This window comes from Panthera leo, chromosome A1 (genome assembly GCF_018350215.1).
Source record: "Panthera leo isolate Ple1 chromosome A1, P.leo_Ple1_pat1.1, whole genome shotgun sequence".
In the NCBI taxonomy this organism is placed as follows: Eukaryota; Metazoa; Chordata; class Mammalia; order Carnivora; family Felidae; genus Panthera; species Panthera leo.
In genome coordinates, this window is record NC_056679.1 from 20,035,309 (window position 1) to 20,179,487 (window position 144,179).

Below are 144,179 nucleotides of genomic sequence, written 5' to 3' on the forward strand. Positions count from 1 at the left end.
AAGGCACAAAGGCGAAGCTGGACAGGGAATCACTCCTGGGAAGTACGGGGCAGGGCCGTGAGCTCGGACACTGACCAAAGAAGCAAAGGGGTCCCTGTGGGTCCGCACAGCCAGCTCAGGTCATACACCCAGACTGCCACTGAGCTTTATGGCTAAGGAGAATTCCAGAGCTGCTGGCATGGGGTGATTTACTTGTATAGGACACAGGAGGCTCATTTTGCAGGAAGTGGAACATAACTGTCGGAGTGGAAATAGGACCAGGACTCTCCTTGCTCAACAGATCAGCTTCCTCTGTTGAGCTGGGCTGCATTTCCGGTCTTTAAACCACGTCCAAGGGCAGAGGACCTGGCGGTCAATCCGTTCTACCCATTAGTGTTGTGTCCTCTCTGATGAGAATCAGACACACGGCAGGTGATGAGGAAGGAGGCGGAGGGGATGGTGGGCAGTTCTGGTCGTGGCCGGATAGGGGGCAGGCTCGCTGCTGAGGGCAGTGCAAACCCAGGCAGTTGAGGGGCGGTTGGCAAGTCGGAGCAGGTGTGGACGGTTGGAGCCTGTGAGTTGCGTGGAAGTTGGCCAAGCAGCGATGAAGGTTGGGTGGACGGGTGAGCCCCCCGCCCCGGGGAGGCCGGGCAGTGAGGCCGGGCCAGTGCTTGCAGGGACAGGACAGAGGGGAGCGTTGCAGGTGCCACACGGCCCGCGGCGCCCGAAGGAGAGAAGAGGCGGGAAGGCACAACGGGTTGCACAGGCTTGAGGCGTTGGGGGTTGGCGAAGGGAAGCTCAGCTGGAGATCTGGGAGCAGCAGCGGCGGCAGGTGGGCACAAGCACAAGGTCTGGCTTTGCCGGCAGCCGCTTGAGATGGAGGAGAGACAGAAGCCGGGAAGCTGAGGATGTGATGACGGACAGGCATTTTCCTGTCGGGGGGGGAATCGTCCAGAGAGTGGCGAGGGGACAGCGGAACTTGTGTTTTAAAAAGCGCTGGGAAGCCAGCCCTCACCGTGCTCCCTGCACTTGGGAATGTGAGGAGCCTGGAGCCCCGGGGTCAGAACACGTGCCATCCTGCAGCCCCAGTGTAAGAGGAAAGAACCTCAGCCTTCACTCAGTATGGCTGTGCTGTAGGCATCGCAGGGCTTTCATGCAAATTACGCAATTTAAGTCTCCTAATTATCCCCCAAGGTAGGTATTGTTGTCCGTATCTTACAGATGGTGAAACTGAGGCCCAGGAGAGTGAAATAACTTGCCCTCAGCTCACACAGTGGGTGATGGTCAGAATTGGAAGCCAGGCCTGCTTGATGCCAAAATCTGAACACGTAGGTACTTGCACCAGAGGTTAATTCCATCAGAGCGATCAGCGGGACTATAAAATCTAAACATTAATGATGGTAGTAGGGGCGGCTGGTTCTCTGAGGGAGAGATGACATCTCTTCTGTCAGTCCCGGGTCCTGAGCACCCAGCCTGACACGTAGTGGAGCTCAGTAAATGCTTGTTGGATGAATAAGTGAATCTCTTCAGAGCAATGAAGAAAGAAGTACGGGGACCTGAATTTGTATCAATTCTCAGGAAGCTCGGGGAGGGATGCTGAGGGGATCTGTAACTTATCAGGAAGGGCTTCCAAGTGCCAGGGAGAGGGGTAGAGAGTGGAGTAGACTTTGGAACCACAGAGCATGGGTGAGGATGCAGAGGGGCCTCCAGAAGATGTGGTCTCTCTATGCGTGTAGGCGAAAACCATGGGTAGAAGCCTCTGCTTTCTCAGTGGGATGTTGGCCTCATCACCTGCCCTCCACGTGCCAAACTATAGATTTGGTCTCCAGAGTGGAGGAAGCCACCCTTCAGGCTCTCTGCCCTCTCCCCACAGTGTGGCTGGAGATGTCTAGCAAGGCTCAGTCAACCCATGGTTGTGTCTGCTCCTCCAGATCTTGTAAATTCCATCCTTCAATCAAGAAAGCTATCAACTTGGACCAAACTAGTATCCCTTGAGAGAAAATCACTCCTGGAAATCCCTAAGTGATTTTTAGAAATCTGTGCTAAGGAAAACTTGGTTCCCATTGAGGAATACCATCAAGGCAACTTAAATTATAATGAATTTAAGGCAATGTCACTAGATTTTCAAATCCTATGTGAGAACCAGGCTACTCACGTTTCCCTTTTTGCTTTGGCTTCTGGGAGAGTCATCCACAACAGTTAGGTTTTTCTTTCGTTATGGTTGGCATATTTATGGACCCTTTAGCCCTTAGCCCTGCTTTTCTACTTCTATTTGCATTGTCTTCAGTCGTGATTTCAGTTGCTGTGATACCTTGTAGAAATAAAATAAATGCAGAATAATAAGTGGAAATGAAATGCTTTCTTGTTCATCTGGGTGGAGCCGTCTTCAACGAAAAGGGTGGTTGCTGGCCCTCCTGGGCATGGCGGCCAGCAGGTGGCACCAAAGCTTTCCCACAGCCAGCTAGCTAGGGAGGTGAGTTGGCCTGAAGGATTTCGTTCATCAGGCCCTTTCTTGGACTGTGCCACACACATGTGGAGTTGCTCCTGTTCCAAAATGCTCTGAGCTTTGTTCTAGAGATTGGGCAAGGCTGACCTCGGGGAACCTGGCTGGCTTCTTCCAGATGCTCAACTTATAAGACCAGTGTTTCAAATAACGGGGTGGTTGCAGCAATCTCCAACTGGACTAGGCCAGTTGGGGCCTGTGCCTCATCTATCTAAGCATTTTTTCTATATCATCTTAGGCAGCTGGGAGTGGGACCCTCATCACAGATGGAGAGTTCAGAAAGCATGCCATAGGGACCCAGAGAAGGGGCCTTTTCAGTTTCACCAAATAACTCTGGAGACTTCTGAAATGGATATGTTGATCCTAATTTTGGGCACATAATTGGACAATAGTTATCACATCTCTAGAAAAATTATTAAAGACCAAAGTGTGCCAACAATTACCATTGATATTTCTTCCGTTATTCACTCAAATTATGTGATTTAAAGACATTTTGTATCTAGACTTCTATGCCCAGGATTAGAAAACAGCCTTCAGTAAAAGTGGGAAGAGTTTAATTATATAAAAATCTTTAAATTCAGGTTCTGACCCCTCCTGAATCCATTTTTATAATGTAAAGTCAATTTCTCATGTTATTTTTCTCAAGCCTCTACCGTATCTGATCAATTGTATTTCCAAGGAATTAAAGAGAAACAGAACCCTATAAATCATAAGAGGCATTTGTGTTGAGACCAGAAACACAGAGAGATGTGGTGGGCAGGGAGGGGGAAAGAGGACTATTCAGCTCTCTCCACTGCTCTCCTGAAATTCAGATTTGAGATCATTGACCACAATGGCTCGTTGATAGCATTCTGGGGGTTTGGGAGAGAGGAGCTCTTCACGATTACTTTTATTTGTCCTAAAGAATCTCTTCCAGGAATTCTGAATCTACTTAGGTGTTTCTTACCTGATGAATTGGAGAATTCATTCATCTACACAGACTCCAGCAGGGGGAAAGAAAGACTCCTGTATTTTTCCTGATTTACATGGTTTTCCCAATAAAAGTAAACATTTGGTCTTACTTGGAACGTACTTTACAGCACGGTCCCACTGACTTCCGTGTGACCGTTCCCCTGTTCTTGGGTCACAGGGCTCAAAGAACACCCAGGACTATATTCCATTTTGTACACACGTCAGCCCTCCGATCACAAAATTATCTTTGGTAGCTCACCAACCCACCCCCCATGGGTGACCCAAGATGATTTCTGTAGGGGCTGGCAGGTCAGTTAGGAACTACCTAAGAAGCATTTGATCTTTCTAGCCCATACTGGGTGGTATTTAGAGTAGACCACGGTGGGACCGTAAGCAGTAATTTGGGGAGTCTTTTTGGAAAAGAGACAAGAGATGGGTTGTCCTAGACCAGGACATGTGGCACCATGCCCCACCGCCTGTGCAACGCTGGGGGGAGATATAAGGTCAACAAGAGATTGGGCTCCATTAAATGACAAAAAACTAGGGCTAAAATCTAGATTTCCTACACCACAGAGCCTAATCCAGGAGGGAAATAATTTGAGACTGCCTCGTGTGTTTCAATTGAACAAATTTATTGAGCATTTACAGTATGTCAGCATCTATCACGACAAAAGTAATGAGGATCCCCCAGTGCGTGTCAGGAGACTTCCTGGATGAGGAAAATGCTGGTGCACAGCCAGAAGTTGAAGCTGGGGCTTTGTCAACATCTCTCTGTGACATTCTTCTGCACAGGGTGTACGGGCACTTCTGACCACAGCCTGGGAGGGAAGGCGGGGGGGGGGGGGGATGCATGAATGTGTGTAGTGGGCTTCCCTCAGTGCTCCCCTTGTGTTACAGGGGCATCTTGCGTTTCCTGCTTTTAAATGGCATCGCTGACATCCTTTGGGGTCGCTGAACTGGGTAGACTGGACTGTGCCGAGGGTGGGTCACAAAGAAGGGATCGGATCAGACAGCATCAGGGTTGGGCTCCGAAGCAATCCTGGGGGTGCATGCAAGTATAATAAGGGTACTGGTAGGGGGGGGAAGCCAGGAGGAACCAAACTTGGCAGTTGGTCCACTTCTTTATGTCTCGTGGACCTTTGCTACGCATGAGCTTGCCTCCTGTTCCTCAGAGGCTGCATCGACACCTCGGAGTTTTCTCTTTCCTAACGTTAACATGTTTCTCATCCTCAGCTGCCGTGAGTCACATTTCCGGAGGGGAGGTACACAGCTAGTGGCTTTCTAGGAACCATCTCAGCAGAAAGAAGTCCCTCACTGCTCTGAGCCCTGTGGTTCTGTAGTCACTGGCATGACGTGAGGACCCCACAGCAGCAGAGGGCTGCAGACTGAGAAGCTTTACTGTGGACTGTGCCCGAGATCGTAAATCAACCTCAGTCCAGCACGAGGCTTAGGCCGGTTCTTGTGAAGAAAGCTCTACTGGAACTCAGCCACGCCCATTCACGTACACATCTTCCATGGCTGCTTTCGCACTGTGATGACAGAGTTGAGTAGTTGCAACAGAAACCCAATGGCTGGCAAAACCTAACATGTTCATTACCTAGCCCTTTCTAGAAAAAAGTTTGCTCTCTCCTGGCCCAGAATTATAAGAGATCATGTTTTTACTTAAAATGGAGCATATTATGATTTGGGAGGCCGGGAATATCCAGGATGTTTGGGACAGGATCTGAGCTTCTCGTTACAGGGAAGGCAAAGGCTTAACGGCAGCTTGGAGGACAGTGTCGACGAGGATTCTGAGGCGGTGTCTGGACTGGTCTGGGCACTTCCAGAGAGGTGAGAGCTGGGTTACGAGTCGTGTAGGCGAGGAGCACCCGATGAGGAAATGAGCAAGGCAAATAAATCCATGCCCTTCTTTCCCAAAGGTGAAAGCACTTGGCACTGCTGCGTTTGGAACTGTAAACATACCCTCACTGGAGTGAGAAAGGTGACACTGAACTACCATTCAAGCTTGACAGAGGCAGACAACAGGCAGAAAAGGCTAAGGTTGGGCTAGAGCTCCTGCTTCAGTTAAGGCTTCTATGTACTCATGGGAGGCTAGCAATGAAAGTGTTCGTCCAGGGCGGCATTTCCTGTAAAGCTTCCCATTTGGAGAAGACGGGGGCATTTATTAATCTGTGCAATCGAAATGCCGCTTAAAAAATGTTACAAATTATTTAAGGACGAAAAGATCAGGGTGTGTGACAATGCACGTTTATTGGAGACAGTGGTATAAAATGTGGCTCCTGTCATTTATATAGAGACGTATATACGTAGCCCTTGGACTGTGGGTTTTAAAGTTGAAGAATCTTAACACTACCTACTCCAATGAGCAATTCTGCAGTGATCCAAATAAATCCGGGTAGTGGAGTGGTCCTCCGCAGACTCTCCTTGTTACGGTGAAGGTGTCACTGAAAGGTGGATGCCAGTCTGGTTTGGGGAACTCAAATCACAGAGTCTGTCACTCAGGATAAATCCTTCTAAAATATATTAGCTACCTTCGCATAAATCCCGATTTCCCGATGTCGCACGGCATCCAAGTGAGACGCCACCATAGTCTGATATATGTTTACTGTTTTATCAAGCTGAGGTTTTTCACTATTAAGCACTCCCTGGAAATTCTCAGGGCCACTGGTCCCTGGTAATGCAAATACGTACGCAGAATCCAGTAAGCTGTACGTTACGTTATGGTGCACTAATCTCTCCTACAGGTCACTTAGTATCTTTCCCACATTCAACGTTTTGGCTTTAATTGTTTTTCCCTCACAGCATGAAAAATTGCCAAATCAGCTCCGGCTGACTAGGTTTTCTTTTCATTTCAAATAATTATAGGAAGCATTTAAATTGTATTAAGTGCACTAGACCGTATCTCAAAGGGAACGGAGGATTCAAAAAAGTTTTACAACAGAAGCTTGAGAATTTATTTGCATAAAAACGCTGGTATTTTTCCACCGAGTGTCTAGAAACCTGCCCCTTCTCAGGTAAGCATGGGCCGTGCGGCCAACGTGTGATGAGCCGGATCCCAGACAGACCGGGGAGCGGGGCTGAGAACGCGGGCGGGGTTCGGGCCCCAGCGGGGCCGGTAGGACCCGAGCCAGTGTGTCTGAAAAGCAAGGGCAGAGGGTGTTCAGATGTAGAATTCCTCCATGGCATTGTCCACAGGTCCGGCCAACGCTGGGGGCGGTGGGGCATCCCCGCCGGTCTGCTCGGCGCTGGGAGCAGCACAGGGAGGCTCCGGCGCGGACTCTGTCAGCGAGGAGGGGCCGGAAGCAGTGGGAGAAGCAGCAGCTGTCGCGGAGGAGCTGGCGGGCCCTTTGGTGAAGAAAGGGAGGGAAGCCCAGGAGGTGTCTGCGGTCACCCCGCCCCCAGCGGGCAGTGGTCCGTCTCTGGAACCCCTGGGCTTGGACCAGTGGCCGCCGCATCTTGCAGAGGGGAGGGCTGCTTCCCCGGTGCCGCAGAACCTACTGGGTGCGGAATACGCAGAGACCACAGAGAGGTCCGAGGAGGACAGGCGGAGGCCCGTGTCCACGTCCGTCTCCTGGGCCCCCTCCAAGTCATCGATGGAGAGGAGGCAGCCATGCCTCCACTCCGATGCCCTGTGCCCCGCGTCACCTGTGTTTGAGAACCACTGTGGTAGGGCCGAGGAGCCCGGGGAGGGGTCTCCCGTGGGCAAACAAAACAAGGACTTGCTTCTCTGGAAAGACCAGGGGAGGCTGGGAGGGCCGCTGGCTCGTTGGGGCCCAGGAGGCAGGCCCGTGGGGCCGGGCCCCAGGTGTGACCCTTCCGGCAGGGGCTGCTGGCTGCCGCCAGGTGTGCTGCTCGGGGCCGGGGCCGGGGCCGCGGTGCTGGGCGGAGGCGCGGGATGAGGTCTCTGCTCTGACGGGGGCTGAGTTCTGCCGGGTTTCGGAAACTTCCTGTGCACCCTTTGCGCCTGTAGGGGGAAGAGGGCGCATCAGGTTAGCGGTGGGCGGGACTGTCACGAGACACACTTCCTGGTCACTGGAAAATTCCAGCAGGGTCACGGCCATCAAACAAGACCAGGAATTTCCTTCTCCGAACTCTAACGCGAAGACAGAGGCGGCAGAGCTGGGGAGAGTGTGGCTCATCTCAGCCCGAGGAGCCCTCTCTGAACCTGGGAGGAGATGCAGGCCCTGGCCTTGCAGGGAGTAACTGCTTGCTCAGCGGATTAGCCACAAGAATGAGGGTTGGGCTGCGCACGGAGGAGGGAGATAAGAATTACCAGTAAGTGCAAACAGGATGCTGGGAGGATGTGTTTCTCTCCAACCAGAGCACCACTATTTGCATGTAACTCATGGGAAGATGAGGGCGATCAGGGTGGGGTAGCACAGAGCATCTCAGCTCAGAAAACACGGGACTTGATTCTAGTACATGTGTGATTGCCAGGACATATCCTAGGGGTGGCCCGTGGCTCAGGGCAGTATATCTGTGACGAGTGAGGGGCTATCAGGAAATTAGCATTTATTTACTTGCCGTCTGGGGCCACCGATCCTCCACAGACCTTGCCTTCCAGGACCTGGACAGGAAAGGGGCTGCTGACTACTGCCTGACACCGTGGATGCCCCACAGACCTTGGATAAGCCGTCTCTCTGCCTTTAACACCTCACCCTGTTGTGCTATTCCCCCACCCTCCCTGTGGCGCACCAGGAACCTGCTTCCGTTGCACAGAACTGGGGACTTCTCTTTCCGCTGCACATTCGCACTTGGGTCTGCTTCTCTGAGATTCTCCGCCTGGCCTAGCTCAGTGCCCAAGCTTACGGGCCAACCTTACTATGCCAAGTTTCCATGAAATAATGGTTTTGGGACTAGCAGGTTTGGCTCTATTAAGTACAGGATCATCTGATTTATGAATCCTTGAGATAAGGATTAGGAGGATGGTTTACTATCAGAGATATTTCCTGGCACCCAGCAGGCTATGAGACACCGGCCCTTCCCTACACAACAAGCACTCTTACCTCCCTATTAAATGGGAACTGAGTCTTCCCACAGCCACTTGGGAAATAGTTGAATGTAATATACATTTATCGTGCATCTGTTACAGGCAAAGGAGGAAGGACTGCGATGAGACTCAGTCTTTGACCGCATGAAACTTACATTTCATTGAAAGGATAGGAGACAAAAAAGAAATTGGTCAGACAAGAACGAGACTGTGATGACGGGCACAATAATAGGGCTATGAGGGCAAGACCATGCCTACCCGGTAGGAGCAGAGGAGTCTTCAGGGGAGGTGGCCCTCAAGGTGAGCCTTTGAGATGGGCAGCTGTTCTCCTGGTGGATGGCATGAGTGGAGAGGAGGCTGTTCTGGAGAGAGGCCAACTCAAACAGAGGCTGACTGTTGGCAGGTAAGCAAGGAACTTGCAGGGGGCACTGGTAGTCTGGCTTGATTACAGTGCAGGTGCATGAAAAGCAGTGACAGAAGATAAGTTGCAAATGGAGTCTAGTGCCATAGTGGTCAAGGAGACCTTGACTAACTGGGTAAGAAATCTACATACTTCTCTTTATGTTGAAGTCTTAATTGTTGGAGTTATTTTGACCAACAAATATATGAATATATGACCATTCCTTTCATCGATTTCTAAGATCTTTGCCTAATTGCAGATATTGCAATCTTTTTTTTTAAAGTTTTAAAATTTATTTTGAGAGAGAGCACGCGCATGTGGGGGAGGGGCACAGAGGGAGAGAAAGAATCCCAAACAGGATCTGCGCTGATGTGGGGCTTGATACCACGGCCATGAGATCGTGACCTGAGCCAAAATCAAGAGTCAGATGCTTAATGGCTGAACCACCCAGGGGCCCTGATATCTCTTAATCTTATAAACAGACTCACTGACTCATTCTTTCAATCAACATCAAGGAGGGTCTTTTATGCAGGGCTTCCTCACTGGTGTGTTTATGCTTTGAATGGGTTATCAAAGGCGAGCTGAGATCTGGATCTCTTTCACCAGCAGCCTGTTGCACTATATAAATATTATTATCATTTTCTATGTGCTCTTTGGTGTGAGAAATGTCTGGAGGGCCAGGCCAGATAATTTTGCGTAAGACATGGTCTTAGCCCCCAACAATTAACAATACAATGTTCAAGTATAATAAAGTGAGCTCTGATGATAAAGCGAATGGCAATATACAAGCCATATTAAGGCACAGAGGAGGGAGAGGTTGAATAGGGGTGAGGCAGCATGGGGAAAGGTAGGGTCACACTTGGATGAAATCTTAGAAGTGGAAGAAGTGTTTGCCACCTGGAGGGCAACAGGTGAAGCATGGAAGCACACTCAGGCACAAAAGCAGCCTGATCAGAGGCTGGAGGCAAGAACCAAAGCCAAGAGGTGAGCTCTGAGAGGCGAGAGGAGTCTTGTGGTGGGCCCCAAATCATGTAGTATGTATAAGGCACCTGCATTTCAAAACCCAAAGGCCTGAAAGCAAGATGGTGGCATGGCCAAATCTGTGGCAGCAGGCTAAAGGAGAAAGGACTGGATGGGGAGGGGGGGCAAGACTGGTGGCAGAAAGAGCATTTGGAAGATACTGCTGTAGTCTTTCACTTTTTAAGATTCATGTCAAGTAAGCTGCATTTTCACTTGCTCGCATGAGTTTCTTAAACATCAGTTCAGATATTCAGGATTTTGTATGGCTTTGCTGTCCACCCTTCCTGATCCTCTCCTTAATTCTCAGTCTCTACATCCTGTAGCATGGATGTGTACCCTTGTCCTGCCGATTCTACTCCTGCCCTCCAGGCTCTGGAGAGCATCCTGAAATTCCCAAATCATTCTGCCAAGGGTGGCTTAAGGAGCTAAAGGTGAAAGCGGCAATTGAGATTTCTGACGGTCTGAAATTATTGACGCTTGAAGAATGTGACGCAGAGTGCTTTTAGTGCAGGTTGTAAGTGGGTTCGGTGTCAGTCTTCTAAAGATAGCGCTCCACAAGGCTGTCCTCACCATGACACTTCAGTTTGCAGCAGCCCCAGCTTTTATGTGCACGGGGGACCTTGCTGAACATGGCAAGAAGACTTGGAGCCGAGCTGGTTCCTGCTGGAGGTCTGATCCACTCAGTAGGGCTTGCTTCTCCATGCTCCGGCATCTCCCGGACTCCCACCCAGCCCTTCTGACTCTGGAAGGGTAAGCATGAAGAGTCCTACCTTTGGGATGGGGACAGGAGCAGCCTCTGAAGGCACAGCTGTGCCCAAGAGGTATCACAGCGAGGTGGCTGTCGGGGAGGCAAACTGATTTTCTTACTCGCTGGAGTTTGGCCAAACAAGAGAAGATAAATCATGAAGCTCTTTACAGAAGGAAGTCCTCGGGGATGGAGGATGCTTTGGGAGGGGAGAGGCAATGTTTATTAATTAAAATGTCTATCAGGGCCAATTCCCCGGGGTGCCCCAGTGTATTTTCTTATTTGGAAATTTTCTTACACATTACCCTATCACTTCCATCTTTGGAGCCTTATTCGAGGTGCACGCTCTTGGCGAGCATGTTTGCATTCTCAGTATGCTTGAAAAAGGGAGCCTCTGAATATTACTTCCTGAGAAGCCAAAGGCCAAGGTTCCCAAGAAAGAAAGTGCTAGGAGACATCTCAATCTTTCCGCTGTCAGGGACAGTGTGGTGTTAACTTTGACTTAAAACCAGGAACAACTGGCAGAGGAGGAACACTTGATGGCAGGTATTGTCATCGCTGTGCTTGTTTAACAAACCTACCTGTGCTCTCTTATTTTTACTCCATTATGAAGGCAGGAATTCAGATAAACCCTAAATTATGCTGCTTTGAAGAGAGGAGGAGGCACCTGGTGTTTGTCACCAGAGGGGGGCCCAGGTGCACCGTGGAAGTGCCAGCTGGGCAGGTGGGGCTCCAACTGGACCGGTGTTGGCTGGTGGTAATGACAGGGTCTGGGGGCAGGGAGCTGCAGGAGGGTGGCTGCGAGCCTCCACACCCCAGCTCTCGGGCTGAGCACACGTGGGATGTGTTTGCAGCACATCTGGTATTCCCTGGTGGTATTCCCCAGCTCTGTACAGAAGAAGCAGGGTCTTGTCTGTCTGAAAGACAAGTCGCGTAGACCAAACACGGAGCTGCTTTCTTGTGTCCTCCTGGCTGCGGTAGCTGTTTCCGGACTCTCTCGTCTGCTCGTCTAACTTGACCAGGAACACTAGAGGCTGAGAATGAATGGTTGGAGATGTCTCAGGAAACCCCTCCCCAGATGATCTTTCCAGAGTTGAAACAATACCCTATGTGCCCTCCTTCCTTGGAAGCCTCTCTCTGCCCTGGCTTTTGTCTCTCAGGACTGCCTTCTGTGACAGCAGCAATGTACCTCGGGGTCACCTTCCTTTCTCTTTGAAGCAGTGCAGGCTAGCTGACTCACTGGAAGCCAGTGGTTCCCCCCTTTGCTATTTATGGAACAGAATGGCATTAGATAAATGAATCTGCTTAAGGCAGCTAGCCAGGAGATCTGATTATGTCTCTGAAATCCTCAAAAACTTGAAATTGCAGTAATCAACCCAGAAGCTTCTCATGCAACTTTGAGCATAAACAGTTTGCAGTTAGGGAGGTAAAGGAGTCTGAGCCGAAGCATCTTTTTCAATGATCTGGGTGTCAGTAGGTTCATTCCCTGGCACATGGGTAGATTCCCCAGTGAAGGGGATTCTGCCCCTGACCCAGTGACCCTGGGCAGTGTCACACCAGAGTTCATGTTCATCCTCACACTTCCTGAGAAAGGTCATTTCTTGTTGTGTCCTTGGCACAAACACAACTACTGTGGCATTGTCTGCTATGTAATGAGCCAGCAATAGAGCTTTTAACCCAGGGACTAATAAAAAAAAAAAAATTAGGGGCAATTCAAGGAAATTGGGCAATGGGTTCACATGAGAAATCAGATTTTTGTTCTAAAGAAAAACATATCCTCCTTCTCCTTTCACTGTCCTTTGGGAAGTTTCCATATAACCACTAAGAGGGATACCCACAGGCAAAGCCTATGTTGTTTGTGAAATTCTTTAAAAAATTTTGAATAAAATTATTTTACCAAAACAATTCTTATTAAAATATAGTTGATATATAACATCAGTTCCAGGTGTACAACATAATTTTTCGATGTTTATGTATATTGTGAAATAAGCCTAGTTAATCCATCACCACAGATAGACTTTTTTTTTCCTGTAATGAGAACTTTTAATTTGCTTAGCAACTTTCAGTATACAGCCCAGTATTGTTAACTACAGCCATCAAGCTGTGTTACATCCCCAGGGCTTATTTGATAATTGAACGTTTACATCTTTTGAACAGCTTCACTCCCCATCTCCCAATTCTGACAATCACCAGTCAGTTCCTTGTATCTATGATTTTTTTTTTTTAATCCACATATAAGTAAGATCATATGGTACCTCTCTTTCTCTGACTTATCTTGCTTAGCATACTGCCTTAGCATAGATAGACCCTCTGTTGTCATAACTGGTGGAATTTCCTTCTTTTTCTATGGCTAAAAAAAACCATTTTTCTTTACACGTTCATCTGCTGGTGGGCACATAGGTGGCTTTCGTACCTTGGCTATTTTAAATAATGCTGCAGTGTACGTGGGAGGGTGCGTGCAAATATCTTTTTGCGTTACTGTTTTCATTTTCTTTGGATGAACGCTTACGAGAGGAACTGCTGGATCACATGGTGGTTCTATTTTTAGTTTTTGAGGAATCTCCATGATGTTTTCCACAGCGGCTGCAACAATTTACATTCCACAGCCTTTACTCCTCATCCTTGAGAACACGTTGTTTCTTGTCTGTTTGGTAACAGCCATTCTGATTGGGGGGAGGTGGTAGATAGCGTTTGTGGTTTAGATTTGCATGTCCCTGATGATTAGCGATGTGAGCACCGTATTATGTACCTGCTGGCCCTCTGAAAGCCCCCTATAGAAAAATCTCCATTCAGCATCTCTGCCCATTTTTTAATAAGATTTTTTTGTTTATCTGCTACTGAGTCACGTGAATTCTTTATCTGGATATCAACCCCTTACCAGATACATATTTTCTTCCACTCAGTAGGTTGCCTTTTCATTTTGTTGACGGTTGCTTTTACTCTGCTGTGCAGAGGCCTTCTAGGGTGCAGCCTCACTGTTTATTTTTGCTTCTGCTGCCTTTCCTTTTGGTGTCAAATCCAAAAAATCATCACCAAGACCAATGTCAAGCAGCTTACCACCTGTTTTCTTCTAGGGATCTTATTTCAGTTCTTGAGTTCAAGCATTTAATCCATTTCGAGTTTGTTTGCGTGTGTGGTATAAAACAGTGGTCCAGTTTCATTCTTCTGCATGTGGCTGGCTGTCCAATTTTCCCAGTCCCAGTTGCTGAAGAAACTGTCCTTTCTGCATTGTATATTCTTGGCTCCACTGTTGTAAATTAACCAACCACATAAGTGTGAATTTATTTCTGGGCTCCTTAGTCTGTTCCATGACTCTTTGTGTCTGTTTTCATGCCAATACCATACTGTTTTTATTGTTATAGCTTTGTAATATAGTTTGGAATCAGGAAGTGTGAAGTCCCCAGATTTGTTGTTTTCTTACGATCGCTTTGGCTATTCAGGATCCTCTGTGGTTCCATACACATTTTAGGATTATTTGTTCTAGGTGTATGAAAAATACCATTGAGATTTTGATAAGGATTGCACTGAATACGTAGATTGCTTTAGGCTGTATGGACATTTTTTTTTTTTTTTTGGCAATACTGATCATTTCCTTCCAAACCATGAGCATGAATACCTTTCCATCATCTGTGTCTTCTTCAATTTCATCAATGTCTTTGGTTTTCAATGTATAGGTCTCTCAACTTGGTTAAATTCATTTTATGTACTTTATTCTTTTGATGAAATTATAAATGGTATTGTCTTAATTTCTCTTTCTGATAGTTCATTAGTGTATAGAAATGCCAGAAATTTGTACATATTGATATTGTATCCTGCAGTATTACTGAATTCATTAGTTTTAACAGGGCTTTTTTTGTTTTTTTGTTTTTGTTTTTTTTGGTATAGGCTTAAGGGTTTTCTATTTATAGTATATAATCCATCAATAGTGACAGTTTTACTTTTTTCTTTGCAATTTGGGTGCCTTTTATTTCTCTGTCTTCGTTAACTGATGTAAGACTTGCAATATTATACTGAATAAATGTGGGGAGAGTGGGAATCTTTTGTTTCTGGCCTTAGAAGAAAAGTTTTCAGCGTTTTACCACTATGTATGATGTTAGCAGTGGGCTTAACTGTTATATATATACCTTTATGATGTTAAGGTGTGTTGCTTCTATACCCAACCCCAGTTTTTTTTTTTTTTTTGTAAATGTGGAATTCTGTCAAATGCTTTTTCTGCATCTATTGTAATGACCATACAATTTTTATCCTTCATTTTGTTAATGTGGTATATAACACTGCTATGCAGATTTTGAACTATCCTTGCATCTCTGGAATAAATCCCCCCTTGATCATGGTGTATAATCCTTTTAATGTATTGTTCAATTCAGTCTGCTAATATTATTTTGTTGAGGATTTTTCCATGTATGTTGATAAGGGATAATGATTTGTAATTTTCTTGTGGCATCTTTGTCTGGTTTTGGTATCAAGGCAATGCTGGCCTCGTAAAATGAGTTTGGAGTGTTCCCTTCTCTCCTATTTTTTGGACAAGTTTGAGAAGGATTGGTATTAATACTTCATTAAATGTTTGGTAGAATTCACCAGTGAAGACATCTGGTCCTGGACTTCCATTGGGAAGTTTTTGATTATTCATTCAGTCTCCTTATTAGTAATTGGTTTGTTCAGATTATCTATTTCTTCATGATTTAGTCTTGGTAGATTTTATGTTTCTGACAATTTATCCATTCTTTCTTTTCTTAAAATTAAAAAAAAATATTTTTGATAGAGTGTGCAGGGGAGGGACGGAGAGAGAGGGAGACACAGGATCTGAAGCAGGCTCTGTGCTGACAGCAGAGAGAAAGCCCAATGCTGGGCTCAAAGTTATGAACTGTGAGGTCATGACCTGAGCCAAAGTTCAATGCTTAACTGGCTGAGCCACCCAGGTGCCCTGGCATATAATTTTTCATAGTAGTCTCCTATGATCCTTTTTTTCTGTGGTACTCAGTTTAACATCTCTTTCATTTCTGATTTTTTTTTTTGAAGGATGTCCTTGTTTTTTTTTTGTGATGAGTTGAACTAATGGTTTGTCAATTCTGTTTTAGCTTTTCTTAGGTTCATTGATCATTTTATTATCTCCTTTCTACTAAATCTGGGTTTTTTTTCTTTTTCTAATTTCTTGAGGTGTAAAGTTAGGTTGTTTATTTGAGCTCATTGTGGTCTCTTGATGTAGGCATTTATCTCTATGAACTTCTGTCACAGAAATGCTGTAGCTGTGTTGCACATTTTAGCATGTGGAATTTCCATTTTGTCTCATTGACAAATGAGACACTATAAAATCATTATAAAATGATCTTTGTCTCTTATTACAGTCTTTCTTAAAGTCTATTTTGTCTGATAGAAGTATAGCTTACCCCTGCTTTCTTTCCATTTCTATTTGTATGGAAAATCTTTATTCCTTTACTTTCTGTCCAGAAGCATCTTGTAGGTAGTATATAGATACATCTTGTATAGAGATATGTTTTTTAAAATCCATTCAGCCATTCTGTCTTTGAGGGGAGAATTTAGTCCATTCACACTTGCTTATTTATTTGCTTATTTATTTATTTTGATAGAGACAGAGAGCAAGGAGGGGAGGGGCAGAGATAGAGGGAGACAAAGAATCCCAAGCAGGTTCCATACTGTCAGCATGGAGACCAATGCAGGGCTTGAACTCATGAACCATGAGATCATGACCTGAGCTGAAATCAAGAGTCAGATGCTTAACCAACTGAATCACCCAAGTTCCCCCATTTACATTTAAGGCCATTATGGCCAGGTATGTACTTATTGCCATTTTGTTAAAACTGTTTTCTGTTTTATAATCCCTTTCTTTTCTTGATCTCTTCCTTTATGACTTAATGATTTTCTGCAGTGGTGTGTTTAGATTCCTTTCTCTTTATCTTGTGTGTATATACTACAGGCTTTTGCTTTGGGGTACCATGAGGCTTACAAAAAAACAACTTATATACTGTAGTTTATTTTAATGTAATAAGTTTGAACACATCCTAAAGCTCTAAATATTTATGCTCCACCCCAACATTTTTGTTTTGATGCCATAATTTATATCATTTTATCCTGTATATCCAATAACAAATTACTGTAGTTATAGTTATTCCTACAACTTTGTCTTTTAACCTCCATACTAGCATCATAAATGATGAACCCATCACCTTTACAAAATTAGATTTTTCTGAATTTTACTATATATTTACTTTTAGCAGTGAGATTTATACTTTTTTGTTTTCCTGTTACTCATTAACATCCTTTTGTTTCAACTAAAAGTAGTCCCCTCAACATTTCTTGTAAGACTGCTTTAGTGGTAATGAACTCTAGCTTTTGATTGTGTGAAAAACTTTCTCTTCTTCAACTGAAGGACAGCTTCACCCAGTATTCTTGGTTGGCAGTTTTTTTCTTTTCCTTTCAGCACTTTGAGTGTATCATTCCACACACTTCTGGCTTGCAAAGTTGCTGCTGACAAATCCAGTGATGGTCTTACAGGGGTTCCCTTGTATGTAAGAAGTTGTTTTTCTGCTTTTAAGATTCTCTCCTTGTCTTTAACTTTTAACACTTTAATTACACTGTGTCTTACATGGGTCTCTTTGGGTTCATCTTCTTTGAAACTCTCTGGACTTCTTGGATATGGATGTCTGTTTCCTTCCCCAGATCAGGAATGTTTTCAGCCATTATTTTGTCAGATTTTCTGCTCCTTTTTCACTTCTCCCTCTGGGGACCCTTATAATATGAATGTTAGTTAGCTTCATAGTGTCCCATAAGTTCCTTAAGCTATCTTCACTCTTGTTCTTATTTTTTTCTGTTTGCTGGTCTAATTGGAGGAATTCCAAAGCCCTGTCTTGAAGTTTACTGATCCTTTCTTCTGCTTCATCTAGTCTGTTGTTGAACCCGTCCAGTGCATTTTTCAGTTCAATAATTGTTCTTCAGCTCTATGACTCCTTATGTGGTACTTTCTTATATTTTCTTTTTGTTGAACTTCTCCCTTTGTTCATTCATTTTCTCCTGAGCTCAGTGAGCATCTTTATCAGGTTAATAACTTATCTCTGTTTCATTAAGGTCTTTTTCTGAGATTTCATCTTGTTATTTCGTTTGGGACATGTTCTTTTGTTCATTTTTTTTTGATTTTCTGTGTTGGTTGTGTTAGAGAAAAGAGCCACACTTCCCAGTCTGAAGGACTTATTCATCCTTGCTCTAGCTCTTTATCTCAAAAACTTTGTGTTTGTCCACGCAGCCCATTTTATTCCTAATTGCTCCAAACAATTGAGGGCGCTCTAAGACCTGTGCATATCCCAGAGGGAGGATCTCAGTCAGCACCTAGATTCAGGCTGATGGAAAGCAAGAACCTCAAGCAGCACATTTGAAAGTATGCAAATATACCTCTTTCAGCAGAAGACTGGGTGACAGGCATTATTGTCTGCTCCCTCTGCACTGAGCTCTGGGATGACAGCCAGTTAAGAACCATTTCTTTGTTTGCTACCATCCCACTGAATCTGGGAACACAAGCCCTGCTGGACACCAGAGCCAAGCTATCAAGGAATGTTTTCTCAGGGTGGCAGCCACAAAACCTAGGGCACCAAAAAATATAAAAGCTCCTTTCGTGGAGACACTGGCAAACTTGGGCCAGGAAGAGGAAAAGTGTGAAGATGGAGAGCACAAGGATGGTGCCCACCAGCCCTCCCGGTCTCTGGAGAGGACTGTAGTCAGCTCCTATACAAGTGTTTAAATAAAAGCATGCCCCACAGGCCATAGCTATAAAGATATGCTAATAAGCTTCTTTTAAAGAGTATTTCAGTCTGATGCTTCTTTGCTGTGCCCTGATGTATAGCTGGTTAAGAACTCTTTTTCAGTTTGTTAAAATCCTGTGGAACCCATGAAAGTAAGACCCCCTGGACACTAGAGCAAGCAGCCAAGGAGTGTCTCCTGGATGACAGCTGCAAAAATCAGGGCACTGTCTAGCCCTTTAAGAACTATTTCTCAGGGCGCCTGGGGCTCGATCAGTTAAGCATCTGACTCTCGGTTTTGGCTTAGGTCACGATCTCATGGTTTTGTGAGTTCAAGCCCTGAGTCAGGCTCTGCATTGATAGTGCAGAGCCTGCTTGGGATTCTACCTCTCTCGCCCCTCCCCTACTCACACTGTCTCTGCCTTTCTCAAAATAAGTAAACTTTATTTTTTTAAATAAAAAATTAAATAAAAAAGGACTATTTCCCAGATCACTATAGCCTTGTGGGTCTCATGGACATGAGGCCCATGGTTTTCAAAGCTAGATGTTTTGGGGACTTATCTCCCAGGTTCAGGTCTTAGAAGCTGTAGTACCACAGGAGGAGTTCAAAGCCTTTACTCCACAGGGAGAGATTATGAGTTGTGAGATCCCTCTTGATGGTGGGTTACCTTGCCAGGGCTGAGATTCATTGTGAGACTGTGTCTCAGTCTCTCTGACCAATTTTTTTTTTTTTTTTTAATTTTTTTTTTTTTCAACGTTTATTTTATTTTTGGGACAGAGAGAGACAGAGCATGAACGGGGGAGGGACAGAGAGAGAGGGAGACACAGAATCGGAAACAGGCTCCAGGCTCCGAGCCATCAGCCCAGAGCCCGACGCGGGGCTCGAACTCACGGACCGTGAGATCGTGACCTGGCTGAAGTCGGACGCTTAACCGACTGCGCCACCCAGGCGCCCCACCAATTTTTTTTTTTTAATTGAAGTTGGCACACCACATTACATTACTTACAGGTACACAACACAGTAATTCAACAAGTCTGTATGTTACACTATGCTCACCTCAATTGTAGCTACCAACTGTCACCATAAGACACTATGACAATAACATTGACTGTGTTCCCTATGCTGCACCTTTCATCCACAGGACCTACTCATTCACTAACAGGAAGCCTGTATCTCCCACTCCCCTCCCCTCTGGCAACCATCAGTTCTCTGTATTAATGGGTCTGTTTCTGTTTTTTCTTTCATTTTAGTTCACTTAGCATAATACGTTCTAGGTCCATCCATGTTGTTACAAATGGTAATCTTATCCTTTCTTATAGCTAATATTCCATTGTGTGTATGTATGCATTTGTGTATACGCGCACACACACACGTATCTTCTTTATCCATTCATCTATCAGTGGACATTTGGGTTGCTTCCATATCTTGGCTAATGCTACACTAAACATAGGGGTGCATATATCTTTTTGAATTAGTGTGTTTGTTTCCTTTGGCTAAATACCTAGTAGTGGAATTACTGGATCATAGGGTATTGGCTTTTAATTTTTTGAGGCACTTCCATACTGCTTTCCACAGTGGCTGTACCAATTTATATTCCCAACAGCAGTGCATCAAGGTTCCCTTTTCTCCATATTCCTGCCAACAGTTCTTTCTTACCGTTTTGAAACTAGCTATTCTGATAGGTGTTGATATTTCATTGTGGTTTTGATTTGCATTTCCCTGATGATTAGTGATGCATCCTTTCATCCTTTCATGTGTCCTTTCATGTGTCCGTTGGCCATCTTTATGTTTTCTTTGGAGAGATGTCTATTCAGATCCTCTGCCCATTTTTTAATCAGATTATTTTTCTGATGTTGAGTTGTGTAAGTTCTTTGTATGTTTTGGATATTAACTGCTTATCAGATATATCATTTGAAAATATCTTTTCTCACTCAGTAGGTTGCCTTTTCATTTTGTTGACAGTTTCCTTTGCTGTGCAAAAGCTTTTAATTTTTGGTGTAGTCCCAGTAGTTTATTTTTGTTTTTAGGAGACATATCTAGAAAAATGTTGCCAAGGCTCATGTTCAGGAGATTACTGCCTATGTTTCTTCCAGAAGCTTTATGGTTTCAGGTCTCACATCTAAGTTCTTAATCCATTTGGAGTTTATTTTTGTGAGTGGTGTAAGAAAGCGGTCCAGTTTTATTCTTTTGCATGTAGCTGTCCAGTTTTCCCAGCACCATCTGTTGAAGAGACTGTCTTTGTTGTATATTCTTGCCTCTCTTGTTGAGATTAATTGACCATATAAAGTGGGCTTATTTCTGGGCTCTCTATTCTGTTCCATTGATCTGTCATTTTTGTGCCAGCACCATCCTGTTTTGATCACTATAGCTTTGTAGTATATCTTGATGTCAAGGATTGTGATACCTCCAGCTTTGTTCTTTCCCAAGATTGCTTTGGTCATTCAGGGTCTTTGTGATCCCATACAAATATTGGGATCATTTTTTCTGGTTCTGTGAAAAATACTATTGGTATTTTGATCGGGGTTGCACTGTATTTGCAGATTGCTTTGGGTAATATGGACATTTTAACAATATTTTTCTAATCCATGAGCATGGAATAACTTTCCATTTGTTTGTCTTCAGTTTCTTTCACCAATGTTTTGTAGTTTTCAGAGTGTAGGTCTTTCAGCTCCTTGGATTAGTTTACTGGTACGTATGTATTCTTTTTTTTTTTTTAATTTTTTTTTAATGTTTATTTGAGACAGAGAGAGACAGAGCATGAACGGGGGAGGGGCAGAGAGAGAGGGAGACACAGAATTGGAAGCAGGCTCCAGGCTCTGAGCCACCAGCCCAGAGCCCGATACGGGGCTCGAACTCGCGGACCGCGAGATTGTGACCTGAGCTGAAGTCGGACGCTTAACCGACTGAGCCACCCAGGCGCCCCCGTATGTATTCTTTTTTAATGAAGTTATAAATAGAATTGTTTTCTTAGTTATTCTGCTACTTTGTTATTAGTGTATAGAAACACAACCAGTTTCTGTGTATTCATTTTGTATCCTACAACCTCATTTAATTCATTTATCACTTCTAATAGTTCCTTTGGTGGAATCTTTAGGGTTTTCCACACATATAGTATCATGTCATCGGCAAGCAAGTAGTGACGGTTTAACTTCTTCCTTACCAATCTGGATAACCTTTATTTCTTTTTCTTATTGCTGTGGCTAGGACTTTCAGTTCTATTTTAAATGAAAGTGGCAAGACTGGACATCCTTGTCTTGCTCCTGATCTCAGAGGGAAAGCTCTCAGGTTTTCATGAGTAGCAGGTTAGCTGTGAGCTTCTCATATACGGCTTTTATTATGTTGAGGTATGTTTCCTCTAAACTCCCCACTTTGTTGAGTTTTATTATGAATGAAGGTTGAATTTTGTCAGACGTCTTTTCTGCATCTATTGAGATGACCGTATGATTTTTATTCTTAGTTTTGTTAATGTGGGTATCGTGTTGATTGATATGCTAATATTCAAAGCCTGCATGCATCCTGGAATGAATCCCACTTAAGGTGAATGATTGATCCTTCTAATGTACTACTGAATGCAGTGTGCTAGCATTTTGTTGAGGATTTTTACATCTGTGCATATCAGGGATACTGGCCTATAGCTTTATTTTTTTCATAGTGTCCCTGTCTGGTTTTGGTATCAGGACAATACTGGCCCTGAAGAACATGTTTGGAAGCTTTCCTTCCTCTTCTATTTTTTTTTTTTTTTTTTTTTTTTGGAATAGCTAGTGAATAGGTATTGACTCTTCTTTAAGTGTTTAGTAGATTCACCTGTGAATCCATCTGGTCCTGGACTTTTGTTGGGAGTGTTTTGATTACCAACTCAATTTTGTTACTAGTAATTGGTCTGTTCAGATTTTATATTTTTTCCTATTTCTCCTGGGTTGTCCTATTTGTTGGTATATAATTTTTTTTTGTGGTGGTCTCTTAGAACCACACATTCTGTGGTGTTGGTTTTTACTTCTGTTTCTGATTTTATTTGGGGCCTCTCTTTTTTTGAGTCTGGCCAAAGGCTTATCAATTTTGTTTATATTTTAAGGAACCAGCTCTTGGTTCCATTGATCTTTTCTGTTTTTCTTTTTTTTTCTTTTTCCAGTCCTTATTTCATTTATTTCTGCTCTGGTCTTTATTATTTCCTTCCTTCTACTTAACCTTGGGCTTTGTTCTCTTTCTAGTTCCTTTATTTGTAAGGTTAGTTTATTTGAGATTTTTTTTATTTCTTGAGATGGGCCTGTTTCACTATAAATTCCTCTCTTAGAATTGTCATCGTTGTGTCTCAAAGATTTTGGACCATTGTGTATTCATTTGTTTCCATGTATTTTTCGATTTCCTCTTTGATTTCTTCATTGACCCATCCATTGGTTGTTCAGTAGCATGCTGTTTAGCTTCCATATATTTCTGGGTCTTTTTTCCAGTTTTTTTTCTTGTGATTGATTTCTACTTTTCATACTGTTATGGAGAAAAAAGATGCTGATTTATTAAAACTTGTTTTTGGCCTATATGTGATCTAGTCTGGAAAATATTCCATGTGTACTTGAAAAGAATGTTATTCTGTTGTTTTTAGGTGCAGTGTTCTGTTTACATCTGTTAAGTCCATCTGGTCTAATGAGTCATTCAAAGACACTGTTTCCCTATTTTCTGCCTGCAGGATCTATTCATTGATATATGTAGGGTGGTAAAATTCCCTACTATTCTTGTATTTCTGTCAATTTTTCTCTTTATGCCTGTTAATAGTTGCTTTATGTATTTAGATGCTCCAATGTTAGGTACATAGATATTTACAATTGTTATATCCTCTTGTTGGATTCCTTTTACTTATGTAATGCCCTTCTTTAAAACAAAAGATAAAGACTGTAACAAAAGAGAAAGTCTATTTCATCTGATAAAGCACTGCTACCCTATGTTTTGTTTTGTTTTGTTTTGTTTTTTTTGCATGGAATATGTTTTTGAATCCTTTCACTTTCAGTCTTTAGGCATCTTTAGATCTGAAGTCTCTTGTAGGCAGCATAAAGATGGGTGTTGTTCTTTTTTTTTTTTTAATCTGTTCTGCCACCCTATGCTTTTTGATTGGAGCATTCAGATTATTTACATTTAATGTAATATTGGGACACATGGGTGGTTCAGTTGGTTAAGCATCTGACTTCGGGTCAGGTCATGATCTTGTGGTTCATGAGTTCGAGCCCTGCGGCAGACTCTGTGCTGACAGCTCAGAGCCTGCTTTGGACTGTGACTCCTTTTCTCTCTGCCCCTCCGCCACTCATGCTTTGTCTCTTTCTCTCTCAAAAAATAAATACCACGTTAAAAAAAATTTTTTAAAGGGGGAAGATTTATGCGATCTGAAGAGAAACCAGAGTTATTGACATGTGTGTCCTTATTGCCATTTTGTTAATTGTTTTCTGGTTGTTTTTGTAGTTCTTCTCCACTCATTTTTTTCTCTTGGTCTCTTCCCTTGTGATTGATGACTTTCTGTAGTGTTATGCTTGGCTTTCTCTGTTCTTTTATCTATTACAGGTTTTTGGTTTATCATTACTATGAGCTTTATGTATAGCATCATGTCTATATCAAGTGGATGGTCACTTAAGTTTTAGAATGTGTCTAAAGAACTTTTCTACTCCCCCTCCACATATAAAAATGCTGTCAGTTTTATATCTTTTTATTCATAATTTCCTTCTAATTATGGCCTTTTCCACATCAACCTGTCCCTTTATCATTACTTTTAAGGCTGGTTTAGTGGTGATGTAGTCCTTTAACTTTTGTTTATCTGGGAAACTTGTGATCTCTCCTTCACTTATGAACGATAACCATGCTGGGTAGAATATTTTTGGTTGTAAGATTTTTTTCTCTCCCAGCTTTTTGCATTCCAGAAGGGAGTAGCATGATACATTCCATTTCTGCTGAAAAATCAGTTAATAGCCTTATGGGGTGTCCTTTATATGTAACTTTTTGCTTCTTGCAACTTTTAAAATTCTCTTGACCTTTAAACCGTGGTATTTTAATTATTATGTGTTATGGTGTAGAACTCCATGGGTTTATCTTGTTTGGAACTCTTTCTTCAACTTGGATGTCTATTTATCTCCTTAGGTTAAGGATGTTTTAAATTATTTCTTCAAATAAGTTTTCTATACCTTTCTTTCTTATTCTTTTGGGACCCCCCCTATAATTCAAGTTTTTGTCTGTTTGATGTCCAAGAAATCCCTTAACCTACTTCACTTTTCAAAATTATTTTCTCCTTTAGCTGTTCTATTGTTTTCCAGATCACTGATCCGTTCTTCTGCATCTGGTAATCTACTGCTGACTCCCTCTAATATATTTGTCATTTCAGTAATTGTATTTTCCAGCTCTGATTCTTTTTTACATTTTTTTCTTGGTTGAAGTTCTCATTGGGTCCTTCTACTTTTCTCTCCAGTCCAGTTAGTACCTTCACGTACCATCACTTTACAGCCATTATGAGGCATGTTGCTTATCTCCATTTAATTTGGGTCTTTTTCTGAAATTTTTTGTTTTTATTTGAAACGTATTCTTCTGTCTCCTCATATTGCTTGACTTTCTGTGGATCCATGAGTTAGGTAGAATAGCTACTTCTAAACTCAAAGGAATGGTCTTGGGTATAGTCATCCCCTTTGTAGACTGTGGGTGCAAGCCAGGGTGTCCTGGGCTCTCCAGCAGAGGGCACTCTGGTAGGGCACCTGGAACTAAGGCATGGTGCCGCTGGGGGGTCCTGGGATGTTCTGGACTAAGAACTAAGAGCTGAGGCAGGCATGAGCTGCTCCAGAGCACTCTGTACTGGGGGTACCCAGCTGAAGTTGAAGTGGTATGAGCCTGGAGTACTTCAGGTTGCTTGTGCCTGTGTCACCTTCGTGCAATAGCTGAAAATGTATTAAGTGCTGAGCAGGGCTGTCCTGGTGCGTGCAGCACTGTGTTGAGGCCACCTCAGGGGGACGGCTGGTGTGCTGTGGGCTAGGGGCCTGGAGGTCACTGAGTTAGGCTGGCTCGGGCACATGGACCCTGCTCCCACCCGTACTGCCAAGCTTAGGGGTGGGGAAGCCCGCCCCTTAGACCCAGGGAGAGGTCCAGCAGCTCTCTTGCCTTGCGGCCGGGTTATAGTGCTAGTTCCTTTGTATTGTAGTTGCTGTTTTAAACTGCAGCCTTTTTTTTCTGTGCCCTAGGACAGATGAATCCGCTCACAGCCCCTTTGTACTAGCTCTTCCCACTTCAGTTCATAATGTCAAGGGTTGGGGGGGGGGTTCCCTTCATGCCCCCAACTCTCTTGATATGTGACTTCTCGGTCTTCTGTTATGCAGAAGCTGTTCATTCAGCCCTCAGGGGGGAACTGCTCCATAAACAGGTACAGATTTGGTGTGCCCATGGAGGAGGGTGAGTTCAAGGTCTTCCTACATTGTCATCTTGGATCAGAACTCCCGCTCTTACCCACTTTAATGTGGGTGTGCTTCTTGTTTGCCTGATCTGGGGGATCTGCTTAACTTAGTTTTTGGGTTTCCTTCAGAAGAAAGCAAATCTCACAGCTGTAGTCTTAGTGTGTCCAGGGAAGGAGGTGAATTTGGGACCCTCCTATGTCACCAGCTCAACCTGAAATCCTGTGTTGTTTTTTAGAGTGGTCATTGGAAAGAAATGAGGACGGTTTAGAGGAAAATCACACTGTAAAGGTAAACAAAACCTGTGCGCATTTGGTGAAATCAGTGACATTTCTAGATAGGACATTTGAATAGTGTCAAAGAGATTTTTCTAGGCCATATAAATCTTGGCTAGATGGTCATTTTATCCTGTGTGTCATTCTATAATAGAAGAAAAGTACTTTTTCTCCAGAATTGGCCAAATGGCAGCCAAGTGATAACCATCCGCACTGCCTGGCTTCCTGCTAACAGTCACACAGCCTCCCTAATTTCATGGCACACACCAATCTGCGTGATGTGGAGAAGGACAAATCTGAACGTGTCCCTTGGCGGAACAGACCCAGTAGCAAGCTCTGCAACACTGTACAGTTCCAGAAAGACACAAGACTGAAGGAGTAATCTTTGTGTTTTGCACCTATTTGGAAATGATATTGTTCCCCAACACACCAGGTAGGCTTATATCTCCATGACTTCATGCTTGTCTGCTTAGAGAACACTTGCCCATCTTCAGAAACCAAACTCAAGGTGATGGTGGGAAGCCTCCTATGGCCACCTTCCCTCTTTTGTGAACAATGTGCACTCACTTCTCTTGGGTGTATATCTAAAGGTGAGCTTATTTTTTTAGCATTAGAAGGTACTGGAAAACAAATGTCCAAACTGACTGTATCAATATATACTTCTACTAAGAATTTGTTTCAGTTGCCTCACACACTCACCAACATTTGGTGTTACTGTTCTTTAAAATTTTTGCCATCCTGGTGGGTTTGGCATTTTCCAGATGACTGATGATACGGAGTATCTTTTTATATTTTTATTGGCCTTTTGGATATCCTCTTTAGTGAAGTGTTTGTTCTTTGTGTATATTCTGGATTCAATTCTCTTTTCAGATGTAAATATCATCATTTAAGGCTGGTACTTACTATGCTGTGTTTTAAGAAATTGTTGCTACCCATCTACCAGCTGTGCTAAGTCACAGTGTGGAGAACCTAACACAAAAAAAGCTTGGAACCCTGAGGACTGCCACACATAAGACAGAGAAAGCGGCATGTATCTACTAAAGCCACTATCTGTCCTTTCTATAAGCCTGACCTTGCAAATCGCCAAAACAGAGCCATTCTGCAGAAATGTATATTTATATGTAGTTAGAGGGACTGGTTTAACTATAAAATCCCGGTGCTGCAAGGCTTTTAGCAACTGGGTTGAATGACTTCTAATATTGGTATAAATGTTCATATTTGCACATAACAGTCACTTAATAAATTCCTACTGAATGAATACAAAAATACATGTGAGGTAAAAATACAGATATTCTAAAAGTGATTATCAAGGGAATTTTAAAGTGCTTTTATATATATATATATATATATATATATATATATATATATATATATATGTATACGTATATATACACACACACAAGTATTCATAAATGGTTTTTGTAGGAAAAGAAATCATGAGAACTCTGGGATTATGGTAAAGTGGCAGCAGCATCTATGATAAAAATAAATTTTTCAAGTCAAGGAATGCCTCAGGGACCAGCTTTGTTTAATATCAGTGGCAGCTCTTGGGAATATGTGGCAAGCATCATAGAAGATACTACATAGAAAGGGACTATAAACAGCTGGAACTGCTAGGAACCTACCAGGCTATTGGATATATATTAAAAAGCTATCCATTTGAGGAACAATAGAGAAAATCTGAGAAAAATGGATCTGAGGCTGATAAATTTAATGACAGAATCTGTATCTAAATACGATTCATTAGAGGAGCATATCATGCCCAAAAGTTAAGCTTGGTCTAAGTCCTACAATTTTCCCTGAATGCTTTATGTATTACCTTACTATTGGTTGTAAAGTAAGGAGGCAAACCGAGCTGAGTTTTGTATTAACAAAGGAACGTTAAGAATTTGATTAAGGATTTTCAAAAGAGAAACATCCCTTGTCATAGTTCAAATGAAGAGATCTTAGAAGTAGCTGGCTGAAATGATTACCAACAACTTAAACAAAAATCCCATTTTTTGAAATTCAAAGAAAATGAAGAAATCCTATTTGAACTATGGGGCATGATCAAAGAAACCAACTCCTTCTGGGACTCCTAAAACAAGGATAAGAAGGGAGAAAGGAAAAGAAATCTTAATGGCTGAAAACTCCCCCAAATCTGGGGAGAAATATGGTCATCCAGGCACAGGAAGCTCGAAGATCCCCAAAAAGATTTAAGCCAAAGAGAAATCTTCACCAAGACACATTATAATCAACTTCTGAAAAATCAAAGACGAAACTTGAAACCAGCAAGAGGAAAAAGAACCATCATTACATACAAAGAACTCCCAATAAGGCTTTCAGTAGATGTCTCAACAGAAACCTTGCAGGAGAGTGGGGTGATATATTCAAAGTGCTTAAAGAAAAAAAAAAAAAAACTCATCCAAGAATGCTTTATCCTTCATTTCTTACTGGGTAAAGACTTTCTCATACAAACAAAAGGTGAGGAAATTTATCACCACTAGACCTGCTCTACAAGTAATGCTAATTGAGTCTTCAAACTGGAATAGGAGGATGCTAATTAGCAACATAAAAATATATTAAAGTATAAAATTTACTGTGAATATATATTGAAATTCAAAATAGCACAATGGCGGTACATAAATCACTTTGAAATCTAGCATACAAGAGACAAAGGGTTGAAAATAACCATGGCTACAATATTATGTTAATGGACACAATATAAAAAGATGTAAATTGAGACATGAAGTCAAGGGGTAGAACTTTCTCATGCAATTGAAGTTTTTACCAGCCTAAAATAGAAGGTTATAAGATACCTTATGAAAGCTTATGGTAACTGCAGAGCAAAAGTCTATGACAGATAAACAAATGATAGAGAAAGGAAGGAAACCACTACAAAAAATGACAGCAAGGAAGGAACTGTAAGGCGATCAGGAAGCAATTCACAAAATGGCTACAGTAAGTGCTTACTTATCAATAATTAGGCTAAATTCTCCAATTAGAGGACACAGACTAGCTGAATGGGTTAAAAAAAAATGACCCATCTATATGCTGTCTACACAGGACTCACTTAAGCATTGAAAGACACACAGGCTGAGTGTGAAGGGATGAACAAATATTTCAAGTAAATGAAGACCAAAAGAGCAGAGGTAGTTATATGAGATAAAACAAACAGTAAGTCAAAAATTGTAACTAATGGTAAGGCGGTCAATTCATCGGAAGGATATAATAATTTTAAACATCCATGCACCGGATATGAGAGCACTTAGAAATACTAAACAGTTGTTAACAGAGAGCAACAGACAGCAATACAAATAATAGTAGACTTCAGTATGCCACTTGTAACAATGGGCAGATTATCCAGACAGAAAATCACTAAGGAAATGGATTTGATGACACTTCAGACAAAACGGATATGAGACAGATACAGAACATTCCATCCAACAGCAGAATATACGTTCTGAAGTGCACACAAAACATGTCTTAGCAAATTTAGGAGTAAATAATACCAAGTATATTTTCTGATGTTAATGCCATGAAATCAGAAAACAGTAATAGGAGGCAAGATTCACAATTCACAATTGTGGAGATTAAACAACATACTCATGAAAAAGCAATGGGTGAAAAAAATCAAAAGGGAAGTAAAAAATATCTATCAAGACTTATGGGATGTAGCAAAAGCAGTACTAAAAGTTCAGAGCAATAAATGTCCACATCTAGAAACAAAAAAAGATCTCAAACAACCTCCCTTTAACCTCAAGGAACTTGAGAAACAATAAGCTAACACCAAAGTTAGTGGAAGGAAGGAAATAAAGATCAGGGCAGAAATAAATGAAACAGTAACTGAAAAGTTAATAGAACAGATCAGTGAAAGGGCACCTGGGTGGCTCAGTCGGTTAAGCATCCAACTTCAGCTCAGGTCTTGATCTCAGTTTGTGGGTTCGAGCCCCATGCTGGGCTCTGTGCTGACAGCTCAGAGCGTGGAGCCTGCTTTGGATGTGTGTCCCTCTCTATCTGCCTCTCCCCTGCTTGTGCTCTCTCAAAAATATACATTAAAAAAATCAGTGAAACCAAGTGTCGTTTTTTGTAAGGTAAAATGGACAAACCTTTAGCTACACTCACCACAAAAAGGACTCAAAATCAGAAATGAAAGAGATGTTAAAACGGATACCACAGAAATATAAAGAAACATAAGAGACTACTATGAACAATTATATGCCAACAAACTGGACAACCTAGAAGAAATGGATACATTCCTATAAATATACAATATACCATGACCGAATCATGAAGAAATAAAAATGGGTTAAAGACTTCTAGAGAAAACATAGGAGGTAAGCCCCTTAACATTGGTCTTGGTGATGATCTTTGAATTTGACACCAAAAGCAAAATAGACAAGTGGGAACACATCAAACTAAAAGGCTTCTACACAGCAAAGGAAACCATCAACAAAAGGAAAAGGTTACCTATAAAATGAGAGAAAATACTTGTAAAAATTTGCACATCATATATCTGATAAAGGGTCAATATCCAACAAACTAAAGTCCTAACTCAATAAGAAAAAAAAAACAAAACAATCTGAGTAAAAAAGGGGCAGAGGATCTGAATAGACATGTTTCTAAAGAAGACCCACAGGTGGCTAGCAGGTATATGATAAAATGCTCAACCTCAGGAATCATCAGGGAAATGCAAATCAAAACCACAATGAGGTATCCCCTCACATCCATTAGAATGATTTACAGAAAAAAGACCAGAGATAACAAATTTTGGCGAGGATGTGTAGAAAAGGAAAACTTTATACACTGTTGGTGGAATGTAAACTGGTATAGCCATTATGGAAAACAGGATTGTGGTTCCTCAGAGTACAAAAGATCTAATTACCATATCATCCAGTATTCCCATTCTTGGATATATACCCAAAGGAATTGAGATCAGTATCTTGGAGAGAGAGCTGCATACCCATATTCACTGCAGCAGGTTATTTCCATATCTTAGCTAAGTAACCATCAATGGATGCACGGATAAAGAAAATTGGTACATATACACAAGAATATTACTCAGCCATGAAAAAGAAGGAAATCCTGCTATTTGTGACAACATGGGAGGCCTTTGAGGGCATGATGCTAAGATAAGTTGGACAAAGATAAATATCCCTTAGATCTGGGGTCTAAAAATAATGAACTTGTAAAAACAGAACACAGCGATGGTTACCAGGGGCTGGGGGAACTGGGGAGACATTATTTAGGATTACAAACTTATAATAGGGAAGTTCTGAAGATCTTACATACAACAAAATGATTATGGTCAACAATACTGTATTATAACCCTCCACGTTGCTAAGGAACTAGATCTTAACTATTCTCAGCAAAAATTATGTCATGTGATAAAAGTGTTAGCTAATGCTATTGTAGTAATCCTATTGCAATGTTTTCAAAGCAACACATCGTGCACCTGAAACTTACACAATATGTCAATCATATCTCAAAAATATGGAAAGAACTCAGCTTTTGTTATTTTTGGTTTGAATTATCCAATTGCTGCCGTTCTTCCTTTTAATTTTCTAGTGCACTAATGCTAGACTGGGGGACTCAACCTTGGCCAATTAATATACTGCAGGCTATGGGATTATTCATTAAAGTAAAAAAAAAACAAAAAACAAAAAACATTTGGGGGCCTGACTGGATCACAGGGATTAGTTTAATTCAAGGTTTCTCTCCTTCAGCACAACTAACATCTTGGGCTTGATAGTTCTTTGCTGCGGGTGGGGGGAGGTGTTCTATACACTGTAGGATGCCAGAAGCATCCTACTCACTGCCCCCGCCCCCCCCCCCCCCCCCCAAACATGTTACAACCAAAACTGTCTCAGGACTTTGCCAAATGTTCCCAGACATGGCAGGGGTGGAGAGATTCCCTCAGTTGAGAAGCACAGCTAGTCTTTTGTATTATGGAAACATAATGCCCTTTTATTAGCTCAGGGATCAAAATTCCATGGGAATGTCTCTCCATCATTTTTTTCTAAACTAAATTTTTATTTTTATCAACTGAAATGTGGGCAGACTTTTAAAAACAAAGTAGTGCTGGAGCACCTGGGTTGTTCAGTTGGTTATGAGTCTGACTTTGGCTCAGGTCACGATCTTGAGGTTTTTGAGTTCAAGCCCCATATCGGGCTCTCTGCCATCAGTGTGGAGCTTGCTTGGGAACCTCTGTCTCCCTCTCTATGCCCCTCCCCTGCCGGCGTGCGTGCACTCTCTCAAAAATAAACATTAGGAAAAAAAGTTCTACAAAGCTTATGATGGAAAAAAAAATGTTCTGCTCTGACCGCTGAGTCTCATTTCTTAGAGCACTTAGAACAGCAGCACTGTTCAATAGAACTTTATGCAATGAGAGAAACATTCTAGATCTGTACTCTCTGGTATGTTAGGCACTCACCTGTCCATTTTCCCTAGTCTCTCTCCATCTTTCGCTTTGGCATTTTAGAAATCCGGTAGCTTATATTCTTGAATCCAGTCAGGAAGGACGTTTGGCTGGTGCATGGCTGTCAAGGCCACAGAATTCCACCTGTTTTTTTCTGGGTTCAGTACAGCACTGCTACCCTCCATTAGGTTTGGTGTCCCCCCTTTCCAGAGAATAAACTTCAGTATTCTGATGGAATCAGGAAGAGGCGGCTGATTTGGGGTTCAACTGCTGTGTTTACAGGAAGAGGCAACAGGCCAGACGTGGCCCATGGTTCTGCTTTGTTGAATTCTGTCAGCAAAGCTTTTTATACCAACTTTTGAACCAATTTTACCACCCCCTCACCTAGGCCAGAAATACTGTGCATGTACTCCGGCCCATTTACCTTGGTCATCCTCCTTCCTCAGGGTCCTGGCGACACTGGGCCTGGGCCATCCAATCTTGGGCATTCAGTGGGTTGGAATGATAGTTTGTGGGGGGAGGTAGGGCATGTGGTTTGGGGACCCTTGATCCTGTAGGGAGCAGAGGGGATGTATTCTCCCAAAGATAACCTATTGACCTGACATGCCCCCAGCACTCCTATATGGAGACGGGGGTGGAAGGAGCTCTGGTTCTGCTGAATTGGGCCCCCCAGCATGCTTTGAAAAGGGAAATGGCTGGTTTCACAGTTGGAGCTTCTGTGAACTTCAAGTGTGGGGTACTTAACACCTTCTTTGTTTTTTGGCCTGGACTCCAATTACTAATTTATGGATAAGTGTGTGTTCCTTACCACGTTCTAACATAAACCAATAAAAATGGGTTATCAAAACTCAAAGGCAGTGGTATTTCAAGGCTGAGTTAGCTGTCCATATCCGACAAGGAACTGCACCTAAAATAAGGCAAGACAGAGGCACGTCTACTAACCATCTTCGAAAACTTGAAGTGGGCTTGGCCAATGTACATGACTGCTAGACTACTGCTGGTCATGATGGTCCCCTCCTGGCTGTCTTCAAATTTGGCCCCCGACACCATCATCAGGATCGCTGAATACGTGTTTACCAGAACAAATTTAATACATTAATTTTCCAGAACAGAGTCCTTAAAACCCAAGTTATCTGAAAGCAGAATGTATCGTATTGCCTAGGTCGGTAGTTTACAATCCTGGCTGTACACACCGGGGAAGCTTTTAAACAATATTCCACTCTAACTGAAACAATCTCTGGGGTGGGCATCAGTTGAAAAACTTCCTAGGTGATTGTAATGTGAAGCCAGGACAGGAACGGCTGTTTTATTTTTTTAAAGTTTATTTATTTTGAGGGAGAGAGAGAGACTGTGTATCAGCATGTGTATCTGAATGGGGGAGGCAGAGGGAGAGAGAGAATCCTAGGCAGGCTCTGCACTGTGAGCACAGAGCCCAAAGTGGGGCTCAAACTCACAAACTGTGAGATGATGACCCAAGTGGAAATCAAGAGTCAGACGCTTAATGGACAGCCACCTAGGCGCCCCCAGGGACTGCTATTTTAGTTCAACTTCCTGATTTACCCATAGCCCTGGCTTTATTTCTCTTGGGCCTGGTCCCACACCTATTTTTATGGCTACTGAAAGTGTATATTTTCAGGGCTGTATACTTTTCAAAACTTTAAAAACCCTTCTTCTATCGCTGGGAAGATGGACCCTAAGCTCATCTTGTCCACATACACAATTACGTAGCACTCACATCAGTGTAAGTAACCCAGAAAATGACCCAAAGACTGGCAGAACAAAGTCCACAACTAAACTTAGGGAAGAGGCCACACTGAAGAGGGTAGGAAGGGCAGGAGAGGCGGTGGGGAGCTAAAGGATCTGTACAACAGTCTGTGGGAAGGAGGGGCCTGTGGGTGAAACTGTCACACCAGTGAGCCCATGCTGGGAGGATAAATACCCATAACATTTGGCTTTGAAAACCAGAAGGGCTGAATTTCATGAGTTCTTACAATCAGCAGGACTTAAAAACTGGAATTTAAAAAAATCAGCAAGCTCAGCTCTGGGAGAGCTGGTAGGGCAAGAGGAAACTGAGTCCCTGCCTTTAAAGAGACAGCACAAAAAACAGACTGGGGAGATCACAATAGCAGCAGTTTGAGAAATGCCTGGGGCATATGGGAGGGAGAATTGTTTACTAATTTCAGAGCCTATCCTAGAGGGCCAGAGATCATTGGGAGACTCTTCCAGGAACAAAGGAGCTGGCTGGTGCCATTTCCCTCCTCAGCTGCCCCCCCCCCCCCCAAGCCTGGCAGAAACACAGAGCCACCTGCATGAACCAGCAGGCACTGACTCTTGTTACCTAACTTGCTAACACCGCAAATCCTGCTTTACCCACCCCCCCCACACTTCAGTGGATCCATCTCCTCTAGCCAGGCCTGCCTCAATCCTGGCCCTGCAGGTCTCCATCCCCCAGAAGACCAGCTCAAACCTTGCTAACACTGTGTCCTGCCCTTGCACAAGTTGGGGATCTGCCTCCTTCCATATATTCCTGGCTAAAGCCCATCCAAAGCGATGCTGTTGGCAAGCAGCCCCGACAGGGGCCAGCACCACCTCAAAGTGACTATTACCCCAGGGAGAGGAAAAGATGACCACAGACACCAGTCAGACTATGGCCCCAGCAGTGGGCTGAGGGCAGACAGCTGGTCTGACTGCAGGCCCTGCCCACCAACAAAAGCTTCTCAAGGTACAACAGAGGAAAGTGCCCTGCCGTTTGGTCCTACTGCAGATGGCTGGTCGGCCTCAACTCAAGGCCAAGGTGGCCCCAGACTGGCCCATTAACAACACAGAGACCAAACCCTGCCCCAAACAGGCAAAAACCATTGCAAATGACTGAAGGCAAAAGTGGCTCAGCCACAACAGCAGGGCACAAGCAACAACACATAGGAGACACCCCTGAAGCACCAGGTTCTGGTGAACAGGGGACACTGCACTGTAGGGCACTATAGAACCTCTTTTTCACAGGGCCACTACTTTCAAGAGCAGGAGATGTAGCTGACTTTACTAACCCAGAGAAAGAGACACAGAGAGGTAAACAAATGAGGAGACACAGGAATATGTCCCACATGAAAGAAAAGAACAAAATCACAGCAAGATACCTAAGCAAAATGAAGATAAGTAATATGCCTGACAGAAAATTTAAAGTAATGATCATTACTTGAGGAAATAGTGGAGGGCACAAGTAAGACCCTTAACAAAGACATAAAAAAAGAACCAACCAGAGATGAAGAACACAATAAATGAAATGAAAAACACACTAGATGGAATAAATAGACTGGAGGAAGCAGAAGAACGAATCAATGACCTGAAGGACAGAGTACTGGAAGGTCATCAAGCTAAGCAGATGACAGAAAAAAAATTACGCAAAATGAGAGTAGACTTAGGGAACTCAGCTACTGCATCATGTGTAATTAACGTTCACATTATAGGGATCTCAGAAGGAGAAGAGAGAGAAATCATAGCTGACAACCCCCCAAATCTGAGAAGGAAATAGAAATCCAGATTCAGGAGGTACAGAGCTCCTCCAACAAAATCAACCTCAGGATGTCCACACCAAGACACATAGTAATTAAAATGGCAAAAAGTCATGATAAAGAATTTTAGAAGCAGCAAGAGAAAAGACAATTACACACAAGGGAAACCCCGTAAGGCTATCAGTGGAGTTTTCAGCAGAAACTTTGTAGGCCAGAAGGGAGGGGGCATGATATAATCAAAGTATAGGGAGGAAAAAAATGTGCAGTGAAGAATACTGTATTCAGCAAGGGTATAATTCAGAACAGAAGGCGAGAGAGAGAGTTTCCCAAACAAAAGTTAAAGAAATTCATGATCACTAAACCAGCCCCACATAAAATGTTAAAGGGGACTCTCTGAGTGGAAAGGAAAGACCATAAATAAAAGTAAGAAAAGGAGGAAGCAAAGTATACAAGTCATACAAGTATATCTGTAAAAATGAGTCGAGGGACTTACAAAATAAAAAGATGTAAAGTATGATACCATATGCCTAAAACACTGGGCTGGGGGAGAAGAGTAAAGAATGGGTTGAAATTTAAGCAACCATTAACTTAAGATAGACTGCTGTATGCAGAAGATGTTATATACAAACCTAATGGTAACCACAAATCAAAAGTAATAGGTATGCAAAAAATAAAGAGACAGGAATCCAGAGAAATATATCACAAAAAAGCCAACTAATTGTGGGAGAAAAGAAAAAAGGAAAAAAGAACTACAAAATCAACTGTAAAACAAGTAACAAAATAGCAATAAATACATACCTATTGATAACTAGTTTGAATGCAAATGGACTAAACACTCCAATCAAAAGACATAGGGTGACAGAATGGATAAACAACAACAACAACTCATCTATATGCTGCCTGCAAGAGACTCATTTCAGGCCTAAAGACACATGCAGATTGAAAGTGAGTGGATGGAGAAGCATTTATGCAAATGTATGTGAAAAGAAAGCCAGGGTATCAATACTTATATTGGACAAAACAGACTATAAAACAAAGACTGTAACAAGAGACAAAGAAGGTATTGTATAATCATAAAGGGAACAATCCACAAGAAGATATAACAATTGTAAATATTTATGTTCCCAACATGCAAGCACCCAAATACATAAAGCAGTCAATAACAAACATAAAGTAATCAATAATAATACAATAATAGTAGGGGACTTTAACCCCCCACTTACATCAATGGACAGATCATCCAAACAGAACATCAACAAGGAAATAGTGGCTTTCAATAACACATTGGACCACATGGATTTAATATATTCAATTAATTCAATAATTAATTCAATAATTAATATTGAATTAATTCAATAATTCAATTAATATATTCAAAACATTCCATCCTGAAACAGAAGACACGTTCTTTTCAAGTGCACATGGAACACTGTCCAGAATAGATTACATATTAGGCCACAAAACAAGTCTCAACAAATTAAAAAAGATTGAAGTCATACCATGCATCTCTTCTGACCACAATGCTATGAAACTAAGAATCAGCCACAAGAAAAAATCTGCAAAGAGCACAAATGCATGGAGGTTAAATAACATGCTACTGGGGCACCTGGGTGGCTCAGTCAGTTGCGCGTCTCTTGATTTCAGCTCAGCTCATGATCTCACGGTTCATGAGATGGAGCCCCACATCAGGCTGACATACAGAGCCTACTTGGGATTCTCTCTCTCCCTCCCTCTCTCTCTGCCCCTTCCCTGCTCACTCGTGTATACTCTCTCTCTCTCAAAATAAATAAACTTAAAAAAAATAACATGCTATAAAGAATGGGTCAACTAAGTACTCAAAGAAGAAATAAAAAGAATACATAGAAACAAATGAGAATGTAAACACAATGGTCCAAAATGTATGGGATGCACAAAAGCTTTACTAAAAGGGACGTTTATACAATACAGGCCTACCTCAAGGAGCAAGAAAAATCTCAAATTAACAACCTAAACTTACACCTAAAGAAGCTAGAAAGAGAACAAAACCCCAAACCAGTAGGAAAAAGGAAATAATAAAAACTAGAGAAGAAATAAATGAAACAGAACTAAAAAAACAATAGAACAGACCAATGAAACCAGGATAAAAACAATTGATAAACCTTTTATCAATTGAAAAGATAAACCTCTTATCTTTGAAAAGATAAAAAACAATTGATAAACCTTTAGCCAGACTCGTCAGAAAGAGAGAGTGTGAGAACGTGCATATGAGAGTGCTCAAACAAAATCAGATATGAGAAAGGACACATGGCAACCAACAGCACAGAAATACAAAGGATTGTAAGAGAATATTATGAGAAGCTATATGCCAGCATACTGGACAACCTAGAAAAAAAATGGATGAATTCCTAGAAACATATAACCTTCCAAAAAATCAGGAAGAAAGAGAAAATCTGAACTGATTAACAGCAATGAAATTGAATCATTAATCAAAAAACTCCCAACTAACAAAAGTCCAGGACCAGATGGATTCACAGGTGAATTCCACCACATATTTAAAGAAGAGTCCAAACTATTCCAAAAAACAGAAGAGGAAAGAAAACTACCAAATTCATTCTAAAAGGTCAGAATTACCCTTATAACAAAACCAGATAAAGACACTACAAAAAAGGAGAACTACAGGCCAATACTTCTGATGAACATAGATGCAAAAATACTGAATAAAATATCAGCAAACTAAATCCAACAATACATTAAAACAATCATTCACAACCTTCCTAGGTTGCAAGGGTGGATCAGTATTTGCAAATCAATCTATGTGTGATACATCACATCAATAAAAGTAAAAACCATATGATCATTTCAACAGACACACAAAAAAGCATTTGACAAAGCACAACATCCATTCATGATAAAAACCGTCAACAAAGTAGGTTTAGAGGGAACAAACCTCAACATAATAAAGGCCATATATGAAAGACCCACAGCTAAAATTATATTCAATGGTGGAAAACTGAGAACTTTCCCAAGTCAGGAACAAGATAAAGATGTTTACTCTCACCACCTTTATTAAGCATGGTACTAGAAGTCCTAGGCACAACAATAAGACAAGAAAAAGGAATAAAAGACATCCAAATGGTAAGAAAGAAGTAAAAATTTCACTATTTTCAGATGACATGATACCATATATACAGAGCCCTAAGGTTAGTAAGGTCACAGGATACAAAATCAATGTACAGAAATCTGTTGCATTTGTATACAATAATAATGAAAGAGCAGAAAGAGAAATTAAGAAAACAATCCCATGTACAATTGGACCAAAAATAACAAAATACCTAGGAAGAAACTTAACCAGGAGGTGAAAGACCTGTTGTACTCTGAAAACTATAAAACACTGATGAAAGAAATTGAAGATGACACAAACAAATGGAAAGATATTCCATGCTTATGGATTAGAAGAACAAATATTGTTAAAATGTCCATACTACCCAAAGAAATCTACATATTTTAATGCAATCCCTATCAAAATATCAGCAGCATTTTATATGGAACTAGAATAAACAATCCTAAAATCCATGTGGAACCACAAAGACCCTGAATAGCCAAAGCAATCTTGAAAAAGAAACACAAAGCTTCACAATTCCCGATTTGCAGATCTATCGTAGTAATCAAAACAGTATGATACAGGCACAAAAACAGATACATAGGTCAATGGAACAAAACAGAAAGTCCAGACATAATCCCATGATTATATGGCCAATTACTCTTTGACAAAGGAGGCAAGAATATGCAATGGGAAAACGACAATCTCTTCAAAAATGGTACTGGGAAAACTGGATTGCTACATGCAAAAGAGTGAAACTGGACCACTTTCTTACACCATATACAAAAAAGAAATTGAAAATGAATTAAGGACCTAAATGTCATACCTGAAACCATAAAATCCTAGAAGAGAAAACAGGCAATGATTTCTTTGACATCAGCCAAAGCAACTTATTTCTAGATATGTCTTCTGAGGCAAGGGAGACAAAGCAAAAATAAGAGAGTGTGTGAGAAAAATAAAAAGTAAAAAACATCAAATAAAAAGCTTCTGCACAGCAAAGGAAACTATCAATAAAACTATCAGGCATCCTAGTGAATGGGAGAAGATATTTGCAAATGACATATCTGATGAAGGGTTAGTATTCAAAATATATATAAGAACTTAACACCTAAAAACCAAATAATCCAATTAAAAATTAGGCAAAAGACATGAACAGACATTTCTCCAAAGAAGATATCCAGATGGCCAACACACACATGAAAAGATGCTCAGCATTACTCATCATCAGGGAAATGCAAATCAGACTCACAATGAGCTATCACCTCACACCTGTCAGAATGGCTAAAATCGACAACACAAGAAACAAGTGTTGGTGAGGATGTAGAGAAAAAGGAGCCCTCATGCACCCGTTGATGGGAATGCAGACTGGTGCACCATTGAGCAAAACAGTATGGAGGTTCCTCAAAAAGTTAAAAATAGTACAACCATATGATTCAGGATTCATACTTCTGGGTATTCACTCAATATGAAAACACTAGCTCAAAAGGGTATATGCACCCTATGGTTATTGCAACATGATTTACCATAGCCAAATTATGGAAGTAGCCCAAGTATCCGCTGATACATAAATGAATAAAGGAGAGGTGGCATATATATACAATGGAAGATTATTCAGCCATAACAAAGAACGGAGTCTTGCCATTTGTAACAACAGTAATGGATCTAGAGGTTATAATGCTAAGCAAAATAAGTCAGATACCATACAATTTCATTCCTATGTGGCATTTAAGAAACATAACAGAGGAAAACAAACCAAAAAAATAGACTAACTATAGAGAACTAATGGTTGACAGAGGGGAGGTGGGTGGGAGGATGGGTGAAACAGGTGAAGGGGATTAAGAGTACACTAAGCCTGGGGCGCCTGGGGGGCTCAGTCAGTTAAGTGTCTGCCTCTTAGTATCAGCTCAGGTCAGGATCTCACAGTTCGTGCCCTGCATCGGGTTCTGCACTAGCAGCATGGAGCCTGCTTGGGATTCTCTCTCTCCCTCTCTCTGCCCCTCCCTCCCTCCTTCTCTCTCTCAAAATAAATAAACTTAATTAAAAAGTTTATTTAAGAGTACACTTATCATGATGAGCATTGAGTAATGCAGAGAACTGTTGATTCTCTATAGTGTACCTCTGAAAACAATATAACACTGTATGTTAACTATACTGGAATTAAAAAAAAAAAACACAACAAACCCTCTTTCTTACTTTTTGTGAAATGAACTCTTACAATCTTCCAGCCCCCAAAATTTGTGATTCTAAAACACCACGAAAACCAAGACCCAGAAAATTGAGCCTGGTATAATTTGCACTGAGAAAGCTAGTGGGAGAGGTGCAGCCAGCACACAGGAATATTCTCTTCTCTTTTTTACCCCTCTCGTATCAATCAGAACAGCATTCACTTTTTCCTCACGTTATACAATTATTTTGGCTTAAGTACACTGAACTTGTTCTCTCAATTAACCTCTGTCTGGAAAATGATACAGATAATGGAAATTCTGAAGAAAAAGTTTCCACTGCCACCTTCCCCTCTCAGTAATTTTTTTACTCTGTTCTTATCTGAAAATCTGTTTTAATAACAAAATGTGCCTTTTAGCCTTGAATCCTCATCAGTCCCAACCACTGCTGTGGCTTACATAAGTTTCTTCTTGCAGTATTATCTGTTAACTCACTTAGAACAGACACAACTATTGAATGCATTTATAATGCTTACGCCAGAAACACAAGGCTGCCTCCATCAGAAGAGATCAACTAACTGCCCTACAGAACAAAGACCCAGGCTGAACAAAGCCCCATCCAGCCTTCCCCAGAACACACAGACGTCATTGGCACTGTACATTCTAAAGAGCAAAGATGGATCTAATCTTTTCCGTGAATCTGCCTCGCTGGGGAAAAACACTGATTGCTGAGATTAGTCTTGTAATAACAATGCCTCCACTCAGCGAACAAAATTTAGGACAGCACCTGAAAGTTTCATGGGTTAGTAACATGTCAAGAACTCTCTATTGCTATTATTTGCAATGCAGCAGTACTATGTCCTTAGGTGCTCTCCTGGCTAGAACTGTGTGTGGGCTTTCCTGGGTGATGAAAAGTAAGTAAAAAAAAAAAAAAAAAAAAAAATCCTGTCTTTGAAGAGCTTACTATTCAAGACACAGATGCAGAAACAGAAGGACCTAAAGATGGAACAACTTGATAGATGTGCAACAAATACGTCAATGAAATAACCACTTTTACTGAAAATAAGATGGGATGCAAGTATCTTCATATGTTGCAAAGGATGAGTCATTTCAGGCTTGTATTTTCAGATACGGCGACAACCTGACATATGTTCAGTTGGCTGTTTGCCTGAAGAAATATTAGCCACTTAACCAGATATCAGGCCCGAAGGACAAATACGGGTCCAGGGTCACTGCTTGGGGTTGGGCCCACCCTGGGGTTGCAGAGGATCATCAAAGGGATGGGCTGGATCCCAATTTCCATGGGATCTTGGAGAGCCCTAAGTAAACAGAACCTCTCCCAGAATGCCATGAGTGGGAGTGGGTCCCCAGAACTGTCTCACTGGTCCTAAACTCACCCAGTTCAGTAGCTGGGTCCTTAGACTTTCTCCAGTCTTGGGGATGACTCCAGCTGTACATGGACTCGTTCTGGCTGGGATTAAACTCATCTTCCATTAGTTACTCACTTAAAATTCTAGAAGTTTTCTGATCTGCTTTTGTGTACAGAAAAATATCCAAAACTACTTTCGAAAAATTAATATCCCATTAATTAAAGTTACCAATTTCAAGTCCAATTTCTTTTTAAACTTACTGATTTGAGCTCAACTCCCAAATCTTATTATTCTCCTAATCTATCAAATGTTAACAATTAACACTTATTTTTAAAAGGGCTTTTGCAGCCTAATTAACTAATTTCCTTTAACATCTTAAAATACACTTATATATTTAATGTACTGATTTTCTAAGTAGTTAGTTCAGTGACTGCTGATTTAACAAGAAAAACCTTTAAAATACTTTAAATATTCGTGTAAAGCTGATTAAACATATAAACATGGTGAATATTAAATCCTCTTAAACGTTTCAATTTTACAAATTTACTAAAACTTTACCCTATACCCCTCAACTTAATACTGCAAATATAAATCAATTATAAACTACATTTTAAATTGGAATCACAAAGTTGATCTCTTGCTCTAATAGACCAAATTCTCTAAAACACAACAAATTCTTTTTTTTTTTTTTTTTTTAATTTATCTTTGAGAGAGACAGAGTGCCAGCAGGGGAGGGGAAGAGAGAGACAAAGACACAGAATCCGAAGCAGACTCCAGGTTCTGAGCTGTCAGCACAGAGCCCAACACGGGGTTTGAGCCCACAAACTGTGAGATCGTGACTTCAGTTGAAGTCGGACACTTAACCGACTGAGCCACCCAGGTGCCCCAACAAATTCTTAAAATATCAAACATGAACAAATTATTTCTGAACCTAAAGCAGAAATTTTAATATTATAGATTTTATTTACTTTATTATTTCTGTACTTAATTTTTTTCTTGGATTAAAACATAAATATCCACTAAGGGGATAACTATGTTATTCCAAATAATTTGGGGTTGCTTTTCTAGTGGACTGAGGTTACACATGGATAGCTGTTTGGCCAGGAGATGTCCCAACAGGGAAAGAGAAGTAGGACCCTCTTCTATGGTTGCTATATCAGGGATTCCAGGACTTAAAGGGCCCATCTCCCTGGATAAGTTCACTCATTATGTAATTTCTCTCTACTAACAGCCTCTGCAACCTGCTCTCAGTCTGTGGCTAACTTCCATCACTGCTTCGTTAGGTCTCCATGTCTGTTTCTCTGAAGATATTTACATGTTACCCCATTGGATTCCTACCTTTTAAGGCTTTGCTGACTCTACAGTCCCCTGATAACCAGATATTCTTGGGTTCATGAAACAGAGGAGCCTGTAAGGCCCAGCTATTTGAAATACCCCATGTGAATCTGGTGTTAATGGAACGAACCCAAAGCAGGTGGGAAATGAGGAGAGAGGAAGGGTCAGGAAAGAAAGGTGCTAAGCTGCTCGGGACTCAACTAGCAACCCCATAAAACTTAATGGGATCATGGAAAAGCAATTTGATGCCCTGGCTTCCAGGGCCCTAAAAACTTGGCATCTTCTTGGGGCCATTTGTGGGCCCACAGGCTTCTAGAGTCTCTGCCTCCTCCTGAGGTCCCGCTTGGGCATGTTCATGCCACATGGTCCTGCTCCCATTACCTCGGTTACAGAGCCAAGAAAGAACCCCCTCCCTAAGGGAAAGGAAGCAAAACAATGGGGTGGGTAACTGGATTCGCTCCTGAACAAATACACACAGCCTAGGGTGGTCACACAAACAGCATAGCAGGAGGCTGAAGTTATGTCTAACAGAAAAAGTATTAGTTCTGACCTTACCCCATTTATTCTGATGAAAAGGAGATGAAAGGCCTTTTCATAGTATTGGAATAGGTTATAAAGTTGTTTCTTTATTCAACAATGCCCAAGCTCTGGAAGCTTCCTCCATGATCGTGTTTATTATTTAACTGTTTTCATTGATCCTTTCTACAGCCTTCTCAAAAGACGGTGATCCAAACCGAATTCTGTCCTATAAGACTGAACGTACTACCCTTTCAGTTGTCGAGGACAGAAACTCGCCTCATGCTTTTTAATAAAGGAAAATGTAATACTGAAGAAACACTCATAGCTGCAGAAGTGCAGTGAGCCACAGGAATAAGTGGAGCTAAGGATTCACATGCAGTGCGGTCCATTCCTTTCTCTTCTCTGGCTTTTTCTTGTTGGTCAGCACCATTCTTCTCTCTCACGGTGGTGTGGCTTTCTCTATGTGGTGGAAAACACAGCTGCTAACCGCTCCATAGCTTCACATGTTAGAGCTTCAGCCACCTGGAGGGAGACTAACTTTTCTTTCCCAGCCAATACCAGTTCCCCAATGCCAAAATGACATCAGTGCACGGTCTAAATAGTTCAACTAGAGGTGGGAGGCAGGACTGGGTTATCCTACCCTGGTGCTCCGCATGTACCTGTGTGAATGGGGGAGAGGGCTCTTGACAACCAAGTACTAGGAAGGGAATACCTTACTTGGCCACGATACAGAGATGACCAGTGCTAAACATGAACAGAAGAACGTCTTAACCCTTATACTTCATATCATAACTTAGATGGTTCAACATCAGGCTTTGTCTTAAATAAATTACATTTCTCATTTACATTGCATGTCTTTAGAATCTGAAAAGGTAGAACATAAAAAAGAATCTTACTTACATGAAAGTTAGGTGACAAATAAATTGCAAAACCTAATTTCCTGGAAATGTGTAGGGAGTGTAGTCAATAACTTAATGACTTAGGTGTGATTTCAGCCTGGCTGTATTAGGCATCTTCTTTACTTCTCTTTTTAAGGAAGATACCCTTCTCTTTTGAGGTCCAAGGGAGAAAAATCCATTTGTAGTTTCTGACAGCAAATATTACAGATAAGCGATATATTGGGATCAGACTAAGATGACATGTATTTTGTAATTTTCAAAGTTACATACATATATTGTCAAGCGCACATGGAAGATTCTCTAGGATAGATCACATGTTAAACCACAGGCAAGTCTTGATAAATTTAAGAGTTTTAAATCCTATCCTATCAACCTTTTTTTTTTTTTTTACCACAATGATATAAAACTAAAAATCAATTACAAGAAGAAGACTGGAAAATTCACAAATACATGGAGATTGAACAACACAGTACTGAGCAGCCAAAGGGTCAAAGAAGAAGTCAAACGAGAATTCAAAAATTACCTTGAGAAAAACACAAATGTAAATACAACATACCAAACCTGTGAGATGTAGCAAAAGCAGTTCTGACAGAGAATTTTGCAACAATCAATTCCTATATCAAGAAACAAGAAAGATCTCAAATAGCCTCATCCAACACCTCAACGAAGTAGAAAAACAGCAAACAAAACCGAAAGGTAGTAGAGGAAGGAAATAACAAAGATCAGAGCAGAAATACGTTAAAGAGAGATCAAAAAGACAATAAAGAAGATCAATGAAACTAAGAGGTTTTTGTTTTTTTTTAAATTTTAACTCCGGTGGAGTTAACATGGTGTTATATTCATTCCAGGTGTACAGTATAGCATTTCAACAATGAAGAGGTGATTTTTTAGAGATAAACAAAATTGACAACCTTAGACAGACCCACCAATAAAAAAGAGAGGACTCAAATAAAATTAGACATGAAAGTGGTGTTACAACTGATACCACAGAAATACAAAGGATCAAAGATACTACTGTGGACAATTATATGGCAATAAATTAAACAGCCCACAAGAAATGGATAAATTCCTGGAAACATACAGCTTACCAAGACTAAATCATGAAGAAACAGAAAATCTAAACAGATCAATTATTAGTAAGGAAAGTGAATCAGTAATCAAAACCTCCCAAACAACAAAAAAGTCCAGGACCAGAGGGCTTCAGTGGTGAAATCTACCAAACATTTAAAGAATGTATGCTAATTCCTTCTCAAACGCTTCCAAAAAAATAGAATTGGAGGGAACACTTTCATTTTATGAGGTCAGCACTGCCCTGATACCAGAACCAGACAAGGGTACGACAAGAAAAAGAAATTACAGGCTAATATTCCTGATGAACGTAGATATACAATTCCTTAACAAAATATTAGCAAACTGAATTCACAAGATATTAAAAAGATCATACACCATGTTCAAGTGGGATTTATTCCAGGATTACAATGGTTAAGCATTAATCAATGCAATATACCACATCAACAAAATGAGGATAAAACATACATGATCATCTCAATAGATGCAGAAAAAGCATTTGACAAAATTCAACTCCCAGTTACGATAAACACTCTCAACATACTAGGTAGGGAGGGAACATACTTCAACATAATAAAGGCCATATGGGACAAGTGAACAGCTAACATCTTACCCAATGGTGAAAACTGAAAGCTTTTCCTCTAAGATCAAGAACAAGGCAAGATGGCCACTCTCACCACTTTAATTCAATATAGTATTGGAAGTCCTAGCCAGAGTCATTAAACAAGAAAAAGAGATAAAAAGCATCCAAATAAAAAGGAAGAATGAAAACTGTCTCTTATTTGCAGATGACACTATATTGTATATAGAAAGCCTTAAAGACTTCACCAAAAACCAGTTAGAACTAATAAATTCAGTATAGCTGCAAGATACAAAATCAATACACAAGAATCTGTTGCATTTATATACACAAATAATGAACTACCAGAAAGAGAAATTTTAAAAATCCCATTTACAGTTGCATCAAAAATAAAATGAAATGAAATGAAATGAAATAAAATAGCTAGGATTCAATTTAAGCAAGAAGATAACAAATTTGTATACTGAAAACTGTAAGGCGTTGGATGAAAGAAACTGAAGATGACACAAGTCAATGGAAAAGTATTCCATGCTAATGGGTTGGAAGAATTAATACTGTTAAAATGTCCAGACTATCCATGGCAACCTACAGATTTAATACAATCCCTATCAACATTCCAATGGTATTTTTCATAGGAATAGAAGAAACGGTCCTAAAATTTGGATGGAATCACAAAAGACCCCAAATAGCCAAAGCAATCTTGAGAAAGAATAAAGCTGGAGGCATCACGCTTCCTGATTTTAAACTATATTACAAGGCTAGAGTAATCAAAACAGTGGTATTGCCATAGAAACAGACAAATGGATCAACTGAAACAGAACAGAGAGCCCAGAAATAAACACATGTCACATGTATGTATGGTCAATTAATTTATGACAAAGGAGCAAAAAAATACAATGAGGAAGACAATGTCTTTAATAAATAGAGTTGGGAAAACTGCACAGCTACATGCAAAAGAAGGAAACTGGACGACCATCCTACACCACTCACAAAAATTAACCTGAAATGGACCAAAGATTAAAATGTAAGATTTGAAACCATAGAACTCCTAGATCTTTGACACTGTTTTGGCAATAATTTCTTGGGTAGTCACCCAAAGTACAGGCAACAAAAGCTAAAACAAACAAATGGGCATACATAAAAACTCAAAATGGATTAAAAACTTGAACGTAAGACCTGAAACCTAAAGCTCTGAGAAGAAAACATAGACGGTAAGCTCTTGACATTGGTCTCGGTGATGACTTTTTGGATTTGACACCAAATGCCAAGGTGACAAAAGCAAAAATAAGTAGGACTAAATCGAACTAAAAAGCTTCTGCACAGCAAAGGAAACCATCAACAAAATGCAAAGGCAACCTACTGAATGGGAGAAAATATTTGCAAATCATTTATCTGATAAAGGGTTAGTATCCAAAATCTATGAAGAACTCTACAACTCAATATCAAAGAAACAAACAAAAAACCCAACCTGATTGAAAAATGAGCAGAGATCTGAAAAGACATTTTTCCCAAAGACATATAGATGTGCCAAGAGACACACGAAAAGATGCTCAACATCACTAGTCATCAGGGAAATGCAAATCAAAACAATAATGAAATATTACCTTACACCTGTCAGAATGGTTATTTTCAAAAAGAAAAGGAATAACAAGTGTTGGCGAGGGAGGGCGTGGAGACAAGGAAACCCTTGTGCACTGTTGGTGGGAATGTAAATTGGTGCAGCCACTGTGAAAAACAGTATGAAGATTCCTCAAGAAGTTAAAAATAGAGCTACCCTACTATCTGGCAATTCCTTCTGGATATTTATCTGAAGGAAACAAAAACACTAACTTGAAAAAATACCTGCACCATGTTCTTTGTAGCACTGTTTATAATAGCCAAGACACGGACACCTTAAGTGTCCACTGGTGGATGAACAGATAAAGAAAAGTAATACACACACACACACACACACACGAATATTACTCGGCCATAAAAAAGAGAACATGCAACAACATGGATGGACCCTGAGGACATTATGCTAAGTGAAACCAAGTCAGGGAAAGACAAGGGCTGTGTTATTTCTCTTCTCTGTGGTGTCTAATAGATACAGAGAACACACTGGTGATTGCCAGTGGGAGGGGGTGAGGGTGGGCGAAATGGATGAAACTGGTCAAAAGGTACAAACTTCCAGTCAGGAAATAAGTAAGTCACGGGGATATAACATACAGCATGGTGACTACAGCTACATAATACTCACTTACCTACTGGAAGTTTCTAAGGGTAGATCTTAAAAGTTCAGGTAATGGAGGGGTGCCTGGGTGGTTCAGTGAAGCATTCAACTTTTGATTTCAGCTCAGGCCTTGATTTCATGGCTTGTGAGTTTGAGCCCTGCATTGGGATCTACACTGACAGAACTGAGCCGGCTTGGGATTCTCTCTCCCTCCCTCTCTGTCCCTCCCATGTCTGTGATCTCTTTCTCTCTCTCAAAATAAATAAATAAACTTAAAAAAAGGTTCTGGTGATGGATGTTAACTAGACTTACTGTGATCATTTTGCGACACATACAAATCATGATGTTGTACATCTGAAACTACTATTATTTTTGTTAATTGTACCTCAATTAGCAAACGCCAGAGAAACAAATCATCACCAAGGTTCCTGAAGCATAGAATAGAACAAAACATGTTGGTCCAGATTCATTAGCTTCAGTCAAAAGAACATGAATCGGTAGGTATGATGGTATATGCATTTTTATCAAATACTCTAGGAGATTTTGATGCAAGTGTTCAGAAAAATAAATTCTATATATATATTTTGTATAATATATTCTGCAAAAGCGGAAGAGGGCATTTGAAAGCTAATATGGTCACTTTTCCCAAAGGAAGTTTATCCAGATGTTTCTAGAAGTTTTTGCTCTGTGTGACAGTGAATCTTAGCATCTATGAGGACAAATACTGCTTGACTAAAGTAAATCAAAATTCTTAGGCTTTGAAGGTTTAATTAGCAGTGTTTTGATAAACAGAATCAGCCTTGCACTGCAAGTTTTACAAAGTGTGAATCCATTTGTCCCCCCAAAGTATCTCCTCTAACATACTATAGAATTTATTATCTGTCTCCTCCTGCTCCTATAGAAATTTCATGAGGGTGGGGATTTCTGCCTTGTTTACTGCTGTGTTCTGAGCTCACAGTGCCTGGCACAGAGTAGGTAGTCTGTAAATTGGGTGAATGAACAACTGGTTAAATTTAGGCATGATGTAAATTCCCTGTGACCTACAGATTACAGGTCTGTGTTGACGCCACAAACTGCCGTAAGGATTAATTATGGGAGCGGATGGCGTTGCAGGACTGATTTATTCCCAAGGGCCAGCATGAGAACAGCAGTGCCCAGTGGAAGCCACAGGACCTTTTGTGGGCAGAGACCAAGGAACATGGCCACACAGGAGGCAGGCCATACTCTCCCTAGGTGGGTGGCCTTTTCTTTTACTGGGAGAATACTCAAGTTTCTGCTCTTGCAACCTCCATTCCTTATAGACATTTTTACAATGGCTATAAACTTATGGTATTGTAAATCATTAACCTATATCGCCCATAATGGGCCTCATCCCCTTCTTTAGAGTCAAGCTGCCAAGTGCTGCGATAGGCAAACTGCACGTGCTTACTAAGCATTACTGAGCCCCACTCGCTCAACTGGCTTTGGGGTCAGATAAGAGGATTCCTGGTTACTAATGCACGTTAAAATGCTGCTTTAGACATCCAATTCAAGAGTAAAGGAGCACTGTATTTGTTTTATATTTTACCTAGTATATTATAGTTTTTATATATTCTAAATACATATCCTACAATGTCTATGCAGTAGACTTTAATGAAAGGCCCTCCAAACTATCCCCTAAAAATGACTGAAAATATGTGTATTTTTTGCCAATGTTTATTATTTAACTTTTCAAGTATAGAAAAAATGTTGAAAGAATAGTACTAGGAATGCCCCACATACCACAGTTATTTTGTCTCATTTTCTTTATTTATATATGTACAGATATATTTTATACGTGTGTATATTTTACCCTTCAATTTGCCTATATGTATACACCTATTTATGAGAATATGTATATGTAGTAGGATCAATATATAGCTTTTTGCTGAACCCCCTGAAAGCAATTTGTGGCTCTCATAACATTTTATTCTTACATATTGCAGCCTGCATCTCCCAAGAATAATGTAGGCATATCCCATTTATGTGGCAGAGGTGAGCACATGTTCATATGTACCAGTCAAGTATCTTGAATTCTTGTTTCAGGCAGAAAGGTGCCAGAATTGTTATATTCTGGAGAGAGGCCCCAGAGGTTGGGAGGTCCTGGCAGCCACCAGTTCAGCTAATGGCAGAGCCACCTGTGTGCATGTGAAACCTTAGTGAGCCACTTATTAGCTCTGTGGCCTGGGGCAAGTGGCTCACTAGCTCTGAAGATGATGATAGCGATAACAGCAGCAAACACCTACTAGCTTACTATGTGCCAGGATTTACTATTCTAGATCTTCTCCCTAGGAGGGACATCTCCAAGATGGTAACATAGGTAATTGCTACCTTTACTCCCCTTCACAAGAATAGGCACAACTAACAACTATTTGTGAATGAGACACCACTGAGAAAATCGTAGACCTGGGGGGCAAGGCTGATGCACCCCCTGCACCACAGAAAACAAGACAGATTCATTAGAAGGGTAAGAGAAGCAACTACACCTTGACCGCATTGCCCCATCCCCAGGACAGCACAGCACCATGCAGAGAGGTCTCCCTTGAGCCTCCAGTGGGAAGAGAGAGCCCAGGGTGGACATCCCGCTCTGCCAGCATTGTGCGTTGCTCCTTGGGAGCCCCCACTCCTGTCTCACCTCATGAGGATCATGAGGGCATCTGCAGAGCTTGACGACTAGAAATCTGATCATGATGGAGAAGGTGGGAGGGGATTGCAACCACCAGTAGTCGGATCTTGGCTGAGTTTCTACCTGCAGCACCCAAGTAGTAGTCCCAACCGACCTTGCTCATCTGCAGAGCCACGATGGTGGCACAGTCTGACCAGGGAACTAAAACACAGGTCTGCCTGATTCAGGACTCAAGCCTTCACAGTTCTGGGGCCCGGTCTGTCCTCTCACCCAGGCAGGGGAGCTGAGTCACAGTCCCGTCCACTGCTGAGTATAGCTCCTGGTCCCGCCTAACCAGGAAGCCACACTGGAACACCTGAAAGCTGCACAGTCCAGCCACACTTGAGTGGAGTCCCACAGGCAGAAGAGACACAGAAGAAAGCCAGTGGCACCATTCAGCCAGGGTACCTGAGGTATGTGTTGACTTGAGTCAAGACCACACAGAGCCTTGTCAGGCTTGGGGCCAGTTCTCTGTTCCACCCAGGTAAGGGGGTTAATTCAGAGTTCCATCAGAACACCTGGGAAATTACATGAAGTCAGCTCTCCTACTCTGTCTGGAAAAGGGAGCTAATTCATAGCTTCACTCTACTGAGGGTAGCTTTGAGCCCTGCCCAACAGGAAAGCCTGGCCTGAGCACCTGGGTAACAGCTTGGCCCAGCAGCGCTAGAGAAGAAAGCCCAATGAGCAGCCCAGCCTGTCTTCAGAGGCAAGCTGGTGATGCAGTCTAGGCACAGAGTTTGGTATACAAGTCTGCCTGCTTAGCTCCCCAGACAAGAGTCTTGTCAGCTTTCGGGTATACTCTGTGTGCCATGTCCCCTGACCCCTTACCCCTCTGGGACAGGGAAGCTAACCTGTAGCCCTGTCCAGTGCTGAATACAGCCTCCATCCCTGCTAACCAGGAAACCTAACAAGAGCTCCTGAGAATCTCAGTACCCCACCCTGCAGCCCTGATTACTGTGGCATTTGAGCAGAAAATCCAACTAGTAGCTCTGTATCCACAGAGCCAATATTGTAACCTCATCTGTACAGGGAGCTTAACGTGTAGGTCTGTGTGATTTGATTCCCAAGGAGCCTTGCCAGACCTGGGGACTGCTCTGCAACCGTGCAGGGAAGAGAATTTATTGCCACACCCAAAGCAGAAGAGTCTCCAGCTCTGGAAGCTTAATCAGAGCTCCCAAGAATCTGTATAGCCCAATTTGTAACTCTTATAGAAGCACTGAGTGGAGAGCCCAGCCAGTGGGCCCACTCACCTCAAGAGCTGGGACAGTGCTCTGTCAGGCCACAGAACTTGGTGCATAGTTCTGACTAATGTGATCCCCAAACAAGAGCCTTGCCAGTCTTGGAGCCTGTATGGGGCCCTGCCTGGGCAGAGAAACTAATTTGTAGCCCCATCCACTACTGAATACAGCTGTCAGCCCACCCAACCAGGAGACCTAAACAGAGCACATGAGAAGCTGTATAGTCCACCCTACAGCCCTGCTTACAGTGACACATGAATGGAGAGCACAACACAGGGCTTTGCCCATCTGCACGGCAAAATTGGTAGCCTTGTCTGACCAGGATATCCAGTCCTCAGATAATGAGCAGCATGGGCCTCGAAGCCTATTCTGGTACCCCACCAGGACAGGGAAGCTGTGCCTACTACAGAGTATAGTACCCAGTCCCAATCACCTGGGAAGCCTGACCAGAAAACTCCAGGAATCATGGAGCCTATCCTACAGCCTTGCTTGAACAGGGAGCAGTCCTATCCAGTGTTATCAGCCAGTTAGCACTCCCACCCACCCATGACCTCAGAGCCTTGTCAGTGGTCTCATCCAAAGATAGACTCTGGGGGCACCTGGGTGGCTCAGTCAGTTAAGCGGCCGACTTCGGCTCAGGTCATGATCTCGCGGTCCGTGAGTTCGAGCCCCGTGTCGGGCTCTGTGCTGACAGCTCAGAGCCTGGAGCCTGTTTCAGATTCTGTGTCTCCCTCTCTCTGACCCTCCCCCGTTCATGCTCTGTCTCTGTCTCAAAAATAAAAATAAACGTTAAAAAAAAATTAAAAAAAAAAAAAACCAAAAAACCAAAGATAGACTCTGATAGCAACCTCCACCTGCTTGAGTATGTTATCAGCTGACATGGCCAGATCACCAAGCAGAATGGTGAAGGACTATCTGACAGAGTGAATGTGCAAAGTCTGGAAAAGGAAATAGCTTATTCAAATGCACAGACACTAATGTAAGGAATCAAGGATTGTGAAAAATTGGGTAAACATGAAACCATCATGGGAAATTTATAAAGCTCCAATAACTGACTTAAAGAAATGGAGATCCATGAAATCGATGAACTGTCAGACAATGAATTCAGAATAATCCTCTTAAAGATATTTAATCAACTAAAGCAATGCACACACAACTAAATGAAATTAGGAAAACAATGCATGAACAAAAATAAGTTCAATAAAGAGATGGAAACCATTTAAAAAAACACCCCAGAAATCCTAAAGCTAAAAAAATACAATGACCGATCTAGAGAATTCAATAGAGAGTTTCAAAAGCAGACTTGACCATGGAGAAAAAAGAATCAATAACCTGCCACAGGACATTGGAAATTATCCAGTCAGATGAACAAAAAGAAAAAAGAGTGAAAAATAGTGAAAAAAGCCTACAGGATGTGTGCAACACAATCAAAAGAAAAAACATCCACATTATGGGAATTCCTGAAGGAGAAAAGAAAAAGGACAGAAAGTAGATTTAAAAACAATAATGGCTGAAAACTTCCCAAACCTGTAGAGAGAAATGGACACCCAGAACCATGAAGCCCAAAGGACCCCAGACAGGTTGAACCTAAATAGGACTACCACCACCCCACATTATAATTAAAATTTCAAAAGTCAGAGACAAAGAATTCTGAAAGTAGCAAGAGAGAAGAGACAAGTTTCGTGCAAAGTAACTCCCATCACATTATCATCAGGTTTCTCAACCGAAACTTTTCAGACCAGAAGTGAATGGGATGATATATACAAAATAATGAAAGAAAAAACTCTCAACCAAGAACTGTTTACCCAGCAAAGCTGTCCTTCAGAAATGGAGAGATAGACTTTCCCAAACAAGCAAAAGCCAAGGAAGTTCATCATGACTAGACCTGTTTTACAGGAAGCCAAAGGGAGTTATTGGAGTGAAAGTAAAAGGACACTATTTAACAGCATAAAAACATAAGAAGATAGAGTGAAATTCACTAGTAATGGTAAATATATAGTCAAAGTTAGATTCTGTAATAGGGTAATTAAAGGTGGTGTGTAATAAACTTACAACTTTAGTTTCAAAGTTAAAAATACAAACAAAATAAAAATAGTCACAACTGCAATAATCTGTTATGGAACGCAAAGTACAAAAATACTAAAATGTGAGTGGGAGGAGAAGTAAAAGTATACAGTTGTTATCAGTTTAAAATAGGGTGCTATAATTTTAACATATTTTATGTATGCCTCATGGTAACCATAAGGGAAAAATCTGTAGTAATTACACAAAGGAGCATGATACAGAAGTCAAGGCACACTGATCCTGAAAGACATCGATATATGTATGTATATATACATATAAAAATGTATAAAATATGTACATATAAATATATGTAAAATATATATACTATATATGAATATACATAAAAGCAAAAGAAACAAGGAAAAATGGATATACAAAACAGTCAGAAAACGATGAACAAAATAGCAATATTAAGGATCTATCAATAATTATTATAAATGTAAATGGATTAATTTCTCCAATCCAAAGGTAGAGAATGGCTGAATGTATATATACATGTATATATAACCCCACAAGATCTAATGATATGTTACCTACAAGAGACTGACTTAAATTAAAGATACATGTAGACTGAGAGTAAAAGAATGGAAAAAGATATTCAAGCAAGTGTTAATTAAAAAAAGCAACAAATAATGGAAAGACGATACAAAAATGGCCATTATAAAATGATAAAGAGGTCAATCCTTCAAGAAAATATAACAATTTTGAGTATTTGTACTGCCAACATTGGTCCACCTCAATATATAAAGCAAAAACTAACATAAATAAACACCAATAAATAATAGTTTGGGTCTTTGTAAAACCCTCTCAACAATGGTTTGGTCATTCATACATTAAATTAATAAGGAAACAGAAGATTTGAGCAAGACTATAGACCAAATGGACCTAACAGTCATGTACAGAACAGCTTATCTAACAAAGCACGATACACATTCTTCTCAAGCACACATGAAACATTTCCTAGGACAGACCATACGTCACGTCACTAAACAAGTCTTAGCAAATTCAAGATGACTGAAATTATACCAAGTATCTTCTCTGAACACAATGGTATAAAACTAAAAAATCAGTAACACGAGAAAGCTGCAAAACTCACAAATACGTGGAAATTAATGCTCTCTTGAGCAACCAATGGATCAAAGAATAAATTAAAAGAGAAATTTCTAAGTATCTTTAGACAAATGAAAATGAAAACATAATGTATCAAAACTTACAGGATGCAGCAGAAGCATCTGTAAGAGGAAAGTTCTTAACAATAAATACCTTCATAAGCAACAAGATAACAAACTTAAGTCTATGCCTCAAAGAAGAGAAAACTAAGTCCTTCAGCTGGAGGAAGGCACTAGTAAAGAGCACCAATATATGAAATAGAGAGAAGGAAAACAACTGAAAAGATTAATGAAATTAATGTTGGCTCTTTAAAAAGGTAAACAAACTTGACAAAACTTTAGCTAGACACCAAGGAAAAAAGAGGGAGGACCCAAATAAACAAAAGTATAAAGGAAAAGAGGAGACATTACAACAGATATTACAGAAATTTAAAAGATCATGAGAAGCTACTATGAACATGACAAACTGAACAATCTAGAAGAAATGGAAAAATTCTTACAAACATACAACCTACCAAGGCTGAATCGTTAAGAAATAGAAAATCTAAAAACACCAATTGAATATGTACATTGAATATGTAATAAAAAAAATCCCCCCCCCCAAAAAAAAAACCCAGGACCATATGGCTTCACAGGTGAATTTTACCAAACATTTACAAAAGAATTAACACCAATCCTTCTCAAATGCTTCCAAAACATTGAAGAGCAGGGGACACTCCCAAACTCATTTTACAAGGCCAGTATTACCCTGACACCAAAGCCAGAAAAGGACACCACAAGAAAACTATAGACCTATTCCTGATGAATATATATCCAAAAAATGCTCAATACAATAGTAGCAAACGAAATTCAGTGGCATGTTATAAGGATCAGCCACCATGATCAAATGAGATTTATCCTTGGAGTGCAAGATGTTTCAACATATGCAAATCAACAAATATGATACATTAATAGAATGAAAGAAAAGAAATCATATGATCATCTCAATAGAGGCAGAAGAAGCATTTGACAAAACTTAACATCCATTTATGATAAAAATTCTTTTTTCTTCAATACAAATTCTTAACAAATTAGGTATAGAAGGAACTACCTGAACATTATAAAGGTCACATATGACAAACCCACAGCTAACATCACACTCAATGGTGAAAGGTTGAAAGCGTTTCCTCTATAATCAGGAATTAGACCATGGTGCCCACTCTCATTACTCCTATTCAACACTTTACTGGAACTCCTAGTCAGAACAATCAGGCAAATAAATTAATTAATTAAATGAAGATAAATAAGACATTAAAAAAATAAAAAAAAAGATAAAAGGAATCAGCACTGGAAAGAAAGAAGTAAAATGGTCTCTAGTTTCAGGTGACATGATTTTACATGTAGAAAATCCTAATTATGTCACCAAAAAAACTGTTGGATCTAACAATGAATTCGGTAAAGTTGCAGGATACAAAATCATATGCAAAAATCAGTAGCATTTATATAACAGCAAATTATCTGAAAAAGAAATAGAGAAAACGAGGACATTTTATAATAGCATCAAAACCAGCAAAATACTTAGGAATAAATTTAACCAAGGAAATGAAAGTTCTCTACACTTAAAACTACAAGATAATGATGAAAGAAACTGAAGATTACACAAACATAAAGGGGTTCAATGTACATGGATCAGAAGAACTAATATTAAAAGTGTCCACATCACCCAAAGACTTGTATAGATTCAATGCAATCCCTATCAAGATTCTAATGCCATTTGTTATAGAAGTAGAAAAAACAATCCTAAGGTTTACATGGAACCACAGAAGACCCTGAATATCCAAAGCATTGTTGAAAAAGAGGAACAAAGCTAGAGGTATCACACTTCTAGATTTGAAGCTATTTTATAAAGCTATGATAATCAAAACAGTATGGCACTGGCATAAAACCAGACACAGAGAACAACAGAACACATCTGAGAGACCAGGAATAAACCCATAAGTAGTCAACTAATGTATGACAAGGGGGCCAAGAATACTCAATGGAGAAAAGATAGTTTCTTCAATTAATGCTGTTGAGAAACTGGATATTTACATGTAGAAGAAAGAAATTAGACCCCTATCTTACCACTCACGAAGTAACTCAAAATGGATCAAAGACTTAAATGTAAAATTAGAAACCATAAAACTCCTAGAAGAAAACATAGGAAAAAAAGCTCCATGATATGGGTTTTGGCAATGAATTTTTGGATATGATCCCTAAGGCACAGCAGCAAAATAAAAAATAAGTGAGATTACATCAAACTAAAAAGGTTCTTCACAGAAAAAAAATTAAAAAGTGAAAGGAACACCTATGGAATAGGAAAAAAATTGAAAACTACATATCTGGTTATTTTTGTATACTATTTGTATATAAAATATAAATATATGTGTGCGTGTATGTATATGTGTATACACACACTTATATATATATAAATATAACATATTTATATAAAGATATATATAGTAATTATATGTAAATAATATATATTTATATATTTATATAAATTTATATAAATTTATATTTATATGTCATATTTATATAATATTAAAAATTTACATTTTACATATATACATATATACATTTTTACATTGATTTACATACAAATATAAAAATATTACAAATATTTACATATAAATTTACATTTATATAAATATAAATTTATATAAATACGATATTAAAGATATATTTATATAAATATAATGTATATAAAAATATACTTATGTATATATTTATACAACTATATATATTTATATAAATATATATTTATACATATATTTATATATATAAAATCACTCAATAACAAAACACCAAATAATCCAATTTAAAAATGGGCAAAGAATCTGAATGGTAATTTTTCCAAAATGGCACACATATGGCTAACAGGTACATGGAAAGGTGCTCAACATCACTAGTTATCAGGGAGATGCAAATCAAAACCACAATGAGACAATGCCTCATGCCTGTTAGGATGGCCATGCCCAAAAAGACAAGAGATAACAAATGCTGGCAAGTGTGTGGAAAATTCCTTTGTGTACTGTTGGTGGGATTGTGAAGTGGTGGGCCACCATTCCCATATTGGTGGGAAACAATATGGTGGTTCCTCAAAAAATTACAAATGTAATTACCCTATGACCCAGCAACTCTACTTCTGGGTACATAGCCAAAGGAAACAAAAAATCATGATGTCAAAAGATATCGGAAACACCATGTTCACAGCTGTATTATACACAACAGCTGAAACATGGAAACAACCTAAGTGTCCATAGTGACAGACACTTCTTTGAGTAAAGAAGTTGTGGTATATATTCACACTGGAATGTTACTGAGCTATTAAAAAGGAGGAAATCCTGCTCTTTGCGACAACATGGAAAGGTTTTGAGGGCATTATGCTATGTGAAATAAACCAGACAGAGAAAGATAAATATGTGATCTCACCTATAAGTAGAATCTAAGAAAAAGCAAGCTCATAGAAAAAGAGATCAGATTTGTGGTTCCAGGGGTTGGGTAGGGGGATGTGTGTGGGAACTGGATGAAACTGGTCAAAAAGTACCAACTCGGAGTTATAAGAAAAATAAGTACCAAGGATGTCACGTACAAAATGATGGCTGTTCACAAGGCCATATGGCATGTTTGAAAGTCATTAAGAGCAAATCCGAAGAATTCTCATCACAAGGAATAAACTTTTTCTTTTGGTAACTATATGAAATGCCTGGTGTTCACTAAACGTCTCAGGGTGATCATCTCACAATACATGTAGGTCAAATCACGCTGTATACTTATATACAGTGCTATATGTCAAATATATCTCAATAAAACTAGAAAAGAATAAAAATAAGATCCTTCCCTGTATTTCAGTGACTTCATCCCATAATCATCACGGCTTTGCATTGGGTCAACTTAGCTATGTGGAAACTATGTTTCCTGGAATTCCCTTCTCTGTATGATTCTGTGTAAGGTTGGTCACAAGAGAAATGTGCTTGGGACGTGAGGTGGAAACGAAGGAGCAGCCATTTTTCACGCTCTACAGGTTGGAGCAGGGTGCTAGGCACCGTGGCGGCTTGTACATGCAGTGCTGGTCTGCTTGCTTGCCTGGTGGGCATGTGGCTGCCCCTGGGGCCTGTGGACTCCGGCTCCCACTGGACCTCCATCGTCAGCTGCTCCTGGCCCTGGTCAGGTGTCAGGTGCATTTCAGGTCCATTCCAGCACACCTTTGACCTTGACTTCCCCTCAGCTTTTTCTCCTAACTGTTGATCAGATCTGGGGAAATCTCAGGTCCAACACCAGGGGCACAGCCTTCTCTGCCAGTTCCCATGATTACGTACAGTCCTTATGGTAGGTCACTCATAAGCCTGAGTGAGCCCTGGTTGATACAGCTGTCCTACGAGGTGCTTATTTTTATTACCCTCCTTGACAGATCTAGAAACTGAGGCAGAGAGAATGTAACTTGCCCGGGGTCATAGAGTTAAGTTTCTGGAAGACATGGGATACAAATGCAAACTGTGGCTCAGAGGCCAAACCTAGGATAATCATTTTTCTAATATGCAAAATGGTAAAAAAAAAAAAAAAAAAAAAAAAAAAAAAAAAAAAAAAAAAAAAAAAAGGATTCTCAGCTTTTGGAGATTAAAGGTGATATATATCCACAAGAGAGGCAGATATATGCTTATTAAGTAGAAGCCATTGGTTTCAGCAGAGACACATCTTAAAGCATGAGCCACCAAACCCAGTGACAGAAGGGGACTGATATGTGGGGGCAGGGGGTGTTGGGTAGGAGTGAGGATTGAGTCCCGAAGGATGTACCAGCAGAAGGTGACTTGGGTTTTGAGGGACCCTATGAGAACAGGAACAAGGACAAGCGGCAGGGAAAGAAGGTGCCTCATGGGTCCACCTGAATGGTTGCTCTCATCCTGCCACAATAAGGTTTTATGTACGCCATCTATAATTTATTTCCTCTTCCCAAGTCTTTGACAAATAACAAGCATTAAAACACTTCCAGAGCAAACAGGACAGCATCTCTCACCTAAACACAGCAATGGTTACAGCGACTAAAGTCATCAGTCATCCTCGACTTTATCCCTGGCCACACAAAAAACATTTCTGCATCTTCTAAAAGTCATAGCTGAAGACCATCCACTGTTATCTTGACTGATTGTTATAAAGGGAACCTGCTGAAATTCAGCACCCAGAAACATTTGTGTTTTCAGATCTGGATTTTTTTTTTTAAATCAAACAATGAAAATTGTACTTCTCTTTCTGCTTTGGCTTTCAGGAAGCTCAACAATGAATCCCCAATTCCTTTTTCTCTGCCCTTCTCTATATGTTTTCTGATCTCTCAAGACAACTATTCTGCGATATACACACTTAAAACACTTGCAGAAGTAAGGCAGTACATAATTTATATATACCAAATACAGACATTAAGAAGTATTAATGAAATAAAAAGTAAAACCAAGCAGGATTATGTAATATTATCAGTAAGTAGAAGTAAAATGAGGGATACTGCTTGCTTGCCTCCTTCCCAAAGTGATTGGAGATATTTGTGTGCCCAAGTGGAATATTACACTAGTTTTAACCACATCCCCCCTACTTACAAGTCACTGAGTCTAAAGCCCATTTAGAAAAGGCTCACTTGGCTGGAGAGAGAGCCCTGTGGGCCAGGCCTGGGGGTTGTCCAGGCTCTTCCTCCTGCTGCCACTGCCCCTCCCCGTGACTGAAACCCTCCACTCCTTCCTGCCTCCCTTCAGGACCTACTGATTACCCTGCCCCACCCTTGGTCCACACAGCAGAAGGAAAGGTCACAGCCCAAGGTCACTCAGTGGGAAAGGTTAGGGCTCCCCCCCGAGGGTCTGCAGACCTTCTGGCTCCCACGGACATCAGCAGGGGCTATACTGGGTCCAGGAGCCCTCTCTACTTCACCATGGCCCTGGGGGGGGGGGGGGGGCGGTGATTCTAAACTTCTGAGGCCAGTTGGTACTGGCAGTGTGGGGCTATTATTTAAAAGGAGGTGTTTACTGGAGCCTGCTGTGAGCGGGCTCTGTGACAGCCACTCTGGTACATATTAACTGGATCCTCCCAGATGTCCCCTTCCAGACCACCTTGGGAAGAAAGTGATTCCTCTTAGGTGACAAAAATCCAAACTAGTGGAACCTAGGCTTCTCAGGTGGCAAAGCTGTATGTGAATACAAAGAGGGAGACAGAAATTCCCTCAGCATAAAGTTTCAGAGGGTCCAGGGGCTCATTCTCCCGGCATGAAGCCAAGAATCAGGCAGAAAGTTCCTTAAACTCAAAGTAACATCTGAATTTCCATTTCGTTGGGTAGAAGGTTGGAGGCGAGAGAGAGAAAATCAACCAAAAGATCTGAAGCCCTTTAGCAAAATGTCTTTGCTGACATTTTTTTTTTTGAGGACAGGTGAGAAAGAGAAAGGGAACAAAATAGGTTTTTAAAGAAAATGGATGTATACGGTTTACGTGACCAAAACCCCAAACAAAATAAAACAAAAACCGAAAGCTGAAAGAAAATGCACAAAAACATTCCGTTATGGTGGTAGCAACAGCGTCGTTGAGAAAAACTCTCACTTCCAAAAGTAAATTTGGGGAATTTGGTTTCATTACTTTCTAAGGAAACTTAGAAAGTAATGAACACATCAAAGAATGCCTAATTGGAAGGTGACAAAAAAGTCTATTAACACAGGAGGAAAAGTCACTGGAGACTCAAGTAGGTGTTTGGTGTGGCGTTTCACGGTTTGGCCAAGCTGACAGGGCTGGCAGGGTATCAGACAAATAGGATTCAGTCTGGATCTGTGAGATCTGCAGCCCAAACTCCTAACGGCTGGCTCCCAGAAGGCATCGGCCGAGGTCCTGTTGTCCCTGGCCCCAGAGGGAGGCGCCCCAACTCCGGAGCATACACACCACACCCCACTTGGCCGCACCACACTTGTACACATCCTGCTCCATGGAATGGTCTGGACTGGCTGTGCACTTGGAGCCCAGGGACTCTCCTGGTCTTGAGAGGAGACATTCGAGGTGTTTGCTGACTCAGACGGCTCCCCAGAGTGCCAGACTATCCGTTTCTGTTGCAGTTTACTTACAGACACAGTGAGGTTGGCCTGGAGGGGACTGGCCCAGCTGGCCGGGAGCCGTTTGCCAGGTGCAGAAACAGCAGCACTTTCTTCCAGATCTACCACCAAACCTGACCCCTTTGGGAGCACAGCCCTGGACAGACCAAACTAAATAAACTAAGTGAGACACGCAGGCCAAAAGGAAAGGTGCTCTAAGACTAAGAGCAGAAAACATGCTTAAAATTCCTCATTCTCCTCCCTCTGCCTCAGAGAGCTGATTCTGAGTCTTGCCAAGGCTTAAAATCACAGTTTGCTTCTCCCCCCCCCCCCACCCCCCCCCCCCCCCCCAAAGAGAAAATTACTCTTCCTTCCAAGCCTGAAAGAGCTATGATGTCACTTACACATTCTGCAGAAATACCAAAGCCAGACGATGCTCTGGGAAATGATTTTCAGGGGGCGACTTTCAACCACCCTGGGTAGTCTGCACAGATAAAATAGCCCAGTATCGGCACTGTAGTTGGTTGAAAACAGTAATTTTCTTCAGAGTCTGGACTGGGAGCCACAAACCTTGTGAGTAGAGCCAAGTGGCATGCCCGATGGCCTCTGGTTCACGTGGTGTGAGTAGATACCTTGCCCTTTGGGTCACTGCACCCCTACCCTGAGAATACTAGAGACCAAGGGGGAGGAGCTAATGTTTACTGAGTAGCTGCCGTGCACTGGACATCAGGCTTAGTGCTGGGAACAGGATAAAAACAGTTTTAGGTTTTGCACAGCAAAGGAAACCATCCACAAAACAAAAAGGCAACCTACTAAGTGGGAGATCTCTCAAATCATATGTCTGACAAGGGATTAATACCCAAAATATATAAATAACTCCTACAACTCAATATCAAAACAATAAACAATCCAATTAAAAAATGGGCAAAGGACCTGAATAGACATTTCTCCTAAAAAGGCGTCCAGATGGCCAACAGACACATGACAAGATGCTCAACATTGCTGATCATCAGGGACATGCAAATCAAAACCACAATGAGCTATCACTTCACACCCATCAGAGGGCTATTTTCAAAAAGACAAGAAATAACAAGTGTTAATGAGGATGTAGAGAAAAGGGAACCCTCATGCGTTGTTGGTAAGAATGTAAATTGGTGCAGCCACTGGGGAAAACAGTATAGAGGTTCCTCAAAAAATTAGAACTACCCTATGACCCAGCAATTCTGCTTCATGGGTGTGCGTATGAAGAAAACAAAGACATTAATTCTAAAAAATATATGTATCCCTATGTTTATTGCAGCAGTTTTTCCAATAGATGTGGAAGCAACCTAAGTGTGCATTAGTAGACGAATGGGTAAAGATGTGGTCAACGTAAGTATGCGCATGTGCGTGCACTGTGCACGCACACACACAGAGAAATATTACTCAGTTACAAAAAAGAACGCAACCTTGCCATGTGCAACAACATGGATGGACCTAGAGGATAATATGATGAATAAGTCAGACAGAGGCAAATACTATATGATTTCTCTTCTACGAGACATGTGAAAAAAGAAAACAAACTAAACAAAACAGAGGGGCGCCTGGGTGGCTCAGCTGGTTAAGTGTCCGACTTCAGCTCAGGTCATGATCTCTCATGGCTCGTGGGTTGGAGACCCGCAGGGGGCTCTCGGCTGTCAGCACAGAGCCCGCCCGCTTCAGATCCTCTGTCTCCCCCTCTCTCTGCCCCTCCCCTGCTCATCTCTCTCAAAATTAAACATTAAAAAAAAATGTTAGGAAAAAAACCCAAAACCAAGCAAACAAAGCAAAAGCAAAACAGAAATGAACTCATAGACATTTGTATGGTGATAGATGGCAGCCAGATTTCTCGTGGGGATCACTTCATAAGGCACATAAACAATGAATCGCTGTTGTATACCTGAAGCTAATATGTCAATCACACTTCAATAAAATAAAATAAAAAATACCCTCAACAAACAAATTGGCTCCAGTGGGCTTCTTGTCACTGAGGGGAGGTAGAGAATATATTTTTTTTAAGAGGAAAAAAGCACAGTAGCAATTTCATTCTGATGAAAACAAAACAAAACAAAAACAGCGTGAGGAAGTTCTGCCCACTCTCCAGATACTTCCCGCAATTTGACTCTTTTGTCCTTTAAAAAAAGAATGATACGTAACTGATACGTAACATTATGTTCATTCCAGTCGTACAACACAATGATTCAATGCGTGTATGTATTGGGAAATGATCACCACAAAACTGTGACTTGTGTTCTTGGTGTTCTGTCCCAAGCCTGCTATTAAGTACAAGTATAATATACTTTACAAAGTGGACACGCCCCAGGCAGCAATAATCGAACACAAAGCAGCCACTGGGTAGTCCTGCCTTATAATATCCCGCGTATGGTGAACAGAGAGGGTGTTACCAGCCGCAGCACCTGGGAGCTGGTCAGAAATGCAGGATCTCAGGCCTCACCCCGGACCTCCTGGACCACAGTCTCTGCAGGCACGCCCCGACAATCTGTGATTTTCATGCCTGCTGAACTTAGAGAAGCACTGCTAGAAGGAATGCCCAGGCCCCCACCGGGTCCCTCGGACAAGGACACGGAATAGCACGACCAATGTGTGCTCACGAGTCAAAGGTGCCGAGGACCACTGCTAGTCCCCCCAGTTGCTGTTGGTGATAACACCCCAGGGGGACGGGCAGGGAGAGGCCAGGGGAGGCCGCCCACCCCTCCTCTTTGCCCTCTGCCCAGTGTTCAGTGGCCTGAGTTCCACCACAGTCAGCTAGGACACTCCTGTCTCAGTCTCCTCCTCCGGGTCCTTGTCTCTCTACATCCCCCTCGCCCCCAACCTCCTCCTAACAGCCACGTGCGGGCTTTCCACCACTCAGTCTGCCTGCACTGGGCAGGTCCGAAACAGCCCAAAGTCTCCCACCTCTCTCCCCTTCTGTCTTTCCTTCTTTTATTCATTCAAACACTGAGCGTCGAGTACAGGCCAGACACTATTCTGGACGCTAGAGATTCACCAGTGGGCAAATCAGATAAAGTCGCTGCCCTCAAGGTGCTTATGCTCAGTCACTAGAGAGCAGGTTAAAAGGTGACAGTGCTTGGGGCGCCTGGGTGGCTTGGTCGGTTAAGCGTCTGACTTCAGCTCAGGTCATGATCTCACACTCCGTGGGTTCGAGCCCCGCATCGGGCTCTGTGCTGACAGCTCAGAGCCTGGAGCCTGTTTCAGATTCTGTGTCTCCCTCTCTCTCTGCCCCTCCCCTGTTCATGCTCTGTCTCTCTCCATCTCAAAAATAAATAAACTTTAAAAAAAAAAAAAAAAAAAAGGTGACAGTGCAGTGGAGACAAAGAAGGCAGGGCAGGGAGCCGGAGCGTCTGTGTGCCAGAGAACAGGAAACGGGTGTTTTTCATTGGGTGGCTGGGGAGGCGTTGCTCATGAGGGCACGCTGAGCGGAGACCCGAGGGGGCTGAGGGAGCAGCCACAGGGCCCTTGTGTGGCTCCAGGCAGAGGGGACAGAGCGGAACAGTGTGTTCCACCGGACAGACAGCATGGCAGGTGGCCGGGTGGAGTGTGGCAGGCGAGGCAAGAACAGTGGACCTTGGAGAAGCAGGCTTGTGTTCCACGTGGGGCGGGATGGGCAGCCCCCAGGGGCTCTGAGCAGAGGACTCCCACGGTGTCACTTATGTCTGAGAGGGCCCTCTAGCTGTGCAGTGGAGAGTCAGCTGCAGAAATCAGGACACTATTCAGGGGCTCCCCGGGAAACACCAGCGGCTGAGCCGGCCTGAGGTGGCAGTGGTGAGAGGCAGGTAGAGTCTGCGTGTATTCTGGAAGTGGAATAAACAGGGACCTCCTGAAAGAGAAGGCCCAGAATGACTCTGGCGTCTCTGTCCTGAGCATCTGAAGAGTGGTTTGCGTTCCCAGTAGCTGGTTTCTCACCAGCTGCCTCCCTGCCCTCAGGACAGCAGCTCGGAACCCTGACCACTGCCCTGGGCCCAGCAGCCCTGCCCGGGTCTCTGTGTCTGCTGCTGCCCTGGGGCTCCCCTGAAACCCCCAGACCCACGGCCACCCTCAGTCAGCTCAGCTCAGGCATCAGTTCTTCTAAGAAGACTCTCATGACCATCTGACCCCTGGCCAGCATCAACCAATCCACCCTTTGTGTAACAATAGCCCCTGTTCACTGATTCATGGGTGCTGACTGAGAGGTAGCTCAAAGGCATTCTTTCCAAATGTCCAACCTTGCATGGTTAAGAGTTATAATTCTGTATTTTCAGATTGGAAAACAGAGTTTTAGCAACGTAATGTCACGTGCCTGGAGTTACTCAACTCGCAAGTAAAAGAGTTAGGGTCTGATCCCAATTCATCTGACTACAAAGCCTGTGTCGTATACTGCCCTGTGTGAGTATTTCAAATCACAGCATCCGGAACATTTTGCTGGATATTTTGGTTTGCATGACTGCTGCCTCCACTGGCCTGTGAGCTACTGAAGGGGGGTGTGGGGTGCGGTGGTGGTGACGGGGATACTGTTGGCACAGAGGGGTTATCTAATAAATGTTTGCCAAAGTTTGTTTTCAACAGGGGATCACAACCCAGACGTAAGAAGCTATAGGGCGGTCATGGACCCATTTGAGATTCCAGTTATGGCTCTAGGCCCTCTTGCCCAACATCACATTCATTCATATACTTATTCATTTGACAATCTAGTAGTAGAGATAGATAATATAGAGGTAAACAGATAAATATACAAAATAATTTTAGATGGTAGTAAGCATGTGAAAAAAAAAGATAATATCATAGAGAGTGCTGGGGTCAGGCAAACGGAGCTACTTTAAGTGAGGCAGCAGGGAAGGCATCTCTGAAACCCAAATGATGAGAAGATCTTGGAGGAGATGATTCCAGGTGGAGAGAACACTGGGTGCAAAGGCCCTGAGGCAGGAGTGAGCTTGCCACATCGGAGGAACAGAAAGCAGCCCATTATGGAAGGCATGAGGGACCAAGAGGAGAGAGAAGTGGGAGATAAAGCTGGAGAGGCAGGTAGCGACCAGCTGATGTAAAGCCTTAGGCCTTGGTGAAGGTCTGGAAGGGCCTGCAAGGGCCATGAGACGCCTCTGCAGAGTGTTAATCTTGAAAGAGGCAGATCTGATGCACCTTTTCCAATGATGCACGTAAACACATGCATACAACCTGTGCGTGGGGTCCAAGGATGGCAAGTCAAGAATTTCTGCTGTAGAGTCTAGTTCTAGAGTACATGGGGCGCATCATAATAAGACAAGTCTCACCTCAATGTTTGCTCTATTCTTTCCAACCTCCTAGAGCAGAAAATGACATGCTGTGGCCTCACAAACAAAGAGCAAGGCTTTCTCTTCTTTGGTAAAAAATAAGTCTTACCCTGTGCATTGTTGGTAGAAATAGAAAATAGTACAGTTGCTACAGGAAACAGTATGGTGGTTCTTCCCTATAAAAAAATGAACACAAATTACCATACGATCCAGCAACTGCACTTCTGGGTATACGCCTGGAAGAAGCAAAAGTAGGAACTCGAAGAGATATTTGTACACTCACGTTCACAGCAGCATCATTCGCAAAAGCCCAAAGGTGGAAGCGACCCCAGTACCCATCAGATGAGTGGATAAACAAAATGCATGGGCATGTCCACGAGGGAATATCGGTCAGACTTAGAAAAGAAGGAAATCCTGACATGTGCTACCACGTGGATGACCCTTGAGGACATTATGCTGGGTGAAACGAGCCGGTCATGGAAAGGCAGATACTGTATGATTCCCTTTATGTGAAGTCCCTAAAGTAGCCGAATTCACAGGGACAGAAAGTAGAGTGGAGGTTGCCGAGGGCTGGGGGAGGCGGCGCGGGGGTTGCTGTGTGATGGGTAAAGTTTCAGTTTTGTAAGATGAAGAGAGACCTAGAGAAGGATGGTGGTGGTGTGGGCACGATGTGGATGCACTTCACACTACTGAACTGCACATTTTAAAACGGTTAGGATGGGGGCGCCTGGGTGGCTCAGTCGGTTAAGCCTCCAACTTTGGCTCGGGTTCACGACCTCACAGACTGTGAGTTCGAGCCCCGCACTGGGCTCCGTGCTGACAGCGTGGAGCCTGCTTGGGATTCTCTCTCCCTCTCTTTCTCTCTCTGCCCCTCCCCCAATTGCCCTCTCTCTGTCAAAATAAATTTAAAAAATAAAGGCAGAAAAAATGTTTAGGATGGTAAATTTTATTGTTATCTGTCTTTTACCACAATTAAGCACTTTTAAGAAGTCTCTGGAGCCCCCTCAGTCCCTCAACTGCATCCTCATCAGCCTCTGTCCCCATGACCTCACAGCACCGGTGTCTCCCGTGTCCCGAGACTGGTGGTCCACTCAATCCCCTCACTATGTAAGAAGACAAGTAAAGTAGCTGGCATGGATGAGGCCTTAAAAGCTCTCCAGTGAAGAGAGTCTCAGAGGTTGAGCCTGGCATCTCAACAATTGTGTGTCTGATTTCTTGCCCATTTTTAAAAGTTTATTTTCTTTTGAGAGAGAGAGAAAGAGAGCGTGCGCACTCATGAGCAGAGAAGGGGCAGAAAGAGAGGGAGAGAGAATCCCAAGCAGGCTCCACACTGTCGGCACGGCGCTTGATGTGGGGCTCGAACTCAGAAACCGTGAGATCCTGACCTGAGCCGAAATCAAGAGGTGGACGCCCAACCGACCGATTGAAATCAGCGGGTGCCCCTGATTTCTTGCCCTTCAAATCTTACCTGACCTATTTTGTCCAAACGGATTTCCTCTTTTGCCTTTTGCGGACACAAAGAACAGCTGGTGACCATCCCCTATGGAATAAGACTCCCAAAGCCTTCGACAGCATTGTTCAATTACCTTGCTTCTTTGAAGATGCTGTCAACGTTCCCCAGTCTGAAGCTGCAGTCACTTGCTCTTGAGCAACCGAGCCTTGCGCCCTCAACTGTGCTTTGCGTGTGAGTTTGGGTGCATCCCAAATCATTCCTTAAGGACAGCTCTGGCCCTGCCCATGGCAGGGCCTCCAAAGGAGGCAGGTGGCCCTCCATTCAGGCCTCGGAGAAACAAACTTGAGGAGACTGCTTGAAGATGTATCCCTCCTTTTAGGATTAAGCCAAGTGCCCAGGGGCTGCTGGCAGAGACTGCCTTGTTTTGCCCACCCTCTGTGCGGTGGCTTTTCCACACTATGCTTGGCAAGGTACCCCGGCCCACTCTGAGGACACCGTATAAGAAAGAGGTCTGTAAAGTCTCGGTGCAGTTATACTAGGGGTACAGGTGAGGGCAGGCTGTTGATCCTACCGTGGACATGAGAAGGTGTGGGTGGCACTGCTCCCATGACTCAGAACGAGGCAAACCTGCACATCTTAGGCATGGCTTATTTTTCCCCATGGACTCTAAGTCCTGTCACTGATGAGTGTACCCTGTGTTTCTGCTGCTAGATAACTCTAAATCAAATATGAGGACTACTCCTGGAAGGATGCTGTCCAACAGAACTTTCTGTGATGATGGCAATTTTATGTATCTGTGCTAGTCAATAGTGTAGCCACTAGCCACGTGTGGCTACCGAGTCCTTGAAGTGTGTTGAGGTTGAGAAACTGGAGTTTGCATTTTAATTAATTCTGAGTTTAAATTTAAACGGCCACATGTGGCTAGTGGCTACCAATGAGCTCTAGACACTCTATGGGAAATGCATGCATCCTGATATCACCTTTGGCTTATGTGATTTTCCTAGCAATATATTCTATCTACTTCAAATCCCTTTGCTGTCTAATTATTTATAATAATCTTCTTGTGTGGTATATATCATTGTCAGCTACCTTAAATCTTTTTAAAATTTCAGATATTCTTATAAGTACAAAAAAAAAGATAACATATGCACATTCCCAATTTCTTGGACTAGATACTTCTTCCCCACTTGCTGCAAAACGGAGTAATTAATATGTTCATTTGCGGGAAGGGCATTGCAGGAGTGGGGAAGAAGCCTTCTCTACCGTTTCTTCATCTGGATGCTGCTTACACAAATGTTCACTTTGTGAAAACTCACTGAGCTGTGCACTTAGGATATATGCACTTTTACTATATCATTTCTTCTTCAATAAAAAGTAAAGGGAAACCTATAAAGAGAACCTGCTGTGTCCAACACACAATGTTAGTTTAGCTCTAGGGGATGCGGAAAGATTCAGACAACTCGGATCGTGACTCCAGAAAGCTGCATTTTAGTGTCACTGAGCACGAATGGAAATTTCTAGGATGCATTTTCCAGAGGGATCTCGGGCAACTTGTGCAAGCAACTCCCCACCCTCCTCTTCCCTGCCTTCCCCCGCCGAATCAAGCAGTGCCAAGAAAGGAGAGAGGAGTTTCAGGAGGAGGAGGTCTTTCTTTCCATCTTATTGTATTTTAGTAAAAAACATTTCCAGGAGTGCCTGGCTGACTCTGTGGGTAGAGCAGGTGGTTCTTGGTATCAGGGTCATGAGTTCAAGCCCCATGTTGGGCGTGGTGCCTACTTAATTAAAAAACAAACAAATAAAAACCAAAACATTTCCAAATTCTTATAAAAGGCTGGGTAACTCCCAGAAAAAACCTTCCGTCTCTTCCAGGGGAATTAAATCAAAGGAAGAGTTCTCTGGAATACGGAATGTTAATAGGGCAGGATGAGGAAATAAAATGCAATCTGTATTTTAAGAAAGCAACTAAAAACTACCCAAGATTTGCTTCAGTGTATGGTAACTCCACCCAACTGAACAAAAGCATTTATATTAGAAATTATAATTGAAAATATAACTTGGGAGACATACACTGCTAAGGATGATGTGGCTAAAAGGTACTCTTCCAGGCAGGTCCCTCTCTCCATGACTTAACTATCTTAATGTTGCTAAAGACTGACACGTACATTTTTATTTTAAAAGTAACTTAAAGAGATGGGCGGGTGCATATTTCATGCTAGAGCAGAAGGTTGCTTTCTGCACTGATTCTGTCACAGTAACCTGTACAAATGGCCATAATCAAGAATTATGGGGGGGCGAATATTAGTCATTTCTGTCCACATTAATTTGCCTCCTCGACATATTACTATATGGAACAAAGGCCTGCATTCCTGAGACCCAAGATACAAATCTTTTTTCTTACCTTTTTCACACTTTGATGCTCTAACTTCAAAAGCCTGCACCTGTACAGATTTTATAACCATTTAAATGTGTGAATCTTTGAAATATTCTTTCAATGGTTCCTCTGAGCACAGTCCAGGCCAAGTTTTTATACTTTGTTCTTTCACTTCCGTTATTACAGGCCTCAAGAGAAAAAGTATTCTAATTACTGAAAAAAAAGAAGGAGTCCCTTCAAAACAATCATATTCATTTTGGTCTTTTAGCATAAACAAAACCCTTCCATTTACTTTTACTTATTCAACTGCATTATATTTTGCATACAAGCATCGGCAATCTTCAAACACAAGTTTTTTCTCACATTTCAAAAGAGACAATTAGCTAGCATTCAGTTCACTGAATAATAAAGCAATATTATTTAGTTTCTTATCTGTATAGTTCAAAGAAAAAACTGAAAAGTATCTGTGTCCCATAAACAGTAAATATCTCAAGGTGATCTTTCTGACTTGAGCAGTGTGGCCCGCCTAAAGTTTTAACCAGCTATCTGACATGTGCCAAATTCTCACTTCATTTTGGGATGTGTGGATTACAGTTCTGATGCTTAATGTCAAAATCAAGAACTATGAAGCTGTACCTGTGATTCAAGTAACTACAATCAGCATCTTCAGGAGGTGATTTCAAGATAATGGCCCCTAATTCGCTATCAACTTTCTCCTTCTAGGTAGCCAAATGTGAAAACTGAGATGCCCAGGCCAGGGGTTTTTCAGAAAAACAAAGTCCTGGGGCACCTGGGTGGCTCAGTCAGTTAAGTGTCCAACTTAGGCTCAGGTCATGATCTCACAGTTGGAGTTGGAACCCTGCATCCGGCTCTGCAGACAGTTCAGGGCCTGGAGCCTGCTTCCCATTCTGTGTCTCCCTCTGTCTCTGCCCCTCCCCAACTTGCGCGCGTGCGCGCTCTCTCTCTCTCAAAAATAAATAAAAATTAAAAAAAAAAAAAAGAAAGAAACAAAGTCCTATGTGCTTGGAACTGATTTACATGTTAATTCCAGAAAGTCTGGGTTTGGAAAGCATGTACAGGTAGGGCCAAGTGCAGGACATTCTTAAATCTACCTGCTGCATTTTGAATTCTAGAGTATGATTAATGATCCTGAAAGGGTGTCAGACAGCCACTGGAAGGATGGGAGGAGAAAGGGATCCAGCAATTGAGTGAAGGATTAACCACAGAACAGGACTTTCTACTGCATCCATTTCCTTAAAATGTATTCACTCGCCTCCTCCCAGACTTAATGAAACCAAAAACTCCAAAGGCATCACTTACTCCTTACAATATTTATGAGAAAGTAATTTTTCAAGCGATCACTTGATTCTAACAACCTACTTACTGCCTAGTGGTAGAAGGGATGGAAGGTGGGGAGACACTAAAGGGAAGAAGAAAACAAGCACATCCTCTCTACGGAATGTCAATACAGTTTACAATTTTCAAAGAGCTGGGTTTTCCTGAAGTCCTTTGTGGAAGGGAAGAATGCACTGGTAAAAACTCCCTAAGTGTGAGGGAGTAGATTCAGGAACCTTCCATAACAAGCAAGGTCCCTGGGATATAAGCTCATCTGAAATCCCCAGGAGTCACTGGCATTTAGCCGATGCTCAAACAGTGGGTGAAGAGGGGCGCAGAGGACCTGGAAGTTGCTTGCTGAGGCACAGAGCCAAGGCGGTGAAGTGAAAACAACCCATGCAAAGAACCCTTGATGCCTCCTCTTGTGTTCGGGCACAGTATGGATGCCTCGATTTCGTCTAAGAGCCAGACAGGGGGCCACTGATCCCTCCTTTTTGTTTCTTAGCTCATTGCTCTCTACCAGGTACTAACCAGAGTTTCTGGCAGAGCCAACCCCCTGGTTTCTCTGTTCCCCCAAAACAGACAGGGAGGTAGACACAGACAGACAGAGACCTTCCCCCCCCTCCACACCCCCCTCCGCCCCAGGTACCTGCAGGAGGATCTTGTTCCCGTCGAGGTCCTCCGTCTGCCAGCGCCCCTCACTGATGGGGCTGCAGGGGTTGGGCAAGAGAGGCACGAGCTCGCCGATGTCCTTGACCCGGAACTCCAGCACCGAGGAGTCGGTGGGGACGGGGGTCTGGTCACAGGGCAGTCTCTTCAGGGAGAACTGGATGTCCACATCCAGATTGGAGAAAATGGGGAAGATGCAGAAGTCCGTCTTCTTCTGGCTGGGGCTGCGCCGGAGGATCAGCTCGTAGAACTTGAGGATGTCGGCGTAGTTGTCGTGGCGACAGTAGATGGTGAAGCGCACGATTTCCTTGCCGTAGTGCACGGGCCGGATGGCCCACAGCGGCGTCCCGGGGGCCAGCGTGAAGAAGTCCTGGCTGCAGGGCAGGTAGGGCAGGAGCCTGCGCGGCACGCGCTCCGTGTGGTGGTGGCGCCAGGGCGGCCGCTGCAGCGTGCGGTGCAGCTGCAGGATGGGCTCCTCGCCGTACTCCTCCTGAAGGAACAGCACCACGGCCAGCGCCGGCTGCGCCACCTTCGAGGGCTTCCTCCGCCGCCGGGGCGCCCGCCTCTCCGAGACCCGGAAGAGCTGCAGGTCCGGGTGGATCCAGGCCAAGACCTTGTCGATGGCCTCCTGCAGGGGCTGGGATTCCCCTGGGTCTGCGATTATGTGGATGCTAACCAGGAAAGGGTCCTGCGCCTCCTCCACGGAGAGCTCACCTGGGGGGCGCAGAGAGAGAAACGAAAAGGCCGTGTCATTAAAGGCGTCCCGTGATGACATGCAAGGCTTTCACGGGAGGAGAGGCTAAATCGTCACTGCGCCGACTCCGTGATCGTTCGGAGCCGAGAAGCTGAGACCTGACTACTGCTGGGAAGTTCCCACGCTGGCCGGTGCTAGGAGGTCCCCAGTGCCGGACTTCATCTGGTCCAGTGTTACTTTGTATTAGGCGGCAGAAAGTCCAATCTCCACGGATGTGGAAGGGACAGCACGCCCATTAGAAGAGACGCGGCCGCATTAAGTGCACGTAGGCCATTTAGTATTTCCCAAAGGAGCTGCAGGGCCTCGCCCCACGAAAGGTCCCTGTAACACTACACTCCTCTGATTGGCTTGTTTTGCTGGTTTACATTGTTCACTCATTTAACAAACATTTATGGAATCCTTTCTTTACACTTCCTGCTAGGTGCTGAGCCAGGTACTCACTCTGACAGATAAAGCCCTGGCAGGGGAGGCTCGCTGTGTCCTTTGAGTAGGCTGATCAGGTGGGGTAGCCTGGTCCTGACCACCTTGCTGCTGGAGCAACCATGGGGGTGGGGGAGGGGACTGTGCACGGGGAGCATAGTGTTCTCACAGTGTTCTTGCTGAGGCTGCTTACTGGGGCTGTCGTTAGGGATGGGGTGGGGCGCATGATGGGGCCATTGCTGCCTGCTTAATGCTATCTTATGGGCTTCTCCTTCGGCAACGTCCACTCAGGGGCCCACACATCCTGAACGGGGTGTGTACCTTCCCGATGTCTCTGGCAGAAAGAACATCTGGGAGCATTGAATTCAAGTGGGAGGTTGGCCATTTAACTTGGCAACGCTACCCCACAGGGTGAAAAGTTTGCTGGCCACACTGGTGTATTTCTAATTCGGAAATATTGAGCACATTTTCTCAGCCTGATATAAGACTTGTTCTTGGGGCGCCTGGGTGGCTCAGTTGGTTGGGCGTCCGACTTTGGCTCAGGTCATGATCTTACGGTTTGTGAGCCCCGTGTTGGGCTCTGTGCTGACAGCTCAGAGCCTGGAGCCTGCTTCGGATTCTGTGTTGCCCTCTCTCTCTCTGCCCCTCCCTGCTCACACTCTCTCTCTTTCTCTTATAAATAAACATTAAAAAAATTAAAAAAAAAAGAGACTTGTTCTTTTAAAAGGTAACTCTATTTGCATTTTTACAGGCTTTATGATTCATCCAAGGGAAATCAAGAAATCTTTAAGTCCACTGCAGCTTGGGGGGGTGGGGGGTGGGGAGCGGCAAGATTCATTTAGAATGTAGATCTGTCATCACACACATGCCTCACAATGTCCACTAGGGTATTAGACCGAAGTCAATCATGCAGTCAATAACGTTTGAGAAGCGTGATGTGCTTTTAGGAACAATAAACTCGATCAATTCACAGGATGAAAAGTCAATTTTTTTTTCTAGGCTCTCAAGACATGCCAAATGGGCTTGCAGGTATATTTCATTATATTCACCTGTAATAACACGGTTTTAACTCTGTTGGATCAAAACCTGTCTGAATTTCTATCCCAACTCCGGCTGTTAGATTATTTCACTTGGGAACAGTGAATTCAGTCTGTTGTGGCCTTTCTTGTTTACTCATTTATTTACGCAGTTGTTGAGGAATCAGTATGTTGCAGACCCTTGAGAGACGAGGAAGCTGGTGTCATCGAGTACCATGGGAGTCTGTCTACGTAGGCCCCCGTGTGAATGGTGCTGCTCCCCTAGAAGTGTGCAGGATATAACCCGGACAACCACAACAGCAGCCTTCTAAAGAACCATTAAGTCACAAATGCAAACGTCGTAAATACAGTCATAAAAAATTAAAAGTCAATCTGATATATGCCTATAGGAAACACAACAGAGTAGCATCTTAGGCAGGGGTTAGAGTCTAAGGTTACCCTGCGCTAAAAATTACCTATAGACAATACTACTATTGAAAAGTCCCTTAAATTTCCAATATGGCACTGAAGGTCCTGCTTGTAACAAGACAGCATAGTCAGACAGGTGTTCCTCTGGCTGAACCCCAGATGAAATAACAGGCTTGCCGCATGGCTTATGTTATAAAAGAATCGTCTTGTATCAGTAAGCACCAGATCCCTACTCAGCAGGCTGTGCCTTTCCCCCTGCGAGAGGCTTCTGGAACATAAGGATGGCCAAGGTAACAGCAAAGTCAAGTCTCAGCACTTCCATGATCATGGACTAGAATGGTGGGTGAAATTATATAACTCCAGCCCCTTATGGCTGAGCATGTATTCTTGAACTTGTACCAGTTAAATATGAGCGTGATGTCCTTCCAATTTACTACTGTGTGACAAAGGACGGAGCAACTTTTCTTCCAGACTGCTTCTGGGAAGGTTTTCTGGAGTTTTCTGAACTGGGCCTTGAAGGGTAAACAACATCTCACTCATAATAACCTCTAATGTGGGGGAGATCACTGCAGGAAGAGGGAAGACTGTTTATGAAGGCACAGAATGGTGCAAAAAAACAAGCACATTTGGAAGGGGGTGGTGAGTAATTCTGAAACGTGGTAACAGACGCAGCGGGGAAAAATGGACTGGAGCCAAGTTGTACAGGGCTTTAGCTCAATTTGGTAGTGATAAGGGGCAGTGGAAAGTTTTAATAAAGGGATGCTGGAATCCAGTCAGGGGGAAGCCAAGTGAGAAGTCATAAAATGAGTAAACAGCCTAGACAACAGATAACAAGACTTGGCCTTGGAGGAGATGGCGTTACTGGCCCTCGTTCTTTTCCTGCCCTGTATCCTTGCTCTCCGCCATGGGACTTTATAGTTCCTCCCACTAATGGGTGAAGTGCTTTCCCTTCCCTTTGACTTCGGGTTCGACCATATGTCTAACTCTGCTCAACAGAAAGACACAATGGTGACGTGTGTTGGGGCCTGCCTTCTTGTGCTTCTGACATTTCCCTGAGAAGAATGTGCTCAGGCTAGCACATTAGTGCCAGAAAGCAGGATAGGAGACACATGGATCACAGCCGCCCTAGCTGAGTCCAGCCTGTATCAGCCAATCTCATACACCCACAGAAGAAACATGGTAAGAGCCACCTAGCTGGGCCTGGTCTGGAGCACCTAAGACATGTGAGAAATAAGAATTGACTGTTGTTTCAAGCCAGTGTTTGGGGGCGGGGGGTGGTTGTTACACAGCAATATTTCCAGGTTCAGTGGATATACAGAAAAGGCCCAGATTCACAGGCTCTTGAGGAGGCACAGGGGACTAGCTTTGGGGCCCACAGGCCTGGGATGGGAGGCAGGGAAAGCAGGAGAGGAGTGTACCATGATGTTTCTGGCTTGAGTAACTGGTCAGTTATCGAAGCTTAACTAAGACACACAAAATAGAGGAAGAAGGGCAGATTTGTGGGTAAAGATAAGGAGTTCCACTTTGGCCATGTTGGTGAGACGGACAGCCGGAACGACTGTCAGGAGGGATGTCCTGTTAGCAATGGGACCTATGCGCTGTTGAGGTCATGGGCTGAACTGAAGGATGGATCAAGTTACCTTTCGACTGTATTCTCGCTTTCATGCAGTGATCTGATACGTGTGTGCCCCCATATAGATCTGAATCAGTGGAAATCATCATGGTGGCTTAAGAAACAAATCAGAATTCATGGGCTCTTGTGGTTTTTCTCTTTGTTTGCTCTTCTGCTCACCTGGCTACTTTCTGTTTCGCTGAACAACCACTATCAGCAGAAGTGCAGCACAAGGCAAACCAATGAAATTTCCCACTGGTCGGCAACTCCAGCAAAGGTAGGGGAAGGTACCACAGCCAAGTAAAAGGCGTATTTCACTTTTCCGTGGTCACTTGATCTCCCAACAGTGGGGACACGCGACTTTGCTGAACATTTATGAATGTTCAGTATGAACAGAAAGAGGTAGAAAGGCTTGGAAAGATTTAGGGGATGAAGAAATGTACTTGAGAAAACTACAGATGATTTCTGCGAGAGGAGAAAAGGACATATGGAGTAGAAAAAATATTTGAGAAAAGGAGCTGTCAGAACAGTGAGGCAGTCCCGTTGAGATACTGAGCCCACTCTCAGGGTGTGTGCGTAGCCACGTATGTGGAGAGATGTTAGCTAAGACACATATGATGTTCTCTGTGGGCCGGCACTTTCTCAGTGTTCTATGTATATAAACTCATTTAATCCTTAAAACGACCCGGGGGGGGTGGGCACTATCATTGTCTCCATTTTAGAGAGCAGAAAATCGAGGCACAGAGAGGCGAAGTAATCTGCCAAGGTCGCACAGCATCCGAGGCGCGTCTGCACAGTCACGGACAGTTCTGCAGGGAAGTGTGCTTACCCTCCAGCGCTGTATTCGTTTCATAGCAGGAGGAGAGCGGCCCCGCCCCATCATTTCTGGTCACACTACTAGTCACCACTCTCCACTGCTTTCCTGCCTCCTTCTGGCCGGCTGGCTTCTCAACCACCGGCCACCAGCTCCATGTCCTGGTCACTCATTTACATCTCTTTCTTCTGGCCCTGGGTGTGTGAAGAAGAAGAATCCAGAAACCACCTCCCCGATGGCACACACCCAGGTCTTTACATCCGAGTGCTGCCCTCTCATGCTTGCAGGCAAGCGTGAGGCCTGGGTGTGGAGAGGTCGCGGGGAAGGTGGCTTCTGAGTCCCCGAGACAGAGTTGTCAGGGTGCCTGGCGTCAGGACACCTCCATCCGCCACACAAAGGTTTCCCAGAGAGAGCAGTAACAAAGGCCATGCTGAAGCCCCCGCGGATGAGTGCGTGTTGACAGCTTTGCAGAAAGGCAAGATGCCCAGCCTTCGAGCAGGGTGGGGGCACGGCGAGAGGCATCTGACCGAGCACCAGCTCGCCTGGGCAGCCTGGGATGCAGCCAAGAGCAAGCAGGGAAGGAAGATGAAGACCCGACCCCTGAGCTCCCTTTGCACTGCGTGCATCAGGGCGATGTAAGTCGATAAAATCCTACCCTGAAAAGAATGAGGAGAGTGAGCGGTGGCATTAATAGGCTCCAGCCATCACCAGCACGTGCCCACTGCACGAGGCCCTAAAATAAACGGGCCCCAGGAGCCACAGTGTGAAGCTCCAAACCGTCACTGGGTGCTGGGTGCTAGGGTTATCCACACCCCAGAGAAAATGTGCCTCCTGGAGCTGGATAGGAAACCAAGTATTTGAGGGGAAGGAGAGGAAATGTGAATAATTAATTGTCACGGAAAGCCTCTCTGCCTCCCTGGAGAAGCAGGGATGTTGCGACTGTGGGAGACGCTCTGCGTTTATCGTATCTATTACACGTCTTCTCGGAGGGCCTCAGACCGCACCTGTTCACTTAGGGTGAGACACAGACCAGACATGAACTGGGCAACAGACGGACTTCCCCAGGGCCGGTTAGAGGATGGGAGCTATTCACAAATTTACAGGTATTACCAAAGCTGTCAGATTCCTTCCCGTGTGATCATACAAAGTTTTTTTTTGTTTTGTTTTGTTTTGTTTTTTTGATAATGTAAAACAAAAAGCAGCTCTAAGTAAAGCACTGTAAGTGTCAGGCCTTCTATGAGGCAGAAGGTGTACTATGAATCTGTGTATTTGTTACATTTCCCCCCAATATTTCACCTCTCTTGTATATCCCTTGTCTCTTATTTAGGTATTAAGAAAAAATGTTGTTTTTTTTAATAGAAATTTCTCTTGAGAGAGAGAGAGAGAGAGAGCGAGCGCGCAAGCAAGCATGACTAGGGTAGGGGCAGAGAGAGGGAGAGAGAATTCTGAGCAGGCTCCGTGCTGTCAGCACAGAGCCTGATGCCAGGCTCTAACTCGTGAACCGTGAGATCACGACTTGAGCCGATATCAAGAGTCAGACGCTTAACTGATTGAGCCGCCCAGGTGCCCTGGGTCTCTGAAGTTCAAAAGATAACAATTTAGACAGTAATAACCATATATGAAGCTCTTATTTGCCAGACACTGTCCTAAAAGCTTTACATATATTATCTCATTTAGTTTAAAACAATACCATGATAAAGGTGTATTCTCCCCACGCTGCAGGTGAAATATTCATGGATCTGACAAGGGCCCACCCAGAACAGGGTCTCCGTGCTCTGTACCTGTGCGCTTTCTCGCTCTCTAGCTCACCGTCCTTGCTTTGCTTGGCTGGGCCCTGAAAGTGTGGCTCAGCTCCTTCAGGCAATGCGGCAGGAGATTCTGCCGTGAATGAAGGAGGACAATTATGCCTGGGCAGTTTCTGGCAATCCCGGGCCTGCATGGACACGTTAAGCTGGAGTCTGGTAAAGTCTGGGCAGGGACTGAGGTCCTTCTGCCTGTTGACGGACATCCTGATGCCGGACCTCCCACTCAGCTGTCTCAGTGCTGCCTGCACCGGGACTCCTGCCATCCTTCGCACCCGGGGGGCTTCACCCCATTCTTGCCTGTGCTGTCTCCCACTGCCTGGAGCCTGCCAGGCTGGCCCTCCTCCCAGAACTGGCAAACTACTGTGTGTCCCCAAAGTATTTCCTTCCCAGCAGCAGGTATGTCTAGTTCAAAGTCCGGATCTCTCATTTCAAAGGCAAGGCCCAGCCAACTCTCAGGATACAAGTTCAGATGCCTCCTTCTAGAAGTTTTGGACGATGGCTGACGTCTCTGTCATTTTATCCACCATTTATCACCGACAACTTACAATACAAATCATTTACTGAACCAGGCAATGTTGACTGAACACCTACTCTGTGCTGGGCACCGCAGGATAGTGGGGAACGAAAGACTTTCTGCCTTCCTGGAACTTATAATCTAGTGGGGGAGTCAGAGCAAGCAAATATAGAAGATGAAGTCAGGCAGCTAAGTGCAAGGGACAGACACTTCACGGAGCAACCTATCCTGAACGTGGTACCGTAACAGGTTTCCAAGGCAACAGCCACAACCAGTTAGCATCACCTGAATAAACTACCATGTGCCATTCTAGTGCCACAAGAGGCTAAAAGAATCAGACCAAGGGCACCTCCAGCTGCTGCCGGTTTAGGGAATTTGGCCCTGGAGCTTGCCTGGACATTTCTGGAACCGCATATGCAGGAGGCTGAATAAACTCCTTATTTGCATTTCTAAAGCCCCTCTGTGTGGCACTGAGCGGTTCAGGGACTTGGATCCTTGGTCTGGTCAACCAGACCCTCATGACCGAGTGGCAGAAAACCCAGGTGAGACGGCGGATCGGGTGTGCAACAAAGGCAGGCCGGGCGCAGGCGGACGCTGGGAAGAAAAATTAGGTCAGGAAGCGGGAGGAAAAGAGGCTCCAGGGTGACGAACACAAAACCGACTCCATTGTCAAGTGCCACAAAAGAGCCAGCCTCCCCCCACTAAGCTGCCTGGTCTTCCCGGGAATGCCTGCCTGAAGTGAAGGCTCTCAGAAAGGGGCTTCCAAATTCCTTCTCCAGAGAGTCTATTCATCCCGAATGTAATGAATAACCTGCCTTCATCGTTTTTTTTTTTTTTTTCTTTTTTAACAGTTTTCCTTTAAAGCTAGTTCCTCAAACCTCTGAACTAATGAACAAACTGAAGCAATTCCCTTTGCCCCCGCCAATAGCTAAGATAAAATCTCAGGCTTTCTCAATCCTTAGTAGTTTTAGGATTTTGACAAGGCTTTTGGTTGACCTCCAATGCTGGGCTGTGAAAGTGGCAAGGCTGACCCCAGTGCCAGCCCCAGCCGAAGCCAAAATTAGAGGCAGGGTGGGAATAGCGAGAATCTGGTGGCAACAAGGTGACACGCAAGGTTTTTTAACATTGGGGATCCGAATAATGCAGATAAAATCGTGCTCCTCTCGGGGCACCTGGGTGGCTCAGTCGGTTGAGCGTCCGACTTTGGCTCAGGTCATGATCCCACGGTTCACGAGTTCAAACCCCACGTCAAGCTTTCTGTGGTCAGCGCAGAAACCACTTGGGGTCCTCTGTCTCTCCCTCTCTCTGCCCCTTGCCCACATTTTCTCGCTCTCTGGCTCAAAGATAAACAAACATTAAAAAAAAAAAAAAAGTTCTCCTCGGGGCACCTGGATGGCTCAGTCGGTTGAGCCTCCGACTTCGGCTCAGGACATGATATCACGGTTCGTGAGTTCAAGTCCCGCATGGGGTTCTGTGCTGACAGCTCAGAGCCTGGAGCGTGCTTCAGATTCTGGGTCTCCCTTTCTCTCTGTTCCTCCCCTGCTTGTGCTCTCTCTCTCTCTCTCAAAAATAAAGAAAGATTAAAAAAATAAAAAAAAAAAAGTTCTCCTCTCTCAGCCTGAGTTCACAGTACTTTCTTGTAATTGAAAAATGCAATATAGGCTGAGGTGGTTAAGCCAAAACCTGTATTTTCATTTGGCAGAGGAAAACAATGTGGAATCTTTCTGATCCTTAGGCCTTTTACAGCCGTAACGATAGCTGCCTGCCTTCTCTATTCTCACCATCTGCTGCAGGAACGATGTCAGGGATCTGGAAGTGTGGCACTGGCGTGCCAGTGTCCTGCTACACTATTGAGACCCTATTAAGGACACTGTTAAGGACGACATAATAGAGAAAGTAAGACAGGGTCTTTAGACACCCTGCATATTTTTTCCCCTTGAAAAGGAAATATGCATTTTATTTTGTACGTACTTCTAAGTTTCATTCTGAAATAAACCTCCAGATAGGAAGAAGAGGGGGAAGCAAAGGCCAGCCACTCACCAGAGAGCAACAACAAAGACCCTTTAAATTCCAACACAGCCTGGCATAAATTCTGAAAGGGGACTAGGAGGTTGCTAGGTCATTAGTGTGAGAAGGTAGAAAAGCGGTAGGAACGAGGGCCATCTCTTGATGGCAGAGTTGTTATCTAAGTCCTTACGACTGTAGTGATTTTGAAAGTTTATGAGAAGGTAACACAGGTCTGTTGCCCACCAAAGTCTGATGCTTAATACTGGACAAAGACCCTCGGAGTATAAAAGGTAAAGGGCTCGACATGACAGAAGCGATGCTAGTATTTGACACAGAATCCTTTCTTCTACTCAGGAATGTGCACTCGTTTTCAACGGCTTCATATATACCTTGTCATTTTCAGCAGTAGCAAAGTCATCCTGAGAGCCAGGACCTCAAGAAAATTCTACAGACTGGGAGATGAGGCAGCAGGGCTCACAAACAACGGGGTTAGGATATTCATTGTGTTTTGAGAGGTAAGTTACATCTATCACAACGGAACAGACAGAAGAGGAGGACGGTGACCAAAACCTACCCCAATGATTTGTTCATCAACCAACCCCAGACCTCTAATAACTGGAGCTGGTGGGAGAAGTCCTCACAATTACAGCAATTAAGACTTATTTTACAAAGGGATTTATTCTGGCAGGATGTTGAAAAATCAAACGTTTAGCTATTACAACCGTTTTAGGAAAAAGCACTACGTAGGTGCTCATAAAATATATCCTGACCGCCACAGGAGGAAGACCAGTGATGAGATCTGGTGCTGGCTTTGCTCAGGATCAAACTAGCAATGCAGGGAAGGGAGCCTGCGGACTTTTTTTTTTCTTTCTGGTTTAAAATTCGATCAAATGTTCCACTGCTTGACCAATCTCAACATGATACTGACACGTTCCTGGTCCTTGTTTCCATTTCCTTAGAAAATATTTACCTTCCAACTCCCTGAAGAACAAGCCTACTGGACAGGACTAGAAAATTAAAGATGGAGGAGGCCTTTAGTCTAGCCTCCTCATGTCACAGATGAGGTCCAGCGACTTGCCCAAGTTGACCGGCCACTTAATGGCAGGTCTAGAAAGGAGCAGACATCTCTCAGACTCCCAGTTAGGGGCTCTGCTTCAGCTCTCCTGTAAACAGCCCCAACGACTGCACAGCAGGAGGACACATGTCCCTTCTGGAGCTCACAACCTCAGGAAGCAAGGTATTCACACATGACAAAGAGAAGAAAAACAAAGTGGGAGATGTGTTCTAAACGACACAGCAGATGAATTTTAGAGAGAATACCCAAAGTTCCCATTTACCACAATTTTCTTCTTGCCTTGTGGCCCTCCACCTGCACATTCAGGGCTGTTCATGGCTTCCAGGAGGGTGGGGGCAGATAGGCCCATGAGTCAAGCTCCTGAACTCATATATAGTTTCCAGATCACAGCAGAGAAAACAGTCTTGAAGGGCAAAGGCTCTCTATTGCAAGGGCTGGGGCTCTGGAGACAGAAGAGGCTTTCTGAGCTAAGAAAAGCTAAAAACCTAGAGCAGAGAGGGTTTTCCCCCTGCATCACCCGTGCCATGTTGCCAGAGTGGCCTTTTCAGCTCAGAGATTGTCAGGTTTGGGCTTCCGGTGGAAGGAAGAAGACTGGAAGGGACCTGACCGACGTCTGGATGGCAGAGGGTTTCCGAGAAAGGATCATGTACCGAAACTTCTGGGCCGAGGCCTGCAGGGGTGGAGGTCCCACAGCAGAGAGCATCGTGCCTTCAGCTGCTAGGCGTGAGGGCAGCTCAGAGTGAAGTTCAGCTTCAGTGTAAGTACAGTGGTTCTAGTCTTATGCCTGAGCATGTGACTGTAAAAATTCATAGTCACTATAACAGGAGGTTCAAATAGAGTTCTCAACAGAGAGTAGAAAATGCGAGAATGTGACTCCTGAAGCATGCCACCTCATAGAAAGATGCGTCCAAGCTTGAGTCCAGGTTATCCGTGACCTACACACATTTTAGCCTCGCTGTGCTCAAGCCTGAGGCTGTGAAATAAAGACGAATCACAGAGGAAGCCCAGCTCTCTCTGCAACAGACAAATGAAGGACTTCTCACAACTGCTCTTGTTACAAAGGACAGAGAGGCCTTCCAGTCACAGGCTGCACTGCCTTTCTGTGCTAACAATAGTGGCAGGAGATGCCAGGTGAGATAAAAACAAGAGGGGGAGGGAGAGCAGATGGAATATTCCTTCCCTTCCGTAACTAGCGGGTCGTACAAAATAGACGTTTGATTGACGTGGAGGAAGGAGAGAAAGTTTACAAAGAAGAAACGAAGGAAGATGGGCAGGATCCTCTTTGCCTTCCTAATCAATTCTGAATATCGTAAGCTTTAGTGGGTACGACCTGGCTTTTTGCACAATAGTCCCCAAACACTTCCAACTTGTCATAACGCCTGTGCAGAGTACTGATGGATTTGCTGGCTGTTCCTGCTGCTATGTCACAGTGGGAGTGTAATCAATACTGTACTTTTCAGGAGAAACACAGAAAAGACTTCAGGTTGCAGGTCTCCAAAACCCAAGAGTCTCCCCATTTATCACCGTCTCTTCAGAGCACTTTTGACCATTGTTATTGTGTGTGTATCCGTCAATATTGTTTTTCATTCACAAAAATCACAGTTTTTATGAGGCCCTGGCACCCTCATCCATGCCAGGGGGGGCGAGTGAAATGGTACCCCTGGAGAATGAGCTGACAGTAAGCATCAAAAGCTTTACATGCTTATAGCAATTTCACTTGTAGGAATTTATCCTAAGGAAATAATGAAGGATACACACAAGGATTTAGTATAAAAATACTCCTGGCAATGCTGTTTATAATAATAAAAAAGCCAACAACTGGGCACTGGTGAATGTAAAGAAATACAATGGAATACTGCACAAACTATTGTAGAAGTTTACTGACAACAAAGAAGTTCACATATACTTATTGAGAAAATTAGACTATAAAACTATACTATTTTTGCTAATAATATATAACTCTAGCAATATAGATGCTCAGAAAAAAATCTATAAAGGCAAATTACGACTGTTGGTTATTTCTAGATGGTAGCAATCTGAGTTTTCTTCTTTTTGCTAATATGTATTTTCTGAATTGTCTACAATGACGATGTATTATATGAGTAATGATAATTACTTAAAATTGAGAAAGCGCCAAGCATGTCAGGAAGGTGGGATGGAAACTACTCACTGCTGACTGTGTTCCCTCCCTCCTTGGGGTGGGTAGTCCGGACGACCCCGGTAGACCAGCTGTCCCTGAAGGGTTACTTCAGCTTCTAAAGGGGAATGTGGTTGTGAGAAGTCGGCCCCCATTTTTCCTTCCTATCCTGGACAGAAACTGACACCACCTCTAGGAGCTGAAGTCACACAGTTAGAACTTATCTTTGGACCCATTGGACTGCACCCTATTTGGGGGGAAGCGGATGCCAGCGTAACAGAGCATCAAAGGAGTTGTTTAGGTGGTAGATGGTCTTCGCCGCTTGATTTCCTAATGAGTACCTTTGCTTGTCACTTTTTTCTTACCAACTGCCAAATACCAGTGTTTCCCAGCCTTCCGGATTCCCATGCAGAGGACTTTGGCCGTACAGAACCCACACTGTCCAATAACGTCTAAGTGCACTGGTTTTCAGCTCCAGTACCCTCGTTCATCTCAGGCTTCATTTGCTAGTCTGTGATCTTACAGATAAGGCTGGCGCCTGCTTCTCAAAAAAACGAACAAACAAAACAAAACAAAAACAAAACAAACAAAAAAACCCCAAACACACATCTCTAGCTTGCTTGATAAGGACAAACTCTATGTTGTAAAACAAACTACTCAGGAGATAAGGACAAAATTCTATGTTTTAAAATGAACTACTCAGGAGAGGAACACAGTTTTCTTCTTTTAAATGATCAATAATCTATAATTTAAACATTTGTCAAGTGAATTTTTTTTCTCATGTAGATATTATACAAGTCCAAGAGTATACAGATTATGCCATTAAAAATCAGAATCTGAAAGAAATCTGGATAGACCATACCTACCTTGCTCACTGGGGAGATGAGCTAGATTAGTGCCCCTTAAGACTTCAGTACAAACAACTCACATGGCTCAGGGGGTCTGGAGCGGGGCCTGGAATTCTGCATTTCTAATAGTCTCCGGGGCGATGTTGAAGCAGTGGTCTGTGGACCATACTCTGAGTAGCAAGTTTTCCAGTTTGGAGATTTATGTGCTCTGCCAGACCAAGAATACCTTCTCTGGGCAGCTGACAAAATGCTGAGCGAGTGGACCCCAACCTGCACCAGCTGACATTCTGTGGCTCTCAGGCTGCGGCTAAGCCTCCACCTGAGTGGCTTCAAGACCCAGACTTGCCAAAAATGACGCAAGTGGCCTTTTCATTAGAGTTTCCTGCAAGCTACATGCTAAGTGGCTCCAGATCTAAGAGGAAGGTCCAGGAACATAATGAGCGTCTCAAACCAGGAGCCATGCTTGTCACAGAAAGCCTCGACGCTTGGAAGCATGAGAAGAGCCACCAACAGCAGGGCCCTCTCTCTAAAAGTCAGGGCAAGCTGGAAGGAGGCCAGAGCATTCCCAGGAGGAGGGAAGAAGCCTTAAGGGCTCTTTCTCACGTAGTGACAGGAGCAATGGCTGTAAGTGTACCAGGTGCCCATTGCCAGGGGATACAAGAGAGACTTCTGAGTCCAAGCTTTAATCCTACAGTCACCGTGGAAGGCAGAGCCACAGAGGAGGACAGAATGGACAAAGCAAGCAGACTATCTGTCCACATGCAAAACATCTTCATGATTTCCGATTGGTCTCTGCAGCCATGGCCACATGTCTAGGAGGGCTGTGTTATCAGGGCCACCAGCGTCCAACACAAGGCCACTCACGGAGACCTTGCCTAGGGTTGCAGATTCATTCCAGCTATGTGGCAGGTCACCCTGAATCTCCTTCAAGAGCAGTCCTGGACGCGAGCGTGCTTTTAATGCACACTGAAGATGGAAATCGTTCTTATTTAGGGTTCACTTCTGGATGCTGCAAAATTAAGAGCTCCCAGCTCAATGGAATGACCAAGTAGGAGTTCAAAACCCTGACTTTCCTCTACTTGGAAATAAGTAGAGTGTTTCTCCCATGCTTTGTTTTATGTCACCTGTTGGCTTTATGACAGTATATCAAACATCATTAGTATCACTAATGAGCCCCTAGGACACTGAAGATGTGGGAAATGGATGACAGTCGTGATAGTCTTGAATGAAGCTACTTAAGACACTTGTCAGATTAGCCCCACAGACCATATTACTATCCATAACCAACTTTGCCTACAAGGCCACATTCTGATCTAGAGAAAATTCGTGACTTTTCTTCTGATGGTTTCACTGCAATAGGAGTGTTTAGCTGGGGATGGACAGGTGGATGTTTTAGTCTCTTTGAAAAACTGTGTACATTGCCAACTTCATGCTGGTCACAAAATTATGCACAGACAATGGCTAAAATTGTTCTTCATAAGGATTAATGAATAGATCTGGGTTTTTTCCGGATCTTAGGAAATAAGAGCCTACAGGAGCAAGCATTTATTCTGAAAATCATAATGGAGAAAGTATTGTACACAGAAGAAAAAAATGAAAACTATGAAATTTACCCATGGATCAAAGTTAAATTGGCTACCATCACCTTCTCTAAGATACTGACCGTCCTTATTTGCACAACTGGCTTCTTTAAAACATCCATCTGTCAATAACTTGTCTAACAAACCCAGAAAGAAAACAATGAATTTCATTATCCCAAGTCTGAAGTTAGCTCTTGGATACAGAGCCACAGATCATTTTTATTTCAACCTTCCCCACCAGCAACAAGTTCCACAGAGCACCCCATGTCCTTTCAGTGTATTGCCTTCAAGGCTCCTTACTTTTACTAATTAAATCGCAATGAGGCTGACCTTTCCCTCTGTGCTGAGGGGAGGCACAGATGTGGCCAAAGACAAAATTAAAACGTGGGGTATTTTAATACCTTAAAACTTCAAGGAAATGATGAGACTATGAAGACATGAAAGGGAGAAGATGGTATTTATGTGGAAAGATGTGCCTGTGAGACGAGGCAGCCTTAGGAAGGGATAAGATGTCCTCGCAGACAGCAGGAAGGCAAGACCCACAAGCCCCTGTAGCAGCTCTAAACCAGCCACAAGGCCTTGTGATGAACTGAAGACGCCTGACTTTCCTATCTGAAAAATGCCTGGGATCACTTGACCCTTTTCCTCAAGAAGAGATTGTGTCCAGAGGCCCGCGGCATCAGGTCACAGATATGGCGGACCCAGGAAAGCTAAGAGGACAGAACTCCACCGGACTTACAGCCTGTGGGAGCTCTGGACCAGCAGGGAGAATGCAGGCAGGAAACAGGGAAGCTGCCTGAGTCACTGGAAGGACAGAGCAGGGAGCTAGGAAAAGAAAGCTGGGGAAACAACAGGAGAGCAGGAATCTGAGGGCTGCGTGGGTTGAAGAACAGATTCCGTGACTCCTGCCCACCCCATGATGTGTCCCTTCCCTGCATACCTTGGTATGCGTTCTGAGGCTCAAATCAGCAGAACACGCTGTACATGACCCTTTCTCCATAATTTCAGATACGGGGAATTCCTCAGGGCATTGCCAAGGGCCTCGGTATCACTTCAAAGGATCTTCTACCATTTGCATTTTGAAAAGTATGAAGTGGCACAAAATTGTGAGGCATTTCTGCTGCCACTGGCAGTTTATACGGTAAAGAGTTAATGACTATACCTGAATTGTGAGAAGGAGCAGTTTTAAGGCACAGATTAGGAGGGCAAACAGAGGAGGCTGTTGGAGAACAGTCTCCAATAAAGAGAACTAGTTAATTCTTTGACCCCCTTCTCCTGGCATTATCCTGGGGCTAGAGATCCTCAAGAAATGTCACATTGTCCTAAAGATACCATTTTTAAGCTCCCAACGTATTCTAAGAATAATTCTCCAAGTCTGATTATAATCTTTATTTGAATGAAAATATTCAATCATACATGATGGGAATTTCATTAGCATTACCTGGCACAGTTGATTTTCTTCTCCCAGCATAATTATTGTTTTTATTTTATCCTGTTTATAAATTTTATTTAAATCACTTAAGAATGCAAATTGTACATACTGGCTTGATGATCTTCTAACCAGTTTTCAGGAAAAACCACCTAAAATTCTGGGAGTATAAATCAAATTCATCCTTCCTAGGAAGTATTGTGATTTATTGAGATCTGAGTGTTAACAGTGTATTTCGTTTTGTAGAAAGCACGAAGGAAAAGCTTGTCAGCTCTGTCAATCTAAAAAAGGCAAAGGGACCCATTGCAAGTAGAAAAAAAAACTTACCCAAATTGACATTCACCCCATTTACAAAACTATCCATTAAAGAAGCCTCCTCAGCTACTTCCCCAAGAACTGAAAGTGACACCAAACACATTCAATGGAAATGTGATTCTGAGATCCTTGAGGTCAAGGGAAAACAGAATGCCCAGTGAGCCGCATGCCCTCCCTGACTCCATTCCAGAAGTAGGATGTAGGAGACCTAAGTCCCATGCCACTGCTTGACTACTTTGTCTTGGTGATGACCTTTCTTCTTCTGCCATCAGGGGCAGGCAGCATGAGGAAACAGCCCCTGCATTCTGAGGGAAAAGAGGATACCTAAATAGCAACCAGTGCCCTCGGAGGAAGCTTTCCTGCCAATTCTAGCAATGATGAAACCCGACCGTGGACAAACGGACTCTAACCCTAGCTCAACCCACGCAAGTTCTTATGCCCCTGTGAACTCAGGAATGAATGGATAAAAGAGCATCATGTGAATGTTGAACAGGAACCACTAGAAGACAGAAAAATCCATTTCCTAACAGTGAATGGTTAGAACCAAGGCTCAGATCCCAACCAGAAATCAGAACTGAGTCATTCAGAGAGACTGCCCAAGGGCAAGGGAATGACGATGAGATGCAGGGTCACGACGACAAGTGGGAACTGGGACCAGTCAGCTCTGTGGGTCCTGCCAGTCACATAGAGGGTGTTGGCACAGGTGGGGCTGTGACAAGAAGTGACCCTAGAACTGAATCCTTCAGGATGGACAGTAAAATCTTTCTACTCAGTCCTCTGAATGTGATTATCTCGTTCATGGGGAAATGAGGTTTTTAACATCTACCTGGAAAATACTTTTTATTATTAGAGCACTGTCAAACTTATGTTTTTAAAGGACAGATTTAAGGCTTCAGACCTTAATTTTTTTTTCTTTTCAGAAAGGGCCCACTCTGTTACCTTTCACTGACTGCTAAAGGGGCCTTCTCCTACATCTGGGTGTGGCCAGGGTTTGTGCTCCTGGCTGGGAGGAAAGACAGGCCAGGCAAACACTAGGCAAAGACAGCCAGGGACCCAGCAGTATCCACTCACCCCTTCTTCCTGCCCAGAACAAGGATGTGATGCCTGTGGTAGAGGCAGCCATCTTGTAACTCGGAGGCAACCCTAAGGACAGAAGCCAAAAGCCAAGCAAAACGATAAAAGAAGCTTCCCTATCAGACCTGCATTGTCTCCTCTGAGGTTTTTTTTTTTTTTTTTTTTTTTTAATGTTAGAGGAAAACAAACCCCTACCTAAGTCCTTATTTTTTTCTCTATTATTTATAGCCAAATACATTTCCTAACTAAAATATGAAATGCATACACATCCTCACTTACCTAGAGGTCCCAACACTGAAGACTGAGGCAGGAATCACCAAACGTTTAAAGAGAAAAGGAAGAGCAATAAACGGCTATTGATCCCAGTTGCACTGACAGAAATTCCAACTCAGAGATCGCAATTAAAATAATGGAGAGGAAAGCGTCCCAAACCAAATTACCGGTTTCGCTGACAAGAGAGGTGCTTTGTTGTGACCCAGAGGACTGATTTGAGAGCTACGAATTGAGCAAAGGCTTTAGGCAAGTATTTCATAAAAATCATTCTTAAAGAAATGTAGCTTCTGGGCAAAACTGAGTGGAATGAGAATGGCAGCGTAGAGAGAGAGAGTTCAAGACAGGCTTCCCTGGTTTGTAGGAATCCAGAAGCTTCTGGGAGGGAATGCAAATCACTGGAGCATTATTCTCATTATTACTAATGGTTCTTAATAACTAAGGGGCAATGTTGGGTCTCCAGTTGGCTGAAATGATCACAGATTATTCGCCGCAGTTATACTAATAACTAAATATAATTTGACACTAAATTACAATTCCAGAAATACAGCTTTCTGCACAGTCTCTTATTGCAAAGGAAAACTAAGCAAGAACATCAATAAATAGAATAATCCAATTAAGTGGCCTTCCATTTGAGTACTATTTAGAATTGAGGCTTAACAGGGAAGTAAGATAGGAAAAACGATTCAGTATTTACTGATTCAAATAATCAGGGCTTTTATTGTAAGACAATTTTTTGTTATTTTAAAATAGGTGTTTAATTAATCTGAATGGCTTTGGTCATTTATGTAGTGATCCTAATCACTGCAAATTGTTCCTAGATATAAGGCCTAATTTCCCATGAGTAGATTTACTTGTAAATTAGCGTTTAATACAGGCATATTTTTCTATGCTTACAGTGTGTTTATAAACATATTCCCAATCACTTCTTTTTTTAACCACATAGGACAATCACCTATGACATCTGTCTGCAGATACAAAACTACAAGGGAGGACATTGACCCAGCAGATGAACCGAGGCCACCCCATGCATGCTCTGAGCTGTTAGCCTTTGGGCTGTAGGTTTTTGATAAATGTTTGTTGAATGAATGAGTAACCTCAGATTATTCAGAGAGGCTGTTTTAGAAGCATCCGTCCTAACGGAGCCTAGGCTACTTCCTCTAGACTCAGTTTCCAAAGGGAAAGTAGTGGCCTTAACAGAAGAATCACCCAAGGTATCCTTGCCAAAGAGCATGATACGGGATCCTCTGACTCTGAAAGTTGGGGCTTTTCCTGGAGAATTTAAGAACTAGTTAGTTCTTAGAGCTAGTTAGTTCTGAAATCAAGGTACAATTAAATTCTCCAGGAAAAGCCCCAACTTTCAGAGACAGAGGATCCTGCATCATGCTCTTCGGCAAGGATACCTTGGGTGATTCTTCTGTTAAAGCATGGGTTACACAGGTAGGTGGGGCTGAGAGGCCAGTGCTGAAGGACATTTAAACCATACTTACTGCTGGTGGAGGACATGTGGCTGTAGTCAGACCTGAAACACAAAACCTTGGTGTTAGTAGGATTAGACATTATTTTTCTTTATCCAAATGATTTCTTCATGCCAGAATTTTAAAAAACAGTCTTACAGTGTGGTAAGTAGCCATTTAAATGTGAGGAAATACCACAAATCAAAAATTGTAGTGCAGAGGGATTTTGTGTAAAATAAAATTACGTCTGAATGTGAAGGCAAAAATTTAAAGGCATTTTATTTTTTAAAAATTTTTTTAAATGTTTATTTTTCAGAAAGAGAGAGTGAGTGAGAGCGAGAGCACGCGTGCGAGTGGGGTAGGGGCAAAGATGGGGTGGGAACAGAGGATCCAAAGCGGGCTCCATGATGAGAGCAGACAGCACAAAATGGGGCTAGAACCCATGAACTGAGAGATCATGACCGGAGCCGCAGTTGGACACTCAACCGACTGAGCCACTCAGGCACCCCCAAAGGCACTTCAGAAAGCGGGGTTCCTTCATGTGGTCTCTCTGGATCTCCAAGATGGCAGACCAGCTGGGTCCTGAACCATCTAAATTCACTGGCAAATTTTTGAATGGAAGCTTATTTTTCTGGGGAGAAGGCTCAAAGTTTTCAACACATTCTCAAGGGGGTTCATGATTCTCCAGAAGGTTAAACCTCCGCAAATGAGCACCCTTCAAGTTAGCTCCACACCACGGGGAAATGTTTCTTGGCTGCCATCAGCAGAGCGATGATGGAACCCGGCGGCAGCAGTGTGAAGGGACCCTGGCTCGTGAGGGCTTCCACAATCAGGGTGTGGCTGGCCCTCAGGAAACACAAAGGCACAATGATGCTTGACTGATTTCAGTTCCAGCTGAGACGAAATCCTGCTGCATATTAGAGTAACAGGATGTGGGCTGTGATAGGGAAAGGGAAAAAGGCAGGGTAAGGGCCAGGGTGAAATTACCCATCAGTTTCTAGGCTGAAAGACCAGCTCCTGGCACTCAGCCTCTGTGAGAATGGGAATCTGGCCAAGGATCTGCCTGCTTAATCTCTATGAAGTTTCTGCTCTACTTGTGTGGCTGGGAAGCCTTCCCTCTCTGGCAACGTATATGGTATAGAAGCTCTTGGTTTTCTCCCCCCAGTGTCCCAAAGTCATTCTCAGTAGAAAATTAATCTCTCAAGCACGTAGGGATTTATTATGCAAGTGGTAGTTAGGGGATATGGTTATGCAAATAAAGTAGTTAATTATGTTTAATTTTCTACATACACCCTCCTTTTATTTACTTAGCCTCATGTTGCCTTTCTTAAATTATCCAATTTTCACTCTACTGACTTTGTTACCACATCAACAAAGCATATACAAAGCTTCAAAAAACATCACAAAAAAGCACACCTCTTACCCGTTGAAATAACCTACATCTCTCATGCCAAATGATGCACTGATTTATTGGTAGAGGAACAAAATGGAAGGAAAACAGCATGTAGTTTCCCCTTTTCAAATGAAATGCTTTAGCAGTTACAGAATCACTGAATTTTAAAGCTGGAGAGAATAGCAACTACTAACATTTGCAAATCCCTTTATGTATTACAAACTGCATCCGCCTACATCTAATCCAAGTTTTTACATTCTTGGTTAGGAAACTAAACTGATACTATTGGTGAGGAGACCAGAAGGTGAGCAACGATAGGGACTTGAAGTACGAGGGCAGGGTGATGGCAAGACAGGAGCTGAAAGGTGGAAGGATTGGCTGGGGCATGGTGACACGCTGGCTAAGGAAAATGCAAGGGAGGACGGTCAGGATCATTAACCCCAGTGTTGGGGCATTAAATTCTTTCTGGAACCAGGGGGACTAAATTAACTTTAGGACAAAACTTAGAAATCTAACTGTAGGGCCGCCTGGATGGCTCAGTCAGTTAAGCACCTGACTCTTGATTTCAGCTCAGGTCCTGATCTCCCAGTTTGTGAGATTGAGCCCCATGTCGGGCTTGGCACTGACAGAGCAGAGCCTGCTTGGGATTCTCTCTCTTCCTCCCTCCCTGTCTCTTGCTATCAAAATAAATAAACTTAAAAAAAAAACAAAACAAGAAATGTAATTGTATATGAATGCAACAAATGGTCAACAGGCATTTTGCAACGACCAAACAATCCCAATCCAATATGATCATCTTAGGATGGTCAGGCTTTAAAGAAATTTCATGACAATTCAAATGAAACATTCAATGGCAATGTGTGATTGGACTATGTATTAAAAATGTGTATTTTCAGCTAGGATTTTCCAAATACTCCTGAGGCAGATGCGTTTCACAAATGCATACGGGCATGCATGCAGATGGATGTGAATGAAGAATGGAATTTACATGCGACATCTATTTCGAGAATCTTAAGGTATAACGGCAGTATTTTTAGGCTAGGTGCTTGTGTAACAAAGGTCCCGGCCGTGCATCTCTCTGTATGTAGTTCTTGTGACTAAAGGCACCGCCTGGGTCAGGCCTGACAGCTGGTCAGTCTCCTGACTGTCACTCTCGTCTCGCTCCAGTTCCTTCCCCAAACAGCAGCCAGTCTTTGGCGAAGCACAAATCTGATCCTGTCACTCTCTGGATGAAGCCCCAGCTCAACAGTGTACCACATAAACCCCTCTTTCCATGAATGATGGCCTCTGTCCAGCTCTGCAGTCTCATCCATCACCCCAACCTCCATCCCTGTCCACCATCAAAACGGAAATCAAACAGGAAGAAAAGTCACCTAAAGACTCACAGTGCTCTCCAACCGCTGATCCTGTTTATGTAATTTGTACACAGTTGCCATAATGATGGAGATACAATTCTAAACTGCTCTTTTCACCAAATACCGTCACGACATGTTGCTATAGTTCCTGTAATTATAATTGTAAAGTGATGTACTATAATTTATTCAACCATTTGCCTGTTGTTTGCTATATGATTGTTTCTGATTGTTCACTTCTGAAAGCACACAGAGATGAGATACTCATAAATATAGCTTGAGATTTACTTTCTTTTCCTTACAAAAATTATCATGAGGGGAAACAGGAACTGAGTCAAGCTATGGGCACTTTTATAGCTCATAAAATACATTCCAAATAACTCCAAAAGATTATTTACTGCAATTATTATATTGCTGGTGAAAGACAAACTGTAAAGCTTAAAACAATTTTGTGCTTAAAGAGGTTCAAAAAGTTTCAGCTAATGACTACAGTTCTCTGGAGGGGCAGATAATCTCCAGTTTTTAAAAAAATTTTTCTTAATGTTTACTTATTTTTGACAGAGAGAGACAGAGCATGAGCAGGGGAGGGGCAGAGAGAGAGGGAGACACAGAATCCGAAACAGGCTCCAGGCTCTGAGCTGTCAGCACAGAGCCCGACGTGGGGCTGGAACTCACGGACCGCGAGATCATGACCTGAGCTGAAGTCAGATGCTCTTTTTTTAAGGTAGGAGGGAACAGCAGTGAATCCTGTTTATTGGTCTCACATCCTAAGAATTGATCCACCTGGTTTTGCACAAGACATTCAACTCTACGAGAATAAAGCATGAAAGGGGACTCCATGAATTTTAGGAAGAAAATGTATGGGCACATGACACAGACAAGTAGAATAATGCAAGGATTGTAGATCTTCACACATCTGACACATATAGGAGACACATTTGCAAACATTACATTTATTTGGTACCTGTGCCAATAATGACCAGAAAGTCAGATGCAGTGCCTTCACTGTAGTTTACTTACAATTATACATACAGGGATTATATATAAAAGGGTCTGCACTTAAGACAGGTTATCACTGTCAGCAGCCATATACCTTCTTAAATTCTCTTTTCCAGGAAAATCTTGGCAGAAGAATTGATCTTGGCATTTTAGTAATATTGATCTTGAGGTTTCTCTAAAACATCAGCTCAGTGCATTATGGATCTCATCTGTTAGCTCTCAGTCCATTGAATTAGATGCCATGGTAATTTAGAGCTAACTAGCCCCACCTTGAACACAAAGATAATAGAGTGCCTAATAGATCATCCTGTCTTCCCTGCAAGATTTCACCTTTTACTGTTCTCTAAACCTGTCCCATCTTCAAATTTATTCCCCCTAACCTTTCCCATTCACCTGCTTTATAAACAGTAGACCTGTGAATTGTTTGCTATCTCTTAAATCCACTGAAATGTCAGGTGGAGGTCACCCAAAGGGCATGGTATGACCCTATGTTTTCAGAAGCTCAGTGACAGGTGACATGGAAGTGGAGGTTCATTAGTGCCAGATCAACCTTCTGAATGAAAATAATCCAGGGCGCCTGGGTGGCTCAGTTGGTTAAGCATCCAACTTCACCCTAGGTCATGATCTCATGGCTCATGAGTGTGAGCCCCGTGTCGGGCTCTGTGCTGACAGCGCAGAGCCTGCTTCGAATCCTCTCTCTCTCTCTCTGCCCCTCCCCCGCTCACCTCTCTCTCAAAATAAGTACACAAACGTTTATACAGTATTAAAAGTATAATTTATCAGATAACGGTCATATTTGAAAGAGTGTCTCAGAAGCCAAATCTGGGAGACACCACTAATGAAACACCCGTTGTAAAGCATTTGTCTCACTCTGTGTCTTTTATTTTGGTTTACAACAACACTGCCTGTCCCTCTGTTAAGGGATTCTGTTTCTTAAGATAGTTTCTTAAGATAGTAACTGGCTTGCCAGTTTTTTTCTAACGAAAAGTACACAGAAGCACAAAGCTTGCTTTCACGTGCATTTGGAAAAGGAGAGCTTCAAAATGACATCAATTGCCACAGAAGAATACTAGTTTGCCTTTAATCTTGGCCTGTACCAGGTGGGTCAGACAGCAGAGATAGCATTTCGAGCAAAAGACAATGCCTGAGCAGGAAACGAGAATTAATTGCAGATCGATGGCTCTTTGAGAGGCACGAGGTGGGAAGCATGCTGGAGACACAGGCTTCCATTTTAGGCCACTAACTAGTCGTGCACCCTCTGAACCTCCATTTCCTCCTCTGTAAAATCATAACATTTATCCTATCCTCTCGCAGATGTTCTGAACGATGATCAAATTTCTTAGGGCATTGAAAAACATCAGAGCATCCACTGCGATGAGTATAAAGAACATATGATCTTGAGGGCACCTGGAAATACACATTTTTATTAAATACAACTGTAAGTCTGTCATTTGGAGTGTTGTTCGTAACAGTAGTAATAGCATGATGAGAAATAACGTACTGAGGGTTCACTTACACCAGGCACTGTTCTAGGGGCTTTAAATGTAGAGGCTAATTCTCACAAGCACCCTGTCAGGTGGGTACTTTTATCGTCATCCCCGTTTTACAGCAGAGAAAACTAAAGGCACAGAGTTGAACCCCAGTAACCCGACTCTTTTGACTGCCACTTTTTAAAAATGTTTTTATTTGTTTTTGAGTGAGTGAGAGAGAGCCTGTGAGTCGGGGAGGGGCAGAGAGAGAGAGAAGGGGACAGAGGATCAGAGAGCCCGATGCAGAGCCTGAACTCATGAGCTGTGGGATCATGACCTGAACCGATGCTGGAAGCTTAACTGACTGAGCCACGCAGGCACCCCTGACTGTCAATGTCAGAGTGAGCAGCACAGTTGCCCACCGGCACTTGGGATGCACAAAAATTCTTAGAGCCTTCTCTTTGATCATGCTGCCAAGAGGATTGATAGCTCCATCGATACCTCCAAATCCCTTGCTCCTATGTTTTGTTCACACTGGCCTGGCAATAGGCCTTCTCCCCCCAAACCTTGATGATCTCAACCACTCACCGTCTCCCTTACTGCCTGTCCCTAAGGAGCTGACCACCGCTTCAGGAAAGTAAATAGCAAGGTGGAGCGGTACCTTCATCCAGTCACAATCACTGATCCCAGTGATCCCAGGCGGGTTCTCACTCAGCGGTGCCCAAACTATTTCAGACCTCCATTTTCCTGGGGCCCCTGGGTGGCTCAGTCGGTTAAGCATCCGACTTCGGCTCAGGTCATGATCTCGCGGTCCGTGAGTTCGAGCCCCACATCAGGCTCTGTGCTGACAGCTCAGAGCCTGTTGCAGATTCTGTGTCTCCCTCTCTCTCTGACCCTCCCCCGTTCATGCTGTCTCTCCCTGTCTCAAAAATAAATAAACGTTAAAAAAAAAATTATTAAAAAAAACCCTCCATTTTCCTGAGGGAGGGGGTCGCACCTGCCTGGAACGGAAAGCCATCTTCCCCGCCAGGTTGTAAGAAGAGACGGGCCTCCCCTTCTATGCAAAGCCCATCTAACCGAGGGGTCTGAAGTCCAACGTATCTCCACCTTTTCAGAAAGTGGACGTCACAAACCATCGGTTTTTCTGTATCTCTATTCTTTCCCTTTCACAGAGTCTTTTCTATAAACACGTATTTATAGGAGACCGATTATTGCCTATGTTTCGGGAATCCTTCCTGCACCCCCTCTACCCTCCTCCTGCTACGGCCTCTCCTCACCCCTCCCTGTCTCGGACACAGCACTCTAGCGACCTCCTCTGCAGCACGTTCTGCTCCCTCCTGGAGTCAGGAGGAGAGGACGTGGCTTCCGCCTCCACCACTCCTCTACTCCATCCTTCCTTACCTCCGTTTGAGAAAAAGAGCACCTCGCGTTCCTGCATCTTAATGCACTTCTCAGTGGCACAGCTGATGCCTTTCCCTTCTTCCCCTTGGCCTCTAGGAAACCACATTCCTCCTTTTGGTCCCCATGCCTACTTTCCCTTAGGCCCCTTTATTAGCTCCTCCTCCTTCACCCACTTCTCAAGGCTGGTCTTAAATAGTACCTGCTTCACAGCGTTGTTGAAGGATTACATAAAAGGCTCAGCGCAGTACCCAGCATGGAGTAAATGCTAGTAAGGGTTTGCTATTTACTGCCTTTAGTTGATTTAAATCTGCTCCCAGGACTGCAACTGCCATTTTTAGGCCGACGGTTCCCCGATGCAGTGTCATCAGGCTGAGCTCCTAAGACAGATACACTCAACGGCTGGCTCATCACCTTTCAGACGTCTCCCAATACCTCAGACACAACATGTTGAAAATGAAACTTCTCCTACGCTACCCAACTTCCTTTGGAGGGGATCACAGGCTACTTCGAGCATCTGATGAAAAACCAGTCTCTTCTCACAAAAAGCCACAAAGAGCATCATTTTGCATAAAATTTCAAACAATTCATGGACCTCAAATTAACGATCCCTGCCCGAGCATATGTGTCACTTGAGCTGAGTCTGGAATGAAGGTAGAGTTTCACCCGGTGGACAGGCATGCCAGGTGGAGAAGGGCATAGCTGGCGAAAAGGGCGGCCCGACAAAGGCAAGGAATCAGAAACACCTTGCTCATGTGGCTTGATGCTGAGTACGAGGGCGGTCCTGCCGAAAAATAAGGCCAGAGAGACAGAGGAGGACCCCGTAACACCAGGGGGACTCATAGGCCAGTCTAAGCTCTTTGTTATAGATGCCAGAGCCGCTAAAAGTTTGGAAGGGAGAGGGAGAGAATCAGGTTTGTATTTTAAAAACAGTCATGACAGCAAACACGTATTAAGTGCTTTCTACATGCTTGGTAGATAGTCTCGACAGGTAGTTTTAGGAAAGCGAGAGAGGGCTAGAGGGGGCAAACTCTGCAAAAGCTAGGAAACTGCGAGCGGCTTTTTCGTCACCAAACCAAATTTCAGGAAATATATGACTATGTGGCCAATGCAAGATTACTAACTCTACATCAAAACTCTTTTATTTCAGTGCATGCCATTTTACTTTGATCTTTAGCTTAAGGATGCTACTAAGGCCATAAGTAAACAATTCTATTCTGTTACAACTACACACTTCAGTGACAGAAGCAGTGAACAGAAGTTCTGGTGTCCGTATGTTCAGCAAGCCCCTCCCAGGAACCCTGGCAGCTGTCATGTTGTTCGAGGGGATCCCAGGGAGTTGTCACTCCTGGGTCAGGGCCTCCCCTCCACTTCTCCGGGACAGAATCTTTGGGGAAAACACCTGTCTTAGGTGAGCTTTGTAAACTGAAAATGGATGAACCTGTTAGTGCCTTATTTAACCCAGCTGAAAACGAGCTAGTTTGTTTTGCTTTGTTTTCTTCTTCTATTCATGGCCTAGCTAACTAGGAGCAGAAGGGAAAAAAAAAAAAAAAGCCAAGGATCTTCAATTAAAGTTGATAAATGCCTTATACACTATGTGTGGGGGGAAAAAACAAGGGAGTGCAGTGTTTGGAATCAGGTTACTTCACCAGAATGTAACTGGGTTCCACAGTGAGCCATAAATGATTGCAAGTTGGGATGACAGGGAAAGCCCATTGCTGTAGGGTGTAAGGTCCCAGATCTGGGCTAGGAATGGGTGGAGCCTGCAGGGGCTGGGTCCGCAGGAGTGAGTGCCTAGGAAGCCTAACCCCTTGTGCCCATTCTGGGACTGGACTCTCTTCCTGTCCTCACAGGGCTGCCAAGCCCCGAGATTATAGTCTAAATGTCCTCAACTTTCCAGGAATGAGGCTTTCTGTAATCTGGGCAGCTCCAGCCCACCCCCAGGGTTACTCCAGAGAGGAAAGGACATCCTTTCCTCCTGGGTCAGAATTCGCATCCTGGACGTTTGCTGACTCTGCACAGGGAAATCCTCTGGCGATAGGAGCTGGGTGGAAGCATTTACAATGACATTCATCTCCTTAAAGATACTCGGTCTTTTGTCCCACTCAGGAAAACCGTGTCGTTGGGAGAAGGCTAATTAGTCCCCAGAGATAAAGGTCTGGGCTACATGTTTGAGTCCGATGAAGCTGTTTCTTTAAGCAGGGCTGGATCATAGCACCATTTTCACCCCACCTGTACCCAAGGCTGGGACAGGTGCGCAGAGAGAAGTTCGGCGGAGAAATAGGAGTCGAGCAGCGGGTCTCAGCAAGCACAATAAAGCCGGGAATGAAAAATGTCACCCTCTTATAGGATTCTGAAAGAATTTAGGTGCCGGGTGTCCTATCCTCTTCCCGTCCCCAGCCCCCAGCCCGGACTCCAGAGAGCTGCGGGGCTAGAAGAATAAAGTCCTCGTAGAAGGTGGAAACAAGTGCAAGCGCATCTCCTAACGATGATCTCGGGGGGGGGGGGGGCACCGCATTTGCCGGGTACTCGACATCATCTCCGCGATAACGGGGGGCAAGGAGGGGCGGGATGCGGTGGTGTGCGGGGGGGTTACTCTGAACCTTGAGTCCTTGCACTTTCCTCCCCCGGGGGGTGGGGCCCGCCCTGCCCGGGGCAGCTACGGACCACGCTGCGCTGCCCTCGGGGACCGCCCAGGAGGAAGCCGGCCCGCCACAGCCCCTCTGCCTTCCACCGGGGGTCCGGCAGGAGGGGCAGCCCGCGCGGCCCCGTCCGGCCCCAGCGGCTCCGGTTCTGCCGCGGGGTCCGGGAAGGTCCCGGGCAGGGAGCAGCCGCAGCGCAACTCGGAGAGCGTCCCCCGCCCACGGCCCGGCCCGGCGCGGCTCACCCTCCGGTCTCGGCGCCCGAGTCCACGCAGTCATCCTCCTCGCCACCGCCCGTTTTGGGGTCCATGGCGCGCTCCCCGCCGCGCTCGGCTGGCGGGCGCCGGCGTGACCCGGGGCGAGCTCCCTGTGGGCCGCCCCGCCCGGCCCCGCCTAGCCCAGCCCGGCCCGAGCTGGCTGGGCTCACTGCGAGCGTCTCGCGGCTCCGGGCTCCGGGAAGCAACTCGGGCGCCAGCCGCGCTCCGCAGCCCCGCGCCGCGCCCTCTCCTGGCGGCGCCCGGCAGCGCACTTGCTGCCGCTCCCCGCCCGGCCCCGCCCCTCGCCGCTCGGCCGTGTGAGCGTGTGCGTGTGCGCGCGGGGGTGCGCCCGCGTGTGTGCGGGTGAGCGGGGGCACGTGCGCGCGCAAGAGGGTGGGTGCACGGGGCGTGTGCGCGTGTGCGCGCGCGCGTGCCGGCGAGCGAGGGGGTGGGCGCGCGCGCGAGAGGGTGTGTGCCCGGGGTGTGAGCGTGTGCGCGAGCCTGTGCCAGCTCGTGTTTTGAGCTTCCGTGTGTGGTTTGAGTGCAGGAGCGGGCGAGGCGTGTGAAGTCGCGTGCCCCTTGTTGTGTGATGTGGGTGGTTGGGTGAGGTAGATGTTTGTCGGTGCGCGCTTGCGACCGCGGGTGGTGTGTGAGTGTGTGTGTGTGTGTGTGTGCGCGCGCGCGTAGGAGCCGCCCCTCCCGCTGGGGCCCACAGCCCCAGAATTCTGCGTCCCCGGGATTGCCCAAAGGTGCCTGAGCCCCGTAGCTGGGAGCAGCACCGAGGAATAACCCGACCCCGACCGCACCGCGAAAGCAAGGAGGGATCTGGTTCACTACTGGGACCAATTGGAACACCTAGGTGTTTTCGTATAGTTTCCTGAGAATTGCCAACACTGAATTCATTATCGCCTTTCGTAGCGCAGGTCTGAGTGGCTTCCCGCCACCCCACGACACTTACAATCTGTGTCATGCATTCTTTTGCTATTTTTAAAAAATGCCTTTAAAAATAAAGACCATTGGATGTACCTGCAGGGGTTGTTGCAGTAAGGATATGATAATGGATGTTTGTAAAGGACCCCCATCAGCGCCTTGGGGGAGGTAATGATCACTCTTGGAGGGGCACACCTCTCCCTAGTAGGTAGTGTGAGGCTGAAAGGAAACTCGAGGGGAGGCGGGATGAAAACAATTCGGATTTCATTCTGACAGCCCTCTCCAAGGCACTCATTTCTACTTTCTTCTGTGTTAAGGCCAAGTTATTTAACTTCTTTGAGCCTTAATTTACTTATCTAAAAGATGGGGCTATTGATATCTATTTTAGAGCCTGTTGTGAGTTTAATGAGAACACGCATGTAAAAATACTTAGCATCTATGCTGATAATGTCAAGTACTACTCACCGGCAGCTATTGTTACATTGAAAGCATGAGCTAGCTACATTTCCAATCCTAACTTGCAAAGCAGTGATAAGCTATATCTTGAAGAGGAATGTAATTTCTTTCCTCCCTCCTTCTCCCCTCTCTTCTGTTCTTCCTTCCTTACCTACCTAAATATCACTCTTTTTAATTTGTATCTTAATTAAATTACACAAAAGAGAAATCCAATTAATAAAAGAATACAAGTGCAACCTCATATCAAGAAAACGAGCACAGGTAAACATGCCAACGCCAAATCTTAACTGAATTATCTTTACTGAACATAAAATTCCTTGCATGGAAAACAGAAATGGGTGTATTATACTCAATTTGTGCTCATTAGCTGGAAGAAAGAAGAGTGCCAGTACTTTAGGGGAAACTCCCCTCACCCCACCCTATGTACTGACTTTTAAAAGAAAATTCTCACATGAGGCAAAATTACACTGTGTGAGGAGTACCTGAGTGGCTCAGTTGGCGTTTGACTTCTAATTTTCAGCCCAGGTCAGGATCTCTTGGTTCGTGAGACTGAGCGCTGCATTGGACTCTGTGCCGCCAGCACGGAGCCTGCTTGGGATCCTCTCTCTCCCTCTCTCTGCCCCTCCTCCACTTGTTCTCTCTCTCTCTCTCTCTCTCTCTCAAAATAAATAAACTTAAAAAAATTACACTGTGTAAGTGATCTGCCCAATGCCATTAATAACCATTTTCAATGTATCAATTCATTCAATAACTATTTAAATATCAGACAAGAGGGTGAATTCTGGATACACAAATAAAAGAAAATGGGAACAGATAGGACACCTGCCATCATGGGGTTTATAATCCAGAGGGGGAGACTAATTAAATTCCATATGTTAATATAAAACACACAAATGGAGAAAAACACTCCAAGGAGAATGGTGTGTCCTGAGAGAAAGAGAACACAATTTAAGTTGGGGTGTCAAGGAAAGCTCTCTCAGGAAGGGATATTTTAGCCCTCCTCTGCCTCAGGCCCTTTGCACTTGCTGTTCCTTCTCCCTGGAATGCTTTTTCCCAGATTTTCTGCAAGATTCCTGCCACGTGCCCTTCAGGACTATGTTCAGATGGCCCTTTCCTTGGAGAACACTTCCTAGCTAAACCTGAATCACAGTATCCCCTTATCCAGCTAGTCTTTCTTAAAGCTCTACCAGCCATGGGCGTATGAGAGATTTATTTACTAATTAGCTGCTCTTCCCTCCCCTACCCTCTGAATGCCAGCTCCATGAGAGCAGGGACTCTGTTTAGTTCACTGCCACATCCCCAATATCTGGAGCAATGAATATGTGTCAGTGAATGAAAGGGAAACAGTCCCAGGGTGGAGGCAGGAGTGAGGAGAGCTTTCCAGGTAGAGACCCGGGGGTGTGAGGCAGGCGGGGGCGCTAAGCATTCAGTTAGAGTGGAGGAAAGCTGGGTGATGAGAGGAACACCAAATGGCAAAGGCAGGGAGGCATTTCAACGTAAACACGACATCCCCGGGAGGTCAACAGACCATCATAGCCTACGTGCAAAGTAGAAGGACAAATTGTGTCAACGCAACCAGATCTAAAAAATGGATAAAACGGACAGAATGTGTAAGTAACAGACATTCTACCATGTTATTATCCTTAGAGCTGTGAGGAAACCTACTTGGTCAGTTCTGTGTGGGGACGATTCATTTTTGTCCCCAATGCCACCTCATTTAGTCGTCAGTAAAGGTCGGTGAGGTACGTTCAGTTTTTCATCCTACAGTCGAGGAAACTAAACCTCAGCAAGTCTAGGCGCCTTGCCCCAGGCCACCCGTGGGGAGCAGAGGAGCAGGGTGCCCATTTAGTGTGGACGGAACCTACGTCACCTAACTGGAAGGCCGACCGGTAGGCCAGGCACAGCCTCGAAGGATGGCAGGAGAAAAGGGTGGAGGAGAAAGGGTGAACTAAGTACAGCCCCAAGAAGGAAGGCCATGGAAAATGGGTGCTCCTTGAATTACTTCCGTTTTCCTCCGATATCTCGAAAAAGGTCAGACCAGGCCAAAACCCCGGGCTGCCCCTCAACATGATGCACTGATTCAGGCCCCCTCAACCACAGGGGCCGCAAGTGCTGCTTATCATTGGCACAAGGGCTCATGGTAACTCAGTGATGCATTTGTTATCGGGAAGAGAGGTTTGAACGGTAATTGTGGTCCCTCTGAGCAGCCGTGTCTCAGTTACAGGAGGGCTCCCACGTCAGTCCTCGGGTCTTAGGAGCCTCATTTGGTTTATTTGGTACAAGAGTCGCCAGCAGGTAATCAGCATGAGGACCTTATGGCAACCACACAGGGGGTGTCTTGCCCGTCACCTGTACATGGTTCCCGGGCTCTACTTCCAGTCACTGAGCATCGATGGCTTTAGTCCTGAGGCGCAACGCCCTCCTCCCTCCCCCCTGTAAGATGGGGGCAGGGGAGTATCCGTGGTCTTCTGAAGGTGGTGTGCCTGCTGCCTGAAAGACATCAAGTCTGTCTGAGGATGGTGTCATAGGCCAGGAAATGTAAACCCTGGGTTCTGGACCTGAACGTCATGTCACTAGAAGAGAGGGTGCCTCGCAACTGTTTTAAAAGCTCTTCCTGCATCCCAGGCATTGTGCCAGGGGGCTTTACATACACGATCTCTTTAATCCTCACAAAATTCTCGTGAGGCTTCCTTCGTCCTTAAACTAGGGCTGTTGGTGTCAATCTCGCAGGAGACTTGAAGCCCTCTAGAAATTGCGAAGCATACCAACACAAGATATCCCTGATTTTTTAATGACTCTCTCTCAGACAAATTGAACAGCATTCTCATGTTGTATTTTACCTATAATGCCCATTTCAGTCTCTGTTGATGCTGTTGCCTGTGTCGGTGTGTTAGAAAATAAGGCCACTGATCCATTTATTTATTGGGCACTCACGGTGTGCCAGGCAATGGCTGGATGCCAGGGACAGGATGGAGAACGAGCCAGAGGCGGGGCCTGGCCTAATGGAGCTTTCGAGGTCAGGAGAGGGCAGTTTATCAGCTTCCGGGCCCCCAGGGCAGAGCTGGTTTCCTACCAAGCCTAGCCTCCCTTAGAGGGCCCCTCAGAGCCCCACAGTGCTCCCGACAGGTGCACGGTGCTGTTGTCACTAGAGTGGGACCGGAATATCAAAGCCCTTAACCAGAGGCGGGGGGGGGGGGGGGGGGGGGTGGGGTGGGAAACCTCAAACTAATCTGATGGTAAGTAAGAGCATCAATTTTACTGATGGAAGACACAGATTAGTAATTAACAAGGTCACAAGTAATTGGGAGGGGCTGAGGGTTTGGAACAACCAGAAGATAAGTAGCTTTAAGAATAAGAACTTGAAGCAATACAGATTGAGAAAGATAAACATTTAAATCTCCTGGGCATGGGATTTGCCTGGGTTTAAGTTTCAGTTTGGAGGGAAGCTGGGCCACACCTTCTGTGAGTGTAAACCTTCTGGACCATTTGCTGTGAGGCCAGCCCAGATCTAAGATAAGCTCTTGAAATGAAATACTAGTTTAGGTTATCCAGAAGCAAATAGAACGGGAAGATATGTTGGTTTGGGAAGTTTTGCTCATTCTTATTTATTTATTTAGTTATTTAGTTAAAGAGAAAGAGAGTGAGCAGGGGAGAGGGGCAGAGGGAAAGAGAGAGAGAATCTCAAGCAGGATCCATGATCAGCGTGGAGCCTGAAGTGGAGCTCAGTCCCACGACCCTGGGATCATGACCTGAGTCAAGGTCAAGAGTCAGACGCTCAGCTGACTGAACCACGCAGGCACCCTATTCATTTTTATTTAATACCTTATTTATAAACCACATGTTCCAGAAGCAAACATTTCAGGTTAAAGAGAGATATGGGGTGGGGGGGGGGTGGAAATCTCTTTCTTCCAAGTCTCCAGAAGAGTTTGTCTGATGTGAAAAATAAATATTATGATCATGACAAGAAAAATTATCAACTATTGACAAATCTACTTAGACAAAGAAAGCCACTAGCCTTACATGCAAGCATAAGGGGACCAGATGGCCAAGGGATAAAGGAAACTAAAGATAAACCGGTTGAGTTGGAAAATAATCTCATTCAAGTATAAATGACTCGGCTTGGATAAGGGACAGCAGAGACAGTGGTCTGGCCTGGGAGGCTTCTTAAGACTCTGAGCCTACAGTTCCCGGTGTGAGCTCTGGAGTTTAAGGTCAGACACCCCACGGTATACCCACGGTTACCCCTCCAACCGCCAGGGGTGGCCGAAAAGTGAGACAGGGTGGGGAAAGACCTCTGGAAAAGTGCTGTGGAAATTCAAAAGTACAATGAAACCCGGGACTCAGGACACTGAGGATAGCCACACCTCCTGGGAATTATGGCCAGGTCACCCATTCGTCATCATACTAATGATCTAGACTTGGAAAGGTTGGCTGTCTGTCCTCTTGACATTTTGACACTTTCCTTCAGTGACCCAATCTTCCACAGCTCTGACCGCCTGCATTAATATGCTAGACCTGTCAGGGTCACCTGAGTGGCTCATTCTGTTGAGCGTCTGACTTTGGCTCAGGTCATGATCCCACGGTTCATGAGTTAAAGCCCCACATCAGCCTCTCTGCAGTCAGCACAGAGCCCGATTCGGATCCTCTGTCCCCCTCTCTCTCTGCCCCTCCCCTGCTCACACACTCTCTCTCAAAAAGAAATAAAAACATTAAAAAAAATCTGCTAGAACTGTTATAATAAAGTACCACAGACCAAGTGGCTTAAAGAACAGGAATTTCTTACAGTTCTGGAGGCTACAAGACCCAGACCACAGTGGTGATGAGTTCGGTTTTTCCAGAGGTCTCTCTCGTTGGCTTGCACATGGCCACCTTCTCTCTGTGCCCTCACATGGTCATTCTTCTGTGCACGCACATTCCTGTGTCTCTTTCTGTGTCCAAATTTCCTCTTTTTATAAGGACACCTGTCTGATTGGATTAAGGTCTACCCTAATGGCCTCATTTTAACTGAATTATTTCTCTAAAGACCTTATCTCTAAATATAGTCACATTCTGGGGTGCTGGGGGTTAGGCTTCGGTCTATGGATTAGAAGGCACACAATTGAGCCCATCACACTACCTTTGAAGGAGTCTCATGTAGGACGCAGGATAGTCTGTATAATGGGTAAGACTGAGTTTTGATGCTGGCCAGACTGCCCAAGTTTAAACTGTCCCTCCATCACTTGCTACGTTTGTGATCTGGGGCAAGTAAGCTCTCTAAGGGACAGATCCCTTGCTTGTATCTCGGGCATACTTAGGGCTTTGGGAGGACGGAGAAGCTACCTCGCAGAGCTTGTGCCTGGTGTATGAGAAGCATTGGGCGTTATCATCTTGCTCTACAGTCAGGTTCCAAATCCGTATCTCTCTCTGTGAGCTCTCTTGGGTTCCATGTATGACCATCCAAATGCTCTTGACTCTCTCCACGCAAATGCCATGCACTCACTCACTCCTCAAAATGATACTGACTTGGGGATCCCGTAGGATCTGGTCCACATAAGAGAGAGAGAGATCCTGCCTTTGAATCTTGACAGTCATTAGTGGGAGATCCAGGCAAGTAAAGCCTAATCCTCAACACGATGTAATGAACGTTATGACAGACGTGTGTGCGGTTCAGTCTAGAAACACGTACAAAATGCCGTTAGAGCCAGTGGACGTGAGCGAACAATACATCCTGAGCAGCGTGGGAGGGGCGGGGGAAGGAGGGTGAAGTGACAGGGAAAGGTTTCACAGACTAGAAGATGTAGGTTGATTAAGCAGGTGGTGTGGATTCAGGAGTGCCCTTGTGATGAGCACCGGGTGATGTATGGAAGTGTGAATCACTATATTCTACACCTGAAACTAATATAACACTGTTTATTAGTTTATATATATTAATGTTGATGATTGATTTATTAACTACCTGGAATTAAAATAAAAACTTTAAAATAGAATAAACTTTCTTCCGTAAAAAAACAAAAAGAAAAAGATGTTTGTTGAGATTGAAGGAAGGAATAGAGTTCACAGACAGACAGGGGAAGGGCAGAAACCTTGCTTCTCTGAGGCTCCCTTCCCACTCCCTGGACCCCACTTCTGAGGAGTGGACATTACAGACATCTTGGTTCCTCCCCTGGTCCAACAAGGACCCTAGTATTTGCCCACATTCATCCTTTCCACCCCAACCCTGCCTTCATTTTCCACCTGGTCCAAATGCAATTGGCAATTCCCAGATGCAAATCTATGACCGCCAGTTCCAACCTTCCCACTTTCATTTCTGTCTCCTGGTCTGTTCCTTAGCCTCACAAAGACTTCTATTTGCACATCTTTAAGTGAAACCACCCTGAAATGGGTCCGGATAGATCTGCTTCTATCGCCCGACAGCACAGCACTTAACTTTCATCACTACCGCCTGACTCATGGAATACAGGCAAACACGTCGACGTGACACTTGTCTTTCCAGCGTCATTTCTGTCTCTACCTTCTTTCTACTCCCTGTGATGAATCTTTCCTGGTCCATCAACTGCTCTGTATCAGGTACAGCACTGGGCATTGTGAACACACACATGGGGCACAACCCATGCCTTTAAGCCGCTACCAGCTGTATCCAAGAATTAAAAAGGAACTAGACAGTTGGGAAACCATGTGATAACCTTTCTCAAATCCAAAGCCAGGCTGAGGGAGCTCTCCTTACCTCTTTGACCTCCCAGACCTTTTATGTAACACCTATTGGTGTACTCACCTTGTTCCCTTATTTTATTTTATTTTATTTATTTATTTTTTTCCAGAACTATGTCTGGACCCCTGGAGACTTCTGTGAGATATGTTTACAAGTATCATGAACCACAGAATGAGAAGATTGCTCTATTTTTTGGGGTGCCTGGGGTTGTTGAGCAAAGCTCAGGCTCAGGCAACCACCGTCCTGGGTAGACCAGTAGACAATGCCCTGACCAGACCGGCTGCCTTGTCCATGGCAAGGACAAGATCAACTGACAGTATCTTTGGGATTCCCTGACACTGGCAATGATGCTACTTGCTCTGGTAATGTGGTCATTGTTTTTTTTATAGTCTAAGAAACTGACCTTGTCAACACCAACAATGACTACCTTCAAAATATAGTCTTTCCACTTAAGGCTTCTATCCCCTCTAGCCTTCTCAGAAATTGTTCTCTATTGCTTGCTCCTTCTATCTGCGGTCTCTTCAACCTCTCATGGGTCTCTCCACTGACATTGAAATACACTCATCTGTCTCATGTTGAAAAAGAGAAAGACCAGGGCACCTGGGTGGCTCAGGCAGCTACGTGGCTGACTCAGTCTCAGCTCAGGTCTTGATCTTAGGGTTATGAGTTAAAGCCTATGTTGGGTCCCATCCTGGGTGTGAAGCCTACTTAAAAAAAAGGAAGAAAGAAAGAAAGAAAGAAAGAAAGAAAGAAAGAAAGAAAGAAAGAAGAAAGAAAGAGAGAGAGAGAGAGAAGAAAGAAAGAAAGAAAGAAAGAAGAAAGAGAGAGAGAAAGAAAGAAAGAAAGAAAGAAAAGGAAAGAGAAAATCCCCAGCCTGTTTAGCCTGTTTACCGCCATGTTTTCTCTCATCAACTGCCACTCCTCACACAGCACATTTTCGGAAAGCATTATCTCTGTTTACAACCCCTGTTTCCTTTCTACTCTAGGTAGGTGTTCGTTTCCCTAGACACTGTTAACTTGTCGTTTCTTCTTGGACAGACTCTTCCCTTGGTATCACACTCCCTAATTTTCTTCCCACCCCTCTGATCACATCTGCTTTGTCTCCCACGCGGGCTTCCCCCTGGGTCTTCACCGAAGGTCTCATCTCTGTCCCTAGGCCCCCTTCTCCTCTTCTGTTGCATTCTCTCCCTTGGCCTATGGTTTCAGCTGGGACTTCTAACATGAATCTCCAGCTCTGACACCTCCTCCGTGCCTCAGGCCTGACCGCCTTACTATCTCTTTGGCATCTTTCTTTGAATGTTTCAAAAGCACTTCCAATTAAAGGTATACAAAACTTAGCTCATGATCACCTCCCCCACCCTCACCCCTGCCATGATGCTCCCATCCCTCATCCCGGTGAAGAGTACCAGCATGTATCCTACTCGCCAGCCAGAGATCTAGGGGTCCTCCTTGAAAACTCTCTCTCCCTTAACTGCTTATCAATGTCTCACCAAGTCCTGTCGTTTCTGCTTGTTAGAGGTGCCCTGAAATCTTCGACTTGTCCCCAACTCCACTGCCATCATGTCAGTCCTTTCTTCCTCCTCTCTAGGCTAGCCTCCAAATGGCTCCGCACATCCATATCCCTCTGTCCCCATCGAGTCACCATACTCTTCCTGAAGGCCAAGTCTGGTGGTGTCACCGCCTCCACAGCCTAAAGGATTGTAATAGCTTCCTGTTGCTCTTAGGACAGAGACCAGAATGGTACCAAACCTCCAGTCACATGTCATCACAGCCACCCCTACCCCATTCTCTCTCCACTCTGTGCTCCAACCACACCGGCCTTCGTTACCTCCTCAGACGACCAACTGTGCTTCCTCTCCCAGCCTAGAGAATTTGCATACGCTGGTTTCTCTATCTGGAATACTCTTCCTGGCCCGTCTTTACCTACTTGGTCATCATCAGATCACCTGTCAGTAATTATTTCCTTCCTGACTAGATGGATCTCCCTATTTATGCCTTCAGAGGGTCTTAACGAAGAGGTGATTTTGCATTTGGTTTGGTGGTTCCTTGATCATTCCCTTTTTCCACCTGTAAATTATGAGCTCCACGAAGACTAGGCTATTCTGCTCACCCCTGAACCTTCACGGTCTAAAACGGGGCTTCACACGTGGTGAGTGTTACTACCACAGATACTTCTGTGCCTAGCATTGGATACTGAGTCTGGCACACAGCAGGCATTCAGCAAATGTTGCTGAAAGGGTGACCGAACACAGGGGCTGTGAGTGTTCTAAGCCCTTGGAGGAAACCAGAAAATTCTCAAAGATGCTCACCTTGTTTTAGAAAAAGAGACTTACAGTTTTATTAAAGCATTCATCATGGGCAAGGCAGAATACGTAACAGAGCAGACATGGTCCAAATAATTAAGTTTCATCCCACTGGGAGATTTACTTACTGGAAGAAGTCTGGAAAAAGGGTACCATGAGTGACAGTGGTTAATTCCCACAGCCTCTCAAGAGTTGACCCAAGTGACCTCTGGACTCTTCCAGGAGTGAGTAATATAATGTGGAAAACATTACATTGTGAACTGGCTGTGCTTTGATGCCTTCACTGTTCCATGATGTTTTCCAGAATTCAAAGTATTATACGGAGTCATCTCGAGGTAAATTAGGTCATTTTCTTCCCATTCTATCTTTGGTTAGCGGTCTTCGACTGCAATGGTCGCTTTGACATGGCACCTAGGATTCTCACAGGGTAGAGGTTGCTAAGCACAGAGAACTGTTTGCCAGAGGTTGTAGAATCTTCTCTTCTGAAAGGGAAAGCAGCTCTTTTAAATACAAGGATTCCTTAGTTCCTCGGGGTCAGGTGAGATGTTCTCCCGCTGAAGGGGAGTGTATTGACCCCGTGAGTTCCCCAGGCCTCCCTCTGCATTATGATTCCATGATCCTATTAATGTTTGACAGAAGGGCAAGTCTAAATGTGCAATTCCATATAACCCTTGAGTTTTCTCCTGGGGATGAAATTGAATAGAAAATGGAATATATCATAGTGATGGGAATCTAGCCGTGTGCTTTGGAATAGTAACTAACTGCACAGCTTCATCACCTTGGAAACAAGCGAGGCCTGATATGGCAACCTCAGAGGGCGTGTGCGGCTGACTCAAAATTGATCTGGATTTGGCTTCACGGTGGGAGGAAACACATGTGATGGTTCATCTGTGAGTCTGGGAACATTGACAAATGGTGTTCTAAGTGATTTAAGAAACCAACAGTGCATTAACCCAAAAGATCAAGGCGCAACCCCCTGGTTTTATGCTAAAAGGAAGGGAATCTGGGTCAGTGTGCTGTGGAAAGTTTTGGGTTGTTTTGCACATGATGCTAAATATTGGGATGATTCATGGAAAAAAAAAAAAGACTGTCACACATCTGCCCATTTCGTTTATATGATGCCAAACACTGAGATATTTGGAAACATTGAAATGTGTGACATCGCAGTGACCAACTTTCTGGATGAACAATTATGTGAGGGTTGTTTTTTTTGTTTTTTGTTTTTTTCAATTCCTTATTTTGGTGCTGCATAAATCATTTTTGAAAAGTTGCTTTATTATATGTAACTAGGATTTACATTGCATTTCAAAACATAACCTAGGGCTGTCCAGAGAGGTTTTTGTTATTGTTATTGTTTCTTTTAATAAGTGTTTTCCAATCCTATCATAGAATTTTTCCCAACAGAAAGACTATAGAAACTTTTTGACCTCTCAGCAGCAGCCCACACAGGCAGCCACACCCTCCTCCCTGGAGCACTCCCTTTCCTTGATATCGTCCCCTGTTGGTTCTCTTCCCACATCTCTGAAAATTGCTTCTCAGATTCCTCTGCCAAATCCTACAGATCAATCTGACTTCCTGTATTAGAATCCGTCTTAATTTCTCTCTCTCTCTCTTCTCATTCTCCACTCATTACCTTGGTGACCCTATGCAAGCTCACAAATACGAGCACTATCAATATGCTGATGACTTCTAAATATGCATCTTTAAAAAGAAAGTTTGTTGACTTATTTTGAGAGAGAGAGCAGGGGAGCAGCAGAGGGAGAGGGAGAGAGAAACTCTTAAGCAGGCTCCGCCCTGTCGGCTTGGAGCCCGATGTGGGGCTCAAACTCAGGAACTGTGAGATCATGACCTGAGCCGAAATCAAGAGTCTGACACTCAACAGATTGAGCCACCCAGGTGCCCCCTAAATTTGCATCTTTGACCCATTTCTCCTAGCTGATTTCCAACCTGAAGTTCAATTCCCTACCTGGTATTTTTCCTTCAGATACCTCAGAGATATGTCAGACGCAACATGTCTAAAACAGAAATTATGATCCTTCTCCACAAACCTGCTGCTTTTCTTAGTATACAATCCCACCATCCACCAGAAACCAGGGAATCATCTTTGGTACTTCCATCTGTCCCACCTTTCACATCCAATCATCATAAGTACACCTTGTCAATGTTTCTTGAATTGTCCCCTTTTCTTTATCTCCGATGGAAAGAACTCAGTCAACATTGTTGCTAATTAGATGATAGAAATCGCTCTCAACTGGCATCCCTGTACCCACTCCTGCCCTCTAACAATATATTCTCTACACCAGATAAAGAAGTTTTATAGAAATGCAAACCCAATCATGCTACTTCTCTGCTTAAACCCCTTCCATAATCTCCCAGCACCCTTAGGGGCAGAAGGAAGAGTGGGATTGCAGGACAAGACTACATACTATATTTTAAAAATGTTGAGCCTTGACATGTCTGTGGGGGATTCAGTTAGGGTTCCCTGGCAGATAGAGGCCATAGCAGGAGATGTAGCTATGGTAGTCGCTACAGGAACTGAGAACCAAATGGAGACGTTATAAAGGTAAACCAGGTGGATCCCCATCAGGGCTTACAAAATGGCAATCAAAATTGAACGTGGCCATGGCATTCTAGAAGCTTCAGAGGATGAAGAGCTCTACTTTGCCGGGCCCCGCAGAACTAACCGGTGTTTTAGGGGCTGTTTTGTATACATCTAACTCACAAGTGATTGATGTATGGCCAACACGTCAGTTCATTAATTTAGAGTGAGAAATAGGACCACTAAGTTCTCCCAAAGACTTAAGTTCACTGCTCAGTACGTTCTCTGTCTGAGGACAAATCAGTGTAAGACACATTATAGTCAGAAGGCTGTTTGGTGAGTATAAAACCCATGATAGAGAAGTGAGGCTAATGATTCTTTTTGAACTGTTGGTCCAGAACAATCACATACAAGTTTCTACGCACTGTTTGAGGCTGTGTCTTAAAGTGTTGTTTGTGCTTTTAGCTAAACTTGAGGTTGGGGTGAAAATAATGAAGCAGTTTCTGTCTATACATGAGAATTATTTTCTACAGATGGTTTTTGCTCCCTTATAAAAACAAAATAGCAAACAACCAACCTAGAAGACACCAGGCTGCAGAAATGTTCAGCATTAGATAGAAATATTTAGCTCAAAATATATAATAATTCAAAAGGTAACTTTGTACTCTCCACAGGAACCAGCTGGAAGAATGTTCTAATTTATTAAACTTTTTACCCTGAGGAAGATAAAGCAGTTGAGCGAGTAGTTCTTTGATTCCTTTCTTCTGCTTGGGTCTTAGAAAAAAATAACCAGAGAGAGAAGCGCCATGCTTCTGATGTAATTGCCATGGGGGGGGAAAAGAATCAGTGAGGAGGCAAGCTCTGCTCTAATGAGCAGAAATTAGGAGAGGCACAATGAATGTTCTGAGCACAGGACTGCTGAGATTTGTGGTATTTCTCCTGCTCCTCCCTGCCCATTAGGAGGATAGTGAGACTTTAACTCCGAGCCAGGCACTGTTTGACACGCTTCAAATATATTAACTCATTGGATGCTTAAAACCCTGTGAGTTAGATGCTCTACTTATCCCCAGTTGACAGACAAGAAAAATGAGGTACCGTGAGGCAGGTAATTTGCTGAAGGCATATAACCAGTCAGTGGATGAGCTGGGATTTGAGCGTAGGAGGTTTGATTCTTGAGTTAACAGTCTCAAGATCCCAGCCTCTTCCTTTTGCTCTCCTTGGAAGTGACAGAATCTCAAGTTGATGATTTATGGTCCTGGAAGAGCCCGTTACATCTGCTTGCAGGAAGCCACAATCAGTTTGAGGGGACATATGCCTGCACCCATGGAGGGGTTCCACCGGAGGACCAAGATAAGGAAGGGGCTGAGGTAGGGGCTGGGACATTGGTGCCTTTTCGATTTTTTTCTTTCTTGCCCACATAGCAAAAGATGAGATTCTTTTCTTAAGTACCCTGGCTCTGGGCTGCTTACTTCAGGCAGATTATGGGATAGGGGGGTGGGAAAACAGGGTATGAACCACGGCAATGAGCTCTCAGATCTGGCCACAAGGGTTCCCTCTCCTCTGGTCTGTGTGTTGGACACGTGGACAGATTGGCATTGTCTTGTTACTCTTTCTTTAGGCCACCTGCTAGCCACACCCTTCTATTCAAGTCTTTCTTCAGCAAGAACAAAGTGCGATAGTTCAGATTTCGGCTTTCTTAGTTAAAAATCTCCAGTTGTGCCTTTGGGAGGGGAAGGTACTCCCAAGCCAGTTTATCGGGCTTGGACAGACACAAACAGCTTTAGTTTTGTATTTATGCGCCATCTCTCTATTTTCTTCTATATATGGTTAATATTATTCTCTGCGTTACTGACTTTTCTGTTTAATGCTGAGCAGGTGACATTACTCATGCGTTATGTTGACAGTGGTGGTGGGGATGGGGTGGAAATTGTCTCACTTCTCCCAGTGGATTAATATAGGAAGAATGCTATGAGCATTTAATCGAGAGCCGTTGCCAGGAAGAGAAGGAAAAGAGTCCAAGAGACCCTGGGAACATCACTGTTTAAGAGACGAGCACAAGAAGGAGGAAACTTGGAAAGATCTAGATTAGTGGGAAACTATCTTACAGAAGCCAAAGTAGAGTTTGGGCAAGGACCTTTGTCATCAAGAATGTCAGATAATCTGTAAGAACCAAGAAGGTATGCAAGTAGGCCAAGTGTCCATCGATAGATGACTGAATAGAGATGTGGTACATATGTGTGTGTGTATTCATATGTATATAAAATATGTATAAATTATAAAATATATAAAATATGTACACAATGGAATATTATTCGGCCATACGAAGAAGGAGATCTTGCCATTTGTGACAGCATGGGTGGATCTGGAACATGATATTTTAAGTGAAATAAGCCAGACAAAGAAAGACAAATACCCTATGAGTTCACTTATATGTGGAATCTAAAAAACAAACAAACAAATAAAAACCTAGAACCCTACTCGTAAATACAGAGAGCAAACCGGTGGTTGGTTGTCAGAGAGGAAGGGGGTCAGGGATGGGCCAAAGAGGTAAAGGGGATTGAGAGGTACGAATTTCCATGTATACAATAAGTAAGCCATGGAGATAAAAAGCACAGCGTAGGGAATATAGGTAATAATATCGTAATAATTTTGTGTGGTAGAGACGGTGACTACAGATATCTTGGTGAGCACTGAGTCACGTAAAGAATTGTCAAATCACTATGTTGTACACCCGAAACTAATACAACATTGTATGTTAACTATACTTCAAAAAAAAAAAAAAAAAAGAGTGTCAAATATCACGAGGAGGTCAAGTAGAATGAGATGAAGAGGTTGCTGAGAGAATCAGAAAGCCCTGGCAGAAAAGCAAAACAAGGTGTTACCACAGTGATGGAGAAGCTATAGCTCATAGTCAGACATGCTGGGAATCAGGTGATGGAGAGGTGGATTAACACAGGGAGAATGTTATGAACATTTAATTGAGAGCCGTTGCCAGGACGGCAAAGAAACAGAGAGAAAGAACAGAGTCCAACAGACCCTGGAACATCACTGTTGAAGCGAGGAGCACAAGGAGGAGACTCAGAAAGATCTAGATGAGTGGGAAACCATCTTATGGAAGGTGAAATAGAGTTTATTGATCTCAGTCCATGGGGTTGCAGACTCAAATCAGACTTGAGAATTAGGCAATGTGAACCTGAATCCAGGTATGAGCTAAGAGATTACTCCATTACACCAGTGTGGACCGGGTGTCCTTACTGGGATAATGTCCATAAAAGGGTGCTCAAATCTTGTGGCTCAGGGTCATTTGCAAAACTGCCCTGCATAGCTGCAACTTGTTAAGAGGCAGCTTTGGTTCTCAGGAATCACCCAGGATTTCTCGAGTCACCCCAATTCTCTTGAGATAGTAACCTCAGCTCTAATCCCCTGAGAATAGTAATCTCCATGTGCTTGAAATAACAAAACTATTTACTTGGTTAGTGTGTTTAACTCTGCGAATTAAAGAAATGATGAAATACACAAAATCTATTGCATTCATATTCGTTCGTTAAGTTTTAAAGTGATCTCATACACATGAATGTAAAATTTGAAAGAAATTCAGCATATTATTTGATCAACCTCTCCTACCTCAGGACCTTTGCACTTGCTACTCTTCTGCTTAGAAATCTCTTACTTCCAATAGTCTCATGCCTTGCTTTACTCAATCCGCTGTCTTTACTCAAATATCAACTTATCAATAAAACTTCCTCCAGTCACCTTTTAAAAACTTATACTTTATCCCTCCCAACCTCCACTCAATTTTCTTCATAGCGCTAGCCACCATCTGCCATACTATATATTTTCATTATTTATTTGCCTTCGCTGTGCACGAGGTACTGTTCTAAGTGCTGTGAGATACAATGATAAGCAAGCAAAACAGACTTGCCCTTTTTGGAAGAATGGTTCTGGTTTACTGCTTGGGGTTGGAGTGAATCTAAACAGGCACAGTTGAGTAACGGATACTAACTGAAGGCACAATAAAAATGAACAGGACAAAATTGTCTAGAAGGACTTCAAGCATCTTACATGATTTTATTAAGTTATATTAAGCTATTACTGAGTCATTGATGTGATTTCTTAAGCTTTAGGATAGATGCATATGGTAAAAAAAAAAATTCAAATAGAACAAAACCATATAAATGCAAAGTCAGGTTTTTTCCACCCCAAACATCTTGTCCTTTCGACCTAACTCCCTCCAACAGTTTTTCTGCTTCCTTTCAGACATTTTTCATGCACATGCTCACATACAAGAATATATTTTTTAGGTAATTTGCAACATTATTACAGACTGTGCTGCCTTGATTTTTGTCACTGAAGGTATTTTTGTCACTGCTGTGGTTAGCAGGAGAGCTTTCTATGAACACATTGAGTGGGGGGAGGAAAACCCCTGCGTCCTAGGGCATCACGGGGCATCCAGCCCCTCCCAGAACATCTGGGCTCGCTCCGCCTCTGTCTGTAACCACGTGTCAGGTACACTGTAGGGATGGAACAGCCCATGTGGAAGTCCTTGCAGAGAATATTAGAGTCGGGGAGCCGACCTACAAGTTTCAGTCTCACGAGCAGCTCTTAGAACATCACAGGCTTAAGAGCAGCCTTGGGAGAAAAAGTGCCGATGAAGTCAAACTTATTATTTTTTTTTTTTTTTGCCATCAGGTGGAAATATTATTATCAAAAAAAATGCAGCAGCACATTTCTAATGGTGTGCTGCTAAGCCATTGCTCCGGAGGGGGAGCAAAAAGCCCTAATTTGTAGTGCTTGCCAATTCCTATGGCGTAAGTATTTCCACTGTGGCCAGTCTGGAAGGTATGCACAGGCTCATAAGCCAGTTTGAACTGCCCCTGGCACACCACAGCACATTGCCTTTACACGGAAGTGAAAGAACGGTTCCCGTCGCCAGACAGAAAGAACCCTTGTGTGCAGATTTTCACAACTGTATCAACATTGCCACTTGTCCAATTGATAGAGGTTAGGGATCATTTTATAACTAACAACAAAGAATATCAGTGTTCCAGTGGCCATCGCTGTTAACAAAACCCTAAAACATAATGGCCTCGAAAACCTGTTTCATTCAGGGGTGCCTGGGTGGCTCAGTCGGTTAAGCGGCCGACTTTGGCTCAGGTCATGATCTCGCGGTTGGTGAGTTGGAACCCTGCGTCGGGCTCGGTGCTGACAGTTCAGAGCCTGGAGCCGCTTCAGATTCTGTGCCTCTCTCCGCCCCTCCCCCACTTGTACTCTGTCTCTCTCTCTCTCTCTCTCTCTCAAAAGTAAATAAACATTGAAAAAGAAATAAAGTCCAAAAACTGTTTTATTCAGTCAACAAGATTAAAAGGCAACTCAAGGAATGGGAGAAGATGTTTGCAAATACATGCCAGATAAAGACAGATACCACATGGTTTCACTCTTACGTGGATCCTAAGAAACTTACCAGAAGACCATGGGGGAGGGGAAGGAAAAAAATGGTCAGAGAGGGAGGGAGCCAAACCATAATAGACTCTTAAAAACTGAGAATAAACTGAGGGTTGATGGGGGGTGGGAGGGAGGGGAGGGTGGGTGATGGGCATTGAGGAGGGCACCTGTTGGGATGAGCACTGGGTGTTGTATGGAAACCAATTGGACAGTAAATTTCATATGAATAAAAATAAAGGGTTAGTATCCAAAAGCTATAAAGAACTTATCAAACTTAACCTCCAAAAAACAAATGATCGGAAGAAATAGGCAAAAGACATGAACAAACAATTTTTCAAAGAATACATCCAGACACACGAAAGGATGCTCGACATCACTCATCATCAGGGAAATACAAATGAAAGCCACAATGAGACACCACCTCCCACCTGTCAGAATGGCTAAAAGTAACAACTCAGGAACCAACAGATACTGGCCAGGATGTGGAGAAAGAGGAACCCTTTTGCATTGTTGCTGGGAATGCAAACTGGTGCAGAAACTCTGGAAAACAGATTGGAGGTTCCTCAAAAAATTAAAAATAGAACTACCCTACGACCAGCAATTGCACTACTAGGTATTTATCCAGAGGATACAGGAATGCTGATTTGAAGGGGCACACTGCCCCCCCCCCCCATATATATAGCAGCACTATCAACAGTAGCCAAAGTATGGAAAGAGCCCAAATGTCCATTGACTGACAAACGGATAAAGCAAATGTGGTATATTTATACAATGGAATGGTACTCGGCAATCAAAATGAAGGAAATTTTGCCCATTTGCAACAACGTGGATGGAACTAGAGTGTATTATGCTAAGCGAAATAAGTCAGTCAGAGAAAGACAAACGTCATATGATTTCGCTCGTATGTGGAATTTAAGAAACAAAACAGATGAACACAGGTGAAGGGAAGGAAAAATAAGATAAAAACAGAGACAAAGGCAAACCATAAGAGACATACAGAGAACAAACTGAGGGTTGCTGGTGGGGCGTTGAGTGGGGGGATGGGCTAGATGGGAAGGGCATTAAGGAGGGCACTTTTTGTGATGAGCACTGGGTGTTGTATGTAAGTGATGAATCACTGGGTTCTGCTCCTGAAACCATCATTGCAATATATGTTAACTAATGTGGACTTAAATAATAAACAAACAAAAATACCTGTTTTATAATGCTCACAGATTTTTGTAGATCAGGAATTTGGACAGGGGAGATTTGGGGATGGCTTACCTCTGTTATATTATTGGGACCTCAATTAGGAAGACTCCAAGGCTGGGTATGATAACTGGGGGAATGGGATCATCTGTCAGGTTTCCTCACACATCTGGTGGCCGACATTGGCTTTCCTCTGTTACTGCATCTGAGGCTGTTGGCCAGAGCATCTATTAACGGCCTCTCCATGAGGCTGCTTGAGCATTCTCGTAGATTGGCAGCTATGTTTCAAGAGCAAGCATTCCCAGAGAACTAGATGAAAGATGTATTGCTTTTTTTTTTAAAGTTTATTTAGGGGCACCTGGGTGGCTCAGTCGTTTGAACAGCTGACTTCAGCTCAGGGCACGATGTCTCAGTTCGTGTGTTCAAGCCCCACAACAGGCTCTGTGCTGACAACTCCGACCCTGGAGCCTGGAGCCTGCTTCCAATTCTGTGTCTCCCTCTCTCTCTGCTCCTCCCCTACTTGCCATCTGTCTCTCTCTCAAAAATAAATAAGCATGAAAAAATTTAAAAAAATAAAATTTATTTATTTTGAGAGAGAGCTCAAGTGGGGGAGGGGCAGAGAGAGAGAGAGAGAGAGAGAGAGAGAGAGAAAATCCCAAGCAGGCTTCATGCTGCCAGTGCAGAGTGTGATGCAGGGCTTGAACTCAAAAAACTTTGAGATCATGACCTGAGCCAATATCAAGAGTTGGGCGCTTAACTGACTCAGCCACCCAGCTGCCCCAAAGCTGTAGTGCCTTTTATGATGTAGCCTTGTTTCATATTTGCTTATTTCTTCAAGGGAGTTTTTAAGACACAATGTCATTGCTAAAATTATAAGCCCATCAGGGTTCAAGGGGAGGGAATATAGATGCTACCTCTCAATAGGAGGAGTATCAAAGCCACATTTCAAGAAGATTATGTGGAATGGGAGGTATTTTTATGGCTATTTTTGGAAAAATACAATGGGTCAGAATTGGCATTTAGGGAACTCTTCAGAGAAGTAGACTGGGAATTACTCCCACCCAGTTCTCCCAAACTCCCTTGAAGCTTTGATCCTTCAGGGAGACATCTAAAAGCTCTGTTAACTATCCATTTTTTTGAGGTGTTCCAGACTCTATGTTCTAGACTCAATCACCAGAGAACAGTGTGAGGGGACTCTTAGCTTAAGAAGCCACAAGAATCATATTCATCTATCCAACAAAAATGTAGTGGCACCTGCTGTGTGCCTGGCACCATGCTGGATACTTGGGAGAACAGACAGATATGGTCCTGCACTCCAGGTGATTGCCTCCTACTGAAGGAGGCAAACAACAAAGTAACAAATAAATACGCAAAATGTTGATAACTTGCAGCAAATACTACAAGGACAATAAATAGGGTATGTGATTGAGAATGACTGGCAGGGCCCTTGCTTATGCTGGATAATGCAAGTCTAAAGTCCCCGAGGTAGGAAGGAGGGAAGTGTGTTTCAGAGGCGCATATGACCAAGGGGCTGGGTGGAGATAACACTGTGAAGCCATCAACCCAAAGATGACATTAACACTGTGGGGGAAGTAAAAGGTGATCCAGAGAGAGCGGTCGGGTGGCAGGGATGGGGAGACCTGGTGCACAGAGGAACACCCTGTTTGGAAGTATGAAGGGGAAAGAAGAGGGAGGGAGGGAGGGCAGTGATGGAAGAGGGGAACTAGAAACCACAACGACACAAATGCTACCGAAGGGAAGGCTTCCAGAATGCGAGAGCCGCCATCTGCTGAATCCCTCGCTCTCTGCCCCTCCCCCACTAGTGTGCGCACGCACCCTCTCTCTCTCAAAATAAACATTTTTTAAAGCTTTACGTTTACATGAAACCAATTATTACTAAATGTGTCCCCCCAAATTCACACGTTGAAATCCTAACCCCCACTGTGATGGTAGTGGGAGGCGGGATCGTTGAGGGACGATGAGGTCAGAAGGGTGGAGCCCTCATGAGTGAGATTGGTACCCTCCTACAAGGGACCCTAGAGAGCTCTTTCCCACTTTCCCCACCACATGGGAATACCATGACAAGATGGCAGTCTGCCCCCCGGAAGAGGACTCTCTGCGCTGTCAGCACAGAGCCTGATGTGGGGCTCCATCCCATAACCGGGAGGTCGTGACCTGATGCTTAACCGACTGAGCCACCCAGGTGCCCCGCAAACGAAAAGTTTTGAGAAACGTAGCTCTAAAAACAAGTCTTTACGACCTATTCTTATAGAGCCTTGGCAAGCTAATGTGCATTATGACTTTTCCTCCTTGTTTGATCACAGAAAGCTTTCTTTATCTTTAAAATCTTTTAATTTCTCTTTTCAAGAATTGTAATTACATTTTAATTAACATTTCTTTCTTTCTTTTTTTATTTAAAATTTTGACTTTAATTGTATTTTGCAACCAAGACTAATGGAACAAACTTTAGGAAATACTGAGTTGACTTTTACTTTTTGTCCTCAAGTTTTATGCGAGGAGGTCATGAGAAAAGCTTACTAAACGTGCATTTCTTTTTTTTTTTTTTTTTACTATTTTCTTTTCTTCTTACTTTAAAAAATTTTAACCATGTTTGTTTGTTTGTTTTAATTTATATCCAAGTTGGTTAGCATATAGTGCAACAATGATTTCAGGAGTAGATTCCTTAAGCCCCTTACCCATTTAGCCCATTTCCCCCTCCCACAACCCCTCCAGCAACCCTGTGTTTGTTCTTTCTATATAGGAGTCTCTTATGTTTTGTCCCCTTCCCTGTTTTTATATTATTTTTGCTTCCCTTCCCTTAGGTTCATCTGTTTTATATCTTTTTTTTTTTTTTTAACGTTTATTTATTTTTGAGACAGAGAGAGACAGAGCATGAACGGGGGAGGGTCAGAGAGAGAGGGAGACACAGAATCTGAAACAGGCCCCAGGCTCTGAGCGGTCAGCACAGAGCCCGACGCGGGGTTCGAACTCCCGGACCGTGAGATCATGACCTGAACTGAAGTTGGACGCTTAACCGACTGAGCCACCCAGGCGCCCCTGTTTTGTATCTTAAAGTCCTCATATGAGTGAAGTCATATGATATTTGTCTTTCTCTAATTCGCTAAATGTGCATTTCTTTATCCTTTGCAAAACGATAGTAAGCACATTATCAGTTAAGTTAGTCAATGTGCCTTATATAAAGAACTTTGTGACAAATTTCCTCTACAAATCAATGCTAGGAAAAATGAATTGCTTCTCTGGATGAACTGGGGCAGTTAAAAATACCGATCTGTGAATCAAGGATGAATCACAGCATTGTAGATCTAAAAATGACCTGAAGTTAACCTTGTCAATCCCACTACTTTTACAGAGGAGAACGCAGTCCCAGAGATGTTAAAGAGCCTGCTGATGTCCTGGGCTCCTCAGCAGCAATCTCTCCGCCCAGCCAGTCCTCGGGTCATGCCCAGTGGGGAAATGCTAGGAGATGTTTCTTCACCATACAGACCTCCCAGGAGCCTTTGGCAGTAACTCTTGTTCTCAGCCACAGTAACCAATTTATCCTAACCTCCTGATAACATCTACTATACTTTCTTAAAATTATTGTTTTTTCTTCCTGTTTTTAAATTTTTTTTTTTAACGTTTATTTCTTTTTGAAACAGAGAGAGACAGAGCATGAACGGGGGAGGGGCAGAGAGAGAGGGAGACACAGAATCGGAAGCAGGGTCCAGGCTCTGAGCCATCAGCCCAGAGCCCGATGCGGGGCTCGAACTCACGGACCATGAGATTGTGACCTGAGTTGAAGTCGGACGCTTAACTGACTGAGCCACCCAGGCGCCCCCTTCCTGTTTTTAAAGAGTATGTTTTACTTGGCTTTTAGTTAACAGCTCCAGATACTCTTAGAAAGCATAATCATAACTATGTTAATTAAAAAAATGAGTGCATAGAGAAATGTACAAATTTCATGTGTCCAGAACCCAGAAAGTAATTTCCTGTATAAACCATGTTAAACACGATGGTTAGTTTCTACCACCAAAATCCTGAATCCGTAATGGAGTTGAAGTTTATCCACCTGTTCCCCCTTGGGCTGGTCCATTATTGCCCTATGAAGGGTTGCATGGTAAACCTTTATTCCTGCCCTTTAGGACTGAGAGTTGTGAAGCAGCAGTGAGCACAACAGAGCCCTCTATGGGTCACACGCAGCAGGGCAAGCTGAGGTCTGTACTTTCCTGCTGACCCTCCTCCACTTACATGGTTTTAAAGGCATGTTATTAATTTGTCTAAAATAACCTGCTCTCCTATAAACCACCATTAAAACCCACAGTGTTTTGGTTTGGTATTTAAATGATATTTTTGCAGTGAAATAGTCTTTAGGGTTCTGACTACCATACCCAGGGGCTGGTTACGTTAACCAAAAATACAGTCATTACCCAGAAAAAAAAAAAAAGAAAACTTTAGAAAGTAGCAGAAGGAGTATACAGTAAGAAAATCTCAACCTACATTAAATCAGACCAAAAAAGAGTGGAGAGAATGAGGAAGAAGCTCTACTTCTTGAGACAGTGACTATTTTCTATGGAAGGACGCCAATCACATATTTAAGGATTGTATGACTCCCAAGAAGGAAAGTTAAAAGGATGCCACACCTAATACAGCCCTACTTTCACTGGGGACCCAGAGCCAAGAATTACTGACAGAAAACTAAAGACGAAGAGGCTATCTTAAAAGCGATTAAAGAAAAAAAGACATATTGCTTTTAAAGAATTGATGGCAATACGTTTCGTGAGCAATAAAAGAAGTCAGAAAGCAGTGAACTTACTTCCTCAATGAATTAAGAAAGTCTAGATGTCTGTATCTAGCTAAAATACCCATAAAGTAGGAGTCTCAATAAAGATATAATCAAACACACACACACACACAAATGAGTTTTTTACTATCAGCCTTACAGATAACATAAACAGATTAATACATATTTTGTATGTTATATGTATTATATGCTGTATTCTTACAATGAAGTGAGATAGAGAAAAGATAATTTTCTTTTTACTAAGAAAATCATGAGGCAAAAATACATTTACAATGCTGTGCCGTATTTATTGGAAAAAAAATCTGTGTGTAAGTGGGCTCACACAGTTCAAATCCATGTTGCTCAAGGGTCAACCATATTATATCAGTTTTCTTTTAGTGGTTACACTAGAAATTATAGCATGCATTGTTACCTTACCAAGGTCTAATGTTAAATACTTTTCGTCTCCTTTTGGCTAATATAAGGACATTGGAATACTTTAAGTACATTCACACCCTTTCTGATTTACATACTATTTTCGTTGGGTGAGGAGGGTGGAGGCCTCTTCGGGAAGGTCTGGACTTTGGAGAACAGTAATTATTATACCATATGGGATGTGACCTTTCTGCGTGATTTCACAAAATCTTTAGCAATGACCTCAGAAATCCTGACATTCTTAGGTCATTCGATTTCCTATGGAAACCGCAGTAAGGCTGAGTTCATGTTCTGACTGATTTCACCTGATTCAGGGTCAATAGGCATGGACGAAGGAATACAAGTCTGACCGATAAACGATTTTTGATAAGTGGGAAGTTGGCCTTCAGGGTGTCAGAGGTGGACAATGCCTGTTGATGGCCTCATCCAGGGTCTAGTCATGGGAGAGGTTATTGAAAGGGTGTGGCAGAAGTTTCTGGAAGTGAGGAAGCAAAGACACAGAGGCAGGATTCATTCATAACAACCCTCATATGTTGATTATCATTGCTTACTCCGTATGGCTTTCATTATAACCAGCCAATCACTTTTGGGTGTATGTTTTCAATCTACTGCCTCTATATGACATCAAAATCTCCAGATGAAAAGTGAAAAGTTGAGGACCACTCAGAAGGTGGTTTGAGTAACACCAAGCATGCAGCAGTGGGAAGATAAAATGTCACAGTGATTGATGAATCACCTTTATCCAGACATTTTGAAGTCAAGTAGGAACAGCCAGAAAATGGATATTGACAATTTCCTAGAGATGAAATTGAGTATTTGGAATAGGTCGTTGCATCTAGCCTGAGAGCCTACAGAAAATGGGGTCTCCGTGTTACCCAAAATTAAAGTTGGTCAGTAAGATGAAAGGCAGGAGCCTGGGAAGTCTGTCAAAGAACGATTTTGAAAATTTAGTAGCAGAAGATGAAAGACAATGTCACGAATAAGATAAAACAGCCTTGGAAGTAAAACCTACATGGGAAGCAAAGGTCAAGAAATACAAGAAGATAAAGCTCAGGACGCGTTAGTGGTCCAGGCCAAAAGGGAATATACTTCTGAGAATAAATGGAATGAGACATTAAAGAGGACCTTTACAAAGTTTAAAGCCTATTCTTCCTGTGGTCTAAGATCGGATTTAAATTTTGTTGGAGCAAGGTACGGATGAAGAATAAATCAAATTGAAGTGCACTACATAATATTCTTAATTAAGTAGAAGTCAGAATTTTTGATAATAGGAGTGGAGCGGTAAGGGAGCAGGTCTGTTGACCATGATCTGTAGACGCTATTTGACACTGATGTGCAAAGAATCACATGGGGATTTTTGTTGCAGATTCTGATTCAGCATGGCTGTCGTGGAGCCAGAGATTCTACATTTCTAAAAAGCTCTCCGGTGATGCTAGTGCAGCTTGTCCCTGGACCACACTGTGAGTGACAGGCTGTAGAGTAGAGGCTTGCACACCTGGATTCCAAAGAAAGCTCCCCAGGTAGTACTGATATGCAGCAGGAGTTTGGAACTAAACCGATTGAAAACCTTGGAGATTAATTAATACAGGAACAGGAGGAATCAGGAAGGAGAATCATAAAGCCTCTTCAAAGAAAATTATTATTTTTTCCCTAGCAGCATGTAGAAAAAATATTGTAGATGATTGTATAAAATATCTAAGGCAGCCATCAGAAATTTGGAGAGGGGCTGGTATGTTTTTAGTAAACCATACAGTGTCTGTTTGGAAGATGTTAAAGGCCTGGAGTGGATAAAAAAGGAGAAATGGAATGAGTGAATCTGTAGACACGTTTACACTTTTGAAAGTCTTTAATTATATTTTTAATCTTTTGGATAATAAATGTGGCCGGTAACTCCTTGTGTTTAAAGAGCCAGGAATGGAGACAGAGAAGGAGAGAGAGAGAGTATCTGAGCTGATGTGTGTATGAGCATGCATGTAGTGAAAGTGTGTGCGTGTGTGTGTGTGTGTGTGTGTGTGTGTGCGCGTGTGTGTGCATTTAGTCAGAGAAGCCCTACTTTCACTGGGAACCCAGAGCCAAGAAATACTGACATCCTGCATGAGTACTATGCCTCGTGTTACATTCAGGTGGTGAAAATATAATGCTCTTCACACATCTACTCTCGTCCAACTTTACCAGACTCATAATTTCTGTAGACTCCCTTTCCTCTTCAGGACTGAATGGGATTCAGTCTCTGCCACCTCCCATTTTGTTCCTTTTAGTAAAACGTAATTAGATGCAAATATAAATCACAACTATTGTCAGAATTCAAATGGGTTCTGATGAGAATTAATATTTTCCATTCATAGAAGTACTAATTCAGAACACACAATAAGGCAAAAATTCAAAATTAGGCAGAAACCACTCATTTCTCAAGCAGAAATAGCTATATTCTAGTCATCTTACAGAGATTAGAATTTTGCAATGGAGATATCAGGGCTTTATGCTATAAATGATTTCTTATCCTCTTTCCCAAATCTTACCCTTCATGATGACAATTGAATAAATGAATATGTGACAGAATTAATTGAATGCTATTATCTTCACTTTAGAGTTTTAATTTCAGATCTTGTCTCATTAACACAATTATCTAGGAGAGCATTATGTCAAACGAACACACAACTGTGATGTACTGTATATATTAATCAGAATTCTTGGTTTGCAAGCGACAAACTCAACTCATACTGATTCAGATCAAAGGAAAATGAATGTGTTGGTTCATGTAACTGTAGAACTGAAGTGCACTTGAGGTACATTTGGACCCAAAGAGTTGATTATTCAATCTTTTTCTCTGTCTTCTTCTTCTGTTTCCTTTCAGTGTTGGCCTTATTCTTCCCATAGCAGGCAGCTTTTTCCAATCAAGGAAGCTGTCTCAAAGCATCTTGAATTTATAGATTTTAGGACTCAAGTTCCCAGAACAAGAAAAAGAAACCTTTTCCATATCCGCAGCAGAAAAATCCTTGGGAAGACTATGCTTCAGCCTGGCTTACACGTCTTGTCTCTGAGACCATCATGATGGCCTTAGAGCCGAGCCTTCTGATTGTCCTCGCTTGAGTCACATGCCCATCCCCGGCACTAAAGTGTGGTCAGCATGGTCCCCACCTTGACAACTTTGATTGTAAGGAGAATGCTTCTCCTGAAGGAAGGAGCGATAGGCAGGTTGATGATGTATTTCTACGCCATTATAAGCCTCGCTTGAACGGTAGGTAAGCTGAGACTCACGCGGGGGCTGCCAAGAACAGGAAGACGAGTACCTGGAAGGGGCTCAGGGAAGGTTAAAAGGACAAAACATAGAAATAACAGAGGAGTCTCAAATTAACTATTAGTCATAGTAAGATTTCTGCGTATTGACAGCAGACTTCGGAAAAGCTATCAAGGCTGTAATGACCGTAATAGAAGAAAAAGGTTGTCTGGCTACAGTGGGCCTTCTTAGGAGACCTAACAAGCATAAAAGCATGTATTATTATTTTTTTAAATCTTTGTTTATTTATTTAGAGGGAGAGAGAGAGAGCTGAGGAGGGGCAGAGAGAGAGGGAGAGAGAGAATCCTAAGCAGGCCCCCCTGCAGAGGAGGGCTCGATCTCATGAACCGTGAGATCATGACCAGAACCAAAATCAAGAGTCAAGATGCTTAACGAACTGAGCCACCCAGGTGCCCCTAAAAGCATGTATCAGTGAATGCAGGAGTAGTTCACAATGATGTGTGTTATGAGATCTAAAATTAACCTCTGATATCTTTAAAGCATATTATCATGATTGTGTGTTTTGTCCGGAGCTCAGCTGAGCCGAAGGGTGTCAGAGTAGCCGACTAAAGCCCCAAACACAAAAGCAACAGGGAAGCCTTTAATCGCTTATTGTGACAGCGTGAGCAAGAGGCCTAACTCAGGAAAACTCCAGCTCCCCTTGTTCCGCTTTCCCATGGAGTGATGCTCCTGGCAAGGTTCAAGTGGATCGAGCAGACGTGGGGATCGTCTCACTGTTGAGGGAGGGAACACAGGCTCTTGCAGTGAAAAAAAATTTTTTTTAATGTTTATTTATTTTTGAGAGAGAGAGAAAGACACAGCACGAACAGGAGAGGGGCAGAGAGAGATAGGGAGACGCAGAATCCAAAGCAGGCTCCAGGCTCCGAGCTGTCAGCACAGAGCCCGACGCGGGGCTTGAACTCACAAACTTCGAGATCATGACGTGCAAGGTTCTTGCAGTTTAATGGCTCCTATGGTTTTATGAATCATATATAAACGTGACCTGTCTCATGTTTAATCTAGGGGCTGGAAGGAGGGAAGGAGGGAGGGCTAGAAGTGGAAAGATGTCTTCAAGGTTTCCAATAAGGAGACCTCCAAATCAAGGTGCCAGGGCTAGGAATGCAGGTTTGTTAAAGAGTGTGGTCAGCCTTAACGGGAGCTTTCAGGACAGCTGGCAATGCGCTGTGTGGGCGAGGCACTTCCTTCCAAGAGGCCTGCCAGGTAAAAGCCTTTGTATCTGCTTGTGGCTGGGCCTGAAAAATCACACAGAGGTTTTAAACTTTTTTTAAAGTTTGTTTGTTTGAAGAGTGTGTGTGTCAATGGAGTACTACATGGCAATGAGAAAGAACGAAATATGGCCCTTTGTAGCAACGTGGATGGAACTGGAGAGTGTGATGCTAAGTGAAATAAGCCATACAGAGAAAGACAGATAACATATGGTTTCACTCTTATGTGGATCCTGAGAAACTTAACAGAAACCCATGGGGGAGCAGAAGGGGGAAAAAAAAGTGTTAGAGCAGGAGAGAGCCAAAGCATAAGAGACTCTTAAAAACTGAGAACAAACTGAGGGTTGATGGGGGGTGGGAGGGAGGGAAGGGTGGGTGATGGGTATTGAGGAGGGCACCTTTTGGGATGAGCACTGGGTGTTGTATGGAAACCAATTTGACAATAAATTTCATATATTGAAAAAAAAAAGAGTGTGTGTGTGTGTGTGTGTGTGTGTGTGCACGCACACGCAGAAGCAGGGGAGGGGTAGAGAGAGAGAGTGGGGAAAGAGAGAGAATCCCAAACAGGCTCTGCAGTGTCAGCACGGAGCCTGACAAGGGGCTCAATCTCACCAACCTGAGCTGAAATCAGGACCGGAGCTGAAATCAAGAGTTGGATGCTTCACCTACTGAGCCACCCAGGAGCCCCAATCACATATAGGTGTTTAGCCAGGAGCCCAACTCCTCAAATCTGTTTCTATTAGCTCATATCAAGGGTAGAGTTTTGGTAGCATTTTAACATAAGATGACACAACATAAAAGATGTATTTTTTCCCGTGGCTCATTCTTATCATGGTAGGGAAATGAAGTAGGAATTGACAATAAATGGGGCATTGTTATTTCTATAGCTCCTGGTCCCAGGAGGGTTTTGTGCCCCACAGAATAACAAGAATTCAAACACCTGCAGGATTAAAAGGACCTATAGATTTCATTTTACACAAACTTTTGATACTTATCCATTATTCATCCCCAAGTGGTCATCCTGCCTATGATTACATTCCAGTGACAAGAATCTTGTACTTAAAAAAAAAATGTTTATTTGTCTATTTAGAGAGAGAGCACCAGCATGTACAATCAAGGGGAGGGGCAGAGAGAGAGGAGAGAGAGAATCCCAAGCAGGCTCTCTGCTCACAGCACAGAGCCCCACATGGGGCTTGATCCCATGAACCATGAGATCATGACTTGAGCCAAAGTCAAGAGTCAGACGCTTAACTGAGCTAAACAGGTGCCCCAAGAATCTTGTATTTTTAAGGTAAATCATAACATTTCCTCAGACTTTGATGGCCAGAAAATTCTTTATGAGACAAATTTGTCTGGCTCTTCACCCACTGATCTTGGGATCCTGTGGAACAACTATGTTCTCTTTTTCAACAGGCTATTCTTCAGATGTTTGGAGACAATGGTCACCTATCTTTCAGACTAGTCTTTCCAGAGCAAACATCCTTCGTCACTTCATCATCCTTGTACGATATGGTTTTGAGAACCTTCTCTCTGCCCATCTCCTCTGAGCAACCTTGCCTGCCTGGGGTTCCTATAGAACCATTATAGTGCCTACAACCATTCAAACAGCGTAGAGAACAGCCCCATCTCTCTTGTTTTAGGTTTGGTAGTTCTATCAATGTAGCCAAAGACCAAGGTTCCCTCTTAGGAACTGTTCTATCACCCTGTTAACACACATTGAACTTGCGAGAAAACTTCCAAGTTGTTTCATGCAAAGTTTACATCTCCTTTATTTCTACTTGTTCAGTTGCTTTGGGACTCAATTTTTTAGTGCAAAAAATGCAACCTAATATATTTCTCAATTTGACATTTATAATACGATCCTCTGTCTTAATAGCACAATAAACAAGCAGTAAAGAATAATGGCTAACACATAGATTCTTTAAAAAAATCTATATATTTTAAAGTAAAACTGATGCAAAAGAAGCTGCAAAGCAAATGTTTGCTCAATGAGTTATAAGGGAAACAATCAGGTCAAGAAATAGAACTTTGCCAGTCACGCCAGAAGCCCCTCCAATGCGGCTGATTCAAGTCTGAACACCTGTCTCCCCTAATCAGATATGACTATATAAATATGGTAATACAAATGAATCTCGTAGTCAATTTTTTGTGTCATTTAGATATTTTCAATATACAGATACATCAGTAGACACTATTGTTTTCCCATTTAAAGAAGTTATGACTAAGTCTCTCTTAATCTCTAGTTCCCCCACCCCCAACCCCCATCTCTTTACTTCTCTTAAAAGTTACCTGTTGCATTTGACCTGAAGAGTCACCTACAGTGTGGAATTTTTTACAGCCCAATCATGGTACAATTTAACGTGCTCCTTTGCCCTTTGTATTTCCTGCCAGTTGGTGGTTAGATCTAAAGTCTTGATCAGACTCATGTTTAATCCTTCTGGCAAGACCATAAGTGGTGGTGTGTTTGTTTTTCCTTCCAGCTTGAGATATCATTGACACATAACATTGTATAAGTGTCAGGTGTACAATATGTTTTTCCCCATAAGTTAAAAACATTTTTTATTTGAGTATAATTGACACAAAATGTTATATTAGTTTTAGGTGTACAACATACTGATTCGGCTTCTCTGTACGTTATGCTGTGCTCACCTTAAGTGTAGCTATCATCTGTCATAAGGTGCACAATGTGTTACTTGGATACACTTATAAGTTGCAAAATAATTATCACCATAGCTTTAACTAATACCTGCTTCGTGTCCTATAATTACTATTTGTGTGTGTGTGTGTGTGTGTTTGTGTGTGTGTGTGTGGTGAGAATACTTAAGATCTACTTTGGTAGCAACTTTTAAGTATATTATAGGTTGCATTAACTGTAACAATTATCCTCTACAAAAGATCCCAAGAAAATTTTCATATTATAACTGCAGTCTTCGGGTGGCATTGTGTTCTATCATGAGGAGGCATATTATGTGCAGTCGTTTCTTTTTTGGGATGGTACAAGTTGATGATGCCCAACGCACAGATCCATTAATTTACTGGGATTTGGAGACAGTGTTCTTTCTATCACTCTTTGCAAATTATTTATTGTAGGACTCTTCATAAAGGGACATTTTACTCATTTACAATTTGCTTATTGAGTGATAATTCATGTAGAAAGGATGAATGTTTTTTATTTCCTTTCGTCTATTGGCTTTGAAGATGATAAATTGGTTTCCTATCATTCTTTGAAGGTAAACAATTAGATTTTTTTTTTTTTTAATTTTTTTTTTTTTGTTTATTTACTTTTTTGGCGCAGAGAGAGAGAGAGAGAGAGAGAGAGAGAGCATGAGCGGGGGAGGGGCAGAGAGAGAGGGAGACACAGAATCCGAATCTGAAGCAGGCTCCAGGCTCCGAGCTGTCAGCACAGAGCCCGATGCGGGGCTTGAACTCACCGACTGTGAGATCATGACCTGAGCTGAAGTCGGACTCTCAACGGACTGAGCCACCCAGGCGCCCCAGGATTTTTAAAATATCATTATGAGCCTGTTGGTTTAATGGACTTAATCAATTGCAGTGATCCATTTAAAACTCAAACTGTTTCTCTTTGGCTGGCAAGAGCCTCTTCAGGTTGGTCTCTAAGTATTTTTGACATGGCCCTTGTGGTCTTTGATAGCTTCCTTGCTATCTGGTATTCTAGGTGCATCTTGTTTTCATTTCCTACCCTAGACCTAGAATCAGCCATTTCCCCCCAACAAATTCTAGGTTCTTTCTTAAGACCGTAATCTAGGTACTGTGGGATAAACGATGATGCATGAGATAACTAACTCACAAGTCAAAATGAAGACAGATCATCCAAGAGAACTCCTTTCTGTTAAAGTTTATATCAATTTCCAACCTCTGTTGGATTCACTGAATATATAAAGGATGAACTGGAGATGGTGATTATGAGCTGAAGATTACTTCCATGTCACCAAGAAGCTACCCATTTAAAATGAAATCAAAACAAAAGTAATTACACACTTCAGAAATGTTTGTCCTTTATTCATTCATTAATTCAACGGGCATTTATTAGCCACCTACTGTGTGCCAATGGCTCGGGAGAGAATACTAATCCTGAAAATATATCTACGAGGTCACTGGCATGTACAAAGTAATCGAAGATATAACAGTGTTCAGAGAGAGTTTCTAGATCAAGAAGAGAAGGAATGCGAGCTTCAAAGACATCAACACTTCGAGAAGGAGCAGTGTAGGAGGAACTGACAAAGAAGACTAAAAGTCTTAGCCTGAGAGGAGGGAAGAGGAGAGCAGAGTGCCATAGAAGCCCGGTGGAGAGAATTTTCCCGGTGAGTGTCAAATTCTGCTGAGTTCAGTCAAGATGAGAATGAAAAAGTGTCCACTATATTTAGCAGTAAGATCACTGGCAGCTTTGGTTGAATGAACCTGTCTTGTGGGGAGACTCCAGCATCTAGAGTTTAACACATTTCACAGATGGTATGAGAGCCACTGCTCTAGCCTTTGCACATGATCTCTCCTTTGGAGTCTGCCCAGACATTTGGTTTACTATTTCTTGGACCACCTCTTGCTATCCCCACCATAAGTGAGTCCCCTATCTGAGGCCGATTCAGGTTTCCTGATGTTATATCTGAGTCAGCATTCCAAGGTTGGCTTGGCAGGGAGTACAAACCAGATACAGGAAGAAGTTAAGGATACCCTAGGATCCAGCTACATTGACCAAGTAGACGGCGATGCCTTTTACCAAAATTCAAAAAATAGATTTAAATAAAAAAGAGTGGTCTGACAAGAACACAGAGAAGGGCTCTGGTGCTCAGACTTTAGAAACAGGTAAATTGGAGAGTAAGTGTTTTCTAATATTTTTCCTGGGTAGAGGAAGGAAATCATGATAAGTGGACGGATCTATTCTGTGAAGGCAGGATCATCCTTGTGATGAGAAGGATGATGTATTGGGCACCGATAATTTGCAACTATCATATACTTTCATATACTACACACTTTTGCTTGTATTATACGTTTACCAAGTAATATTCTAATGGTTTAATTTACTTTTTTATAATTAAAGCAACATTGGGGCACCTGGGTGGCTCAGTCAGTTAAGCATCCAAATCTTGACTTCGGCTCAGGTCACAATCTCACGGGTTCATGAGTTTGAGCCCTGCATTAGGCTCTGCACTGACAGGGGCTCTCTTTGTCCTGCCTCCTTCAAAAATAAATAAATAAGTAAATACTTAAAAAAAAAAAAGGGAACATTTTCTCATGCTAGAGAACTTGAAAAATAGGAAAAAGTACAGGGAAAAGAAAACAAAACCCCATATAGCACATAACCCAAATAAAATGGTAGTATATTACTTTTGAGTGTTTTAATAATATACTTAATGATATTTGCATATACATATAAAATTATCCTTCAGATAATATATGTTAGTGACTGCAAAATATTCTCTTTTGGATATTTAGATAATTTCAACAATCTGTCATTGTAAATGACATTGATAATGAGCATTCGTGCCACAAATATTTGTCTGCTTTTGAGGTTGTTTACTTAATACTTAATAAAAGCTTAAGTACTTGGTCAAAGGACATTAATATTTTTTAACTCTTTATTGCATATTTCAAAATTGGCTTCCAGAAATATTGTATCAATTTAATTCTCAATAACAGTCCTTGAAAATGACAGTTCTCCAGCATCCTTGCTAAGAAGACATTATTACCTGGTTTTAAGATATTGGCAATTTGGGGAGAAAAGATATCCTATTATTTTAATTTGCATTTGTTTTTGCTAAACAGTAATTTTGAAAATTACTCCTATGTTTATAGTCATTTTTATTTTCTTTACTGAAAATTACATGTTTATGCTTTATGCCTGTCTTTCTGTATAGGCTTTAGTATCACCCGTGCTGATTTATTTCATAGCATTTGTATATTAAAAATATTAATCCTTTGCCCGCCATATTAACTGCCAGTATTTTTCTTGCTTGTTGATTATTGTTTAATTTGTCATTCGTTTACATCAGGTTTTGAAATTTTTATACGATGAGTCCATCATTTTTTTTCTTTGTATCACAGGGTTTTAAGCTTAGAAAAAAAATTTCCTCTTTACAAATAGGATACATATTTACCTACTCTTTCTTGTCATTATTTTTACATTTTAACATTTATCCTGATTCGTCTACAACTCATTTTGGTGTGCCTTGTAAAGTTATGGCCATTATTTGTTTGCAATCACCTGTTTTTGCAGGCCATTTACTAAATACATCCTCCCCAGACTGTGTGACTGTGGCATTGAAAGGAACGACACGGAATGCCATTTAGGAGAGCAAAACCAAAGAACAGACACCATCTAGAGAGAAGGCCAGGTGAGAAAGTATGGACGTGAACGCCCACATACAAGTGGGTTGGCACGAATTACACAGAGTCAGCAAACCTTCTCGAGACCAGCAACTACATGGAAATGGACGGAAAGCAAAGGGATTTCCGGCAGATCTGAGAGCTAAACCCCTCAAAATTCCCAACACATTTTCACAGGAAAGTGTAACTGACTGGTCTGAGAACAGAAAAACTTGGACAGCATTTTGTAACCTTCAGTTTACAGGTGAGTGCTAAAGAGGACGGGACCCTGGGAACCCTCCAAACTAACAAACCACACTGCCTTGCAGAACAAAGTTATGGACCGAGGAGAGACCGCTAGGAGTCAAATCTAAACCGAGCAGGTTGGGCACAATCAGTGCAAAAGAAAGAGCTTATTCTAGATCTGGTTCCCCCTGAAAACAAAGCCTGGAATAAGGGCTTGTGAGCAGATGGCTTATTTAGGCTGGGATCCAGGGACCAGGAGGGTGGCCCTGATGACGTGAAAGAGGGAAATGCAATGTAAGGATGTCTCTTCTGCTTGTTCACCCCATGGGAAACTGGAACTCAATTCCACCAGAAAACACTGAGGAGATTCTTGTGATTTGCTATGTGGCCTATGATATATGATCAATTTTCAAAAATGTTTCCTGTGTACTCTAGAGATATTTGGAGTGATAATTTATTTCTCAAGATTCTTCTGTTAATTTGTTGTAAGCATGTTTAACAACTGCCATTACAGGATTATTTGGTCAGATTTATTTTTTTCCATGAAGCCTGATTGAGAATCCTGGAAACAAGTTCCAGAGTAGATTTGTTTTGGCTGCTGGGAGAGGGGTGGGGTGGCTAGGGATGGGATGCTGGAGTTAGAGAGATTGTTGGATATCACATTCACTCTCTGGTAATTAAAGCAAGCAAAGGTTAATGGTTCAAATAAGACAATGGAAAAAGAAGGAGATATATAATAGATATATTATATAGATCTCTCTATATATAGACAGATAAATTCAGTGTATTGTGTGTTAAATTAAAAATTGATAACAAATGTTCCCAGTATTGGCTTTTTTTCAATGTACTTTAATGGATGTTCAGGTTTGGGGAGTGAAATAAATGCTGCCTGTGAGATCACAACTACCTAATAAAGTACTGATTATTGATTAGGTTGCCAAGGGTGTCAGTGCTAAGAAAGATTTGCCTTGGACTTACTATTGCACGTGACAGCCAGCTACAGATGCAGATACAGATATAGATGTGCATATATGATTATTATGTATATATGTAAATTACATGATATGTATTATAAGTATATATGTGTGTTATGTAATCTGGATTACTGTGTATACGTATATATGATTGTCATATTCTTCTGGTTAGTCATCACGCCCAAATATAGATGTTGTGAACTAGTTATCACAGACACAGTCTTACAATCACCCTCAATCACCCTCGAGCTCTGGATACCATTTGGAAGGTTCCCCTCCCTTATTATTACCATATAGATGGCCATGCGAGGGAGCCATCCTCTTGTTTATTTTTGTTTCTATCTCTTTATTAAATTTTTTTTAACATGTATTTATTGTTGAGAGACAGAGAAAGACAGAGAATGAGCAGGGGAGGGGCAGATAGAGGGAGACACAGAATCTGAAGCAGGCTCCAGGCTCTGAGCTGTCAGCACAGAGCCTGACGTGGGCCTTGAACCCACAGACCGCGAGATCATGACCTGAGCCACAGTCAGACGCTTAACCGTCTGAGCCACCCAGGCACCCCATGTTTCTATCTCTTTCTTATATGAGTACTCTGCTGTGGAAACCCCAACACAGAAGGTTCTCGAGACATGGTTACAGATAACATTTAAAACTGTGCTGACAAAGAACAAACTGTTGGTCACCAAAGGGGAGGTGGGTGGGGAGGGGTAAAATAGGTGATGGGAACTGTTGAATCACTATATTGTACACCTTAAACTAATGCAACACCGCATGTTAACCATGCTGGAATTTAAGATAAAATTTATTTATTTTATTAAAAAAATTTTTTTTTAATTTTTATTTAGCTTTGAGAGAGACATAGTCGAGCAAGGGAGAAGCAGAAAGAGAGGGAGTCACAGAATCTGAAGCAGGCTCCAGGCTCCCAGCTGTCAGCACAGAGCCTGACGCGGGGCTTGAACTCACAAACTGTGAGATCATGATCTGGGCCGAAGTCAGACGCTCAACCAACTGAGCCACCCAGGTGCCCCAAGATAAAATAAAATTTAAGAAATAGAATAAAATAAAATTGTATTTATAATGGACAAATATAGCACAGTCACAAAATCCTCTTGCAATACAAGATGCATGCTTTCTACACACTAATTTAATTTTCAGTCCTTTTGGTGTAGTTTTTCCTTAGTTATACTCATTTCAGCTGGACATAGGGTTGGCTTTTGCCATGAGTGATCATGGAAACGTAAGGTAGTGTAGTCATTTTCCAATCTCTTATTCATAAAAGATGCCTTTTAGAATCTCCCATAGTTCAAGTGAAGTAAAGCCAGTCAATTGCATGTGCTTTCATGGGTAACTCTTCCCCTCCTCATTGTGCTTAGGTCTTATTCAAACCCCATCAACTATTGTTTCGGTAAGAATGGCAGAGGGACTGATTGAGGAGTTGACTGCTTTTGGACAAGAAGATGAATAGTTCAGTAACAAGGACTTGGATGGGTGGGTTTGGTACAATCTTTACACAATAATCGGAACATTATTTGGGCTTAAAATAAAGATCATAAATGAAAATTTAGAGAGGCTTTGAAAGAAGCCAGCCCTGTGTGGCAGAGACCTCAATGCCTGAGTAATAGTAATAGTCTTTATTGGTTCCCTTACAAGCAGATAGCACTGAATTATACTGGGCTTTCAGCCCTATAAGCCTCCATAACCTCAGGCACATAGTTTTCCCAAGTCATTCTCTCCCCTGTGAAGAGGAAATCCGAAATCTCCATCATGGCTCACACATTTTTGGTTACTCTGAAAGACTGGGTGTGGTAACTAAAACATTTTTCAGAAAGGCCACAGAGGTCTTCGATGAATTAAAAGAATCAGGAAGTGAGAACCCTTTCTTGTCCTCATACCCAGGATTTAGCTGCAGGCTGGGTCAAAACAACAACAACAACAACAACAACAACAACAACAACAAACAAAAACCCACGGACCCCCAAGTATGGCGTGGTCTCCAAAAATGAATCGGTAGATAATTTTGCTGAGAGAATAGGCATTCTGAGCCAGTGTTTGGGAAGATGTCCAAAAATAATAATAGCAACATCAAGGATACTAAGTTACCATTTATTAAGCACATTCCAGGTGCTGGGTGCTTTACAGAAACCACCTCTAATACTCCCAACAATAAGTACATTAGTTTTCATTAATACTTTAGACACAGAAACAAACTCAGGAGGTTAAACAAATTTTCCAAAATCAGAGTACTGATGGGGATGCTAAGCCAAGTGTTTCTGGCATGAAAGCTCACGTTCTTAACTGTTCAGGTCCTTAAAAAAATACTGGCCTCTACTTGCTGAATTAATATCAATTACCTCACATATGAGCATTGCTGATTGCGCAAAGTAGAATTAGCTAGATCCCCACTTTACAGATGGTGAAATAAAGGCTCAGAAAGGATTAATCGTTTGCCCAAAGTCACACAGCTAGTAATTTGGAGGATTTGAATTCAACCCCAGGTCTGTAGGCTCTCAGAGTCATACATTTCCCACCAAGCCACACTGACTTCTGGGGCCAAGAACTTTCCTGGGTATGAAGAGAAGTGCGCTGAGTGAGGGGCAGCATTTCCCTGATCTTCCAGATGGAGCTGGAATTAAATGTCAACTTTATTTATCTAGGAAAATTTATACAAAAAAAAAAAAAAAAGAAGGAAAGAAAGAAAAAAATGTAGCATATGTCCTTGGAAATAGAAAGACTTGGGCTTAATGTATCCCTTGTGAGCGCAGAATTTATCAGCCAAGACAGATGGCTGGCCTTGTGGAGTCAGAGAGTGCAGGGAATTTTGAAAGCCCAGCATCATTCAAGGCATGGGAAGTCAATTCTAGGAGCAAAATTTCACAGTTTGTGAACATTTGGAGGAGTGATGGAGAAGTCAACTGACTTTCAGAAACATCAGGTAGCTGTGTGATTTCAAGATGTTGAAATCCTATATTGTGTCCTGTATTCCTGATATGAGCTCATTGCATTTCAGTGAAATTGTAGGGTGGTCTTTGGGTTTGCTGCTTGACCAGGTGTGGGCACTCTGTCTGCATCAGAAGCCTGACTTCTCTCCCAAAGACAGTTATTTCTGTCTGGGAATAACTTGTGGCATTCTGATTACACCACAGAGAAACGGTCAGGATGAAGGGAGGGTAAAATAGATCCTTCAGAGCAGAAGCAACTTTGTGAAAGGAAGACATTTTCCTAAATGTATGACCTCTTTTCCAACAAGCACTGAAAGAGCTCTGACCCTTATGCCTACCTTTTCATTGTTTGCTGTTCAGGAAGATAGCAAGCAGTGTACTGGGAGAAATCACTGTTACTTAGCTCATCACCTGGAAGTTAACTAAGAAGTCAAGGCAAGTGGGTGCCATTTTGTGGGCATTCTGGAATTTTGAGGGTGCCACAGGGTACACAGAGCCTGGTCAAAGTTCAGGATAAGAGCAGAAGAGAGAGATGGGCTAATGAGTGATGGGCATAATTTAAAAATAGGATTTCTAGGGGCGCCTGGGTGGCTCAGTCGGTTAAGCGGCCGACTTCAGCTCAGGTCATGATCTCGCGGTCCATGAGTTCAAGTCCCACGTCAGGCTCTGTGCTGACAGCTCAGAGCCTGGAGCTTGTTTCAGATTCTGTGTCTCCCTCTCTCTGACCCTCCCCCGTTCATGCTCTCTCTCTGTCTCAAAAATAAATAAACGTTAAAAAAAAAAAATTTCTAATAAAAAAATAAAAATAGGATTTCTTGTTTTTTGCTACAGTTGATAAGCTCTTTATATAATTTGGAAATTAATCCCTTATCAGATATATGGTTTGCAACTATTCTCCCATTCTGTAGGTTATCTTTTCACTTTGTTGGTTGTTTCCTTTGCTG

The 144,179-nt window shown here is 43.1% G+C and overlaps 1 protein-coding gene across 1 annotated transcript; it reads right to left on the reverse strand.

The window, feature by feature from the left end:
• Positions 1-5,090: 5,090 nt before the first annotated feature.
• Positions 5,091-103,691, reverse strand: FAM124A (family with sequence similarity 124 member A). The gene is made up of 4 exons (XM_042909712.1): positions 103,477-103,691; positions 94,012-94,043; positions 74,403-75,136; positions 5,091-7,397 (listed from the first exon to the last, which is right to left on the reverse strand). The coding sequence occupies exons 1-4, from the start codon at positions 103,539-103,541 to the stop codon at positions 6,594-6,596; spliced, it is 1,635 nt and encodes a 544-aa protein (XP_042765646.1). The 5' UTR covers positions 103,542-103,691; the 3' UTR covers positions 5,091-6,593.
• Between the last annotated feature and the right edge of the window lie 40,488 nt (positions 103,692-144,179).

Coding starts and splice junctions, on each gene's coding strand:
- FAM124A (XM_042909712.1), bottom strand. CDS start 103,541: ATGGACCCCAAAACGGGCGGTGGCGAGGAGGATGACTGCGTGGACTCG. Junction 94,044..103,476: donor TCGGGCGCCGAGACCGGAGG/GTGAGCCGCGCC, acceptor TTTGTGTTTCAG/GTCTGACTACAGCCACATGT. Junction 75,137..94,011: donor CCACATGTCCTCCACCAGCA/GTAAGTATGGTT, acceptor TGCGCCCCCCAG/GTGAGCTCTCCGTGGAGGAG.